Below are 143,793 nucleotides of genomic sequence, written 5' to 3' on the forward strand. Positions count from 1 at the left end.
CACACAACTCTGGGTCTTTCTTGGTGAGCCCTTCCCAATCCCTGGGGTCTTCCAGTGTGCTGCTAAAACCCCTGCGTGAGGAGCAGCAGTGTCTCCATGGTCCCCCGTTTCCTTTCCAAAGAAAGCCTGGTGGGAATACAGTTTAGTTTCTCTGACAACCCCTGTAATCATCTCTGGTTTTCTCTTGGAGGAGGCACAGGACTTTCTCCTAGGTCCTTCCAGATCTCTGGCCCCTGCCACCCACTCCAGCAAACCTTGCAGCTCCTTGGCAGCACCTCCCCACCAATTCTCCAATGTGCTTCCCCACCTCCAAGACACACCTCCTCCCACAGCGAAGAGCTGATACCTGCCTGGGTTCTTTGCATTTTCTCTCTGGCTTTCTGAGAGCTTCACTACCATGTGGACAGCCCATCCAGTACCCCAGCCTCTTGTTTCCTGGGTTCCAATCATGTTTTCTCTCACCTCATCTCAGCCCCCCATTCCCAAAATCACAGGCTAGACTTCACCATCATCACACACTCCACCACCTTCCAAATCTTTATTCTGACTAGCAGCCCATCCTCTGATTGCATCCTCCCATCTTTCCAGCTCTTTCCTTCAGTTATCTTTACTCCAATCAAAGCCTTCAGTTCCACAGACCCTGCAAACCCTGTGCTGTCCATCCCTGCACTGTGCCTTGGCTCCCTCCTGACCCATCTTGTTTCCAAGGCTGGTCCTGACAACTACTCTTGTGTATGAATCCCCAGAGAGGCCTCACAATGGTTAGCACATAGGCTCTGAGTCAGGCTGCCCTGTCCAGTCCTGGCTCTATCACTACTATGTGCCCTTAGACAAGAGATTTATCTTTTTAGTGACTCAGTTTCATTGTTAAGGAAATGGGGGAAATAACAGTATGAATGTCATAAAGTTGATATAAAGATTAAATAGGTTAATTGCTTTTTTTTTTTCCTTTTTGCAGTACTGGAGATAGAACCCAGAGCCTCATGCATGCTAGCCAAACACTCAACCACTGAACTACATCCCCTAGCCCTTAAATAGGCTAATCGTAAAGACTAGTGTCAGAGTCTGGTGCATAGGAGCTACCATGTAAACGTGTGTTAAACTAACTTTTAAAATTGTAACTATTTTTGAAAAAAGCATCTATTTCTCTCCCTTTTACTTACCTAGAAAAAATGTAACCTTTAATAATCTGTAGTCTCCTTTTACTTGTATGGGAACTTTAGCAGGTATGTGTTGCTTGGAAAAAAAAACCACAACCATATTTTACTTTAAATTTGCTAATTTATGAGCACATACTTCATGGACCAAGAATTCTACTTCATTTCCTAGTCAATGTATTTTCCCACTCTGCCCCTTAGCTGATGGCCTTCTTTCTCCTTTCCTTAAGAAACCAGAACAGCTAGCGAAGAACTTTCTCATATTTTGATTTCCTTGTCAACCAAGCTATTTGCATCTGCATCTTCCCACCTTTCTTCTCTCAGGCCAGCTCTTCCCGTCTGGCACTGGAAGATTAGAAGATGGCCCCAGTTCCAGGGCCATCCTCTAAAAGATGTGGCAGCTTCCACTTTTATCTTCTCCAGAGGGGCCAGCTGCCACGCATCAAACAAGAGTGACACCAAGGAGAGCACTTTAAGAGCAGAGACATCAAACAGATGAATGACTTCTGGGACCTTCCATATGGTCTGGTCCGGGGTCAGCTGAATGGGGTCAAGTGTTTGACTCCAGTTGATGCCTCACAGAGCAGAAGAACCATCCAACTGAGCCCACACCAAATTTCTGACCTACAGAATCATGAAAAATAGTAAGTCACTATTTAAAGCTGCCAAGTTTGGGGATAGTTTGTTACATGACAACTTTCTTTTTGTTTTTCTCCACAGGAATTATCTGAATAAGAAATCACACAATTATTAATTTATTTGTCTTTTGCTTTTTATTGGTCTCCCCCTCCAAAATATAAACCTGATGAGGAAAGGGACTTTTTCGGTTTTCATTACATTATTCCTGGTGCTTATGACAATGCCTGGTCTACTTCAGAAGTCAGTAAATATTTGTTGAATAAATATGCCAAGAATGCTAACTGATATACGAGTCTGTCTTTCCACAAGAAAGTCATATCCAAAGCCTTTTCCTTTATATCTTATAGCTCAAATACATTTGCCTTTTTTATAAAACAAATAGACAAATGTGCATTTTGCCTTATTTATTTTTTGGTGCTGAGAATTGAACCCAGGGCCTCATGCATGCTAAATACACATGCTACCACTGAGCTACACTCCCAGCCCAACATTCGCCTTTTAAACCAGAGATCTCTATTAGGTTACTAGGAAAACTTATCAGGCAATTTTTAAAAACTCGGAAAATACTTTGGTTCAAAATCTGCAGCACAATTTAAGATGGCTTGGCACTATTACCATTCTCTGGGTAGCACAGAGCCATCCTGTGGGTAGATTAATGACAAGTTACCACTTAGTCCTCTCTCTCCCCCAGGATAGATTTCTGGTGCCACTCAGCTCCTCCTACTTAAGTACACTTTTAGGAGAGAACACCCAAGCAGGAGCTGCCAGTTCCTTATTAATTCTGGAGAGTCCACTAATTTTTCCATCAGGACAATACAAGAACACCCCCTCTGTGTTAGTCATCGAAGAAGATCATTTTCCAGTAGTTTCCCCCTGACTCACTGGCTCTCACCATGCATGTGACATTGGTTGTTGAGCACTAGAGATGCCTTTTTCTGAAATAGGTTGACTGTAATTTCTCTCATGGCTGGTCGGAACACAGAGACATAATGAGATTGGGGCTCTTCTCCCTGAACATTGCTCTAGTGGCTCTAAATTGGCTTACACAGTCCCATTTTCTCTCTAAATGAACAGGACCTTTGCCTCTCTCATTGTAGACATGTGAGATTGATCACCAGGTCTCCGACTTCCCTCTGAGCAACACTTTCCCTGGTGTTTTCAGGTATTCTGTCCTATACATTTAATTTTGGGCCACACTGCTGGGTTGTAATTTAATTTTTCTAAATTTAGTCCATAGAAGGCTCACAGCCAGTGGAAGGGGATTAGAGCTTACCAGGAATCCACATTTAAGCAAAGGAAAGTCCTCTCTGGGGATCTGGATTTATTTGCGGAGTTTGGGGACTCAAAAGAAGACCAAATAGACTTAGCAGCCACACAGCCCAACTTCAATTTAACAGTCTCTTAAGCACAAAATCAAACACAATACAAATAAAGTGGCTTGGGTCTTTCCTGAGTGTCTTACTGTAACTTCCACTGCCTTCTGTCTGGTTGGCCCCTAGGTGTCCCCAAAGACCCCATTCTATCTCCTATAAAGACTTGTGGCTCTCGAAGGAGAAGCAATCGCATCTCTTAAAAGATTCCTGGGACAGCGAGAGCAATCTGGCAGTGTTAAAAGGAAAATTACTTCAAGATCAGGCCTGTTGGAGGTCTTCATTAGAAAAGGCACTAATTATGGGTAACACCTTTCAGAAAACCTGTTAAGAGCCTAGAACTGCACATGGCAGTGTGGGAAATAAAGGAAGAATCAATTTTATAGCTTACTCTGTTAATAAGGAAGTTAAAAAGAGGAGTCACAATGTCGTGTGGTAGTGCCATGGACCTAAACTGGTCGTGCTAGAATCCTTATAGAGGAGTTAGCCTTTCTGTGCCTTGGTTTCCTTATCTGTAAGTTGGACATGCATAAGTAACCTCATGGGTTATTTCTTATGGGAATTTTTTGCAGTACTGGGGATTGAACTCAGGCCTTAGCAAGTCTTCTACCACTTGAGGCATGGCCCCAGTGCTATCATTGGAATTTAAATGAGTTAATAGAATGTCTCAAACATCCTCAGTAATTTCTATCATACATGGATATGAATTGTTTGCTGCTGGTGGGAATCAGGAAGGCTTCCTGGTAAACGTGTGAGTGGCAAAGACAATAATGCCTACTATTACATTTTCTTCACCTACTTCCCATCTGCTTTGTGATTAGGCAGGTCACATGACCAGCTCTAGCCAATGGGATGTGTGCAAAAGTGCTGGGCTACTTCTGCTTCTCTCTCTTGCTGCAGTGACCAGGAAAGCCAACCCATCCCAGATGGAGCAGCTACACAGGGCAGAAAGACTGTCAGCCTGAATCCCTTAGTGCGGGTGGGGAGCAGAGACATATCACCCCAGCAAAATACACATGTTCAACATGGCAATGAATATGTAGCATGAGTAAAATAAAATCCTGTCATTTTCTAAGTCACTGAGAGCTTAGGCCCTAATTTACCATTCTAGCATCACCTTACCTGCCCTGACTAAGGTTGTATATGCAACATATTTTCTAGTGTACAGATAGAATAGAAGACTTGCCTGCTTATATGCATGGATATGATGGTGGAGTTGAAACAGTCCCTCAAAAGACTGGAAATAGAATTTCAGCTACTCAGGAAACAAAGACATAAAGACTGGTTTCAGGTCAGCCTGGGCATAAAGTTAAGAAGATCCTATCTCAAAAACAATCCAGGCATAGTGGTTCATGCCTATAATCCCAACAACTCAGGAGGTGGAGATAGAAGAATCCTGGTAGGAGGCTGGCCCCCGGCAAAAGCACCAGACCCTATCTGAAAAATAAATTAAGAGCGAAAAAGGCTCTGAGCTTGGCTCAAGTGGAGAGTACCTGCCAAGTACAACCCCAGTTATCTACCTCTCACTCCCCCCAAAAAAGAATGGAAGAAGAACAAAGTACAACATATTGAACAAATATTTGTTTGGTTGGTAAGAAAAGTGAGGTCAGGTAATGGAGGGTCTCAAATTCCTAACTCAAACATTAAGACTATTCTATACGGCAGCTAGCCCTGTAAACATGTTTCCTAGAATAACTGCACAGAGCAGGGGGAACCAGGGAGCCCCTTGAAGAGCAAGAGGTTGTCATAGCTTCAGGTGGCACCTTCTTGAGCTATGTGTCCCTTCCTTCCCCAACATAGCTCAGAACACTAGAAGCTTGCTTGCAAGTCAATACCAGAACGAGTTGGATCGCTAAGGCAGAAATTTCTCACCATTTCTCACCCATCTTCATAAACTTTCTGTCTAGAGCAGCAGAAACTGTCTGTGTTTGCTGCTGAAACTGGGCAAATGTCCCAGCACAACAGCTTCTGGAAAGAACAAACAAAGCCCACACGTGTACCTTCATTGGGGGGGTGGGGCGCATTGCTGAGTGAGAGCTAGAAATGGTCTTTAAATCCACCATAACTAGAATTAAAACTTGAAAGTGTCCAAAGTAAAAAGAATCAGTTGACAAGGAACAGTGGGATCATGTAGTTTTGGGGATTTTTCTAGCAGTACTATGTTGTATTGGTTAAGGTCACCTTAGCTCCTATAACACCCAAGCCCAAAATTGTGTGATGAATCAAGCACAGTAGACATTTCTTCTTACACAAAATCCCAAAGTGGTGTTTGTGATTTGTAGGTGGCTTCCTCTATGTGATCATTCAAGGATGCATCCTTGCAACCTTGGGGCTTTGGCAAGTTCCAGATGTGGTTTCCGGGTCATCACACTGTTTGCATAAATCTGGCTGAAGGAGAAAGGGAGTGGACGAGCACGTGTGCCTTGGCTCTGGACAGAGGAAAGTGAGCAGGCACAGGCCACCTCTAACCAAAAAGTGGGCAGGTAACAGGCATTGGCCTGTGTGTCCAGGAAGGAGAGGCAAGGTGTTTGGGGATAGTAGCAGGCCCTGTCACAACTCACATTGTTCCCCAAACACCTTTCTCCTCAACATATGCTAATTTGAAAGACTGACGCTAAACTTCTAGTTTCTTGTTCTTTCAAAAGACATTTAGTGCACACTTAACCTACTAAAAGTACATGATTGGTGGCTGGAGTTGGGGATCCAGAGGAGAATGTATATGACAGAGAATCTCAAGTTTATAATCTAGTAGGAGACAAGATACACATACAAGGATTGTTCTGAGAAATGCATTGTTGGGGGTTTTGTCACTGTATGAACTTGACAGAGTGTGCTTATACACATCTAGGTCGTATAGCATTGCTGTTGCCCCTAGGGTCATGAAGAACAAAACAACATGACACTAAATGGAGCACAAGAGGAAATCACATAGTCAGAAGACGAAGTAAAGAGGAGCTGTAGCAGGTGACCTCCAACAGTGCAATAGGGCACGCTACTTTAGAGTGAACTCTTCCAGGGAGGAGAACAATAATGATAAAAATACAGTGTCGTGAATACACACACCCGAGACATGGAAGTGTACTATCAGGGTCTGTACCGTGCAGAGTTGTGACGCTAGGCGTTTATGTGGCTGGCAGTGCTGTAGGTCTGTTCATACCCCTGTCCTCACAACCAGGAGTGCCGTGTTGTGATGTTACTATGATGACAACATCGCTAGCTCCATCACAATCTTCTAAGACCACAGTTGTATATGTGGTCTGTCATGAGGTAACATGTCTGTATATCATAGATATGAAATATTTATTGGACAGAGCTCCAAGACAGACTCGGATAGGTCTTTCTGGAAGTTCAGAAGAGGCGGTAGATGGATTCTGTGATGGCAGTGTTGCGCTCTAGGCGAAACACGAGCATAGGCACAGAGTAGGAAGTGAGGCACCCACTTACAAAGCATGTAAGGCAAGGAGAGGAGAGTTTAGGCTGGCAAAAATGTGTTGAGGTGCAACCCCTCAAACTCTCCCTAATGTCCTGTGTGAATTTCTGCAAGAGACTATTCAAAGGCATATCAGCACAGTTGCTATTTTCACTGGGCAGGTGAGCTGATCCTCTCCCACTTCAAATAATTATCAACATGATTACGGAAATGATGACATTGGTGGGGTGACGATTGTGGGGGGGAAGAGATTTGTGAAATTTCTTACTCTCCCAGATCTCTTTTTGGATCACCCCTCCAAATGTCTTTCAGGAATGACTCTGGGTTGATTTCTGCTTGATGGAAAGTGCTATAGATCCTGGGCTAGTTTGAAAAGTCAGCAGAGCAGGGACCCTTGGCAGTCACTTTAGAAAACACAGCTGTCACAAGACAACACATTTAGGCCAGGTCTGGATGGGACCAAAAATCTTCACTAGATCATTGGGGATGAAAAGCACCAGAGTTAAAACTGGGTTTCCCTATGCGTGGCCTTTTGCAAAAGCATCGAGGAGATACATGCTAGAGCATTATGCTAATTAGGTACTGATTCTTCATTTAAATGAGGCACATAGACTGCCCAACTGCATAACCCTGTAGCAAGCTGGCAGGTGCCTCATTCAGTTCTCCATAAATGTCACCTTGGAAATGGGGTGTGCTCTGCCTAGTCTGTTACATACAGTTCACTCCACAGCTCTTGCTCTTTATCTTCTTTGCCTTCTGGACTCATCTCAGCTCCTGGGCACGCTGGGAAATACAAGGAGAGCCCTTTGCCCTGTGAAGACCATGCCAGCATCTGCATCAGCTTCCTGGGGTACCACAACAAATCACCACACACTTGTAGAAATAGATTCTTTCCAGTTCTGGAAGTACATTCTAAGCAGAGGGGCCTTGAGGTGGGAGGGAGCCTGTGTCCTGGCCAGTGTGCTTAGAGCAGAGAAAGCAAGAAGAGTTGCAGAGCTGTGATGAGAGTCTTTGACCATCAGTCATGGTCAGGTTCACTTACTGGCGGTGATAAGGAGCCAGTGAGTTCACGAAAAAATGAGAGAAATACAGATGGTTAAGGTCAAGCCTTCTTCCTTTTCACGTGCTATCCATACTACTGGAATTCCCAGGCATCCTTCAAAACCAGCTGGTGTCCACTTCTTCTGATTCTGCCTCCTCCTTTCTTTCCCTCCACCATCTCCTCCCTCCTGGGCTCCATTTACACACACTACAAACTTTAACATCTTTTATGTTACCACCATCCGATGTTTGTATTTCTAGAGAAGTATCTAGCATGTTACTTTGCACAGAGTAAGCTCTGAATCATGCGTCCATGGAAATCTTTACTACAACTTTAGGAATTTTCACTGCAAATCAAATTTGAATGGAGTTTTTCAGGGGAGCCCTCGTTTATGTGCAGAGACATAAAGATGTAATAGAATACTTCAAAAGAGCTCTCTTGTGAAAGCTAAATCATAGGGAACAATGCATCGTCCGACACCTGGAGACTCCCAGATCAGAGATAGAATATGGTGGTGGGGGGGAGGGGGAGATGTGCAGTTTTATAAAGTTTCTTTGGTTCCATACTTTTTCCAGACTGTGTCTTTATTCATGGGGCAAAAGGAAGGAATCCATATAGAAAGAATAGATTTCATGGATGTGCACAGGTAAAGAGGCACTGACTTTTTTTAAAAGCCAAATCTTGAGGTAAAAAATATCTGTACTTGCTCAGTGAAGGATCTAAGAAACTCTAAAAAAAAAACTCCAGGACAGTTCAGGAAGGGAGGAAGGACACACACACAGAATGTACTGAGTTGGTGCCTGTTAGAGATGGGGGAGATGGAGATGGAAGTAGTGTTGGGGCAAGTTCACAGAAAGAAGTTTAACAGGCATTTTATTGCCTAGCCAAATGTGCAAGTAGTTACCAGAGAATGACATCGTTATGTGGCAGGGGGTTGCTTGTAAGTGGAACACTTCAGCCAGGAGAAGGTTTCTGCACCTGCTTTAATCAACCTTACAACTATTTTTATGAAGACTTACACTTATAGAAGTTTGAGTAGTTTTCTTGAGTTCCTTCCTCTTTGCTTGTAGTTTGGAACTTTTCCATGTTTTTGGACGCAAATAAAAGCAGCTGTTTGCTCTGCAAGAGCTATGGAAAACATATTTATGCTGCATTTGGAACACAGAGAATGTTCAATTGAGGCTGAATTTGGCTTCTTGCCTTATGTTTCAACTTTTCTTTTTAATAACATAAGGTCCTTCATTCATGCAAATGACTCTGTGGACTCATCAGCATGGCACAGCAAGAGAACAGGGGTCTGTGTATAATCACAACTGAGTTCAGTTCTGCTTCATCAGTAATGACCTTCCTTGATGGGAAGATTCTGTTCTCCAAAGATGGCCTCAAAAATCTCTCATCCCTTGGACTCCTTTACAATGTGAACTTGACACTCTTCCAGCAAGAGGGGAGGCCGTGGCTCTTCCTCTACAATCCCAATGGACTTGTGGCTTCCTTGCAACAGATGGAATGCAGCAGAAGTGACCATGAGTGACTTCTGAGGCTGAGTCTTGAGTGCCATGCAGCTTGTACCTGATTCTCTAGAACATTCTCACTGGAGCTCTGCTGCCATGCAAGAAGCTTGGCTGTCCTGATGCAGCCATGTTGTGAGGAGCTCAGCAGCGTAGAGCGGTTGCATGGTGGAGCTCTAGGTGACAGTGTTGATCTTCAAGGTCTCCTTGCTCAAGTGCCAGACATTTGATTGACGATGTCTGCAGATGACCTGAGCTCCCAGTCAGGAAATACCAACCCTCAAGTATTTCCAGCTGAGGCCCCAGACAGGCCAGAGATTAGCTTTCTGCAAACGTACCCCATCTGGATTCTGACCCACGTAATTTGTGAGTACAAGAAAATGGTTGTTTTGTGCTGCTGTTTGGATGCCATAGGAATAGAACCAAAAGCTATAGAAACAGAAAAAAAGTGGAACAGAAATTTGGAATGTGGAAGTGGGAGACTACTGTAACAAAAACTGAACATAGCATTAGCTTTGGAACCCAGAGTAGGTGGGTTCTGGAAGTCTCTTCCCAAAGGAAGGGGGACCTTTGTTATGTAGAAAGTTCAACAAAAGTGCTTCCTGTGAGAATGCATAAGAAAAAACATACCTACTAAGCTTGACTCTTGACTTCCAGGCAGACTATCGAGGGTGCTGCCTGACTTCTAGTTGCTGATAACAAAATGAAAGAGGCGATAAATAATGAATTTTTATCTTTCCAACTGTAATTTGGAGACTATAGAAAGGTTCCAGCACAGCGTTTTTAGCCAGGAAAGAGTCCCAAGTTAAGAAGTGGTTTCTGATAGAATAGAAATTCAGGATAAGCTGCAAGGTCCCTTGTTTGAATCTCAGAAAGAACTAAGGTTCTTCCTTTCACCTTCTAAGAAGTTAAAAGTCCTTAGAGTGTGCCTTGTACACCTTCTTAATGCTTCAAAGAGTTTTGAAAGCACATCCCACAGTGGTCCACAAGGTGCCAAGGCAGACGAGATCCTCTCTCAAACAGATTTACAGATGTGGCTTTACAGAGTTGGTTATATATCAATACAGTAAAAAAACCAGAGTATTAAAAAAAACAATTATTTTAGATTTAACCGAGAGGAAAGCAATGGAAGGTATAAAATGAAAAGAGGCCCTCGGATGTAAGGAAAGGGTGAAGGAAGTGAATATAGTGGATGTATTTTGCATTCATGTGTGAAAATAGAATAATGAAACCTGCCAAAATTGTTCTAAGAAGGGGGTAGGAGGGAAGAGCAGAGCGATGGAAGGAGTGAATCTAATTAAGTTATATTGTAAGCATATGTATAAATATCACAATGTATATACAACTACCATAAACTAATAAAAAATAAATTTAAATAAGCAGCCCTTTGAAGGGCAAGAAGCAGGCTGAACAGTCAACTGTGTATACAAGTCATGTCCTATGGAAAAGGAACAGTAACTCAGAGGGCCGCTCCAAGAGCTGCAAAGAAGACATCCAGAGAATAGGGCCCAGTCCTAAGCTGGGCCTGGATTTCAGAATCGCTGTGAACCCATGACCACTGGAAACTTCTTTTGTCCCTACTTTTGAACAGGAGAGTCAACAGCAGTTATCCAGTGCCCATCCTACTGCTGTGTACAGTTGGTGCTGGGGACACATAGTTTAGCTTTCTAGTTTATAGATCTAAAGACCAAGAGGACTGATATTTAAGATGTTGACCAAAACAATGTCCATCCTCAGACACGATTTAGATGGCGAGCTTCTGGACTTGCATCCCTAGTGGTCATGGGATGGGACTTCGGGTGCCTTGGGAGAAAAACAGTGCATTCCGCATGTACTGTGTCACTGTGGCTAGCGGTTATGTACCTGCGGTAGACTGCCTTCTCCAAAGATGACTGCTGTAACTCCTCTCAGCCCACAGGCTCCTCTGAGATGTGCCCTTGATACTCCTATCAACAAGCAAAGTCTAGACAAGCTCTTGGCTCACTAATAACCAAAAAATAAAAAAAGTGGCAGCAATCATGCTGCATGACTTCCCCAAGACCACACAAGGCAAATGTAGTTTTTGCTATTTCATTAGGATCCTCCTTCTTGCACCTCCATGGCTCTGTAAGAGATTCACTGCCCTGAGGTAGCAGCATCACAAGGAAGAGCAGCATGGAAAGATGACAGGCAGGGACTCTGGTCAACAGTCTTAGTCTCTGAATGCTCCAGGGATGCCAGTTCAGACATGAGTCCCCCTGATGACATCTTCCCACCTGAGGCCTCATATGCCATAGAGATGCATGTGCCGACCCTGCTGTGACCTCGCTGAATTCTTGAACACAGAATCTGTGAGCAGAATGAGATGGTGCACACTACCAAGTTTGGGGTGGCTCATTGTGCATCAGCAGCATTGGAGCCTGGACCTTGTATCATCTTTCCATTTGGAAGAAGTGTTTGGTCCAAGGCCTTCTTCAGCTACAAAGACTCAGAAATCTATCTTGTCATTTTAGGACTTAAAGCCCTCTGAATCTGATGAGTGTCATCTCCCTCACCCCAAGTCTGTCTTCTTTTTGGGCTTGTGGCCACCCATCTAGAGAATGCATTTCCTATGCAGTGGGTCTGTGACTACCATATGACTTGGTGCTGATTGATGTGCTATGAATGGAGGAGCACAGGCTACTTCGCTCTTACTTAAAGGAAATTGCCTGGACTTCATTCTCTTTCTACAGACTGCAGTGCAACTGGACCAAAAACCCAGCTTCAAGCTTGTGTTTGAGGACAGTATCTGAGGTGAAGGAAGTATCACAAGATGCTAGGAACCCAAAGTCACTCATGGGGAGTAGGCTGTCCTGCCAGTCTGTTAAAATTCTTCCTTCATCAAGCCACTATACATTTGGGTCTCTTTGTTACTGAAGCTTAGTTTCAGTGCTAACACACCCTTTATGGGCTCCAATTCTTGTATGATAAATTCTAACTTTCTTGACCTGGTTAAGATTCTGGTCTCCCTCTGGCTCCATCTCCCACCACTCCCTTCCCTACTCTCTGCCCTCTGCTTGTGGCAGGTGATTTTCATCTAGTTCTTTCCCACCCTCTTTCTCTGCCCCTTGCCTAGCTAACTTGTACACATCCCTCAGGTCTTGCTTTCAATGACACTTAATTTAGGTCCCTCGTTATATGTTGCCATACCAACATATAATGTGTTTTTCTTCCAAACCAGGCACCACTCTGGTGGTTAAATAATTATTTGCATGATTTTTTAACACCTGCTTCCACCCTGTATTGTAGTGATCACTGTGACAAGGTATATGTCCTTACCTCCTGCTCTAATCCTGGTTTCTACACAGTGCCCAGTACACAGTAGGTTCTCAAAAAGTATGATGAATATTGTTGGATGAACTTGTAAGATAGCTGACCAAGGCTTGTGGGTTTTATGCTTGTGGACATTGAACTCAGCAAGATATCATCAGCCTGGCTCTGTGGATATCAACCTATGACCTCAGTTCCCTATATGCTCACAAATCTTCCAAGCTCACCCTCTCCAGACTGTGGTCCTCCTGGGGTTTGTTCCCTGTAGACCATCTTCAGTGTCATCAGGGATGGTTCAGATAATAGAATCTCTCTCTTTAAAACATTGGTTTATGGATGAAAAATTCCCAAGTATATAGGATGCTGAGTTTAGCAGAATCTGTATGTAAATTGGTATTTTGCTGGTGATCAATCTTGTGCTAAAAATGGAAAATCAATAAAAGAAGAAAATCTAAGGGGAAAAAAATAAGTTGTAGACATTTTTGGTCCAATGAGTTCCTGAGTCTGAGGACACTGCATCGGAGACCAAGGTTCCTTTGTGTTTCAAAGGAGTGTGCAAGAAAAGCAGACAACCATCTCACATACTCAGAATGTCGCCGGAGCCCCAGTGAGAAACAGGTTCTGGAGGCACTGCTTGCCGGAGCACACAGCGAGGAGAGCCTTTGAAGCAACTCCTTGAAACCAAGGGAGATTTGTCAGATGTGGGTGGCAGTTCATGACCTCGTAATCTGCGGAGGTCACTGAACTGCTGGAGGGAGAGCAGCTGACTCGTGGGCCAGCTGCTGATTGTAGGCACAGCAGTGAGCTTAAGGACATTGAAGAAGATGAAAAAGAATAAAAAGGAGACAAAATGCCCCACTGCACAGGCTTCAACTAGATGTCAGAACGGGTTGGCACAATAGAAAGTTGGGGAAGAGCAGATATTACTGAGAAGTTACCAGTTCAAACCATGGTTGACTGAAGCCAGAAGGGAAGTCTTCAGGATAGCCAAGATTTCACTGGGCCCTGGCAGAGGTGATTTGCATAGACACCCAATGAACAGTGACACAGAGATGGGAAGAAATCTTACTGAAAGGAAAGTCTCTGTTGTGGGTTGGATTGAGTCCCTTTCCCAATTCATCTGTTGAAATCCTAATCCCCAGTACCTCAGAATGTGCCCTGTGACAAATGAGGTCAGTGCTGATGTAATTGGTTAAGATGAGGTCATACAGGACCTCAGCCAATATGGCTGGTGTCCTTATAAAAAGAAGAAATTTGAAGAGAGACAGGCATGAATGACCTGAAGGATAACATGAAGGAACATGGAGAAGACAGCCATCAACGAGTCACAAAGAGAAGCCTAGGACAGCCCCTCTTGCACAGCCCTCAAAGGGAACCAACTCTGCCAATACCTTGACTTAGGACTTCTGGCCTCCAGAACTGTGAGACAATCAATTTTTTGCTGTTTAAACCTCCCATCTTGGGATTATTTACCACAGCAGCTTTAGCAAACTAGCCTGGCCCAATGGTGGGGTGGATGTTTTTAGAGACAGCTTAGTTTTGGACCCACTCTTTATTTGTTACTTTAAAGTGACTTTGGTCGAGTCACTTAAAAACTTCAAAATCCTCACCTCCACTTTCTCTCAATTACAGTTAATTAGGACACCAAATATCCAACAGTCCATGAGTGTGTGGTAAAGGTAGTCCCACAGTGGCCACAGGTGACTGACTACAGGGGTGTTAGTTCTTGAGGACCTGTTCTGGTACTGGCTAGACAGACACCACACGTTGACCTGCTGAGGTCCCAGCACCACCTGCTCTGGGCACCAGAGCTCTGTGTCCCTCTTAGGGCCCTGGCAATTCAGGCCAGGGAGACACAGGGCTGGGAGCCACTGTGTGGCCGCCATAGAAGGTTCTCAGTCAGAAAGGAGGCTCCTGGCCTGGGCCGGGAAGCATCTTCATATTTCAATATCCATAGAGCCAACATGGATTTAACCTGCAGTTATTGTTTGGATATGAAATGCCATGCATTGACGTTTTGGTCCCCAGCTGGTGGACCCAATCATGGGGATATGTTCTTGGGGACTATATCTTGTCCCAGGTCCCTTCCTCTGTCTCTCTTTGATTCCTGGACACCATGGAGTGAGCAACTTTGTTCTGCCACACCCTTCTGCCATGATGTTCTGCCTCGTCGAGGCCCAGAAACAACGGATCTGACCAACCATGGATGGAAACCAGAAGCCAAAATAAATCCTTCCTCTCATAAATTGTTTCTCTCAGGTATTTTGTCACAGTGATGAGAAAGCTAACCAATACACTTGCTGAATATCAGGCCTGGGATAATTACAGGTAATTACATGAGATGACTGACACCTGTCAAGGGCTCAGCAAGGGACCTGGCATGTGACAAGGGCTCATTAAATATCAGCTGCTATTGTTATTGAGCTCAACATTTATTCAGTTATTCAGTTGAGCTCAACATTTATTAAGCACCTACTGTGTGTTAGGCTCTGTCCTGGCACTAGGGATTCAGAGAAAAACACAGCACATATTTCTGTGAGGAGTTTATTTTTAGCGGAGCTAAGGCACAACTTCTACTTCCCTTTTCTTTCTAATGAAGGGATACTGAGGCTCTTCTGGTGTCTCCATATCTGTTATTGATGGTTCTACCTTCACTTCCATACTAGATGTCTTCAACATTCCTCTGGGATTTTTTTCTTCTTCTTCTTCTTTTTTTTTTTTGGTGGGACAGGGCTTTGTGCTTGCAAGGCAGGTGCTCTACCACTTGAGCCACACCTCCAGTCTATTTTGTCTGGTTATTTTGGAGATGAGGTTTCATGAACAATTTGCCTAGGCTGGTCTTGAGCCATGATCCTCCAGATCTCAGCCTCTCAAGTAGCTAGGATTATAGGCATGAACCACTGGCGCCTGGCTCTTTGGGAATTATTTCTTTAGGGATCTTCCTATGGTACAGTTTGACTTAAGTGACCTGTGAATTGGCAGGTTATTAAAACAAAAAAAACAAATGTGATAGAGGCTGGAATTTGTTTTGTTTTCATTAAGATAAAAACAATGTCAGGCTTGGCTAATGCTTGACTAGTATTCTTTTTGCAAACAGGGAACCAAAGGATAATATGGGAACATGGATCAAATGGTAGAGCGCCTGGCTAGAGAGCATGAGGCCCTGAGTTCAAACCCCAGTACCACCAAAAAAAAGATTATTTTTCCCATGTTCTGGGGACAAGCAGACTTAGTAAATGTCAATCATTGAGTCATGTGAGGACACTCACGGGACACGAATGCTCCTTTCCCAAAGGTAAGCCCCTGGCTGCCATATCAGGGAACAGCATAAGCTGCTGCACACCATCCATCACAGATGGTCTCTGTTCAGAAATCCTGTTAACCTGCCATTTTGAATTTCTGTAGAGAACAAAGAGAGATCTACCAAATGAGGTCAAAGTGCTGTCACTGATGTCACTAAAGGCTGACCATTTCTGACCCACTGATGGAATAAAAGTCATCAGACTTTTGAAACAGCTATCCCAAATCACCTGCAAACCATGGTCTTGGCTTCCACCAACATCTTTTTGTCTACCTCTAGACCAAGTGAGCCTGGGCAACGTGGGGCCCAGAATGGTTTGGACATTGAAAAAGGAATCACAGCTTTGGCAGAAGGTAGTGCTGGTAATATTTGTCTCTAATGGGAATGAAGGGACAGTAATACACTTTGGCCTGGCTTTGTATTTTGGCCCTTCCCTTCCCTTCCCTTCCCTTCTTCCCCTCCCTTCTTCCCTTCCCTTCTTCCCTTCCCTTCTTCCCTTCCTTTGTTATTGGTGGTACTGGGGACCAAACACAGGGATTGTGCATGCTAGGCAAGCATCCCTCCACTGAGCTCTGCTCCCAGGGCTTGGTGTCTTGACTCTTCTGTTCCATTCAATCACAAGTTGCAAAACAAGGCCTGGTCCAGAGAGGTGATTCCCAAATTGTGATGCTTCTGGGACACAGCCAGGTTGGAGAGGCTGCCATGGACGGGGACAGGCACACCCTTAGACACACCCTCAGACCTGGTCTGAGGGGAGATAAAAGTCCATGTCCAGGGATCTGAAGGACAATAAATAGTTCACCATTTTCACGCATGCCACCTTTTCACCCTCTCTATCAAATTGCCTTCGTTCCCCCCAAGCACTATTATTCTTCACAGTGCAGAAGAATGAACATTTCTCTCACTTCATAGCTAATTTTGTGCACACAGTAGGTTCTATATAATATTTGTTCTCTTCTTCTTTCCCCTTTCCCATTAAAATGGCCCACAAATATTTGCTGGGTAAAAACTATCTCCCACCCTCAGAAAAATTAGGAAGACAATGTGGATGACCCTATTTTGGACAGTCATGGGCGCTTTTCTTTTTCTTTTTTTTTTCCCATAAGTTTTCCAGAGTGACAGGGTCAGTCCCTCTGCTGGCCTGCAGGAGAGGCCAATGGCCTCCAAGTCAGACATTTCTATTTTCAGTTTGCCAAGTCCAGAGAGCAGTCACCTCGTCTTGATGAGGGCTACCCAGCCGACCCACCAGCAGCTCAGGGCCTGCAGCCTCTCTGCATTATCATTACCATAAATTTACATCAAATTTGTGCTGACTCATTTCCCCCCCATGCAGAAGAAATTAAATACATTATCAATAAGTCTAACACATTTGAAGAGACAGTGACTTTGCCTGACTTCTCCATTTAACTCCTTCGCAGGCCAACTCTCTCCATGCCTTCCATGGTCCTGGCTTGGATTTCTCCCACCGTCCCCAACACCCAAGATTTTCAGTTCATCTCTCTTTATCTTCTGGTCTCTCATCGGGTGCCCTTTCCCTTGGTCTCTCACTTCCTTCCTTGCCTCCTGCAGCCCACTTCCCTGCAGGTCCCCTTTCCTCTTGACATCTCAGTCTCCCACCTATCCAGGGAGCTGTCCTTTTGCCTCTACTCCTCCCTAACACTGCTTCCCCCTCCCCCCCATGCCAAAAGCCAATCACACTCAAGCCCTTGCCCCCTCAGGATGACAATTGCAGTCCCCAGCTTGCCAGGTGGTCATCAGCCTCACTCAATCATTTAGAACGACTCTGCTGCAGTTCAGCAGGAAGTGGAACTTCCTTCCACCCCCTGCTGCCCAGCTGATTGGCAGCCAGCAACACTGGAGGGGGCAGCACACTGGTGATTGTTTGCTGGGGGCAGGGATGGCTTAGTGGAGGTGGCAGAGAGGGCCAGGAGCTGGGAGAGACAGAAGATGCCCAGAATCAGGAACCCTGCCCGAATCCTCCCTGCTGGTGGGTGGTCTGTAGGATGAGGTCCCTTAGGTAGGAGAAGAGTGAGAGATTTGTTTTTCACAGAATCGAGGCCAGCAGTCTTGGGGACCTCAGGTCTCAGAGCTCTGCGGGCACAGCTAGACCTGAAGTCCCCTGAATCCGGGCTAAATTTGAGAGCAAAGGAAGTCATTTAGCAGCCAGGCCATGGAGAATCCTAGCAAGACCTGTGGAAATGATCCCTTAACAAGAGCAAGAACTGGGGACCTTGGCTCAAACAGAGCTACACACACACACACACACACACACACACACCCCACTGGAAACCACGATTACTAAGCATCCTTTTCTTTCCAGATGTTTTTTTCTTTTAATAATTCAGGCAGGAGAAGAACAACTGGGGAAAGAAGGAGTCATGAATATTGCCCCAACTCTGCTCCTGGATGTGTGGTGTTTCCTTTAATGAGAATTCTGAATTTTTGCTTAGGTAGTCAAAATCCACATGGAAGATGCTAACTGGAGAAGGCTTATGAAAAGCCTTGGAGCTTTCCCCTGTGTTGGGGCTGCTGGGACAGGGCCGGTGATGGTATGGTCAGCAGAGAACCTCTAACGAGATACTGAAGTTTGTAGCAATCTGTTCAAGTTGCCTTTTCTTTCCCTGTCTCTCCAGAGAGTTTGCTTGTTTGTTTGTTTCCATCAGTATGTACTAGGTCGATTTCTTAGATTAAGCTATTTTGGACTTTTCTACATCTAGATCCCTCTCAAACTTTTAAAAGTGTGAAATATCAGTTAACAGCATCCAAGTATTTCTCCTCCCACTGTAGGCACATATAAATAAATGAAAACTGGCCTCGGGCTATGAATACTTATGGAAAAATTGGGTCCCAAGAGATGATTTTCTGTGAAAACAGAGGCTAAAGCCAACTTTTCAGTTGTGCCAGGGTAGCAAATTGAAGACAAGGGCACCTGGTTTTGAACAGGTCCCGTGTATGCAAGGGTTAGGTGGGCATTGAACTCACTGCCTTCATCAGAGTTAAAGAGGGTGAGGTTTTTTTTTTATTGATTTATACTTTGAAAACAGTTAACCACATGTAACTATGTTTGTTTTTACCAGGCAATGCTGCCGCTGTGAGGTGTCTAGGGGCCTTCTGGTATAGGTGCCTAAAAGCTTAAACTGGATTTAATTATTATTATTACTCAATGTCAGGCTACATAAATGAAAGGATAAAAAAGAATCACTTGCAGCCACAGTGCCTTTATCTGTGATTTCATCACATCTCATGGGCACTTAAGGCAGGAAACCTCTAAGGAAAACTAAGGCAGCTGGAGATGAGTGTTTGACTGTGCAGAAGGTTTCTGTGCACGCTGGGGTTGGTGTTTTGATTTTCTACCCAATTTTATTTTTAAATACATGGATAACTATCTGACTTATTTCATGGAAGGAAAGCCAGTAGGGGAAGTGGAGTCACAGAGGGTTGACTTTAAGGTCCACGGTCTCTAATGGGATGATTCCTTGGGTACCAACAGCTGTTGCTCGTCTCTTTGCTGTCTGACATACCTGTGATGGCTCCACTCAGCAGCAGCAGGGCTGAAAGGCTCAGCACACCAGGTAACTGGAAGGGGCTCTTCCTCCAAGAGTCCCGCAGAGAGCAAGGCAGATGGACAAAGTTCTGCCCACTCTCCCTACAGTCTATTTCACGGACAGGTCAGAATAAAAACAGACATTTTGCCAGAAGGCAATACATTGGTAGACAGTATCTTTCTTTTTAGGTGAGGCAGAGATAGGCTATAAGAAGCAAGAGCTTGTCTTTGAGTTAATTTACCCTAGATGCTCCAACCAGAGATGATTTTTCTACCTCTTCAACTGAAAAGAGAATAAGTTAGGTGGCCCCAAATGGTCAGAAAACTAGGATATTTAGGTACATCCTAATCCTTTCTTTTTCTCTACTTGTTCTGTAGCATATTTGTTTATAAATTCTGAAAGTCAAGGACCATGGGCTGCAGAGTTCTTGACTTTCCCCAGGATGAGAACAGTATTTGCATACAACAGGTACAAAATCAATGTGTTGACTAGTAGACTGGCTTGGTCTCATAGCCCCTTGGCCTGCCAAGTCTTGTCACAGAGGCTCCTTTGGTTCTGATGCTAGACACAGTTGCTTGTTAAGGACTGCCAGAGAGAGTTCAAGCCATTTAGGCCCTTTGTCAACAGAGATACCACCTGCTGATATCCCATAAACCTTACCTGCTGATATCTTACCTGTTGATATTCCATAAACCACCCCCAAACCTCAGTGGCTTAAGCAACTACTTACTTAGGATGTGATCCAGTGAGCCAGCAAATTGGGCAAGGTTCAGCTGGGTGGTTCTTCTGCAGTCACAGCTGGGCTCACCCATGCACCTGTGCCCAGCTGGGGCCAGTGGCCTCACTCATGCATCTGGAGGTTGATTGACTGTTGACCAGGAGTCCTAAGTCATTCAGCAAACTATTCTGAGCTTGTATCCATGGTGATGAGCACAGATTCCCAGGAGCTGAGAGCAAGAATAAGCTTCACTACCCACATGCTTTCTGAACTTCTTTCTGTAGCACAATTTGCAAACATTGCTGTGGCCAAAGCAAGTCATGTAACTGAGCCCAGAGTCAAAGTTAGAGAAAATGGCAGGGACAAGGAAAGACTACATCCTTGCAAGCAATCTACCACACCACCAAAAAAGCCAAGAACAGAGCTCAGTATTTTCAACTTCAAGGTGTGATAGGTTGACGAGTCCAAAAGTCCTAGTTAAACCTGTTTCTTCACTTTTCAGGCCTCATTTTCCCCATCTGACCAGTGGTGATAACTTCCATTTTATGGGATTGATTCAGGATCAACAGGAGCTAAAAGTGATAAACACTGGCCGTAATGCTTCCACTACTATGAAATGAGCTCACACCTTCTCAACCTACAAGCTCATCTGCACAGATGGTGTTTTGGGTAGCATGGAAGGCTGGCTATGGTGAGTGACCCATGAGGAAGCAGGCTGTACTGGTGTCTTTAACACCTGTCTTGACTCATGCCAAGCATACACTCAGAGCTTTGGACTCTAGTCACAACTTAATAATATTTTCAAATTTTACATTTGCTTTCTATTTATGACAGTCGATACTTTTTTTTTTTTTAAAGCAAATGGTAGGAGCATTAAAAGCCGTGATAAGCCTATACTATCTTGGTTCATTCGTTCATGTGGACAGGTATTTGTAGAGCACCTACTACGTGCCAGGATTGTTCCAAACCTTCCGTACTGAGCACAGCAAAGTCCCTTTCCTGGTGGCGCTTACGTTCCAGTGGGGGCTCATGGTGATGGACTGGGGACTGGCTTTTTTGGGGTGGGGGGTGGACAGAGCTGCCCGCTCAGCTCCCTGGGGCCGGACAGAGGGCAGGATGGCCAGGCCAGAGTCACCTGCGGGCTGATGTCCCCGCCCCCGTTCCAGGAGCGGGAGCGGGCCCGGGCCCCTGGGCCTGGCTGCGGCCTGGCGGCGTCTGGGCCGGGCGGGCCGCGGCTCCTCCTCCCCTTCCTCCGCCGAGGCTGACGTGGAGGCGGCGGCGCGGGGCTGGGAGGCGCCGGGGCTCTCGGGGCGGCGGGAGGAAGGGGAGGAGGAGGAGGAAGGCGTCCGTGAAGCGCGCAGGGAGCAGGAGGCCATGAACGGCGACCGCACGGAGAGCGACTGGCAGGGGCTGGTGAGCGAGGTGAGGCCGGGCGCGGGCGGGGACGCGCGGGGACCGCGGGGAAACGCCGCCGATGGCCGCGGCCACCCGCCAGGAGCCGCTCCTCCGCACCCCGGGGGCCACCGGGCGCCACTGTCCCCCGCGCCAGCTGGTGGCAGCCGTGGGGAGGAGCCGGAGAGATCCGAGCAACCCCGGGATCCGGGATGGGAGGCAGCCCGGCCCCACCTGGCGCTCGGTCACCAGGTCACCACTGTTTTGGAGGCAAGCGATTGGACGCCTGGTGCTGAAACGGAAAGGGGAAATCCGGGCCCCGTGGTGACACCTGGGCCAGGTGTTTCAGATGAGGCAGTCAGGGTCCCCGCAGCCGGTCACCCATTCACCTGCTCAATTCACTGGACACTCGTTCACTGCGCCTACTGTGTGTCAGGTGGTAGAGCCGCGCTCGAAAGGAGCGAGGCAGGTGCAGAAGTGAGTGGGTTTGTGGACACTGGGAGCACCGTGCCCCTCATATGACTTTGTCATAACCATGCCTGGGGGTCCGCCTTCAGACTCCTGTGCTGTTTTCCCCTGAGTTTGTTGGCGCAGGAGAGGCTGTTGGTTTCTCCAGGTGAGAGAGGTACCCATGTCTCCCTCTCTCAGGTTCTTATCATCCCGTGTCTCTACCATCTGTGCTGGCAGTGCCCCGTGTCACCTGGCTGTTTAATGGCCAGTGTGTGCCAGGAATGAATTCCTGATGAGGAAGGGGCCTTGGAGCATGTGCCTGGTTTAGTTTGTTTGATGTTGGTCTAGCATTGAAAGCTCTCCCAACATGCAATACAATGTATTAGGATACAATGTATTAGGATACATTGTATTACAGCCTAGCTCTATCTGCCCCAACTGTTGGGTTTTATGTCAAGGGATGAATCCACTGGGGACCCTGTCTCTGGACCCATCAAGAATCACACTTATAGTTAAGGAGCCTTTCCTCCTTACCAGTCCAGCTCTTTTCCATAGAAATCCAGTGCTGAGCTCTGAAATAGCAGCAGAATATTCAAAAGTCCAACAAATAAGTGTGAAATGCCTGTTAGAAGTCAGATACATTGTTACCTGCTTAGAATTCAGTGGTCAGCTAGGCAGACAACCCCTCCTTCCCTCCTGAGACTTATTGGTACAGTCTGGGAGCCATGCTAAAGGATGGAATGCAATCAAGTGCTGAATTGTGTGTGGGTGTCCCGTCAGTGTGCCTCTGGGTGGGGGGCACCTCCACTTCGGCTGGCCACATTGTAATTGAATGCGTGGGCCATGTGATTTATTTGGCTCTCCAACCCCACAGTGCGACACACTGAGCTCCATCCCCAGCAGGTGACCAACAGATGCTTCTCGAAAAAGTACACAAATCCCGAAATGGGTCTTTCCAAGGAGCTGTTCTTTCCATCCCAACTGAGTTTCTCTGGAGTAATGGAACTTGCTTTACACCAACATTCATTAAAGACCCAGAATTCAGAGGGCACAGAGGCAGGGGACACAGAGTATGTAAAAATGAATTTAGCTTACTCTCTGCACTAATAGTAACTAACAGCTATTCCTTAAATGTGTCCTGCATGTTAAGCGTTATACATGAAGCTGTTAAACATTTTCCTTAGCAATCTGAGCTTCAGTCTCACAGTGACACAGGTAGAGATTCTTTCTTTTCTTTTTTTTCTCAAAGCATTTTTTTTGGTTAGTACCAGGCTTTAAATTCAGGGTCTTATTCTTGCAAGGCAAGTGCTCTACCACCTGAGCCACTCCGCCAGCCCTCTCAAAGCATTTCTATTAGCACACATTACAGGGTGGGGGTTCATTTTGACATTTATGAATATGCACACAGTGCTCATTGGTTAGGTTCGCCCACACCATCTCTCCCCTTAATCTCCTTCCCCCCATCTAAAACAGTTGCAAAAGGTTTCCTTGTTCTATTTCATAAGGGATTATGTCTTATACAGATAAAGGAACTGTGACTCTGTAGGCTAAAAAACTTGCTCAGAGCCCCACAGCTGGTAGGTAGAGGAAGAAGGATTTGAACCCCAGTCTGCCTGACTCCAGAAACTTGCTTGAGATCACTAGGTGACACTTTGTATTTTTGTCTTTAGTTCAGCTGTCCATATTTTCCACTGGGCAGTAGGTTCTCCAGGTCAGGAGACCATGTCTTATTCATCTTTGAATCCCCAGCAACTGGATCAACTTTCTCAGAGTACGACCTGTAGATTACCTGCATCAGTCATTCTGGGTACCTGTGGAAAATGCAAATTTCTGGGGGATCTCTCCAAAAGTACTGTAGTACATTGAATTGTGTTCCCAAAGTCCCTATAGATATATCTAAGTCCTAACCCCCAGTAGCTGCAGATGACTTTATTTGGAAATAGGGTCTTTGCAGATATAGTTAAGTCAAGGATCCTGCAATGAGATTACCCTTGATTTACAGCAGGCCCTAAATAATGGCTGGTGTCCTTTTAAGAGAAAGGAGAGAGATTTGAGATGCAGAGACATGGGGAGAAGGCTATGGGAAGAGAGAGATGCAGAGAGGAAGAGCATGTGAAGATGGCAGAGGTTGGAGTGATGCAGCTACAAGCCAAGGAATGCCAAGCCAAGGAATGAGAAACCCAGGGCCCCAGAAGAAACTAGCCCTGCTGAGGCTTCGATGTTGACTCATGGCCTCCATAACTGTGGGAGAAGCCATTCCTGTTGTTTTAAGCCCCTAGTTTGTGGCAATTTGTTACAATGGCCACAGAAACCTAATATACGTAGTGCTGGAAAGTACGTCAGGGTGGGGCTTTGTGCTGCTTTTCTCTCAAGCTCAGCTGCCCAGGAAACTGTCTGCCCACCCTCTTGGCTGGCCAGGCTCCATAACCCAGTCCTATGGACTGGGTCTGGTACCCAGCCAAGTAAGATCAAGGAAGAGTGTGGCTGGTGGCTGGTTGTGTTTCTAAGTGATTTGGGGACCCAGAAGCAGGAACTGGGGGAGACATCACTGCACATCTGACCAGGGCCAAATGGGCTTTGTGATGGGTTCCCATCTATTTCTGTAGACTGTCTTGTTTCTGCCTCCCTCCTGGGTCTTCACTCCATTGCCCTTCCTGCCTGGAGCCCTGTTCTCTTTCCATCAGCTTCCTTGACTTGCCTCTAAGACATGAGTTTTCATTTAAAATGAGCCTACAGAGATCAGGTTTATTTTCACATTTTTAGTATAACAAGCTGAAATTACAGCCTTCTCTCAGGCCCCGAAGTCAACACAGACAAATGTGTGAAAGAGGCATGACTGGTTCTCTGTCCTGGAAATTAAATGTCTTGGAGGGGCAGATGTTCTTATTATTACCTGAGGGGAGCTTTCCATGATGGAGAAATCTCAAATGCAACCATGCAATCAATCAGTGACTTTATATTTTCAAGATAAAAATCTTGGTCATCTCTCACTTATGACCGATGTCTAGTTCAATCACACTATTTGAATTTTGGTTAGCTAATTGGAGAGCAATCAGTCTTGTTTAACTTGAGAATGTTGTTTGTAGTGGATGTGAGGCAGATAGAAGACAGTGAGCCCAGGGCCTCAATCGAAAGTCAAGCATTTTGATAATGAGAAGTAGAGTGTGCACACATTCACCCTGTGATTGGTTATGTGTGCAGAGGGATTATGAAAAGCCTATGAGAACTGGACGTAAGCAAGGCAAGCTGTGGCTTAATTGCTTTTACCTGTAGGCTGAGATAGGTACAGCCCTGGTCAGGAAACAGAAAAAGTAGAACAGCTGCATCTTCTAAGCTTGTGTTCAGAGAAGCAGGAATGCAAGTTTCTCCTGTCACAATGTTACGCCCCTCCCTGAGAGCCTCTCCTCCACCCTGTTTGCCACAGTTAATAATAGATCCCTGAAGGAGGACGAGGGGCTTTTTGCCTTGGGCTTTTTTGCTTTGGTGGGCTTTTGGGGCTTTGGCTTGGTTCTTTTGTTTTGGGCTTTTTGGTGTGGGAAGCTTTGGAAAGGAAAAGAATTACTGAAGGAAAAAGAATGGCTGAAGAGGGGTTGATAAAAAGTCTGCACTGAGAACTTTAACATAGGCCTTAGAAAAACAAAGTCAAAGAAAGAACTTTAGTATAGGCTTTAGAAGCTACAGACAAGCTAAGAGAAAACATGGGACAGTGCGAGTCTAAGGAAAGAGGTTTTAAGCAAGGTTTTAAAGAAGATTTTAGAAGCAAGGCTTTAAAGAGCTGCAAGGAGTAAGGCCTTAAAGAATAAAGATAAAGAAAAGAAGCAGTTAGGGTTGGGTGTCTCCACCTGAGCACCCAACACACCTGACCCCACTTTGTGTCTGTCTGTCTTGTGTCTTTTCTGAATCTCCAGTCGCCCCCCACTTAAGCCCAGTTAGGTTCGGTAATGACCAGGAGTGAGAGAAAAAGCTCATTCTAACAAGACGGAGTGAGGAAACCGCACCCCTTCCAGTTATGAAGATCCAGCTTAGATCTCAGTTATTGACATTGATTCTGAAGATGTTAAGAGACTTGGGGGCAAAGTTTGGCTCTGCCTCTTGCTTGGTGCAAAGGATCAAAAACCCAAACCAAAGTGGTTAAGCTCAGAGAGAGTTTATAGGCTGATTCTGTGGATTGATTTGTGCCCCAAAAGATATGTTCAAGCCCCCACCTTCCCACCCCCGCCCCGCACACCTATGTATGCAACCTTATTTTGAAGGGCAGTCTTTGCAGATGTAATTGAATCAGGATGAGGTCCTCCTCGGTGGGCCACAGTCCAATGGCTAGTGTCCTTGTAGGAAGAGGGAAATGTAGGCACAGAGGTGCACAGAGGAAAGACACGGTAGAATGGTCAGATGACTGCAGAGCAGAGGTTGGAGTTATCTGTCATATGCCAGGAATGCCAAAGATGGTTGGCAGCCACCAGCAGCTGGAGGAGCAAGGGCTCAGCCTCCCCTGAGCTACATTGGGGAACATGACCCTCCTGGCACTTGACTTTGGACTTCTAACATCCAGGCCAATGAGAGGATTCATTTAGGTTGTTTGAAGTCACCCCGTATGCTGTAATGTGGTATGCTTAGTCCTGCTAGTATCAAAAGCTCTTGATGGGTCGAGGAGGTTGCTGTTTTGAGCATGACCAGAATCAGCACTCAAATGAATGGTTTTGGCCAGGCGGGGTGGCTCACAACTGTAATCTCAGCTAGTCAGGAGGTGGAAATAGGAATGGTGTTTGAAGCCAGCCTGAGCAAAAGTATGAGACTGAAAAACAAGTTGGGTGTGGTGGCCCTAGGTAGGAGGATCACAGTCTGAGACTGGCCCTAGGCAGAAACATGAGACCCTACCTGAAAAATAACTAAAGTAAAAAAAAGCATTGAGAGCATGGCTCAAGTGGTAAGTTACCTGCCTAACAAGTGTAAGGCCCTGAGTCAAACTCTAGTACTGCCAAAATATAAATTAAAAGATGGCTTTTTTTCACTTTTGATTTTCTTGCTTCCTGGTTTTAGTCTCAGCCTCCTGTCCAATCAAGTTCATGTCTAACAGATCCCATAAAACCCCAGAACACTCCATTCAAATCCCTTTAGATCATTCACTTGTCCTGCAAGAAATGGTCCATGGGGGCAGTGGTTTGATCATCTTAGGCCTGGAGCCCTGCCCAGGTTCCCTGGACTGAGAGTAGGGGCGAAAAAATCTCCAAGTAAAACTAGGGCAGGTGTTTTCCAGAAGAAGGGGAATGGGTGTTCAGGGGAATTGTACCATGCAACTTCTGTGAGCCTCGTTTTTCTCACCTTTAAGCAGGATGCTAAAAAAAGTGTTGTTCATGCTGAGCCCTCTGCCTGGCGGATGACAGTTAGGAGAATGTACCCCAACCTGAGGACACACACTGGTGAACACTAAGGAAACCTTGTTTATTTTGCTCTAAGACCTTAATTCTGCTTACAAGTCCCCACTTTAGGAGTGGTGGAAATGCAGCCTGGACTGGAGTCACCCCTCTCCCTTTCCTTGGACTTGTGTTTAGGTTTCCCACTTATCTTGGTCATGGGCAGAGGTCATAAGGGCGGGGCACACATTTAGACTGAGCTCTTTTCATTCATCCACATTCTCCTCATTTCAGTCCTTCATCACGCTCAGTCACTGTGTGTCCTTCCTTGCTCCCTCTTCTGGCCACCCTAGCTCTCTGGGTCCATGCCACTTGGGGTGAATGGAGAATGAATCCACTGCTCTTCTCTGCTTTGGGTAGGGAGACCTTCGTTCTCTTGCCTCTGGTGGGCAAGGCTCATCCATTTTGTAAATTTGTTCTCCCACCTTTGCTTAGTTGGGACCAATATTCTGCTGCCTTTGACCATTCTCAGGCCCTGGGGAAACGGGGAAACAAGTGTACAATCGTTGGCAGAGGTATGTCATGTAACACCAGGCTGGAGCCAGGGAATTGGGGGTTCGTTTTCATTAAGAAAGATGAGGGTTTCTCCCCCGTGTACTGGGGATTTAACTTAGGACCATTGAAATTGCTAGACAAATGCTCTACCACTTGGGCCATACCCCCAGTCTTTTTGCTGTTAGTTTGTTTTTTAGATTAGGGCCTAACGATTTTGCCTGGGTCAGCCTCAGACTGGAATCCTCCTACTTCTGCCTTCCAAGGAGCTGGAATTAAAGACGTGTATCACCATGCCTGGCAGATGAGTATATTTGTGAGGGTAAAGTCTCAGATACTAACTCCCAAAACTTCATGGTTTAAATAAAGTAGACATCAATGTGGAGGTTCAGGCAGGAGGGCACCTGCTATGTTTGTCATGTCGGAACTCAGGTGTCTTCCATCTTATTGTTCCACCATGCCTTACGGTGTGGCCCTCATCTGTGTGGTTGAACCAGGGCTGCTGCCACCTTTGTGTCTCATGGGAAGGTGAAAGAGAGAGGAGGGAGATGGGGCGCTGGCTTTACTTTCATTAGGGTTGACTGGAGAGCTGTCCAAATCACTTCTACTTCCATTCATTGGTCTCAGCACAATCCAATGGCCACCCACAGCTGTGAGGGAGCTGAGAAAATGTAATCTTGGGCTGGATATGCAAAACTTACACTTGGGAGGGTTCTAGTAGGAAAGAAGGATAAACAGCACACAGAAAATGTAAACCGTGGAAGAAAGTGTGTGTTAAAAAAATGAAAGACAAGCCATAGCTTGGGAGAAAGAGTATACAGAAGTCATATCTTTTCCAGAATACACAAAGAACTCTCATAACTCACTAAGAAGAAAATTAACAATCTCCTTGTAAAATGGGCAGAGTCCAACAGACACTGCGCGGCAGAAGAGATACAGATGGCACATGAGTCCTGAGCAGGTGCTTGCCATAGTCAGTCCCTGGGGAAATGTAAATTAGACCCATGGCCTGCCCATGAGAATGGAAAAACAGCAGGCAAACAAACTGACAAAGAAGTGTGGGTGGGAATGCAGGGCAACTGGGAGTCTCATCCACTGCCAGGGGAACAAAAATGGCAGTCACTTTCGTAAAGCATTTTACAGTTTCTTATAAAGCCTAGCTTACATGTACTAGAACAATCCAGCAGTGCTGCTCATGGATAGGACTTGTAAAAAATGAAGACACGTGTCCACACAAAAACCTTCTGTGTGTGACTGGTGATGGCAGCTGAGAATTGGACACAGCCCCCATGTCTGTCACCTGGTGAGTGGATAACCTGGAAATCCCTATAATGGGATCTGCTCAAGTAGAATAGCCCGCTGGGCAGGCAGGAACATGGATGAGTCTCAAAAACATTTGAGAAGCGAAAGAAGCCAGAGACTCAAGTGAACCTTCTGTGTGATTCCATTTATATGATTTTTGTTTGGTTTTGTTTAAGCCAAAAGAGTTTGTTCTCTTTCCTCTTTCAGACAGCATTTGGTCAAATGACTTCATTTGCTGGGGTACAGGGTGAGGGGGACATGGTCCAAAAGGGTACAACTGATTGTTTTAATATTTGTGATGAGTGGCTGTTTGATATTATGAACTAATGCTATTATATATCTTTTAAAAGCATCTATGTTAGAATTTAATTGATGTACAAGTAATTTCACGTTTGATGTGTACAATTTGATCACTTTGGACATATGCACACACCCATGAAACCCTCACTGTAATCAAGATATACAGAAATTATTAAAAATCAAAACTAAAAGGACAGAAACCCCTTGAATGGTTGCCAGAGTCTGGGAGCAGGGTGAGGGAACTGACTGCAGAGAGGCATGAGAGAACTTTCTGGACTGATGGGTATTGTCTATGTCTTCATTGTGGTGATGGTCACCTGACTCTGTGTTTGTAACGTCATAGAACTTTAATCTGAAAAGTTTGACTTTTTCTCCATGTATGTTATACCTTGATAAAACCTACTTCTTTAAGAAGAGGGGAAGTGGATGGTCACAACTGTTAGCTATTGCTGTGAGATGTTTACCTCTTACTTCTCCTGTACTCAGTGCATCAGCTGCCATCAAAAGCAGCCATTCTAATCCCCTCCCAGTGTAGTCCTTACCTCCTCTCCCACCCCAGGCTGCCGAAGCCAGGCTTAGCCTCCCCTCTTACAGACTAATAACCAAGTCCTCCTTTGCACACCAGTTCTGCCTCTCTTCCACTTGGAATTTCTTTTCTAGTCTTTTGGGGACTCATGATGGAGGGAGCCACTGGGGAGACTCTGCTGTGTCCTGATTGCTTAAGGATCAGGCTTGCAGAACTGAAAGGGCAATCTCTTTACCCTTCCCATCCTCCTGTTCCGAGGGACTCTCCCTTCCTTGGGACATGAGGCAGAATGTCTGGCTCCTTGAAAAGGGCAAGGGGTCCATGCCTGTAATTCCAGCACTCAGGAGATGAAGTGGGAGAATCTTTCATGTGAGGCCAGCCTGGGGTACATAAAAACAAAAACAGGCAAGAGTATTCAGGAAGAAACAGAGTAGGCAAGGAAGTGGAAATGGAGAAAAGGTGGGAAGATGGGCCATCAGTATTTTAGAGTGTTCCTTCCTACAGTGAATGAAAATACAGTATATAATAGTAATAATGCGTCTTAGACATGAATGTGTGTGTGTGTGTGTGTGTGTGCAGGTGTGCAGTTGATGAGGTCTGAAATGATGGGAAAAACTTAGAAGTGGAACGTGAACTATATCTCTTTCCTCTGTCTAATGAGGACAGAGGAGATGGTTTCCAGAGGTGAGCATGAGCCCTGAGCTGGTGCTTGGTCTTCAAGAAACATTCCAGATAAAAGTGAAGCTACTGGCTTGAGGTTAGCAGAAGTTGAGAGTGGATAACCAGGGTGGACAACAGTGAATGGCATTGAGAGGCAGACAGCAGGGTGTCCTGATGTAGCTGGTGAAGGAGAAGCAGCAAATGCTTTGTAGCTAGAGGACCAGTTGACAAAAGTACTTGAGGTGGATTCATTTCCACTGAAGTTAACAGGGAGCTTCCATGACTGCAGAGCACTGTGCCAGGTGGTGGGAAAGTAAAAACAGATTTAGTAAATCAGGGAAAGACAGGTTAGGATGAGTTATCTTGTCTCTTCTGTCACCATCATCAGCATTTTCAATTACTCCTGCTACATCCAAGTCATACCACTTATTCTACAGTTGTCTACCTAACCCTTGATTAGTTCTCTCTCCAAAGATTTTGAACTCTTGGGAGTCAGGACTGTATGTCATTAATTTCTAACCTTAGCCCTTAGCACTGTACCTAGTCTGTTGCAGGTACTAGGTGAGTGTATGAATGTGGAAGTTTGAAAGAGTAAACAGATGAGGGGATGCAGTACCAACAGGCATAGAAAAAAAGGGGTGACTATGAGAAACATTGTAAAGGAAGGCCCTTTGGCAATGCACAGCCAGCTGGATTGAGAAAATGGAATAGGGTGAGTCCAAGATGGCTCTTGACACGTAACTGGAGAATGGTGGTGCTGGGATGCTGGGAGGTTGGGGTAGCAGCACCTGGTGAGAAGAATTCTGTTTAGAATTCTGAACTGTTCAGTTTGCTGGGAGCCCTTGAACTCTTGTGAGGCAAGCTCAGTGCTTGTTAGGAACATTTCTGTTGAGCACCTATCTTCATAGTGGCAGGCTAATTTCAAAGTAAGTTTATTAAAATTAGCATGTGGGGGAAAAGGAGCACAACTGCTATTTTTAACTAATGGGATTCATGTTCTCTCCTGTGCAGGAAAATTCGCATATGTGCTTCTAAATTTGACAATTTCTACTCTTATTATGTTAAAAATTAACTCAGTGAGTTTCACATTGAATAAAACACATTGGCTGAAGATTAGATGAAGACTTTGGCTAGTCCCTGAATGAAAATGACCATAGTGAATGACTTACTTGCTGCCTGGATTTCCACCAATAAAACCAACTCAGGGCTTTGGGTGCTTCATGGCAAGGAGTTCCTCTCCCTGGAGCCTCTGGCAAAATGACACCAGAGCTAGGGGATACCTGCTTCCCAGGGGGCACAGACCATTAGGATTTGGAAATGAAATGTCTCCCACCAAAGGACTCAGGTATTCGAGGCTTAGTCCCCAGCTTGTGATGCAATCATTGAAAGATGATTGGATCATGGGGGCTCCAGTCTAACAAATGGATTGCTCTACTGATGGGCTCATAATTTGATGGTGTGATTGAGAGGCAATGAAAACTAGGAGGTGGGAAGAAGTAGGTCACTAGAGGCATGCCTTTGAAGGGTGTATCTGGTTCCTACAGTCTTCCTCTTCCTCCTCTTTGCATGCTGGCTCCATGAGGTGAGCAGCCTTCTTCTATCACAGCCTTCTGCCATGATGTTTCTGCCTTGCCATGGACCTAAAAGCAATGGAGCCAGCTGGCTCAGGCTGAAACCTCTGAAACCACGAACCAAAATAAACCTTTCCTCCTTTTAAGTTTGTGTTGGGAATTTTGTCACAGTAACCAAAGGCTGACTAACACACAAACCTATGGTTGATTTTTATTTTAACATCTTCCCCTTTTCATTTCACATCTTTTGATCTATTTCCATTATCTTCAGCTATTTTATTGCAACACACCCCTAATTTTGTTCAGAATATCAGATCTCCTCCCAGCCAGTCTATGCTCTGTACAAACTGTCAGGTAAGCCACCTTCCAAAACCAAAATAAAACAAATAATCATTTTTCAGAAGGTCCTCTTACTCAGAAGCCTCCTGTGCCCTATTACCTAGCACAGACCCACCTTTCTAGCCTCTGCCTCTTTGCTCCCCTCCTAGTAGTTTGGCTGCTTTAGCCAAATTTTTCTGCATGCATCCTGGTTCCTATTTTCTCACACTCCAACCTTCTTCCCTTGCACAACTTTTACCAACCCTACATGGTAGGCTGGGAATGCATGTGCCTCCTGAAATCGCCCATGACCACTGAGCTCTTTCTTCCTGGTCTTGATGGACTTTAAAGCACTACAAGATTAGCACTTGCCTGCAACTGGAGAGAGGAAGGAGCTTACCCTATGTGGACAGGAGCTTCTCCCCTATGGCACAGGGCTGTGGCTGTAGATGGAGGGTAGGAGACAGGAATTCAGGAATGATAAGTCTTCATGCTGGGGCTCAAGAAAAGCAGGGCCTGAGGCAGGGAGTTGGCATGACATCCCAGAGCCCACTGTTCTGACCTGGCTGCAGAGCCTCTACTTTGACCTCACATCCTCATTTATGGAAAGTGACACATTGATGTGCCTGCCCACTGTAACTAGATTAGTGGCAGCCACAAGGCAGGGGTCAGTGATGTCAAAATGATCCACGATTGTTATCCAGGTTGGCTGATTGGTTCAGAGGAGTGAAGGACATTCCAGGGTGAGTGGCAGAGATGAAGGTCACCTCTCAGTGGGCCACACATATACTAAGCACTCCCAGGTATGAAGACTCCTGTGTGGCACAGCACCCTTAGGAGTTTGAAGTCTGTTGGTGACAGAGAATGAGACCTGACTATGACACCCTGGTGCACATGGTGATGAGGGCTCTGCAGGGTAAGGGACGCTTATTTAGGTGGGGGGTTGGTTTGAAGATGGTTCTGGGCAGAGGTGCTCCTGGGGCAAGAAGGTTGGGCAGGATTTCAGTGAGTGGAGACATAGAGGAAGGGTGCTGTAGACATAGGAATGGAGAGAGTGAAGGTGCAGAGGTGGCCAGTGCAGGACTTGTGGAGAAGCCTCAGATCAGCTGGCCTCTGGTGGGGATGCACCGTGGAGTGTGAGGCATGGCTTGCTAGAAGGACAGAGAATGCCCTGTTATCTGTAGAGAGGGCACTAGGGTCCTGCGTGGACTTGACTAAAGGGGATACTGTACCATTTGAGCTGAAGAAGCTGCTTGAATGCCATGGGAGTCAACTGATCAGCCAGGTGTGCAGGAGAGACTGGCAGGGATGAGGGCTGGGTAGACACTGAGGCCCATCTGTTCCCACACCTCTGTCCCCTTGCTCTTATCCACTTTCCACCTGGTTGAATCTGTCTTCTGCTCTTTCTCTATCCAAATGACCCTCACACATGCCCACTGTCCTGTTGAGAATTACTTAAGTCACCAAGGGTCGCCACCAGGTAGCTACCTGGGCTAGGGCGAATCTCCTGACTTCTTGAAGACATCATTTTCTCTGGACTTTATAAAATAGCAATACCTCCCTGGTGTCTCTCAGTTAAGATGATGATACAGTGAGATGATGTGTAAGAGTGTATTTTAAAGCTCCAGCCCTCTATGGTGCTCTTAATTTGTCTGACTTTAGGAAGACCCTTTCCTGGGCTGCAGAGAGGCTTCTGCAGAGGAAGGTGATGTGTCAGCTGCTGTCTGTCAACATGATGTCATTGAAAATTCATGTGGATGGGGCAAGGACTGCTTCTTTCTCTGCTATCTGTAGACCCACAACCTCAGCAGTATTGGCGGTGGCAGGAGCGGGACTCCCTTTTTCTAGCCAGGTCCAATTTGCTTTTTATTTGGCTCTAGCCTGGTGAGTGTGGTCGTGGTCAAACTTCTCTTTCCTCCTAATGGTTTCTTTTGGAAGTCACGACGTGTTTGTGGGCTGCTCAATCCATCCCAGGCAACTTTCATTTCTGTGGCTGCTTCTAAGAACCTCAGGTTCATCTACCCCCATATCATCTCTGAGTTCCTCTGTCCCTTCCCACTTGGACCCCTCTCTGGTCTTCAGAGCATCTGCTGTCCACTTTAATCTTTTTTGGTTAGTGTTTAAATCAGCCTTTTATTAAGCCGATTTTGGAGTGTAGGAAAAGACACAGTGTTTGTTCACAAACAGCAAACTAACTTCACTGTCATAGGCCTCTCCTCACCAGCCTTTCCTGCCTCCTGCATTTCTCTCCATCCTTCCATCTGTCTATTACTGCCAGATCAAGTGCCTAGAAGCAAAACTTGGACCATGATTCTTCTTACTCAAAGATCTTCCATAGTGGCCACTGGCTCTGCCTGTGGCCCAAACTCTGTTGTCAGTTAAGGGGTTTCTTACTTTAAGCCAAACCAAACTGTCCTGTCTTTCTCTTGCATTTCTCTTTTCACACATCCCATGCTCCTGGCAGACAGAAGCTCTTCCGGTTCCCTTTCTGAAGCCCATGTGTCCTGGCACCTGCCTTTGCTCAGGCTATGCCCTCTGCCTAGAAGTGTTGTTTGTCAATTTTTCTTACTTTTGTTTCAAGGCTCAGTCACCTCTGCCTTGCCCCATCCCCCTGACAACTAAAAGCTGTCTTCCCTTCTGCAACCCGATGGCATCTCTAGCCACAGTTCTTTGCCCACTTGTCCTGTGGCCACCTGTCCTGGAATCACTGACATTGGAGGAGGAATCGCTGACATGTCTAAAATTCCCAGCATGCCTAGCACAATGCCTTGTACACAGTGAGCACATATGAAAAGACTCAGTTAACACTTGAATTGAAAAACTACCAAATTAAAACAAGGACATCCAATCTTTTTTATGTAGAAACAATATTCTCATATTTCTTTTATTTATTTTTACCCCACAGAGCTTCTGACTTTCAAAAATACAGACTGTGATCTTTTAAATTTAGTAAGTGAAATAATCTTTTAATGAGCTCTGTAGGATTTATGAATGTACTATAACTTATTTTTTTCTTCCCTTCCTTCTTTTTTTTCCTTCCTTTCAAACTGGAATTTTATTGTAACCGATATATTGCTTGAAAAAAACCAGGCAGATGCTGTGGGTGGAAAGTCATTTGGTTATAAAGAGCTACTTTCTATATTGGGATCTGACCTGTATTGCAGTGTATCTGAGTGTACGCCAGGCTTTAACTCTGCTTCTGGCTAGAATTTAAGTTTCCTCCAAAGATTATTGGCCACCCATGGCTGACTCTTATGCATTGGAGTTGTATACTTCCTTTGGTTCCTCTAATCATGAGAAATAATAATAAAATACTTCCTTACATTTGTCTTTCTTCAGCTGGTATTTAAGAGGATTTATTGTGTCCCAGGTATTCTGTAAAAGGTTGGCAGGCACCATCTAAGAGGACACTATGACCTTCCACTATATTCCTTCCATGGCTACCTTATTGATTAGATCCAGCAGGTATAGGGTCTTCATCTTTGAAACCAAGAAATGAAGATTTGGAACGTTGTGAACTGCTCCAAAATTCATAGCCCTTGTCGTCACCCCCAAGAACTGAGGGTGGTGAGCTGGGTTTTAACTTCAAGCCACATGTCTTCCCAACTAAACCAGTCCTAGGAGCCTTGGGTTCAGGGATCCTGTACACCCACTTCTGGGCCAGCGGTGGCAGCCTCACATGCTGGAAGACATCTTCCCCATATCTGCTTCTGGCTGACTTAGACTTAGTTAGACCCAAGGACTTGAGCTGAAAAGGGAGACTTTGGGGTCTGGATGGAGAGTCCTGTCCAGACTCCAGTAGAAGCTGGAAGGTTAGCAACAGTGGGGTCAAGCACCCTGATTGTGTCCCAAAGTCACCATGGAAACACCCTGTCTACTGTCAGGGGTAGCAGGCGACCTATCCTGTCACCTAGTAACATTTAGGGTTCACCTCCTAATCCTGTAACTGCTTCTCCCCTCCCCCATGGAGAATTTCCTTAGGCATGGAATGGGTTTGTGAATGAAGGAAGGTTTGGTAAGGTACGTGGGTGTCTGGAGGTAATTATCCAGAGATGCTAAATGTGTTTGGGAATGGTGAGTCTTAGCTTCAAATATTGAGTGCTATGAATTCATGGTACACTCTGAATTTGGAAAATACAGATAAATACATTTTAACATTTAAGTGTATAAGCTCCCATTTTCCTAAAAATGAGTTTATAGTGGATTTTATTTTTATATTTGTATTGAGGCTAACATACAGTGAATACACACATTTTATTTATTTATTAATTTATTCATTCATTCATTCACTTATGTATTTATATTTTGCTTCTTTTGAGATAGGGTCTTGCTATGTAGTCTAGGCTGGCCTTGAACTCATGATCCGCCTCTCAAGTATTGAGGTTATAGGCATGTACCCTCATGCCTGACCTGAATGAATACATTTTAAGTGAGAGCTCAGTGCATGTTCATCTGACCCTGCCTGTGTGACTACTGCTCAAAGATCTAGAACATCACCAGCTCCAGAGGGTTCTGTATGCCCTTCTTAGTCAATACACCCCCGGCCACCACTGCCAGATTCCAATTTCTGTTCATGCATGCCGTTTTTTAAATCATCTTAAAATCACATTTTAGCATTTCTGTGTCACTAACTCATAACTATCACTGCTGTCATGATCAGTCGCAGTGGCCATGTGGGATTCTGTGGTATTGACTTAGAAATACTTACTGTATTGTTTCTCACTGTCAGAGGCTCTGGACCAGGCTGCCAGATCAGTGACCTGAGATCTTTCTGTGTTTTTTTCTTGGGTGGGGGGTGGCTTGTGCCTGCCATGCTTACTTAGCTTTGAATACAATTGTGTCGTGCTAGCTGGGCACCTGTGGCTCATGCCTATAATCCTAGCTACTCAGGAGGCTGGAATTAGGAGGATAGCGGTTGAAGCCAGCCTGGGCAAATAATTCAAGAGACTTTATCTTGAAAAAAAATCCTTCACAAAAAAGGGCTAGTGGAGTGGCTCAAGGTGTGGGCCCTGAGTTCAAGCCCTTGAACCAAAAAAAAAAAAAAAAATTGTGTTGTGCTGAAGTGTCTGATAAGCATCCCTGGCTGTGTTTGAAGGGCATCTGACATCCTAATTTGAGATGTGAGGGCGTTCACAGGAGAGCAAGTTCTGGGATGTTCAATTTCCTTTTTGAGAAGAGGAGAGAAATCCATTGCAAAATTTAAACCCCTGGGTCTAGAGAGAGGTTCTTTTCAGATGACAGTGTGAACAAGGAAAATAGCAGTTATGATGAAGATACTGACAAGAGGTTGGGGAACTGCCATGCATCTCCCAGAAACACCGTGCCCACTGCTGGCAAGTTGAGGCTTGATGGTGTAGACATTGACCTGCCCCTGGGGACACCTTCCCCCTTTGCCTTCTCTTGGTTTAACTTTTGATTCTTTTTCTGCCACTCTGACTGCAACAACCACTCTGATTGCTAACAGGCTGAGCATCTGTGATTCAAAAATCTGAAATCCAAAATGCTCCAAACTACAAAACCTTTTAGGTGCAGATGTGTTGCCATGAGTGATGCTTTCTAATGGCTCAATGGAAGTAGAACTTGTTTCATGCACAAAATTATTAAAGATATTGCATACCTTTATTTGTATAAAGGTAAATATGGAACATAAATGAATTTAGTGTTTAGACTTGAATCCTATCTCCAAAATATCTCATATGTGTATGCAAATATTTCAAAATCAAAAAAAGCAAAATTCAGATAACTTCTGGTCCCAAGCATTTCAGATGAGGACGCTCACCCCATGCCACTGTTATAACTACTACTGATGCCCACGAAGTTATATTAAGTCTCCACTGTGGAATACCAGCACCCCATGAGGCGTTGGTATTCAATTTGGCACTTTCCTGGGAGCGAACGGGCACTTTCCAGCGCACAGAGTCTGACTTTGCCTTTGTGCTTTCATTTATTTTTCACACGGGAGGCAGCTGGAGTGACTGCTGGTGTGCAGCTGTGGTCAACACACCCAGAGAGGAGCAAACAGAAGGACACAGGCAAGTCATGGAAGAGCAAGGATCAGAGTCCCAGGCATTTTGATTGTGAAGTCTCTGTTTTCCCACTCTACCAAAGCCTTAGCAAATAATGAGTGAATGAATGAATGAGTGAATGAATGAATGAAAGAGCAAACCAACCAAGCTGGTGCACCAGAGGTCTTATTTTAGAAAGTATATTTTTGAATTATGGTTGCAGAGGGGAAATATTCTTTCGTTTAGCACAGTGGCCTCATGCTTTCATGTCTTGGAGATCCAACATCAGCTGTTGGTAGTGACACAGAGCTCTGTGAGGAACTTGCTGACACATCCTACATGATGACACAAGTGCCAGTGTCACTGTCAGTGGCTTGGGCATGTCAGTGACTATTTAGGATAATTTTACAGTAATACCAGAAATAGCAGTGACTTAAATGAGTTAGAACTGTATTTCTCCTTGGTCTTTGCCCTGTATTTCTCCTTGGCTGGTGTGGTGGCTCACGGTTCCATGCTGTGGACCAGGGTCTTATAGAAAGGAGGATGTGAAGAAGAGAGCGCCACTCCTCTTAGGAATGGCGACACAGCCCAGTCATATATTCAACGATCCACTTGATGCTATTATTCGTGGAGATTCTGAATAAGGACATTGAATTTCTCTACTGAAAGAGAAATACCTAAACCTGCTTCAGTGGGATCTATGCTTAATGTCAGGAATGTTTTTGTTTAGTGTTCAGTCTTAGGACCATACATGCAGAAGAGTAAACCAAACAACCCACTTCCTTGTCATGTAAACACTGTCCTGACTAGTAGTGATGACAGAGGTGGTGGTGGTGGTGGACAAACAGATTGTGAAGAGAAGCAAGTAAAATTGTGCCCAGGATTGGGTTGTGGTCCGTTGGTGATTTGTAGTCATTGCTGTCTTCTTGGAAAACATGGCTAACTCAGGTCACCCACAGGAGCCTTTCTCTCACAAAACCAACCCATTTGCAGCGGCATCAGCCAGAGAAACAGACCTCACCTTAACAGGTGCTTCCAGCTTAGTTTATCCTCTGAAAACTCCAATGGTTTAAACCACCTCGTTGTGTCCCAGCATGATACTCTCCACCTGGCTTTGTACTGTGGGCTGGTTCTGAACTGACTGTTCTTGTTGAGAAAAATCTCTCACTAATCAGCAATGCCTGGAAAATGTTGGGAGGAAAATGAACACAATGAAGATGAAGTACAGGAGGAAATTAGCAGTGCTCAGAAAAAACGTGAACTGGGCGAGGGAGGAAATGGTTCCCAGCCTCAGGCTTAGGCTGGGGACACCTTCATGCTGTGGGCGGAAATTCAGGGCCCAAGAGGCCCTCTAGCAACATCTCCAAGGTTCTCATCCAGAGAGAATGACGGTAACGATTGGGATTGGGCAAAAGCTTGGCAGGTGGCAGTAAGAGCTGTACGTGCACTGATAATTAAAGCAGTGATGGATTTACATGGTTGATTTCAAGATCTTGAGTTGCGATGCCTGCGGTGTGGGGTAGACAGAGATAGAACACCTCCTTGCTTTAAAGCATCTGCACCTGACACGAGTATCGGGGTGGGGAGCCAGCACTGTAAGCACGCATACTCTGGCTTGTGTGGCCTCTCCGTCTCTGGGACTGCTCATCCTAGGAGGGGACAATATTTGTCAGAAAGGCCAGGTCTGCTGATTAACTCAGGAACTGTGTCTGTCTCTGGGACAAACACAGTTCTCTTGGTTACCGTGATAATTTGAATGGTTCTTGTAGGTGCATTGTTTTTTGCAATCCTTACAGCCCTCCTGTGAGTGAGACGGGATACTATGGCAGAATGGATATAGAACAGGCCTGTGTTCAAATCCCACCTTTGCCTCTTATATCTGCAACACTTTGTTGTTTTTGTCTCTCTCTCTCTCTCTATATATATATACATATACATATATATACTTAGAACCTCATTTTCTTCATCTGTAAAATGGGGTAGTCGTGTCTCTCTTTTGGGATGGTGACGATTAATGATTGATGCCTGTGAAGTGCTGAATGGTCCATGGACACTGAGGAGGCTCTGATGTGATGAGGGTATTCAGATCATCATTCATGGAGAGAGAACTGAAGCCCAGGGTGGGGAGTGGTTCTCATGGTCCCCTGGATAGGCAATAACTGTGGAACCTGCATGGTTAACTCTGAATCCAGGGGCCACAGTGTGTCTACAAATGATGCCTTCCTGTCTGTGGCTCCTGAGACCTCTTGTCAATAGGCAGCCTGGCTCTGCATGTGCCACCCTCAGCCTTCATAGGGCATCTTCCCCACAGCGGAAGCACTGTGCCAGGACCCCTCTGCCTAGCCATGTCAGGAGCAGTCTGGGAAGTTAGGGGCTGACAGATCTGCAAGGGACACTGAGGTTCTTGAGTGGTAGGCATTTTAGTGACTTTGTTTTTGGAGAGGGGCTTACTCTGTAGGCCATGCTGGCTTTGAACTTGAGATCCTCCTGCCTCGCTTCCTAGATGCTGGGATTAGTTGTGCATCACCACACCTGGTCCAGGGCCTTTTATTGATTGCTTTCCAGAGCAGAAGACAATGAGCCAGAGCGGCTTGACATCTTTTGAAGTTAATCTGAGGAAAATGTGGTGTACACTTTCCTGACTTTTTCCTACCATCTAGCCCACAAGAAGAGCCTTGTGCCACTGAGTAGAACTGTCATCTTCTGAGCTGGTAACTGGAGAGTCCACCATTCCATCCCACACATGACTCTTGGATATCACAATGCATAACTGGAGTTTGTGAGCATCTGTGCACAGGCTGTCACTATAGCTAGCATGTCCCAGGTCCCTGGCAGCCTGGGTGGGAACACAGAGCCTCTGCTGTGTGGATAATTTTAGTGCTGCATTCTGAACATGTGCTCTCTGGAGCAAACCAGAGCTGTCTGCCCCACTGTCAGCATCTCAGCCTGAGGCAAGGTTGGCTCCACTTTGCATGGGGAAAGACAGAGCAACTTCACCCAAGGCAGAAGTGATTTTTAAAAATATATGCTGTCTTCAGCAATGGAGAATGGGTTTTCTGGCCCATTTATGACCACTGGAAGGAGAACCAATCTCCTTTCTTTGCATCTTCAACTGAAAGGAGCACACATTCATTGGAGAGGGTGGGGGCTGAGATGTTGGAGTAATAAGGGAGCAGGAGAACTGGAATGGACACTCAGGCAAACCATCAGCTAACCAAGACTGTCAAGTAAATCTCATATCCCCCCAGCTACCGCAGTTCACATTATAAACTCTTCCAATTACCTGAAATCTCACTTAACTTAAATTTCAGCACGTCCCCTAGGGCATTCAAATAATCAAAGTTTGCCTGTCAAAAGTAATACCAGAGAGGGGGAAATGCGATGGTAAGTCTGAGAAAGATAGATCATAAAAAAAAAAGCCATCTTAGAGAATGGCACTAGAATCATTAAGTGACCAGCTAGGAATTGCTGGATGGATCTAAAAGTTACAGAAGTGAGCAGAGATTTCAGAAAGAACCACAGAAATGCTCAGGACCTGGCCCCATTGCAGGACAGGCCCAGATGGGGAAGGAAAGGCTCGCACTCAAGGCACAAGGGAGCCAGTGCAGTGGGTGGGATTACTGCAGGTCAGCGCAATGCGCAGTGGCACCGGTCTGGTTCATGTGGCTTTTCACCCCGCAGATGCCCAGACTCCCATCTGCAGAGGCTCAGTACACCTGTCCCCGAGGGACAGTCCTGAGTGTCTCTCTGCAAGCCTCCTAAGGATGAAGGGAATGGATGGCCTGCCCGTGTGATGGTAGGGAAGTGCTCATTTGAAGTGATAAAAACAAGGGCAAAATGCCAACACCACTTTGATCTTTGTATATATAGGAACTCTCCGGCAGTATCTCTAAGCTCATCTACCTATGTAACTGGACATTTCCCCTTAAACAGATGGGGTTCAGATAGAGATTTAGGCATAGTATTAATTGATGGCTATATTGCTAAAATAGGTAAATATTTCTATATACTTAAATTTATCTAAATATATGTATGTGTGTGTTCACTTTGTGGGAACTGAAATTAGTTTATGTCTCTTATATGTATGGAGTACTCACCATGAGTCAGAAACTGTGCTTGACGCTGAAGATGCCACAATGTATAGGACAGGCCCTGGTTGCAGAGGCCACAGGTAGAGCAGGAGGGCAGATGTTGCATCGCAGTGTGTGTGTGTGTGTGTGTGTGTGTGTGTGTGTGTGTGTGGCACGTGTGTCTGCATTCTCACTGAGTTGCACACAGAATGCAGTGTAGCCCCCAGGAGCCAGCTCCTCCTTGGTTGGGTGAGTTGGGGGTTGGCAGAGGCTTCTTAGACAGGGAGCTTGCTCCTGGCCAGGATAAGAAAAGAGAGGGGAAGAAGAGTGAGGGCGGAGTGGTGGCAGGTGGCTGTAACAGACACATGGAAGGCAGGCTTTGAGTACCAAGGACCAAGTCAGACATGGGTTGTAGCCAGATGTGGAGGTACCCTTATTTGTGAGTTTCCTTAACATCAAAGGTTTTTGTTACAGAATGGGGGACCTGATTTATGCTCTTCAAAGGGACTGGGACCTGGGTTAGACAGGTGCGAGGGCGGAAGAGGCTGTCATGAGGTCTGGTCAGAGATCACAGGGCAGAGCCAGGCAGAGATGGTGGGAATGGAGGCACAGCTGATTTCAGTGGGAGAAACTGTGTTGGTGGCTGAACACTGTTTACCTGGCTTGTTGGATGGGAAAGAGGGTTAGGGAGAAGGAGGGCAGTGACAGAGTAGAAAGTAGAGTGTGACCAGGGGTGTCATCAGCTTTCTGTTATGGTAATGAACAGCAGAGACAACCAATTTTTAAAGAGAAAAGGTTTATCTCAGTTCACAGTTTTGGAGGTTTCAGTTGATGGTTGGTTGGCCCCATGGCTTTTGAGCCTGTGGTTAAGGTGAGCACATCACAGCAGGGAGTGTGTGTTGGAGCAAAACCATTCACTTCATGGCCAGGACTGGAAAGAAAAAGAGAAGGGGGCTACGGTCCCACTATCCCTTCCAAGGGTGCATGCCCAGTGATCTAAGACTTCCCGCTAGGCCCCACCTCTTAAAGGTCCCACAGCCTCCTAAAGCGATACTGCAGAGAAGGAGCTTTCAACATAGGGCCTTTGGAAGACATTTAAGATCCAAACTATAACACCAGGGGAGGAAGAACCGCTAAGAAAAGAGTGAGACAGCAGTCAAGAAGAGTCTAAATTATTCTTGAGCCTGACCTTCAGCCATGCGTGTTTATCATCATGTGAAAAAGCCTTCCAGGGTTTGCAGGCACGTCCTTGCAGTGGCTGATGAGAGCTAGCCTGATCCCATCAGGCAAAATCGCCAAGGACCATGAGTCATTGTTTGGCCGAGAGGGTCACTTGGCAGAGAGACACTCCCCTGTCACCCAACTACCTTCCTCTCTCAGCAGCAGTTAGCTGGTCATAAAGCCATCCAAATAGCAGTGTAGTATGTCAGATAGTCATTTAATTATTATGGTCTACGTTGTAGTGATTATGATTTGCTTTATTGCAGATAACAGAAAATGGGTAGATAAAAGCCATTTGATGGGGAAAACTGTGGGTTTGGGTTCTTCAGATGATGAGTACAAGGCTACCTTCATGGTGTTTGCGCACGGGCAAGAATTCACATGGACACGTGAGTTATGAATTCTGTTTCAAAAATGCAATTGAAATGCAATTCAGAAGAAATCTAGTTTTGAGTGGATAATAAAAATACTTCACGGTATCTAGTATACATGTCAGAAACTGGGCATGTTTTATGGAGTTTATTCCTTTCACACTTAATTGATTGCCTGGTGTATTTGCCATGTGGCTTTTTCTTTTCTCTGGTTGGTAGCTGTGTCCCCAGCTGCAGCTGGGAAAGTGCCACCAGGGCTATTCCTACAACTCTTGTTGCCTGGTATGTGTGTTTCTGCATGTGATCAGTAGAGGCTCAGAGGCTAACCCAAATAGAAGGGGTTATCATAAATTGCCAGCATTTCTTTTTCAACCTTTACTCATGAACACAAGAAGGGGAACCTCAGCACAGTTGAGAAACTCAGTAGAATTGATCCGCTCTGGCTGGGCACAGTGAACATGGACCATTTTCTCAATTCCCAGCATTCATTTCTCTTTCTCAGAGCACCTGCCCTTGGAGAGTATTACCATTGGACACATCTGTGTAAAGGATTGTGGACAGGTGCCCTGTCCTTGCCCAGGCAAAGGATGGCACATTGTGTGCTCTGGGCCAGTCAAAGACCCCCTTGAACAGAGAGGCAAAGAGGTCTAAACATAAGGGGTTAGCCCACTCCATTCAGCAACCTCATCCGACCCAACTTTCCTGCAATGAAGTGACCCTGGGGTTCTGGGTCCTGCTCCCACACCTAGTGCCTCCTTGCTGCCCTGGGTCTGAGTTTAACTTTCTTATCTCATGCCAAGGCTATGTGGGCCAATATCCTTCTAGAACATTCCTAAGTTAGGGCATCAGTTACTGTTGCTTACCACCAAAGAATCCTAATTGCATTAAGGAGATGACAGTGGACTTTTGCTACCTTTGTGATGGAAGAGAGGTCATCTCTAAAACGGGGCTGATCTTATAGCCTATTTCCAAGGGCAGCCATAGGGGTTCGCTCTCATGATGGTTCACTGAGAGTGTTGTGCACGGTTTGGAGGACAGTGATGCTCACTAAACAGTGCTTGCTGCTGTGACTGTTATAATCAAATCTTGGTCTTCTATTTTCGGTAGGCCTGAAGTTTGAACTCAGGACTTTATGCTTGCAAAGCAGGTGCTTTAGCTCTTAAGCCACACCTCCCATCCCAAGGTCTTCTTACTGTTATTCCTAACAGTGCCTACCACGCAGTAAGCATTTTCTTTTACCTCCCCCTTTCTTGAAAACAAATCACATCTCTCCTTTCCTGATGTCAGAAGGACCATGAAAATCCATGGTTCTTATTCTAGCCATGAACTTAACCAGCAGAATTAGTCCCTGACTGAAGATGAAAGCAAAGGTATAGGGAAAACAAATCTGTATCCCTCAGCTCCACCCAGGGACCAGACAGTGAGGGGTTGCCCTGGGGTTTGCCCTGCCCAGCTCCATCCTTTGGACAGTGGTTGGCCATTCACCCACTGATGTGATTCTGATGGCAGTTGCTGTGGCCGAAGCTAAATCCATGCATGCATCTGCTTGCCTGGGTAGCACCCTGCCTAACAGCATGGCATTTGATAAGGTGATGAGAGACCAGATTAAGAAACGCCAAAGTCCGAGTGCTCCCTGCAGATCACGCTACAGGGTTCAGTGTGTGTCTACATGGTGGCCTTGAACCACTCCCCCCTCCTCCCCCTGTGGGCTCAGCAGCAAATTCTGCCCAAGCTGTGCCTTCCAGTGTGATCCCCCCTGGGGTTTTCAGGATGGAATTTTTCCCTAAGAGGATTCTGAACAATCTTCCCCTAGCCAGAGATCTCTGGGCTCCTCACTGCTGGAAGAATAAAATCGGGGTTCTTGGAACACATCCAGACCCCTCTGACCTGGCCCATCTGCCCTAGCTTTTCCTTCCACCCTCGGCTGCAGCCAGCCTGGGTCACCCATCTGCCCAGGCATCTTCTAGCCTTTGGCTGTTTCCCTGCCAGTCTTGTGTTCCCAGTTCCTATTGACTGTCACTGCAAACAAGATGGACCCCTCCCCTCCTTCCCACCACCATGTCACATGTCCTCCAGCTCTTTGAACCCCTTCTTTGGCAACTGTGCTCACTGCCCCCTTGTGACACACACAGTAATAATGACAATAATGCACTAATGAGTCAGCTGTTTTACACCTACTCACTGTTTAATTTCTACACTAGCCCTCTGTAGGTACTACACCCATCTGCACAGGTACTGTAACCATTTCCACAGAGCAGAGGCAGTGGATCGCATGGCTGGCAAGTGGCAAAGTCAGGCTCCTCTGCTTTGGTCTCCATTGTGCCTCTGTGCTGGGAGTTTTGTTCTCTTGTAGCATTTAGTGACTAAAGTTAGTAACTCTTAATAAGGGCTAGCAGGCTACTCATGCCATCTGCTATTATCATCGTTATTACAGAAGTTATCAGGCACTATTCTAAGATGGTGGACTTTGTTTCCTTTTGGCTGTGAATTTATGGTGATTTGGTAGCAGGAAAGAGCACTGAACTTGGAATGAGAGAATCCTCAGTTTCCACCTAGCTTTGACTCCTACTAGCCACCCTTGGGTAAGTCAAGTCACCACTCAGAGCCCCAGTTTCCTCATCTGTAGCACAAGGGACCCTGGCTAGATGACTCCTGAGGTCTCTACTGGTTTAGAGTTTGAAAATCTGTAAACCAGAGGTCACTAGCGTGTATGCCCCAAGGTTCTAAGAAGTGGTAAGGAGGCAAAGTGTGAGGCTTTCTCGTTCAATGTGTGTATGTACACGCTGTCATTGTCCCATTCATTCTATACATCCTATGTATGTTATGCATATATACACGCATATATAGAGAGAATAGTGAAAACTGTTCTTCAGTTATCTCATTACAGCCTCATACCATATATATGAATCTATGCATATATGTCTATATTCACACACACACACACACACACAGAGAGAGAGAGAGAGAGAGAGCGCACATGCCAATACCAGCTGTGTACCAAGCATTTTCCTTAGCAATGCTAAGGGGATCTGGAATGAATAAAACAGTCTCTAATGTCATGGAGAGGGAGATGCTGAAAATAAACTGATGATTAAATATGTAACTCAAAATCAGATACGAGGACTGAGGGTCAGGATGGTGGCAGAAGGGATGAGCGCCCTGAGGACACAGAGCACAGGTTTGAATGCTGCCAGGGAACAAGCTGAGCACTGCAAACAGAGGGAATAGCTGTGCAAAGGCCCTAACGTAGGACTCAAGTGCATTCCTTTGAGCTGCAGAGTGACTCCTGGAGTTGAGATATGGTTTTACTTGAGACAGGTAACATATTGAACTGCTAATAATTTATTTGGTGCCAGCGTAGAGTGTGTAGTGGGAAGCTCTGGCTTGAGCCAACAGTTGGGACTACCCCTGAGAAAGACACGTATCCACTCTGACTCTCAGCTGTTTTGCTCCTGACATGGGAAAAACGGTGTTCACCTGTTGGTTTTTCTCCTGTACACGTGTGACTGTTCACATCCTCGGATAAATGTCAGAAAAGCCTCCCATCTGTTCAGGTCATGAACCCAACAGGAAAATATGGTTAGGTTTCAGAACTGTAGGGATTTCAGATAGCAGGAACTGACATTTTGCCATCCAAGTATCAGGCTTTTCCTTTTCAAAATCTGTCAGGACCATTTATCCCTGGAGGGCCAAGGCTTGGCTCAGTGTACAATACCTATAAGGTACCCAAAAATATTTGCTCAGTGAATGATAGAGCTTATAGAAAACTCCTACTGTGATCAACCCCATTTTGAGAAATCAGCCCTCCAGTTCCTTCCCGAGGCCCTTTAGACTTAGCCCATTCCTTCTAAGAGGCTGGAAATCTTACTGTTTCCATTGGGCTCTCATAAGGAGAGGGAGGGATGCTTGTGGATTCCTTTCTTTTCTTTTTTCCCTTTTCCTTCAGACCTTGCAACTAGGGAAAGAGGAGTTAGAGCCACTGGTTTAGAGACAATTGGGTTAATAAATTAAATTTATCCAGAACAGGAGATGAATTCAAAATTTTCCTTCCTTAGCTTTTGTATACTATTGCTAGATGTAGCAGTAAACTCCATGAATAATCCAATATTTTGTTTTTGTTTTTGTACAAAATGCTTGGTGTGTCAGGAATTGTGGTTCCCCAGGTTTGGCTCATAAAGATTGGGGTTCTTTTGGCAATTTATACACTTTCATTCAGGCTTCACTCATTTAGAGCACACTGTGACATAATCATGTCATCATAAGGAGGTCGCATATGTTAAGCACTTGTCATAAACTTTGCTCTTTATTGTTGTTGATAGTAATATTAGTCATATCAGTCCTCTTCATGGTTGAGGTGACTCAGCACGGGCACAAACCAAAGGCAGGTGTAGCCTCACATTCTTTCACATGGACTGTTTTAGCCAGGATGGGCTGAGTTGTGCTTCAGTGACAAACAATCTTCAAGCTTTTCATCTCAACATTGCAATAGTTTATTTATGGACCATGCATTGTTCTCTGTGGACCTAAGTGACTATCAGGACATCTGTCTACTTGGCTCCATTTGGGGCTGTTTTATAAGTGAGGCTTCATCCGAAGGTTTGTCCTGTTGATAATCACAAGTAATGTGGAATTAAGTTGTTTAAAATTGGTGCTCTAGACCATAGCATGCAGAGGAAAGAGCAAGGCAGCAATGACTTTGTAAAGACTCCCCTTTTCTTAGTAGCTTATTTTCTAGATGGACTGTTTTCCTACTTTTCCATGAAGCTTATTATAATGATCTCATTTTCCATGGCCTCAGGGGATGCTGCTCTCCAAATCTTGAGGCAATGGGCCTTAGCAGAGGCCTCTGTGCCTGGTTTCTATCAGGTACCACAGACCCTGAAGGCAAATGGGTTTGTTACTGACTTTCACAGCTTCCGGGGCCCAGGCCCCACTTGGACTGGGCCTTGGGAGGGAAATGCCTTTTCTCTTGGACCCTATCAGATTGTCATTCAAGGCTAGGAAACTGGACTTTCCACTTTGCCAGTGCCTGTTCCCTTCACTAGATTGGCTCTAGGCTAACCTACTGCAAGGGACAGGGACTCCATTCAGTTGGGATTTTCTTTCCCAAAGTCATAGACACTGAGCATCTTGATTTGAATCTAGTAAGTTGAAGGAATGGAGGTGGCTGTCTGTGCTGCTGATACCCATGGCACTGACGAGGCTGCTGATTGTGGAAAAGACCTGGAGCATAAGGGTGGCGCTGTGAAATTGTGAGTAAGTGGTATCTCCCCCTGTGAAATCTCAATACCCTCAGGACAATGCAGTTTAGGTTTCCAAGCCACACTCCTCTGTTGGGGATTTTACTCTTGAGAAGTCTCTGTGGCAACAGAACCGTTTTCCCCCATGAAGTTAATGTCAAGGTCTCAAGAATCCAGGGCATTTTAAGGAAGGGGTCCAACCTCATTACTGCCAGGAATAAAATTCATCCAAGGTGAAATGTCCTCTGTTAGAACTCAAAACTGTCTCAGATTGGCTTTTCTTTCTCCTTTGTTTTTGAAGCTAAGCAATTACCTTTTCTTTTCTTTTCTTTTTTTTTTTTTTTGGAAAAAATGCACTAATGCACAAAACTCTCTTTTCTCCCTTTCATTTATTTGAAATTGAACTTAACAAAGTCAGTTCCAAGCAAGCACTATATATGAGTAATGCTTTTTGTCTATAAAAGAGCATTGACTCCAGTGCTCTGAGAGTGCTGATTCTCTCCCTGCTTTGTGTGAGCGTCCATAATGACAAAGAGCTCGTGTCACAGTGTATAATGAAACTATAAATTGTTTTCATGAATGCTCTGAATTTGGTCTTTTACGGGGCAAATTCAAAAGGTATGTAGAGCCACATTTCTCATATGTGAATAACACCAGGTGGTGCAATAATCCAGTAAAAGTAGGGAGACCTCACCAGGCTCCCCTGGCCAATGTGGAGGGTGAGTGGCAGGTGAGGGGGTTCCTGGTGCGGGCAGTGGGGAGGAAGTGGGGTGAAGAGTTCCCATCATTTGGAGACAAGAGCTCAGCTGTTTGGGAAGAATTCCAAGTGAGGCTCAAATACTTAGCTCTGAAAACAGTAATGGTCACCTGCATTGGGCCATAGAAGCCATTCATATTAGTGATGCCGAGTTAGTGGACAGAATCTCAGTGGGTTAAATGGGCAGGAGCAATCTAGTACAGTGATCCATGGTTCAATTAAATTAATTAATTAAATTATTAATTAATTAAATTATTTTGATCATATTTTTGGGTATTTTCTAAATTATGAAACCATATGGGTTTATCCTAGAAACATTCAAAAATGCAGAAAAGCATCAAGAAAAATTTTAAATCTTGAGCAAAAAATTTATTACCAAGAAGTATTGTTAGCAATATGTTTACAAAATTTTGGGGAATATCCTTATGGATATTACTTGGTAAAATTTTGATAAAATTTTATGTAATCTTGTCTGGATGGATATATTTTTTAAAACAAAATTGAAGCCCAGCTATCTATTTACTGATCTATGTAATTTTAAAAATACATTCTGCTTTTTTAACTTATTTGTTAATTAAATTCTTTTATCTGTCCCAGTTTGTGGAAGTTTATGAATGTCCAAAGTTTTGGTTCTGTGTTGGGGGAGAGGAGAGACATACCACATGTCACACACTATAGCAGCCTTTATATACATGTGTCACTCACTGGCACATGTCCCTGTGAAAATGGCAGATGTGTGAAGCCAGGGTGTGTGGAGCAGAGACCCTCTGGTCCTTTCTGACCCATCTGGTGTGCTTGCTCCGCAGTACCTGGTGTGTAAGAGGAAGCTGGAGAGCAAGAAGGAGGCCCTGCTGATCCTCTCCAAGGAGCTGGACACCTGCCAGCAGGAAAGGGACCAGTACAAGCTCATGGCCAACCAGCTCCGGGAACGCCACCAGTCCCTGAAGAAGAAGTACCGAGAGCTGATTGTAAGTATTTCACGACAGTGGTGGTCCTGTGCCCTCGATGAAGACAGGGAGAGGGGACTTCACATTTTTGTTCTTGAAAAGGATTGCCTTCAAACAGTTCCAAAGTGGGATAACGAAGAAGCGAAGAAGCCAGGTCGCCACCCTGTTTCCTCTTGGTCCCCATGTGTGCTTCCAGACCACTTGTCTGTGCCTATGTACAGATGCACAGAGACGGTGTGCTCACGCGTGGCTATTTGCTTATTATTTGCTGATATGGATGGAGCCCAGGGCCTGTGGTGCTAGGCAAGTGCTCTACCACTGAGCAACACAGCGCAGAATGCCCCGCTTTTTTTCTTACTTTATTTCAAGAATTAAATAAAATTAGAAACTCACTTCCTCAGTCTCAGTTGTCACATTTCATGGGTTCAGACTCTGCAAGTGTCACATTTCATGGGATTGTGTGGACATGGGACACATCAAGGTGGCTGCTGCATGGGGAGGGATAGAGAAGGTGAGAGACAGACAGACACTCACTAGATATCCCAGGCTGACCTCCAACATACAATCCTCCTGCCTCTGCCTCCTGAGCACTACGATTGCAGGCTGCACGAGTCTCTCTCTTTTAAGTGCAGACAGTATTCCAGCATTTCACCATTGGGCTGGGCCGTTGAGCTGCCCTGGAGTAGAAACTAGTGGGAAGTTTCCTGAGGTTTGATAATGCAGACTTACATGTGGGGAGCATTTATGTAAGCGAGGTATTTGTATTCACAAATGCACACAAGGCAGGAGAGGTCAATCTTTAAAAGGCAAAGTGCCTAGTAGGTCTGGAAGTTCTCAATTCCAGTTATTTTGAGCAAGTCCTAGTCCCCATAGATGATACATGTGTGTGTGACAATACTTGTGTGTGTGTGTGTTTATCAGCCTCTGTTCCTTTGGTTCTATTTAAAAAAGGAACTCAAACCAAATGAAATACTTAGTTCAGGTTAGGCTCTGCTCGAAAATAATTTTGTCAATCCAGGTTATTTTTAGTTGACATTGTTTTAGAAAATATGTTTGGTCCTAACTGGAACTGATTTCCTAGGAGTTTCCCCAAAATCATTTTGGTTTGGTTTATATTAAAATTTTTAAAAGGGTGGTTGAGCTTGCTTCTGCACATTACCAGTTGCAGGGAGGTAAGGATGGACCTGAGTTTTGGCTCAAGTTTGGTTCAATTGGGTGAGTCTAAGCACATCAATTTTTAAAAAATAATAAACTGTATTTGTTTCTTTGTAGGATGGAGATCCATCACTTCCCCCCGAAAAGAGGAAGCAGGTAAGACTTATTGGTGGTCTTCAGTAACTGAGGTTAGGACCAGTGTTCCTTTGTAACACTTGGAAGGACCAGGGAATCTCTAAATGTATAAAGCAAACTTCTGTTTTCCCAGAATCCTTTGTGTTACCGGAGGAAGGAGGAGGATGGGAGCAGAAGTTCTGCCAGTGGAGAGGGGTGAGGTGAGGGAGGCAGCCCCATCTTGCAGGTAGAGGAGGTGCTCCAGTTGGCGGTGTTCCCATACTCCTGTGGAATTCTGTTGGAAACTGAGTTGAGGGCCCATGGCAATAGCACTTTGGCTACTAATTGGAAGATGTGCACCATTCTGCCTTTTAGATCCTTCTCCTCACTGAAAGCCATCTCCATCAAGACTTACAAGCCATTGACTTGTTTTTCTCTGCGTGGTACCACAGACACAATGCAGTTTATTGACTAATCCGTTTTCCCACCTCCTTATAAACACATGCCTCTGTTTCTGGACTTTATGATTTGTTCCTCGGGCTTTCCATATCGTCCTGTGACTGTGCCGCAGAACTCTTCCTGCTTTACAGCATTTTTAATATGTTTGGGCCAGTCTTCTTTCCTTTGTGTTTCCTTTTCAGATAATTCTTCTTTGTTACCTTTTCCAGATAAAACACAGAAACACTTTACTAAGTCGCACTCAAATCCAATTGGGATTTTGTTAAATTTGTTTCATTAAATTGATAAAAGTAAGCATCAAACTTTGTTAGATGATAAAAGTACACATCTGAGTTTGTCAGATGATAAAAGTGGGTGTCTGAATTTGTTAAATTTGTTTTGATTTTTTTGATGCTGGTGAACGATAAATTTGTTTTGTTAAATTTGTTAATTTATAGCATAATTTGGTCTCCCTCATATACATAGTGATCTTTTCCAAAGATTCTATTGTTAGAACAATCCTTAACTTCACAATTTTTCAGTACTCACACATGACCTGAATCAGAGATGTTCGTGTGCCCAGATGGTGGCATGTGAATGCTGGTATGTCCTGTGTTCTGAGAGCCACTGCACTTGAGCAGGACTTCAGAACTGGTGGATCCAAGCAGGACACAGTGATTGTCTGCCTGTTCTCTACTACAGTGGCCACCAGCATCCTGTATTCACTGGTGATGTCATTGACCACAGTATGTGTGACGTCCTGTTCATTGATCCTTTGCCAGGCACTACATGTAAAATTCAGGGGGTCATTTACTTGATATTTTGATGCTGGTGAATAGTATACACTCCCCCCGCCCGACACACACACTTAGGACTTTTCTCCTTAAACTACAACTGAGCCCCACAGTCACCCCTACAGTTGCTCAGTGCTACTCATTTCCATACTCCTTCCTTGTTTATGTGATTAGTTTGTAAGTCCCAATGTTTGAGCTAAAGTCTAATTTTTCTGCACAGTTAATTGATTTTTTTTCTAAACAAAGTTGCATGGAAATTTATCATTACTGTTTTAAAACTGGAATTCTTAATCTCAACTTGCTGGGTGTTTTCGATAGCTGTAAGCAGTCATCTTTACTTCGGTAGGAAGAGTTTGTTAGTATTCATGAAGGAGCTTTACAGTGTTAAGTGAGGTCACATTCTGTGACTTTATAATAAAAAAATTTACATTGACTGAGGAGAACCTGATGAATTCCAGTCAGTCCATCAAGTTGCATTCTTGCAGTTCTAAAAATACTAGTTCAAGGTCCCAAACATTGGTGTTTCAGCTTTTAGTATGGTGTTTTGTTTCTGTCCCTTTGGGATTTAGTAAGGGTGAGAACTTAGCTGTGTGGTCTTCCTGACAGGGTCGGAACCACTGACTTGCTGCAGGAGATAGGAGTTTGGGGTGCAAGTGACAGAAATTCTTAACAGCATAGCCAATAAGGAACTGATGACCTGGTGTGACTAGGGGCCTGAGGCACAGACTTCGTGCTGTGGGGTTAGTGGATTCACAAAGGCATCAGGTACTTGTGTTCTCCACCGTACCACATTTAGCAAATGGAAATATGAGGCATCCAAGTAAACTTGAAATCAAATAGCCAATAATATATTTTTAGTATTAAAATTTGTCCCATGGAATTTTGGGGACATACTTACACTAAAATACTATTCATCACTTGTCTGGAATTCAGATTCAACTGGGGATCCTGCATTTTATGTCACAACGCTATTCACATGCCAACTGTCACATCAGCTTGCTCTTGTCATCAGCATCAGTATCTTGTCCCCCTAAGCAGGAGAGGCAGAAAACTCAGCCACAAAGTTCAAGTCCTTCCTGCAGCCCAGCTGGGCCAACAGAGGCTGCGCTCCTACTACTGTACTGGTCTGGTGACACTCAGCAGGTGGTGCTTACACTCACAGGTTAGTTAGTTAGTGTCCTGGCTAGAAGGGCTTTCGGAATCAGCAATGACATCTTCCAAGCTAACTGTATGGCCTTGGAAAGGTTCCTTTGTGTGTCCAAGTCTCAGTATTTCATTCACAACACAGGGATAAACATGGCGCCCACTGAAGAGTGGCCGTGAGGGACAGAAGAGACAATGCAAGTGGAGCCTTGAGCACAGTGCTTGGCCCCTAGTGAGCAGGGCAAATGTTTCTTACCTTCTCTGGCTACTCCTTCTCTTAAGCAATTCTCTATCAGCAGGTTAGTTCTGTCCACCATGGCTCTTGGCTCTCTACAGGACACACTGCCTTTGTTGGTTTGCATTTGGCAACCCACAGTAGCTGGGACCACTCGAACAGGAGACTCTTGGCTCATAGACCATGGAATTGGTTGAACAGCCCCTAAGGCAGACAGAAATGCTGGCCTAGGGGGATGAGATTTCTGGTCTCAGCTCTCCATGTCCATTGACATTTCTCTAGTGGCCCCTAGTTTCTCCTCAGAATGAAAAATGTGACTGCCAATCACACTGGAGCCATATACTTTATACCTTTGGCCACTACATAAAGGCTGCTCGCTGGCTCTCAGGGAAGAGCTCCCACAGGCCAGGTTTAGGCCAGGGTCCGTTTCAGAGTGAGACACTCTTGGTCAGGTGTCCCGTAGACACAAGACTGCTCCTGCTGTTGCCACGGAAGGGTGCTGGGTGGACAGTGTCACAGTCACCTGCTTTATATGCATTATTAAAACAGTCTTGGATGACAAGTGCTAATCACAGCCAGCCTTACGGCGTGCTCACTCTTACTGTGTACCTTGTGTTGTGCCTCATTTATCACTGTGGATGACCTCATTTAAACTTATGAGGTAAGTATGGATATGGTTAGTGCTGTCTGACTGGGGAAGGAAATGGAGCTCTATGGAGATCAAGGAAGTGAAGCAACTCATGATGGAGCTAAACTTGAACCCCTGCTGGGCACTTGGAACTGCCCTTGGAGACTGTGGGGCTCAGTGAGTCCTCAGTGAGCACCTTATGATGCTGATGTAGATAGGAGAGACATGGAGGAGAAAAAAGTTCAACCCAATCCCATGAGCTGTTGCACTTGCCTTCTAATTAAGGAGGACTCCTCTCAGTTTACTCAGGACCATCTCAGTTAGGCCTCTTGTCCTGACATCAAATTGTATTGTGTTAGCTCTCCTTCACCCCCAAGCCATTTTGGTTCAGATCAATAATGGCTCACTTTAATTCTTTTGATGTTATGAACAGTCAGCCTATGAAATCATTAAAATATATAGAATGTTCACTGGTAATTGGTGCAAACAAGGGAGAAATATAGCTCAAAGGTAGGGAGGGAATTTTGGTCAAGTCATGGGAAGGATGTCTTGATAAGTACAGTGTGTGGGGAGGGGAATAGCCCCAGTATTAGGCTATAAGATATCTTGACATTTTATTTACCGTTAGTTCTTAGCTTAGGCAGGTGAACGGTGTGGGTGGGTGGTGTTAAAGTGCCCTCTTCTGTAGCTCAGTGTGGGATGGAAGATGCATCACTAAATTTGTGGGTGTTGGTTGGTTACAGCTTTGGGGTAGGTACACGTGCAGATATGGGAAAGGAGAGACAATTATTTCCTAGACTGTTCACTAGCAGGAAGGTGTGGGAGCCCAGGCCCTGGCCTAGTGTCTCCCATAATACATTGCATGCTTACCCCAAAGACAAAAGGGCAGGCCAAGTATTTAGCTCTCCAGCTGCAAAGTGCAAGCACCTAGTACAAGCTGGAGGCACCAGGAGGCATTGGAATGGGCCAGCTGCCAAGTCAACAGATGTAACATGGAGGTCACAGATGTGCAACCGGAAAAGGAGTAGATGTCCACTGAGTAGCCTGCTGCTTACTGGCCTTGCAGCTGTGGCATCGACTCTTGACTCACAAGGAAGAATTGTGGGACACCTGTTTCCTCACTGGACTCTTCCCAGTTCCTTTCTCAACTTGGAAACGCTCTGCAGTCCTTCAATGGCTCCTTGGTATTCTGTGGATTGCATTTAAGAGTTCTAGATGTATTGAAGGCCCCTTTCCAGACATAGATGGGAAAAACACCACATCCTCCATCTTTACAGTACTCCGGGCTTTTCAGAGCCACATATACATGCAGGCATTTGTGTATGTAGTCTCCCCACTGTCTTCTGAGGTCACACTGGCAGATAGGTCTTTTGTAAAGTCAGCAGGCAGTGTCATGGGTGGCGTCCAAGTTCTTTCTTGGATTTGGATTTAACCTTTCCACTTGCTGGCTGGATGGTTTGGGGTGAGCTGTGTAACTTCTCTGTGCTTCAAGTTCTTCCTCATGAAAATGGACACAGTAATGAGATGGATTCCTAACATCCTTACGAGAAATTGCTGTCATGATGCTAACAATGCCTGGGAGTTGGTGAGTGAGTAATGAGTGTTGGATATTTTACATTTTTCCTGCAGTTATCCAAGGCATGTTGCAGGTTAGAAGAACAGGATTGAAATCCAGACCAGCTGGCTTGAAGTTGTTGGTTCTGTCTTTCATTCTTACACCATTCAAGTGGGGAGAACCAGCCCAGCCTATGTGGAAGTCCTGTCCCCAACCCTCTGCTTAGGAGTGGTGAGAACTAGAAATGCAGAGGAATTTGACATGAAGCTATCTTCTTTCCTTTGGCCACTATTATCTGGCCATAATTTTTCCTGCTTTTCTTTAATCTCCTCCTTACAGGACAGACTAGCTAGACATATAGCTGTTGAGGGTTTCTTTGGAGCTCAGAATCCTTTTTAAAACAACTCAATTTCCAAAGGCAAATCATCCGTTAAAGAAGCTGTGAAGAAATCGTGACAACACTGATTGCACTAATAGCTTCTCGTGGGATATGAAATGCAAACGCCTTCTTGTTACTCCAGGCAGAACTGCACACCACGAGCCCCTTTGCACTGTGCAAAGCCATCACCACCACATCTCAAACGACCCTTTAAATATTTTTCTTTTGCTAAACAAGCAGTTCCTCCAAAGGAGGCAGAGGGGAATTGAAATGATCTTGGGTTAATCTTCTTAGGAGAGGGGATTCTTTCAGGTCACAGCAGCACATTTTCGCCTTGCGAACTCTTCCTTGAACAAACAGTCAAACACATCTTTCAGATCTTTGTCTTTTCCTGTTTGAGTTCAAGCAGATGTACCATGGGAGGTATCAGTCCAGGAGGGAGTCCTTTGTTTCTTATCTCTAAAAAGTGATGGCTTATTTATACAGTGATACACGCAAGATGACAACCCAGGAGGAAACTGAGTATAGAGTGGCCCTTTGGGGACAGGGAAGGAGCCTTTTATTTCAGTAGAAAAAGTCTTCATGGTCAAGTTTATTGTAGTCTCCTGTGACCACAAATCAGAGGCACTTTGTATGTGAGTCCTGGTTTGATGCTCGGAACCTAGAACTTCCTTCAAAGACCTCGAGTGCTTTTAGATGTTTCTTTTTATAACACTTTGAATGGCATGGCTTAACTGTTACACCAGGGAAAGCAGGAAACAATCCAGGTCCATCCAGCTGCTCGGAGCCCCCAAATCATAATGATAACTCAATTATGAGCACTAATGCACTTTGTTGTAAGCTGTTTATCCTCGAAATGACTTTGCAAGGAATGTGGGAGCATCCCCAATTTATAGGTAAGGAAATTTGGGCTCCAGGAGTCTAGAAAACTTGGGAGATAATAAGGAAGCCACTAACTGGCAGGGGCAGAATCAGCATGGAAGAGAGTAAGCAAACACTGATTTAAGTGGCAACCCCCCCCCCAACCAAGCCCATCAACAGGGTTTGCCTGTGACCTTGGCAATGTGTCCATCCACAAGTGCAGATTTGAGATTAAGAGGTGGGAGTGGGTTGCTGTGAGCTCCTTGCGCAGCCAAAACCAATGTGTGGAATCAACTGTCCATGGTTGTTTTTTGTAAATAAGAAAGCTGTTGCTGCAGCAAAGGCTGTCACTTTGGCAGCTGCTATGAGCGAGGGCTCTTGCTAACCAAAGCAAGTTTTACGTATTACTGTGAACACACGAGTCGCCATTGGACCAAAGTAGTCGAGTAGAAATTGCAATTAAATTTGCTATCAATCACCCTCTCAAGAACACTTGATGTCTCATCAGACGTGTGTTTTGTAATATATTCTTGCTAAATCTAGCACTTTCCTGATGGGCAGTGTGAATTTAAGGGGACCAGGCTATCAAATGCCTGTTATTCCATGCAGTTGAACAGCTTTTCCTAAATCTGCTGTCTGTTTGCTTCTCTCTTACTCTTGTTTCCCTTATTCTTCTTGAGAAAGCGTGTAGGTCAAGGATTTGCTTGTCTGGCATTCTCTCTCTCTCTCTCTCTCACACACACACACACATTTTGTTTTCTGCTCCTTTTTGAGTTCCTATTCTGATTTATAGGTCTGCAAATTGAGAGGAATGTTGCAGTACTTTCTGGTACACAACATTTTGGATTGTGATGTAGAATAACTTCCATTATTGCTGAACCACTAAAATGCTGTGTATCTAACAGATCCCAAAGGTTTGAGATGCCTTGAGAAATTGTTCCTGGAATATTGGCCCTCTCCTCTCCTGGCTTATGTGCTGAGCTATTTCAGGATCCAGGTGAAAACATGGCCTGTCCTTCGAACCCCTATTCCCAGGGTCTGGAATGCTTTGAAGGTTTATCTTAAACTTTTCATTATTCTCTTTCCTCTGTCAGGAGTTAAAGCTTTCCCTTTGTCCTCCTAGGTTCTATGACTTAGAGGCTTGCAAATTTCAATAACAAAAGACAGATTAGCAGGAGGAAAAAAAAGCATACAATTTTATTATTATTTTATGTGTAGTGGGAATTTGCAGAGCAGTAGTGAAATTCAAAGAAGCAGGTAGACTGGAGGCTCATATACCATCTTAACAAAGGAAGGGGAGTTTGGGCTTTGAAGGATGATTAATTGTGGGGCAGTGAGTAGGAAATATATTGGCAAAAATAATGAAAGATAAAGATAGTTTCAGTAATATGTGTTTATGAAGGCTCACCTTTGTGCTCTCTCTGTCTCTGGTGGAGTCTTTCTGGTCCTAGAAAGGGGACACCTTCACAAAGGGATGTTCATACCCTGCTTCTAGGCAGAAAAGCGAGTGCAGAGAACTCTTCCAGGATCTGGTTCTTCTCAGTTACCTTCAGCTCAAAATCACCCTTTTGTCAGTGAGGTGGTATATCTTGATCTCCTCTGTACCCATCTTTTCATTTCTAACAGCAGGGAGAGAAATGGTAACTAGTAGAAATTTTCCTCCCTATCTAAAAGGTTAGGGCTCTTTCTGTGGTCAGTCTCCTGAAATCCCTTCCTTGTGAACCAGTGTTGATTACTTGATCATTAAAGATAGGAGTCCCTAACAGTGACAGTCATTCCCAAGTATGATGCATAATTATGCTTAAAAATCTCCCATCCGTTCTTCTAAGTATAAAAATGAGCTTAGACCTATAGAATGAATGGTTCCAAAAATATTCTGTGGCTTTTGGAAGAAATTGAAGGGACGGTGGAGGTCCAAGCTAGAATTTAGGATGTAGCAGGACTTAACTGTCTCAGAGCGAATTTCCACAAAAAGGTAGTCAAAGGTTGGGGTGAGAGCTGTTTTCTTGGCTCCTTGCTCTTCACACCAGCTGTCAGGATGTGCAGTTATCAGCTCTGAGTGGAGAGATTTTCCAGGGCAACCCAGTTTCACACAGGAGCAGGACACATCCATTGTGGCTGGGAACTGAGGTGCCCCTTGTCCAAGGAAGGTGTTTCCTCAAGGTCTCAACTCTCCCCTCTTTATTTCCACCAAATCTCTCCTCCCTCCCTCCCTATCACTACTTTACAGATAAGCTCCTAGCTAGAAAGAGTGGCTTATGTATGAGTCTACAGTCTAGCCATTCGATTCAGCAGTGCCCCATATTCAGAGTGAAAATGTCAGCCTTTACTGTTAGCCCTGGCTCCATCTGAATATTTCAAAGAGGCTTCTTTGTAAACCTTTTCAGGTTTTGCTACTGATGCTACCCCCTGCCCCAGACACTAAGAAGAAATAAGCTCTCTGGCCGGTTTTTCTTTCCCTGTGAAATCCTTGCTAGCCGTGAGGCATCTGCCACCTTTTCCCTGCCGTTTATTTCCTTCACATAGTCTGCTATTCTAAACTCCTGGCTGCAGAGTCCTTCTCAAGAGCACAGGGACAAAACGCCCTGCCTAGCTGATAAATTATAAGTAGGCACCACCTGTTTGCTTGATGGATTGTGAGTGTGTGAGTCATGGGTGTTATTTTTGCTTTGAAGAATTGTGTGAACTTTCTCTCCTGTTCTGGGCACTTGAAATGTACTACTTTTTGTTGTTCTCTAAGATGGATGTCAAGGAATTTAGGTACCACATCAGAATAGTCATTTTTTGGTTTTCAAAGTTATTGTTGTGGAATTGAGGAGCTGGAAGGCTTGAACAGAAAAGAATTGTTTGTGGACAAATAATAAACCTGTTAAGTGTAAAAGAAAATTATAGTCACCTGCTTTAAGGCAGTTGCACCTCCCCCATCTGCACACCAGAGGTCAAGTGTAAGGCTGGGGCAGATTTACCATGCGTGCAGTGAAATGCCTGGCTTTATTTTGGTAGCTTTCTTTTCAGCCAGGCTGCTGAGTAAATCGTGCTTGATAGTCACAACTCTGGATCTCTTAAATCTGTTTCCTGTCGCAGCCCTGCCCTCTGCCCGGGCTCCTCTGGAATCTCTGACGATGCTTATGCCCTCTAACCCAAATACCTGTGAGCACCATTGAGCTGGGTGCTTTTCAATGTGAGGCCCGAGCACCAATGCCAGGCAGCAACCTCATTGTTTCTTGCTGATGACAAGATAGAGTCAGAAATTGAGAGTAAGTGTTCAGAGACTTTTATGACAATTTCGCAGCGTGATTTTATATATGTTTAATCTAACAATAAACACTTGGGATTTTATCTTGATGTCTTCCTAAATTCATTTTCCTAGTAATTCATGTTCATTGTATTTTACAAAATCATTGATCAGTGACAGATTGGAGTGGCCTCTCTCCACGGAAAGACTGAGTTCTCTGGTTTAGCTACTGCAGTGACAGTTGTTCCTGAATGTCAGGGTCTTCCCCCCCGCCCCCCCAACCAGGCATTCAGCCATTATTGATTCACAAAGGGAGAGTAGGGAAGTTGCAGGTTTTGTTTGTTGGTTTTCTGTTGAGTTTTCACGGTTGCTCTTGGAAACATGTCTTTCTAGGCTTTTCTCCCATTATTTAGAAGGTCCCTGGGAAGGAAAATGTTGCCATGATCCCTCCAGAGGGGATGTGAGAGCTACCTGAATGCGTGTAGGGGGCAGCAGGCTTCGGACAGAGCAAGTGGGCTGCTCTTCCCCAGGGATAGTCACTTTCTGCCTGGTCACTCCTCCCTCTCCATCTGGTAGACCATCAGTGAGATAATGTTCAGGAGTGTTTTGGAGTTCAGTGGAGGAAAGATGGGGGCTGCTCAGGAAGGAGAGTGGGGGGTGGGACAGGAACCAGGAGTACCACTCACCATCACTGTAGTCCTGCAGCCAGCCTGCCTTTGGGGCTTTGAACTCAGCTTGCAAATGGAAGTTTGAGATGTGATATGGGGCGGGAGCGGGGAGATGGGAGCTGTCTTGCCTTTTCCCCTGCTTGGAATTTTTCTCTAGGATGCTCCCTGGGGCTCCTCACTCTGTTTCCACTTGGTTTAAATGTGGCCTCCTTCATACACCCTGTTCCTAGTGCCTGTTTAATTTTTCTCTGAAACCCTTAATACCCAACCTACCAAGTCATCATTCATTCTGTTGTAACATCGTGCAATCCTTGTAATTGACGAGATGTAAATTAACAAAAGCAAGGGGTTTGTCTATATTGTTCGTGGCTCCATCTCCAGATCTCTGATGGGACCTGGGATGTAGCAGGCATTCAACAAATCTTTGTTGTATAAATTTAGCATTGATCATGAGCAGGACAGAATCATAAAGGAGCCAACTGTGTCCAAGAAGGCAACTGCCACAGCCACACAGCTCTGTCCATGGGTTTCTTGAGTTGAAGCCCCTGGAAGAGCCTTTAGTGAGCACCTGCTGCGTACCGAGCACTGGGGTCAGCATTCTATTTCTGTTAATTTAAGCATCAGATCATCATGTGGAATATGCACTGATAGCTGCATTTTTCAGATGGAGAAAAACGGAAAAAGGCAACAGTAGGAAAATGGGGAAGGCAGCAGTCAAGGAACTCACTGGGGGTCCCCCAAGATGGTAGGGTGCAATCAACCTCTATGATTCTACCCAGAGTTGTTCACAGCCAGCCAGCTGGTCACAGTAGCTGTAAGCCTTTGCTTCTCTTCCTACAACATGGGAAATAAATTTTCCTCATCCATCACCAGCTCTTTATCTCATGAGAAGAGAAATCTGGGGAAATGGGAGTTTTGTAAATGTGAGGGTGAAAACTGGACGGCGTCCTTGAATAATGCCCACAGTCAGTGACAGGAGGTCAGAGCCCAAGGGGCCAGGGTGAGGCTATGTGTGTGAGGCTACATGTGTCCCCACTCCCTTCTCCCCCCTCCCCATCCCAGCTGTTGGTACTCCCTGGGGTTTTCTAGATCCCTCCCCAGGCTGAGACCATGACTTCCAGGCTTGGCTTTCCATCTCTCAATTTGACAGAGCATTTACCTGTACTTGGGAGAGGTTGGGAGAGAGAACCAAGTTCCTTGCTCATGGAACTTCATGGTTTTGCAAGGAGAGAGAGATAGGAGATACACAGCAAGCAATAAACCATGAGTTAAATTATATGCTGTGTTTAAAGATGGAGGAAAGACAAGCAGCAGTGGGGACGGGATGGTGCCATATTAAATCAAATGGTCGGGGTTGGGGGAGCTGTCGGGAAGAGGCCTGAAGGAAGCAGTGGAGGGGCCAAGAGGCTGTGGAGCTTGTCCCTGAGAGGATGGAGCGTGCACTGAGGGAGGTCTGATGTGTGTGTGGGAACAGAACGTGGGAGGTTGGGGTCCTTGAAGGTAGAGACAATTTGACATTCCAACTGATGGGCTGTGGAGGTAAGATGAAGGGGGACTCAACTATGAACTACAGTTTCATCTTTCTATTCCTTCCTTTTTTGCCTTTTGAGTATTCAATATAAGTATTTTCCAAAGTATCAGCACTGAAGTCCTTGGAGACCTAGCCACTAGAATCTGATCATCCCCTAACGTCTCTAGGTTAGGACTCAGCTTCAACATGAAGGATCTATGAGGTAATCTACAATCTCCCTTTCTGAATGACAGGTTCTGATGCCCTCCTTCCTTCCCTTTCCTTCCTTTCTGTATCCATCCTGAGTCCTTATGACACTTGCTCGTACACAGCCCTGCGAAAGGCCCTGCACACAGTAGCCAAGTTGCATCCTTGCTAGGGTTAGATGAGAGCGTGAGCAGGGTGGTGAGAATTAGAGCAAGTTTCTGTCAGCCAAATCAGAACAGTGTGCTGTAGAACAAGAAGCCAGGTGTGTGGGAGGGCAAGGCAAGCAAAGACTGGAGTGGAGGGAAGCATGGGCGAGCTGGGGGAGCCAGGGGTTCTGAGATCAGGGAAGAGGAGGGTGGGTGGCATATGTGGCTCAGCATAGGCTCCCAGCAAAAGGAAAGGACTGTGTAGGAAGGGGTCCTGGCTGGGGAGCCACCGATCAGGGAAGAGGCCCTGGTCTGGGCAGGAGGCAAGGTTGTAGGAAGGGTGAGGTCAGGGAGATGGGAATGGAAGGCTGAGCCTGGCTCTGTGGTACTATGTGAGCTGGAACAAGGGAGGGAGGAGGGGGAAGTGAGCATGGGAGACTGAAGAGTCACCTTTGGACCCTGACTTTGGAAATTGCTACACACCCCTGACCTCCCCTTTGGCTGCCTTCTAGAATTGAATGGAAAGTCTGGGCATCAAGGGAGTGAAGCCTAATCTAAACCAGAAAATGAAGATTTTCCTGCGTGGCTGACCCACATTGTAGAGTTGAACTCTGTCCATTTTCAGGATGGCCTCTGTACTCATGAGGTCTTTGAAATAGTCAAATACGACTGACCAACTCCTCTATTACTCGCTAGACTGTCCTTTGTGAACCATTCTAGAAACATCTCAATTTAAGTTCACAGCCAACCTCGTCGTCCCCCACTCCACACTTATGCCACTGGAGTGTCGTGATTGCACACCTGCTGCCGTCACCCGTGTTCACTCTGACGTGCTCTGTGGGGACAGCTGGCCATCACAGCCTGCGTGAACCCACTCTTGCGTTTCTCCTTGATCTTTGCAGGCTAACCTCGCACAGCTGTTGAGAGAGTCTCAGGACCGAAATAAACACCTGGGAGAAGAAATGAAAGAGCTTCAGCAACGGCTCGGCGAAGTCCTGGGTGACAACAAGGTACGACGAGCGGGGACTTCGGCTGTGGGATTGAGCAGCATGGGTAATGCGTCAGGAACCCGCACTACCGCCATGGTGGGAAATTTGTCGTCCGTGTTCTCATTTGCAATGAAAAGCCACAGTTTAGCATTTCCTATCTTTATTGTGTCCCCTCGGCGGGTGCACGTGTGTGCATATGTGTGTGTTTCCGGGTTGCTCGGCGATATTGTCACAGCCCACATTCAGCTCGGCGGTGAATAACATTGGGGTTGGGGGCAAAATAAAATCCAAATGCTGTACTTTCCTTCTTCTCTCCAAATAATGGATTTGTGACTTAGATGATTTGGAATTACTCACATTCGGTTTTGAATTTTAAGTAGTCATCCTACTAATTATGTTCACATAACTAATTTATTTTATTGCTAAATTTGGCAATTTGTATGGAACATTGCTCAAAATCCACTGCTTGGTATTAATCAAACCCCCCTGTTGGCAACGTTAATTATAAAATATGAACTCATAAACTCTAAATGTACGCACTCTCTCCCAGCTGAAGCTGTGAACAAAAGTACAATCGAGAAAGAGAAGAAAAACTGCCCGAGTTTAATTCTGTCCCCACACCCCCAAATCATTTCCTCTTTTGCCAAGATAGCTTTGTTTTCAACTCCTTGCCAGGAGCGGCTTTTGCAACAGAAATGGTGCTGGATTTTGATTCAAGAAAATTATTGGGGTGTGTGTGTGTGTGTTCAGAAGAGCTTTCTTGGGGATATGTTTTCTAGACATTTCCAAGTTCCTTGATGAACGATGCTGCCTTTCATTTTTGCTGGGAGTTGTTGGTTAATGAAAGGTGCCATTTTGAAAGGTGTTCACTCTTTTTGATGATGCATAGAGTTGTCTGGGAGAGACCTCTTTCATAATAAGAGACCAGAGAGTACTCTGTGCCTGCCACTGGGTGGAGAGCCCTGGTCTGAGGGTGTATATCCACTTGAAAAGCAGGTAAAAAAAAAGCAGGTAAAAAGCTGGAAATTTGGTTCCCAATGAGTCACTTTAAGAGGTGTGCTTAGCGAAAGTGATTGGGTCATGACTCCTTTCTTAAAGAGACTAACACTGGTCTCTTGGAGTGGGTTAGGTCTCTCAAGAGAGGACTAGTTCCCACAAGAGTCCATTATTATAAAAGAGCAAGTGTTGCCCCTACTTGCTCTCTGCTTCCTCTCTCACCATGCGAGCTTTTCCACACACACCAATCTTATACCCTCCCACCATGTGATGTCATCTGCCATGTCGTGATGCAGCCCTGGAACCCTCCCCAAGAGTCCATGCTCTTGGACCTTCAGAACTGTGAGTTGACTAAACCTCTGTACTTTATAAAGTAACCCAGCCTCCGGTGGTTTGTTACAATAATAGTAAATGGACTAAGACAGAAGCCTTCTTTACATAGCCTCTTCTCCACCCTATTTGCCTTTAAAAAGTTTTTTAAACCACTTGGATTTAATATACATTTGAAAAATTGGGCTTTATTATTCCCAGTCATGAAGTAGAGGATGGGAGAGAATGTTCATGAAAGCTCTAATTAACTCCCAATGAACTAATCACACCTGGCACATGGTTTATGCATCATTACAAGGATCTCAGTGCTGTAACCTAGTTGTCTGGCCAGTAATTAACAGCCAGACCTTCTTGGTCACTTTCTCCAGTGACAGCAGCAGCAAGGCTTTCTAGAGAGTGACATGGATTGTGCTGTCATTTAGTTTAAGCTCAGAATAATTCTCAAGAACTTTTGGAGACTCACAACCCACAGAAACATTTTGAAGGTATGAGTTGTGGATTTGTGCTTCTTCTGGATTGATTTTCTCCCTTTATTTCCTTTTGTTATCTGAGCTACATCTTCCCTCCATCTTTCCTAAATACCTTTCTGCCTGAATTCTTGGTCACTTTTAGTCTTCTTGCCTTTGAAGCATGAGAAATTTTAGGAATTCATGGCAGCAATTGCTATTTCAAGGAAAGAAGGGGTGGTTGTGTGTGTGTGTGTGTGTGTGTGCGCATGCATTGTGTTCACGCGTATACATATGTGACACTCAGCCCAGGTTGCGGCTCAAGTCAGCATCATGACTTGCTTGCATGCCAGCTCACAGTACCTTGACATGTTTACCAACCTTGTTTTCTATCTGAGGTTTAGGGTTCAGTGACTCATATTTGCGTCCTGCTAAAAGATTCTGGGAAGATGTCATTGTACTCAACTGGATTCCCTGCTCAGATCTGGCCTCTGCCCCTTGAAAACAAACACAACAACAGCAAGACTCGGTGTAGGAGCCGAGACTCCACTTACCCTCATTTGCATGAGGAGTTTGGGACTGACATGTTTTCAGATCCCTGTGAGTCCTGACCCTGCTTCCCTCAACCCACCCCAGACCTCAAGGCGAGGGCCAGGTTGCTCATTTGATAATGACACCAGGCCTCCATGAGAACTCAGAGGCCTCGTGCAAGGGGGACTGGGACTGTATGAGAGAGAATGGGTTAGTGCTCTGGAGACTCTGGTTTGTTCGTTTTGAGTTATCATGTTACTGGTTGTTCCAGTATTTCCTTTGTCTTCCAGATTCAGGCCCTCCTCTTTGACACCATGTGCTAGACCCCTGTGTTCTGTTCCTTGCTGACTTCTCCAGCCACAGCCTAGTCAATTTTGCCTTGTCCTTACACTTTGCTCTGCTCTACTGCCTGGGCCTCAGGGCCTTTGCACTTGCTCTGTTTGGAACACTCTTCGCCATGACTCTCCCTATAGGCTCATCTCTCAGGTCATAGGTCACATGTAACCTTTGCCAGCTATTAGGTGCCAGCCCTGTGAATGCTCACACTAGTGTGGCACCCCCAACTCTACGGGTCGACTCTTAGCAGGCTGTCTGTCTAGCTGTATCTCTAGGAGTTCACATTCTTAGTTCCAGATGCATAGACATTATTTCATAAATCTTTAGGAAAGAAATGGGATAAATGAATGAGTGAGGGAATAAAAGGAAGGAAAAGAAGAGCCAGGAGCCCAGGGAGATGAAGAGGTAAAGAAACGAGTGTCTGGAACGAGCTGGCCAGTGCTGCTCTGGTTATAATGGGAGCTCACTTTGTGAAGTGCAGATTGGTTTAGAAATTTGGAGAAAGGAAGTAGAGAAGCAAAGTCTTCCAATGGGGTTGGAAAACAACCCGAGACACAAGCCTTCAGGGAGCCCCACAGACAGCAGAGGGCCAATGTGGAGCCGTGGTGGATAGAGGACAGGTGTCCCGCTCAGTGGCCGGGTCATGCCTGCTCAGTCCAGGCAAACTTAATAGCTGGCCTTGGACTCCAACTTGGTGCCAAACAGATGGCCAAGGTCATTTTCTAAGTGGCTGTTGAAGTGGGAGGCTTTTATCTCCTAGGTGCCATTTTAACTGGTGACCCTTAGCCATATTTGGGGATACTCAGATTCTAGATGTTAAGCATATTTGAGAAACAAGGTGACAGAAAATGGGCTGCTCTGGCTATTTTCAGGTAGACTAATTTTTCGTTTGTTTGGCTAGAGCCTTGCAACCATCCAGGCCGTAAGGCAAACAGCCTCTCGAGAGATTCGTGGCCACCCTGGCAGTTAGCACATACATGGGGTGGAGGGTAAGAGGTCCTGTGGCACAGGGGTGCCTGTGATCCATCGCTGCTTGTCATCTCTCTGGCCAGCACCCAAGAGTTTCTCAGGCTTGCAGACTGACACAAACCCCCAACCTAACCAGGTGAGAACTTCCCCATCCTTAACGAAGTCAGTTTTTAAAGGTTAAAGAGGACAGAAGAGGCTGCTGGGTGGCAGGTGGGTGGGAATGAGGAAGGAGTCACCCACCACCCATCGCTTGGGAAAGGCCTCCTTCAGACTGCGGGTGGCCCAGGGCTCTCAGCATGTTTTTCTTTGAGGAAACAGGACCCATTATGTGAGAAGAGGAAAGCCTCAGCCATGCTGGGCCTTCTGCTGAGAAAGAGCCTCAGAGCTGGCTGCAGCTCCTTTCCCACCAGTGATCTGCTTCCTCTTTTGGGTCTTGAGAAGAAAGGAAGTCAGGGAAGGCCGACCTGAAGGAAGAACAATGGCTCCTCTGAGAATCGAAGGATTCGTAGATCAAACAACAAGACTAGCAGATGTTCGAAACACAAATGCCAAGAGTAGAGCTGGGGAACCCGTGTGTGAAAGAGGAAACCTGGCCTGCAGCACTTTGGTGTGAGTACTGATGCCACAAAGAGAAGTCACTGTGTTACGGGAAACTCAAACAGAAACACCGACACTGAGGCAAGGAATCAACATTTTATTATGCTGGCAGATTCAGCAGACTTGTGTCCAAAGGCTGAGCCCTGAGAACAAAGGGGCATATACCCTTGCAAGCAGGTTACAGAGGCCAAAAAAAAAGAACAAAAGGTTTAACTCATATATGGTTCTATGCAATTCTATAGGCCATTTCATTCTAGTGCCAGGTGCCCTTCTTCACGTTCGGATTCTTTAGGTTTTATCTCCCTGCTATGCCATCCCTTCCTCCCTGCTACTTTATCAGAACACAGGCCTGTCTTTTTCTTTTCTGGTCCTCCTCCCTGCTGCAACTGAACTTGGGAAGGTTTACTCTTCTGAGAGCCTGCTGCAGCCCCCCCGAGCAGAGTTCTGGGCAACGGCCCAGGAATCCCTTCTTAGGAAATGGTTAACCCTAGGCATGCGCTCGGTTCTGCAGGTTATTGTCTGTGTAGCCAAGTCACTTCTTCCTCTGTGCCTCAGTGTCCTCTTCTGTCCAATGGCAGTAATAATCCTTCTCATACAGCAGTTGTCAGGCTTCATCGTTCATCCACCCACGTGATTTGGGGACTTGCTCTGCTCATTATTGTCTTAGCAGCTGAGGATACATGGAGGGATGAAAAAGGCAAGGTCCCCACTGTTTGGAGACTAGGGAGGCAGACATAAAATAAAACACATAAAATCATCAGACAGTGTTTAGTGCCAGGAGGACAAGGAAGCAGAAAGGTGAGATTTGGTGACGGGCATGCCCACCAGGTGTGCACACAGTGTTGTTTATAAGGTAGGGACTATGACTGCCTGCAGGAAGGTCTCAGTAGAGGGGCATGTTCTGTTACCTTTAGCACAAACCTGGGCCCGTGTTGGCTCCTAGGAGTCTCTGAGCCTTCCTTCCTGGCCATTTCCAGTGATGCCATTGTGTGCCCCCAGTAGAGAAAATGATCCTGGTGAGAAGCCTGGCGTCTGGCTGGTGGATCCCCAGCGCTCAGCCTCACCTGACTCAACCAGCAGCAAACTCTGCTTTGGTGCAGAGCTTCTGGAAGCTTTCTTATCTGCTCTGTGCCATGGTGGAGGAAGTACCTGGGACAGCTGTGGTTCATTCTCTTGCCCGTTTGCCCTGCTTTTCTTCATTGTGAAGGTCATGGTGCTTTTAATTCAGACAACCAGTAATGCAGCATGAGGCACTCAGAGGCATGGATGCTAGGGACACAAAACCGCTCCCACCTGTGTCACATGTCACAGGTCCTGCCTGGGCCCCTGCTGGCAAGTTGTGATACTGCACAAACACAGGGCTTCACCCTTCATAATGAGCTCTGTGTTCCACCAGCTGATCGTCTTTAAGTACCGTGTTTTATCTGGGATTAGCACCATAAAACCATAGAGCCCTTCTGTGAACCTACCTCTCTTGACGTGGGACTTTTGGATGAATTCGGAGAGCAAACCAATTAAGTCAAAGCTTCCAGCCCATAAAGCCAGACCAATGTGCACGAAGGTGACTAATTAGAGTACACTTTGTTAAAAAAGAAAAAAGGGCCCAGCTGTGGATGTTTGTCATGGCCCTGGATGACAAAGCCGAGAGCTCTTCGTATGCTCTTTCACTCCATGCTTCAAGGGGAGCAGAGATGTGCCCCGGCCCATGGAAACCCAAATGATGAGGACACTAACAGAAAGCTCTCAGCTGGGGCCTTTCGGAGTTCATCGTAAAGGCTTGCATGAGTGATGGGGCCCCTCGCCCACTCTGCCTCATCACACCTTGCTGTAACTAGACTCTATTTATTTATTTTGTGGTACTGGGATTTGAACTTAATGCCTACACCTTGAGCCACTCCACCAACCCTTTTTTGATGATGGGTTTTTTGAGATAGGGTCTCATGAACTATTTGCCCAGGCTGGCTTCAAACTGCAATCCTCCTGATCTCTGCCTCCTGAGTAGTTAGGACTATAGGCATGAGCTGCCAGTGCCCGGCTTATAACTGGACTCTTGATTGTGAAGGACAGCTGACAGCCAGCTAGATCAGCAAGTGGCCGAACCTGTTCAGCATTCCCTGATGTTTTGTGTCAGATCAGTTGGATGCCTTTGGTCCTTGGAGACCATCTTTGAGCTTGTCCTAGCTTGTACAAGCTCTTACCCCAGGTAACCATGTGACCAAGACAGCATGTTTTCAGTTATTCATTCCGTGGACCATGTATCAAAACCATACTTCTGAAAGGTAGCCCTGCCCAAAACTTACTTTAGAGTGCACCATATCTAACTTGTACGCCGAAATGAAAGGCACCCAAAGGATTTCAGTGTAACAGTAAAAAATGTGATATAGTTTCATAGTGTAACCTGCAGTTAACCTTTAAGGAATAGAATATACCTGTATAATTTGGTTCTAAGAACATTTGTAATTATCTGAAATGGCATTAAAATCCTCCCTTTGGTGTGAGGCAAAAAAAAAATAAACAAATAAAATGAAAGGCAATCCAAGCCTCCATGGGACATTATAAAGCTATGCTCGAGGAGCTGAACTAGCTGGCAACAATCAAGGGGCCTTCTAGCTGTGTGATCTTGGGCCAGCTTCTTGACTTCTCTGTGCATCATCTGTACAACAGAGGCTTGGTAGTGCTTACCTTCTGAGGGGTGGATCAGTTCAACTCTGTGCTCTGGGGACAGCATAGGAAACAAAATCCCAAGTACCTTCTCTCCTAGGGCTTCCATTCTGGCAGAGCCAGACAGAGAGCAAATAAACAGGTCCCACCTCACAGACTCTACATTTCATAGTTGAACATCACTGATACTGTCGATGGTGGCTTATAGCTGTGATTGACACTTTCGTTCTTTTTAGAAGCACATAGTGGCAGAGTGAAAGTTAGTGAAGTTTCCTACTGGGCGAGATGTCTTAATATGGCAGGGGTGATCAGATAAGCAAAGCATGCAGTGGGCCTGGCAGGTGGGGAAGCTGTCTGTGTCTATGGCACTCAGGAGAGGTCTCGAGCAGTGCACACCAGGGCACAGAGACCTGGAAGAAGTATGGGGAGGTGGGCAGGTAGCTGCTGGAGGAGGTGCAAAGACCCTGAGACAGGTAAGTGTGGGGTGTTAGGGTGCAGTAGGTCAGTGCTCTTTGTGAGGATTAGATTGGGAAATCATAAGGAGTGCTCACAGAGCAGGTTCCCTCCAGGAGCAGCTGTGGTCTGTGACCACTGGGTGATGGAGAGGGGCGGCATGGTACAGACCAGCGCCTGTCAGGCTAAGCTTCCACCAATGCCACAGCTAAGGCCTGCAGCTTCAGAAGGTGAGTTGGGCTTTGTGTGTCTTGGTTCTCACCTGGACAGACTGCTGCCTGCCAGTCTGCTGGGTGCTGGAGGCCCTTCGGGATGGTTGGCAATCAGCACCTTGGACAGTGCTCGGAGGCCACAGTGAGACTGGGCAGGAAGACACTGAACCCTCCCTAATGCTGATGGGGCCTGGTGTCCCTTAGCTGAGATGGACCCTGGGCCAAAGAGACTGGCCTCCCAGCTGAGCCAGCCTCTCTGGGGTGCCCAACTGTATCAGGGGATGATAGTGCTCTCTTGGGCACAGAGCAAGGGACATCTCCATTAGAGAAGAGAAGAGGGGACACACACACACACATCCCAGGTGAACCTGATCTGGCCAGCTGTGAGAGCTGAAGTGTTCTGTGCCTGTGGCAAGCAGGGGTTCTGCCATTGGGAAGTTGGCTGTGGGAGGGCACAAACCGGTGAGTGACAAAGTCATTTCAGATAGGAAGTCTGAATCAGAGGACTTGGAGAGGAATGGCTTCAGCTGGGGTGTCTGGGGACGTCTTCTCAGAGGTGGGAACATTTGATCTGAGGCTTGAATGAGATGAAACCAGTGCTCTGGACAGATCTGTGAGCTGGCTATTTCAGGGACAGCGGAAGTGCAAAGGCCCAGGGGGAGAGGCATGAGGGTGGATTGTAGCACAGACAGGAGAAAGTGACTGGAGATGGAGTCAGGGTGGGTGAAAGCAGACCCTGCCTGCCTCTCCAGCCCTACCAAGGGCTTTGGCGTTTTATCTCAGTGTGTTTATCCCTGTGTATAGGGAAGGAGCTAGCATATCTGGAGGCTTACCTGAGAGACACGTGTGTGCATAGAGGTCTCTGGAGCCCTAGGAGGGGGAGGATGAGCTGAACCCTCATGTAAACAACAGCTCTTATTTAAAGCCAGAACTGGGGTGTCACGTACGTCTAGAAACTTGGGCTTGGTCAAATGCAACAGAGTGGTCCACATGGAGCCTTTTTCCTTCTGGGCTCTAGGTTTATGGAGGGTATTTTGAGAAGGCCGAGACAACTGAAGAAAACCAGCAGAAGAGTAGAGAAGGGTCAGGCCGCCGTGTTTATAAGGTCATGCACACAGCGCTCAGCCAGATGAATGCTTCATAAACGCCCTTCATGCCCACCTGTCTCTCCTCATGTATGCTGTCTGTGGCAGGGCCCAGGTCTGGGGGCCAGGGAGGGTTCCCCACTAGCAGGTCTGTCACCTGACTCTCCCAATGGCCCTGACAAACAGGGAGCCATCAATCAGAATCACAGCTACATCCACTACAACTGGGAGTTGCACTTTAAAACTCTATGGAGAGTTACATGAATGGCGATCACTGTGTTGTATCTTCACATTGTGGGAAAGGAAACCCCTGGAGCTGGAGTTGGGCAGTGCACAGCCTGGGCCACCATGCATGGCTATCCTGTCTACAAGATAACTTTTATCCTTATTTTTAAAAAAAAAACAAGTCACATGTGACTTAGCAAGGTTTAGATAGCTTACCAGGAGGACACAGGTAGGATTAGTAGAAGCAAGATCTGAATACAGATTACACCTGAAGCGCAGTGGCTCCCACATCTGGCTGCCTCTCGCTGGCTAGTGGATAAAGTGGATTCAGGTGAATGAAAACAAGATGAGGTAGAGAATGTTGAGGGCTGTGAGAAAGGATGCCTGAGAAGAGACCAAGGAAAGAGCCAGTCATTCCGACTTGAGCCTGCAGAGGCCTGATGGAGGGCGGTGGCAGCCGGGAAGCCATTTTACTGCATTGTTTTGTAGCTTGTCCCTCAGGCACAGCCCAGCTGCAGCTGGGCCTCGTTTACAGGCTAAGTCGTCAGCCTGTAATTCATTCATAAACATTTATTTCTCTCTAAATCAGCGAATGGATGCATCTCTCAGTGTTGAGTGGGTGCCAAGCAGGGTACAGATCCACTGTGGGAGCTGGCGTGGGGAGGTTGGCAGGGGCCTGGAACAGTCTGGATTTTGGAATTGAGATTCCTGAACATTTGCTTCAGAGCCTTTTCCAAGGGGAAATCAGCATGGTCTGCCTGCGTCCTGGGGATAACCTCGGCCCAGGAGCCCGGCTTCATCCAGCTCAGAAGAGAGAGCGACTCGAGTGGAAGAACCCTTCACGGTGGAGGAAGAGGACAATGGCAGGAATCAGAAGAGCAGCTGACAGTTGTTGAGCACCTCTCATACTCAGAGGCGGGGCAAGTGTCACACAGAAGAACCACAGACTCTCTCAAGGGGCAGGGACCAAGGGCAGCGGGAAAGAGGACCTCTTCTGATGGTCCACGGTGGGTCCTTAAGATGTCCACACAGTTCAGGGCACACGGTGTACATGTGCTCCTGGGTCTCCCTGTGATGTGTAAAGACGGACAATACGACCTGGCATAAGTGTAAAATATGTGTAATAATATAAGCTCTCCTACCTCACTCCCACCTGGGGCACTGAGCAGAGGAGAGGCTAGAATCACTCCATTAAAAAAAAAATTGCTTCCCTCTTCTTCACGTTTCTCTCTTCCTTCTCTTGTTTTGTGTTTTTAATCACACACGTTAACACACGCACATACACACACGTGGATGGACTCCACATACATACATATATATGGCGTCTCCTAATTAAGCACTTGCTGAATGCACTTCCACTGTCTCTTATGTCACGTTTACAGCGCCCTCAATCCCATACTGCTCTGGTTTACTGGCAAGGATGCTGAGGCCCAGAGACGTCTAGCACATCCTCCAGGGTGCACAGCTTGCAGATTGGGGAGCCGGATGGGAGCGATAGGCAGCTGACTCCAGAGCCCGTGAACGGTCCTGCAGGAAGGCAGAGCTCTCACCAGATTTCCACGCCTATGACATTGACCTCCTCAGGCCTCTCTGCTCACTGCACTTGAGTTTCACACTTAACTAATGACCCAGCTATTACCAACTTGGGCCTCACTTCTAAAAATAAGTGTTTCCACCAGTGCTGCCTGCACTGTTAACAGCCCATGCACTGTGTACGTTGGACAGCGTGATTATTCATGCATTTATTGAGGCTTCAATGTTATCCAGTGTATAAAAGATGACTCCCTTATATGGCTGTCAGACCTCAATAAACATGTTTAATAATTAATTGGTGTTAAGCAAACATAATCGTGCAATTCTAAATTGAGTGTGCAGTGAAGCGCCTTGTGGCTATAGTGTGGTGGTGTTTTATTGCTTAAAGTTCAGGCTGCCAGTCTGCTTTTCACACATCAGGGAAAATACCCAGCTTTCAAAGTCTCAGCCCCAGCCTCCCGTGGCCTCCTGCCAAGAAGGTATGAGCTCTCTCATTCCAGACCATGGGATCTGAAAACGGTTGTATGTCTACTTTGGAATTCTGATGTCCTGAGCCAAGCGTTGTGTGATGGGAAAGATGTCTGCACACTTCTGCTTTCGGTTGGATGCACAGCTCTGCTGTAAACATGCACGCTGAGTCTGGGAATACTGAACTGTTGAGAAGATGGGGCAGGTTTCCTTGGAGCCTGTGGCCAGTGTTTTTATCAGTCAGTCAATCCTAGCTTTGTTTAATGTGTCTTCTGTTTAAAGTCACCCTATTTAATATAGATGGTTAATTCATTAACATCGAACTAATGAGTTCAACAGTCCTATAACTTCTGCCCAGAGGAAGCTTATTTAACACGAGTATTTTTTCTAGGAGACATGTCACAGCCTCTAGCCCTTAAGGACACTAGCCAGCATGTCAGCAGCCTATGTGCGGTCATCATGCAAGGGAATGCTTTGTGCACAGTTGGCGGGAATGTAAATTAGCACAGCCACTATGGAAAATGGTATGGAGGTATATCAAAAGGATGCCTGCATTTCTGTGCTCATCGCTGCACTATTCATAATAGCCAAGATACGGGATCAACCCAAGAGTCCATCAACGATGAACGAATAAAGAAGATGTGGTATATATATATATATATGCACAATGGACTACTACTTGGCCTTACAAAAGGATAAAGTTCTGTCATTTGTGCCAACATGGATGAATGTGGAAGACATTATATTGAGCAAAGTAAGCCAAGCACAGGAAGACAAGTAGTCATGATCTCGTCCAGAGGTGGAATCCAAGAAAGGTTCTCCAAGAAGTGGAGAAGGGACCAGTGGTCATCAGAGACCAGGGAGGCTGGAGGAGGATACTGGGAGGAAGCTGTGGAGCGGCGATGGGTCACGGCACAGAGTTAGACTAGGGGACTGTTCTGTTGCAAAGTAGGGTGACTATGGTTAGCAGTAATGTATATTTCAAAATAGAAGAATTTGAATATTTGCATGACAAATGATGAATGTTTAAGTGGTGGATATGCTAACCACCTTGATGTGACCATCACACACAGCACGTAGGTATCCTTAACAGCGTATCCTATCCCATCAGTTCTAATCAAACAGCAAAATCATCAAAAAAGGACAATGTGGCACTAGCTAGACCAAGCAGAGGCCACTCGTTTGCAGTCTGAGAGCTGAAATAGGAAGGCAGAGGTGGCCTGCCTACCTTGGCTGGGAATGGCTGTGTCAGGCACTCAAGTTTTTCACCACTCTGCACGTGTCCCATTGTGACCGCGACTGACCTCTAGTGTTAAATTTGGGATAAAATAAATTTTATTTCAGCCAGGAGCAAAAAGGAAGGACTCTGGCAGTGGGACACGATGAGTACCATGCGTACGTGAGAGCCTCCAGTGTCCGCCAGGCCCTGTGCGGTCAGTGCTGCCCACCGGTCACCAGGGGTGCAGTGGCTCATGGCACCCAGTGAATATCAAGAACTCAATTGCATAGTTTTCAGCTAAGAACCCAAACTTAATGTCATTAGAAAATGCTTTTGGCTTTTCTTTAGTTATCATTGCTTTGCAAGTTCATTGCTATTAGTTATTATTTCAGTTTAGTTAATATTCTACCTTGGTTCAACTGAACTTCCTATCTCTCACCTGCCCTGAAGTCCTTCAAAGACTTTGAAAATTAAGCCCTGGAGTCTCCTGAAAAATGATCTCTTAAGATGAGTGGACAAGGGTGCTCTGAGACCACCAGCTCTTCCTAGGCCTCTCATCTCATTCCCATTGTGGCCCTTCCTCAAAGGGTGAGAGCTACAGGTGGGGCTTGACTCCAGAGTGTGGAGAAGCTACAGTTCTGCAGGAATCCTTTGGAAATTTCCATTTGTGAAGGCTACAGTTTTCTTCCTAGGGATTTTAAAATATAAAGGTATACTATAGGCTGGGCACTGGTGGCTCATGCCTGTAATCCTAGCTACTCAGGAGGCAGAGATCGGGAGGATCACATTTCAAAGCCAGCCCCAGGCAAATAGTTCAAGAGACCATGTGTTGAAAACACCCAACACAAAACAAGGCTGGTACAGAGGCTCAAATGGTAGAGTGCCTGATTAGCAAGCACGATGCCCTGAGTTCAAACCCCAGTACTGCAAAAACAAAACAAGGTATACTATGAAATTCATGTGTACCAATTTTAAAAGTTAGAAAACCAGGAAAAGAACAGAAGCATGTACATGACTTCCTGAACGTGTATATTTGAGGTTTGGGTCTATTTGGTCTTTTATTCTTGTATGCATAAGCACAAGTTTGATCCTAGGGCATGGAAAATTTGTATCCTTTCTTCCCTTAACATAGCAGCAGGATGTCCCATGGACTCCTACAACCCCCCTTTGCAGGCACGTTGGCCCAGTGACTGGCTGTGTGGTGGCTGCCGTACCTTCAGCACTGTTTCTACTTTTAGGACTCTAATAAGAAAACAACCTACTGTTTCTGTTCTCAAGCCAGTCCATATCTGGATTTGTTCTTTGCCCAGATTGTCGGAATCTTGATAGCATCACCTAGTCGTTCAGAGCATGGGGCGCGCCCGTTCCAGCAAATCCTTACCTGCACTGGGCTGTCATGGTGACTCTGCTAAATTCCAGTGAGACCCAGAAGTTGTTTCTTCACTGTAGCAGTAGATCTGTCCACCTTCCAGCTCCAGGCCTGGATTCCCACCAGCCTCACACTGTGTGTGCACGTGTACCAATCACAAGGCAATTTTAATTGTCTTAAAACATCATAATATTGGGAAGCAATTTGTCTTGTGCTTTCTCCCAGTAGCAATCCTTCTTCCAGAAGTTTCTGTCTCATGTCCTTGAATTTTTTATGTCAGTTTTCTCATCATAGTCTCTCTCTCTCTCTCTTTCCCTCCCTCCCTTTTCCTACTAATGGCAAATGCAGCTGTTGAGGATGACAATTGCCAAGCAAAGGCTCGGGGATGAAGAGATGGGTGTGCGGCACTTTGCAGCCCATGAGCGGGAAGACCTGGTCCAGCAGCTGGAGCGGGCCAAGGAGCAGGTGATGGCTGGAGTCCTTGTGGGCGATGCGTTTACAAGGTTGGACTGGACACAACGTACAGTAGATACAGAGGATGGCCAGGCTCTGAGGTTTTCCCCCTTGGGTGTCTGGCTCCCAGCAGCCTGCTTCCCTCATTGTTCTGAGCCCAAGAAAATCTCCCTTGATATCTCCCAAGATAGACAGGGAGGGAACGAAATGTGACAAACTGGCCTTAATTTGCAAGTTTCCACTAAAATGCTGAGCGATGCTTCTCAGGCAAAATCTCGGTGGGTAGAGCCCTAGTTATGAAGCAGCCAGGAGAGCTGAGACTTCATTTCCTAAATCTTCTAATTGGTTGTGAAGAGCGGAACACGGTTCCTAGGTCTACAGTGGGTTGGAAAAGCTTGAATTTGTAAGACCGCAGGCAGTGCCCTCTCTGAGCCTGGGGCCCCAGGGCTCGGGGCTGGCTTCCCAGCTATGAAGGCATCTCCTGGCTTCCAGTGGGCCTCGAGTGTGTCTCTGGAGCATGCCGGAGGTACTCAGAGTTCTCTAAGGGTCAGCCAGCCAGTGCAGGCACTGAAGGAAGGCCGTGTCTGAGGACCACCTTGGTGAGGGTGTGCCTTTGACTTTCAGATCGAGTCTTTGGAGCATGACCTTCAGGCCTCCGTAGACGAGCTTCAGGATGTTAAGGAGGAGCGGACTTCCTACCAGGACAAAGTGGACAGGCTGAACCAGGAGCTCAACCATATCCTGGGCGGGCATGAGAACCGTATCATTGATGTGGATGCCCTGTGCATGGAGAATAGGCAAGTGACCAGGCCCACCATGCTTGGGGAAAGGCAGGTACCCTGGGCAGGGACAGGCTGGGACTTATTTGCAACCCTGTTTGCATTTGAGAAAATTGTCTTTCAAGTGTAAAGGAAGTCCGGACCCCAAATGATGCTGTGTCATGTACCTGTTGTAAGCGACAAGAGACACAGGACACCTCTCTTTCTCCCCACACCCTCCCTGCCTGGGCCAAAAGGGCGAGGAGCCAGTGAGAGCTGCTTGTTATTGCTGTCAAGGAGAGGGAAAAGAATAAGAAAATAAATTGAGAAATTCCCTTAGCTGTGTCTTTCCCCCCAGGCAGATTTTGTTGCGTGTATGTGTCTGACTTAATGTTCTGCCTGGTGTCGCCTCTGCCTGCTTTCCTTCCCCAAGGAATCATCTTAATGAGAATTATGTGAAAACTATGTAGCTACCCCGTTGGGGATCTCTGCGAGGGCTGTTTTAAAGTGGGTGTCTGTGATTTGGGCATGTTTGACCTTGATCGTATGCATTGAGGAAAAGGTCACAGAGTTGCACGTTTTCTTCCTGCTCCTTTCTGAAAGGAGAGGAAGGCACTGTGTGCAAAGTGGGGACTCTTCTGCCAGAGGTTTTCATGTTTTCTTCCTATAATTTAGTATTCTTTTCCAGATACCTTCAAGAGAGATTAAAACAACTCCATGAAGAGGTCAGCCTCCTGAAATCCAACATTGCTAAATACAAGGTACAAAGTCTTGACAATGCTGGTGATTCACCACCATACATCTAAATGTCGTCCTATTTTAATTCTCTTTTATGCGCCAAAGATATTTTAGTGCTTGCCTGTCCTCCCAGATCGAGCCCCAAAAGAGCCTTAACCAGGGTAGCCAGTAAAAACAAATCCCGTCACTGAACACTGCCACACCAGCTTTTTCCAGAGCCCTTTCTGTGGCTGTCACTGGATAAGGTGTCCTGAGACCTCCAAAATCTGCGCTTTCCTACCTTTTAGCCCCGGTCCATAGAAAATTCTGGCTCCTGTGCATTATCCCTGGTCAAAAGCTGTCTGTTTCAGTAATTCATGAGAAACTGGTTTCCAAGGAATAAGGAAACAGATTGCAAGATCACAATGCAAATACCAGTATTTGTGCCACACTCAAGGGACAAAATGTTTAAATCCTCCCCTCTGGTATGTAGTCTAATTCCAGCCCCATTCATTTGATAATATCTATTTCTGCAGATGTTAGTTGTGAATGTTGTAATTAGAAAACTCTCCTGGTTTCTCTGCTTTGGAGAGAGATTGATTTCTTTTCCGGAGGGAGAGGGTTTCAGCTGCCTAGATGCTTGGGAGAGCCAGCCCTTCGTCCTGGTTCTTGGCATTAGCTTTTGTTCTCAGAGCCCCCAGGTCATTCCATCCCACAGGCCACACACCCATTTACACTAATCTAAACATACACATGCAGCTTTTAACACAGAATTTTAAAAACCATGTGAGTGCATTCACTCACCATTTATTCTGTTCTCTGTGCCGAGACTGGCTATGTGCTACGTATCAGCTTGAACATGAGAGTCTGTTCTAAGAATGGTGCATAGGAGGCCACGACACCTTCTTAATCGTGCGTGCATGGCAGACATCACTAATCGATTGTGGCTGTCTGTCCAATCCAGGGGTCGAGTCCTTCCAGACACGCCCATTGGTACATGACCATAAACCTGTTCTCCATCGCACGTCTCCTCCAAAGGCCTGTCCTTCTCCAGTGATTTCACCTTAGACTGTGTTCTTATGTCAGCTTTGATTTAATTTAATGAACACACTTTGAGCGCCTTTGAAGGAAACTATAATTACTGTCATTCTACAATGCAGCAGAAAATTTTTGAAATTTTTGAAAAAATTTCTTTACTGTGTCAGTAAAAATCCTCAGGATTGAGAAGTACGTGTTTTAAGCCAGCATTTGGAGTCTATGGGGGCTCCTGTGCACAGGTGGGGGTGTGTGTCCTGTAACCAGCGTAACCAGGTATTTCCCATTGCTGGCTTCTCTGACAAAGGTCTTTATTTTCTCCCCATGCCACTGTAGAATGCCCTTGAGAGACGGAAAAACTCAAAGAACCAGGGCAAGTCCTGCAGCAGTGCTCTGACTGGAGTCCTGTCTGCAAAGCAAGGTAGGGTCTCGTCTCCAGGTAGGACTACTTATGAACGTGCAATGCTAGCGCTGTGGTCTCTGTCACACCCGTGCTGTGAGGTGTGTGGGTCAGGAAGAGAGGCGACCCTAAAAGAAGAGCTTCCCACACCTCCACCTGCATCAGGGTCACCTGAAGGCTAGTGACAGCACCGATCACCAGAACCACCCCAGAGTTCCTAGTTCAGGAACTGTGATGGGAACCTTGACACTCTGCATGACTCTGTGGTTTCCAGGTCGGGGACCCCACTTTGAGAACCACGGCAGTGACTTGACCCCCGAATGGGTAGATTCCCCTATGCTGTGTTCTTCTTTCAGGAATGTTTTTCCTTCCCTTGTCACCCACCTAACAGCTTCAAGATGGTCTCAGTCTCCTTGAGTTCTCCTTCTAGCCACTGTGGTCAGCATGGAAAGGCTGAAATCATTTTGCCACAGAGCATGGGCCTTTTTCAAAGATGCTTTCATTGATTGGAATTTTTTGCCTCCTTGTCGATTCCGGTGAAAAATAATGATCTTCCAGGAACAGTGCAGGGGAATAAATAGCAAAGCCCTTGCGCTGACACTTAATGTCTAGAAGTCAGTTCTAAACAGAAACCCGGAGTCACACATGCTCAGCTGGCCCACTTTTTGGTTGTTGGCAGCGCAGACCAGCAACTATTACGTGACAGACTTAATCAGAGCTGGAGTGGCTTTAAAAAAACAAGTGCTGAGTCTCCGGTGTACCTAACAACAAAGGCTCTTTTCCAAGCAACTTCTTTCTTTCCCAGTCAACCAGGAAAGAACATCCAGGATTGTTCTTACAAAGAAAACCACAGTACTCTAATAAACTGCGAAGAAGCCCGTGTGTGGTCAGCCCTGGGCACTGAATGTAGCAAACCAGCTTAGTTTGTGGACCCCTGGCCTGCCCCTGAGCTGCGAGTATGGAAAGGTCAATGTGACCCAGGCCTTCTAGAAAATCTGTAGGAGAAACTTATCACCAATGGTGTATTGGTATTGGTAACCCACATTCAGCAATCTATGACAGCCCCTATGAAAAACTAAGCTGACCCCCTACCTCCCGAAACTAGCAAGAAATGGACATATGCCAAGATTTTGCTACAGCAAAATTTTTCATCTATTAGTTCTAAAAAAAAAAAAACTATGTAAATATCCAGCAGTAGTCAAGAAAGTTATTATATATCTATCTCTGGACCATTAAAGCTGCCATTAAATGTTTTTATGTTTTAGGGGATACTTGTGATGTGGAATATTGTCAAGTAAAAAAAAGTAAGGCTTTTCTCCATTTTTGAAGAAAAAGATATTGTATGAATTTGTAAATTTATAATAGTCACATAGGAAGTGGCATTGAAAGATAGATAGTAACAGACTGACACTGTTTCTGGATTCTAAGAGTACCATGGTTGTTGGCTTTTCTGTGTTGCCTGTGGGTTTAACTACCCTTTCTAAAAACATGACTTATTTTAAGAAGGGTGGGATGAATCGGTGCACTCACAAACTCCAGGCCAGACTTAAGAATGGACCGCTCTGAGTCAGAAAGGACCTGTGTACAGGAGCGTCTGGATGGCTGTAGCGTAGAGAACTGAAGAAACAGACGTTCCACGGTTTGATCAGGCCCATGCTGTAGAAGTGGCTGGTGGCTTCTAAGAGCAATTTTTGTCTTTATTTTTTCAGTACTGGGGTTTGAACTCAGAACCTCATGCTTGCTAGGCAGGCCCTCTACCACTTAAGCCACACTCCCCATGCTTTTTTTGCTTCAGTTAGTTTTTAGATAGGATCCTCCTACTTATGCCTTCCTTGTTGCTAGAATCACAGGTGTGTACCACCATACTCACCTGGTCTATTGAGGTCGGATTTTTGCCTAGGGACAGCCTTTAGCCTGTGCCCTCCCAATTTCTGCCTTCTGAGTAACTGAGATTGCAGGGGTGAGCCAATGTGCCTAGCCCTAATTTAAGCCATTTTGAGCCCAGCCACACATAAATGAAGGAGCAGAGTTTTAGCAGCATCATGTACAAAAAGTCAGAGATTTCAGCAGACAGTATTCTCGTGTTTATCAATGGTGTTTTGCCAAAGATGTAAATTAAATTTTACATGCAAATGAAATTAACAGAAGTATGATCTTTTGCATAAAAAATGCAATGGTCCTACTATGTGCTAAGGTAATGATACCATACCTGGAATATTTATACATTTATAGGTAAAAAGGAATCAGAAGTTATTTAAATACATATAAAAGTGAGCACATTTCCTATCAGAGCCCCTCCCCAGATTACTGGAGACTCGTCAACAGACACTCATCCAGGCTGGGTGTGCACAGCCATGGGCTGCCTTGTCTGCATTTCCATCCTGCTCTTATACTGACCTGTGTGCATGGCTTGGCTTTGTTTTGAACTTGGCCTTGACTGTGACTTGACAGGTTGTGGAGTAACCAGCATCTGGGAATGACCAGTCTGTGTGTAATGAATTCTTTCCCAACTCAGACCTTTGCGGGTTGCTATGTAATTCTTTGCCTTATCTTTGTACCATTTATGCTTCTATTTACTTCATAGGTCAATTTTAAAGTGACTATTTTTGCTTGGCTTTCTCCTGATTTTGTTATGCCATTTATTCTCCTTTCTATAATACTTTCAAATTAATACAAAGCTACTAAAACACACCCACAAAATCTTTCACTCCTTGTCCTGCCACCTGCCAGGGGTGTCACACTGTGGGAAGTTAATATAAAGGAGTCATTGTCTTGGCATGGCAGTGTGAGCTTTAGTCAGGGTTTTTAATCCATCTGCACCTTGCTGTCCTGTCCATGAAAGAGAAGTAAATAATATGTCCCAGGGAGGTTCGCTTTATTTTTTTTTCCAATTTGAAGTCTCAATGAATTAGTATAAGGTGTTTTAACATACCAGGGAAATACAAATAATATTCTCTTTAAAAGTTGTAATGGCAGCTGGGCACGGTGGTAGCATTTCTGTAATCCCAGCTATTTGGGAGATGGATGACTGAGGATCGCCATCCATGGCTGGCACAGGCAAAAGCATAAGACCTTATCTAAAAACCAAACTCAAAGCAAAAGAGCTAGGACTGAGGTCAAGTGGTAGAGTAGGAGGTCCTGAGTTTAATCCCCAGTATCACCAAGGAAAAGAAAATTTCAGATGACAGTTTGTGCAGCTCAGTGCATGCATGGCCTTGTGATCAATCCCTAGCACCACAGGAAAAAACAGAGAGAGAGAGAGAATGGGAGAGAGAAAGAAAGAGGAAAAAAGGAAGAAACTGCAGCTAAAAGTCCATTAGGACTTCTTTCTTTCTATTTTACCTATTTTTATCCTCCTCTGACACTTGAGTTAGGCTTCAATTCAATACAGCAGCATTTCAAAGCTGGGCCCCTCCCATCATCCAGGCAGAATTGACCCTTGTTGATCTGCACCTTCGTTCCAGAACTTGCACTGAGCTGTCAATTCTGTGTGTACCTAGTCCAGGATCTGCTGTCCGAGGACCACGGGTGCAGCCTCCCCGCCACCCCGCAGTCCATCTCTGACCTGAAGTCCCTGGCAACTGCCCTGCTGGAAACGATCCATGAGAAAAACATGGTCATTCAGCACCAGCGACAAACCAACAAGTAGGTGGCCGGCTCCTGGGGTGAGGGTGGGATGTGGGAGACAGACTGGTGGGGTTCCCGCAGGGGAGTAGCAGAAGGTGGAGCTTTTCTCAGGAGAAGGGAACTCCTGAAAGTCCAGAAGAAAACCTTTGTAGCAAGGACAGCTAGGCATCTGGCCGGCCACAGGAATCAAGGAAGGCGCGGACACTGATTGTCACCCACCTGGTGCCTCTTCTGAGCTGTGCACGGAGGTATCCATATTTCGCAGTGGTTGCCATTGCCAGATCCCCATCTGGGGAAGAGCTGCCTCAGCACCACACCAACCTTACAGCCTGACAGTGAGGGGTCTGAACAGCAGGAATGACCCAGGACCAACTTTTAGAGGCAGCTGGGCCTAGCACAGAGTCTCATGTTGTTCTTCCAAATAAGCAATAAAAAATTAAGAAGAGTGTGAGAGGAAGCAGTAAATAAAACAGAATGTCTTTTCTGGGTTTTATGTTATATAAAATCAAGCCAGTGAAAGGAGGCGACAGAGAATGGTAAATAAATTAAGCAATAAGTATTACATACATTAGCCCATTTTCTGTTACTATAATTGAATACCTGAGTCTGAGTAATTTGTAAATAAAAAATAGAAATATACTTCTTGCAGTATGGGCAGCTGGCAAGTCTGAGAGCATGGCCCCGCGTCAGGTGAGTCTTCTTGCTGCCTGGTGACATGGCATGGGCTTCACGTGGTAAGACACAGCGAGTGTGCCAGCTTGGAGTTCCTTCTTATAAAGCCACTAATGCCATGGTGAGGGCCCCACCCTCATGGTCTCACCTCATCCTACTCACCTCCCACAGGCCCCACTTCCAAATGTCATTAGCATGGACTTGGGGATTTTGTTTCTAACACTGAGGGCTGGGGGAGTGGCTCAAGGAGGAGAGCCCCTGCCTAGCAAGATTGAAGGCCTGAGCTCAAATCCCAGCACCTCAAGGGAAAAAAAGGCATTTCCCTTATGGGAACTTTGGGGACACGTTCAGATGACAGAAGGGCCAGTTTTGTGGCATGCAGCCTATGCTGAGAAAGGCCTGGCACTTGATCTAAAGCGTTTCTGTTGCCATTTTGAAATTCACAATTTTTTACAAGAGAGACTCACAGTTTTATGTCACACAGAGCCCTGCAAATCACGTAGCCAGTCCTGCTCACCAGACCCACACCTGGGACCAGAATGAAAGTGCAGAAAAACCAAGCAGGGGCCAAAATGCTAGGCTTTGAGCCAGAAGATGAGGGACCAGAGAATTGTCGGGCTGGCAAAGACAGGGACACACCGGCAGAGGCCATGGAAAATGAATGAAAGTAGTGTGAAAGCAAAATAGAAAATGGAGAAGACATTGCAGGGCAGAGCGCACAAGAGATGAAGATGTATGTGGAAGAAAGCCCCAGCAGCTGAGGGAGGATGGGCAGTCTCCCTGAGACAAGGGTGATTTATGAATGGAGAAGTTTGCAACACTCTTCAAAATAAAACAGCACAGTGCTGAGCTGAGCTACTTCCCAGGAACTGGGGGTCCTGCACGTCTAAGACCCCTGCAGGGCACAGGGAGCCTGCTCTGATCCAGGCTCCTTGGAACTGCCCCAGGTCTTCTTAGCCAGTGACCTCAACTCCCCCCCACCAGGAGAACAGGAGCCACTTATGCTGAGCTCCTCCACCTGCTGCCCCCGAGACCCATGTCTTCCCACCCTCTGCACCTCCCATCTGCAAGAAACACCGGCCCATCACTTTGGGGTCAACCCCTCTCCTCTGCGTGGGCTTTACTCCCATGGGACCTCCTTTCTCAACTTCTTTACCTTCCTCCTGTGGCTTCTGCCCCTTCACCCTGAACCCCAAAGCCTTTCCTCCACGTGCCACCTTCCCAACCATTTCAATCACCTGGAATCCTTATAAAGAAGACCCTGTGTATTCCCTTAGTGGCCACCCTGTTGATATGTGTCCTGGAAGGTTGCCTGTGGTGAAGTTCCTTGGGAAGGACATCTGATTAGAAATGCAGATTCAAGGTCGCAGGTGCAGTGGCTCATTTCTATAATCTCAGCCACTCGGAAAGCAGAGATTGGGAGAATTGCTGTTTGAGACCAGCCTGGGCAAAAAGTTAGTGAGACCACAGCAAGCTAAGTGTAGCGATGTGTGCCAGGAGGCCGAATAGGATGACTGTAGTCTGAGACTGACCCCAGACCCTATCCTAATAAATAAAACTAAAAAGCTCTGGGATGTGGTTCAAGTAACAGAGTGCCTGCCTAGCAAGCACAAGGCTCTGAGTTCAAATCCCAGTCTCTCTCTCACACACACACACACACACACACACACACACACGAAAGGAGAGAAGGGAAGGAGGAAAGAGAGAGGGAGAGAGAGAGGAAGGAAGGGAGGGAGGGAGGAAGTGAGGAAAGGAGGAAAGGAGGAAGGGAATTGCAGATTCAGAGTGCTTGTTGGAGGGGAGCCCAGGCTTCTGGATTTTGGTACGCCCAGGAGAGTCCTTTGCTACCATGAAAGACCTTTCCTTTCATTTTCCCCTTCCGTGTCTGGCCACCAGTGAGCAGATCACCGACCCCACCTTTGAGTCTCTCCTCTGTAATTCCAAATCTCCATCTTGGAACCCACTGAACTTCCTCCCTGTTCCTCGTCCCCACCCCAAGCCTATATGACCTCTTACCTCTGTCTCCTGCCCCTCTTACCTCCTCCCCAGGCCTCGTGCCTTGTCCTGTCTCTGCCTCCTCTTCTCCAAAGTCTCTTCTTAGATTTCTTGTCCTGCTGCTCCATCAAGAGCAGCACCCCCATTTTCAATGCTAGGTAACATTTTCTCTTATATTCTTTCAGCTATATGAACCTAGAGCCTGGGACATCCATTCTTTACCTTAAAATACCTTAAAATGTTTGTGCTTTTGACCAAGGAGGTATACTTCTAGAAGTATACGCAGGGTCATTCACTATGATTCATTTATAAGAGGGGGAAAAACAGAAACAACCCAAATGTCTGTTAATTGTCAAATGATCAGAATTGTCACTCCATCTGTGACATGGAGTGTCATGCAAGCATTTAAGGCATGACTTAAAGAATCTGTGAGGGGTTCTGCCTTCCATCCTCACACCAGGCCTGATAGCATTCCATGTCACTCACGTCTGAGCTGCCCAGGCCAGAGGGTTTCACTCTTGTCTCCTGCTGATAAGACAGTGCTGGCCACGTGAGCACATATGACAAGTGGAGTGGCCGGCTGATTGATCATCTTCTAACCCTCTGCTTCTGTTGTCTAGACATCTGAGGGGTCACATGGTGGCTGTCCTGCATCCATTGCTTCAGCACACCTTTCCTGAGTGCTTGCTGTGAGCCCTCGAGTGTCTCTTCCCTGCGGACCTCACCTCCATCCTCAGACTTCAGCCCCACCTCCTGCCCAGGAGCAGGTGGTACCTCACTCAGGCAGCTCCACACACACCTGGCTACCGCAGTGCTGGGCACCATCTCCTGCCAGCAGCATCGGCCTCCACAGGCTGCCAGGCTGCCACTCCTCTGCAGAGAGCTCCAGCTTTTTTCTGCACACTGATTTCCCATGGTGCCTCACCATACCCACTGCTGACACACACTCTCCCCAGATGCAAAGCTCGTCCTCCCTTCGTGGAGAGAGACTGATGTTTTCATGTAGCCATGTTTATTTTTGTTTTAAGGCACCATTGCATGTTTAGCTCTTTTGAAAGTAATTTTTAAACCGCTCCATGGTTAAATAACAATGGATCTCTAAACTCTTAGCTACCCAAATTCTTCCTCCCTGGAAGAATCTCCCATTATTTCTTCTGAATCCTTCAAAAAGAAGCACATAGAAGCAGATGCATATTTTATGGGTATAATGCTCAAATACTTACGTACATTACTTAAACAAATCATAGCGGCTTTCATGACAGAAAAAGCTTGGTTTTTAAAAAAATTTTCTTTGTTCCTCTGTACCTTGCCTTTCCCCCAGTAACAGTAGGTCTTGGTGATTGCCTCATCTCAGTATGTAAGGTTCCTAATTAGTGCCATTTTTAATACTTGAAGGTCTTAAGCCTCATGCTTTCAGTAAATGTTTTATTTGGGGACTCATAAAGAAATTAATTATACTGCAAACTAATTACACTAAGAATAGAATGTTATCTTGGTCTACGTGCTACAACCTCTCAAGATTTAGTCTTTGTAACTGAAATGATGGAATAGCTTTGTTTTGCTGGATCAGTGAGATAGGAATGAAGGTATCTTCATGGACTATGCCTCACCCCCCTTTGGTTTTCCACTGGCTCACAGCTGCCCCCTTCCCAGGGAGAGTTCAATGGGTGCCATCTTGAAGAAGGATGAGTAACCTAGGACTGTCCATTTTGAGTGACATCAGTGAATAGGCAATTAGCTTGCATCTTCTTGCCAAGACTTGGCAGTTGTGTGACTGTCAATAAAGAAGGGTCAAGGTTAGATCTCGAATCCCACCCCCAATAATGTCACTGTCATCAGAAGCCATGCTGCAAAGTCCATCTGGGGGCCTGGAGCCTTGAGGAGTCTTCTAGATTACTAGGTGGATGGGTGTATGCTGAAATCTCTCTTCTCTTAAACAACCATAACTACATAAAACCTCTCCACCCTACCAAAAAACAAAATCAGAACTTCAGGTCTCAGGCTCTGTCCTGGCTGTCCCTCTGTCCTTCCTGCTTCTCTCCCTCAGGAGCCATCCAGTTTCTCCTTTCTCACAGTCTGCTTTCCTCTTGGCCCTGTCACTTGGACTCTTGAGTGTCATCCCTGCCACAGTCCTAAAATGTCTAAAGAGCAAGGGCCTCTTCTGCACTTCTGTCTGTGTGACTACTTCCTGAAAGTCCACACTGACACCCTTTCCCTAGAGCTCTCCCTGCTGGCTCCACACTGCCTGACTGTCTTCCTCCTTCTTGCAGCCCCCATCTCTGGCTTCATAGCTGTGCTGCCAAGTGGCTCCCTAGCCACTTACTCAGATCTTTGCCTTCCCTGTGATCTGGAAGTCTACACATGTGTCCACGATGCTTCATGATGCTTCAAGCCCCCACCTACCACTTCACAGCCTATTCCTTTGGCTTCCCTGTCCCCCATCCCTGGCTTGCTTAAGCCACTTTGTCACCCATCTGGAGGAAATTCTCCCAACCGGGCCTTCTGCTTACATGACTTCAAGGTGCCACTTCCTGCTTAGAAACAGTCCATAGCTCCTTATTGCCCACGTATGCGATCTCAACAGGGCCACAGGACCTTGACCAGCGGGTCCCCACTAGTCTCTGGACTTCCCTTCTACCATAACTCAATTCTGCCCTAGGGTCTCACTGAAGTGTATTTCAGGTGCAGTCTTTGTCTGGCCCCAACAGCTTCCCAGCTGTGTAGAGCTGGGAGATGAGTTGATCTCCCTGTGTCTCAGGTCCCTCAGCTACAAATGAGGGCTCCTGGTCAGGGTTTGCAAAGGACCAGGGAGTCTGTGCAGAGCTTTGAGCCGTAACACCTGGCACAGATCAACCAGGGCCAGCCGAGATTACACTTCCATAACGCTGTGCGTGGGTTTGTGTCTACGCGTCTGTCATCTCCCAGCAGCCTTGTAGAGGACAGGGTCCTCTTTTCTTGCTGTAGGCCATTGAATGGGTCAAGCAAATCAATTGTACTCCTGTGTCTCCTCTGCATCCTGAGTTATGTCAGACACTGAGGCTGGGGTAGCCTCTGCTCTTCCAGGCTGCCTTGTATCAGGGTCAGTGGCCCCTGCCCCTCGGCTGAACAGGGGGTCCCCCAGGTCATTCAAAGCATCTTGGAAGTCTCCTATGGCTGGCTCCATATTTCCCTGTGAACAGTTTGTAAAGCGTACTTGCTGTGGCTTGTTTAAAGTGCCGCTGGGAGAGTGGGTTTGGGGTATATGCCTCAGAGGCAAATGGAGGCCTACTTACAAATCCAGACTGCTTCCTACCCTGGGGTTTTGGTCAAGGTAACTAACTTCCTTTAGCCACCTTGGATTCCTAATGAGAAGAGTAGAGTGTGGTGGGTGAGATTGCTTTGAGATGAACTGTGTGTCCCTGGGCCAGTTGCTGAATCTGTCTGTTCCTTAGTGCCAGCAGGCATAAAGGAAGATAGCAATACACACCACGGGGTTTTTGTGGTTACGTGAGATAACGCAGGATAGGCAGGTGTTCAGCGTGGTCTATGCCTTGTACTAAGGACTCAGGAAAGCTTAGTTGCTGTTAGTTTGTGGTGGTGCTTTCACATTGCTGTCTAAGGTGTTATTGTCACTGTTCCTATACCATAACTTCTGCTGGGTCCTTTCATTACCTCTGCTCACACCAGATGCTGGTGAGTGGCAGATTATAGCCAGCAGCTAGCGCTGACATTGGGCTGCTCCCCAGGGATTGCTGGAGACAGTAGCAAATTCCTTTCTTTTCTGGGAGAAATGGCTGTGTTACCCAGGAATACCAGCAAAAATGTAACCAAACTTCTCCAAAGAGCCTGGCAACCTGGCATCCCTCAGCATCTTCCATGGAGCCAGGCTTTATCTTTTGTTTCCAAGAGGCAGCCACAAACCCACAATCTGATCTGATCTTGTTAAGAACCAGGCATCAGTCAAGCACCCCTGTGATTGCATCGCAAGCCCATCAGCTGTGAAAAGGGAGCTCAGATCAGAGGGGCTGACAAAATATTGCAAGCCAGATTAGTGAGAACAGTGTCTACGGAAGCAAAATAGACCCAAGAAATGGAGTGGAAATTGAAGGTAATTGATAAAGACTATGCAGAAGTTTAAGACTCAAGTCAAAGAAAAGGAACGTTCCGAGCACCTCGGAGAAGAAAGTCACGAATAGTAACGCCAGAGTTTTCTGTGAATTCAAAGGGAATATTAATGAAAAGGCTGCAGGTGAACTCAGGTAAAGTAAGGAGAGCTCCAGAGCTTCCCATATGTGCTGTTCTATACATATGCATGTCTCTGCACGTATGTGGGTGGATGTAGTTATCTCTGGAATATAAAGAGAAGCAGGAGAAGAATTCCAGTGTTCTGATTTACCCTGCTGAAAAGAATGGAAACTGCTATTAAGGTGATTTCCACATTGTTTTAGCACAGCAGTACTGAGAACCTCCTCGGTTCTCAATTTCCACACCAATGGGAAGTGATTGAGGTTTTAAATGACTATCAGAATATCTCCCAACTATATTTAATTCTGTGTAGAGTGGAAGAGGGGCATGGGTACCCACATTTATGTCTACCTGTGCCTGGAGACAAAGTTTCAAGTAACAGTGTGGTCTTTGCCAGAGCACCTTCCAGAACTGCTGTATCCTAGTGAGTTAAAATGGCCATCTTGGAAAGCACGATAATTGGTCAACTGATTCTGAATGTACTAAAATCTCTTTGGAATGCCTGTTTTCATTCTTTCTGTAGACAATTTAAAATTCTGGAAAAGAAAAGCATTTATTGAATCAAATTTTTACTGACTATATATTTACTGAAAACCTACCGTGTACCAGGCAGCATGCTCCCAAGGCAGGCTGCAGACTTGAGTAAGATGTGATTGGGTCTAAGAAGCAGATTTTATTATTTTTATTGGCTCAGAAGAAACATTACCAGCATGTTCACCCATCTTACTAATTAGACTCAGTTGTTTCCAAAAATCAGAGCCACTTCCAAAGAAGCAAGCCAAGATGCTGCAAAAGGTAGTTAAAATTGTGGTGTTTAGTAAGAAGCATTCTCAGACAGAAATCCCAGGAGATGGTTTGGACAGTGGAGGACAACTGTTTCGCTTCCTACAGGCATCACCCTGTACAAGAGGACCCACTTGAATGGTGTTTCAATATGTATGTTGAGTGTAATATACATATGTATACTATGTAATGTACGTTTATACACATATGTAATCACGTTACTTTCTGCTTCCATAAGTGATTTCAATAGGTTATTTACACACACACACACACACACACACACACACACACACACACACTCCATTTTTAGCATACATCTTAAATCTCAAAACTTTTCCTACTAGGGCATGTGGGTTTCCCAACAGCCACCTCAGCCATGGTTGCTGACAGTGACTCATTACTCTGTTGTCCTCTTGTGCCCATTTTCTAGAATCCTAGGGAGTCGGGTGGCTGAGCTGGAGAAAAAATTACGAACTCTGGAAGTTTCTGGTTTGTGGAGTCTTCCAGGTAAGTAGAACTTCCTGAAACTGGTTTTTGTTTGTTTGTTTGTTTTTTAAAGGAAACATGAACATCATTTACAAAGAATATCCTTTTTATTTTTTTTAATGTCTTTTTATTTTGAGACCATTGCTGAGAAATCTACAAGTGTTTTAAACTAGAAACCATCATGGGGGGATGTAGAAAATAGAAGAGATATTCAAGTTCTGTGGGTACTGAAGTTTTTCTAACCTGAATTCTGAAATCGCCGTTGTGTACATCTGATTATATATTTTTAACCTCTGCAAATGTAGTGAATTGTTTCATTTTTCATCTGTAGGTATCTTAGAAAGATTTGTCCAATGTAATCACTACTCCTGAAACGAATGTGAGAATATACAAAGATTTGTTCAATTTAATCATTGGTCCTAAAAATGAATGTTAAGATCTTACAAAGATTTGTGCAATTTAATCATCAGTGCTAAAATTGAATGTAAAAACGCACAAAGATTTGTTCCATTTAATCATCGGCACTAAAAATGGAGAGCCAACAATTTCTCTAACTCAAATGGTGCTTCACAGCCACCCTCTCCTGCCTTCCCCATCCCCTTTGCCTGTGGATGGAAAACAAAAATTTCCTGAGGAGATATTTTCCCCACATTTGTGCATGGGAGGAAACTCTGATTCTTTACTTTAATTAACTATATTTATCCTAGCAAAATGCCCCTTTCAGGAAGCCCCCATCAACTAGCCCCCTTCGTTTTTCCGCCATTTAGAAACTTATATTTATCACTTGCTACCACCTCCTCCTTCCCTGGAAGGAGCATCCTTTGGGTATTTTTAGTCACTTACCCTTTCTGTGCAAGGCAGTCTCCTCTGCCCTTGACTCGTGTGGGCTGCTTCCCTGTAATGGATGAGAAATGAGAATTGCCACAGGGAGGTGGACAGCATCAAGTTTTCTTAAATGTAAATCTGAGCAGCTGCCTTAGGTTGCCTGGAAGTGTGTTTCAGAAGTTGGAATTTTTAGCAAGATGCCTTGAACTTGAAGTCAAAAGACCTAACAGAACTAATTAGTGGCAAGTGCCGTCCTGGGGATCTGAACGCTCCATTCTGCACAGGGCCTTTTGATGCTATTCCAACCCCATCTTCTGTGAAGGCCTTTCTTTTATGGCACTGAATTTGTCATTTATTTGTGCTGTCTGCCATCTCTGTGTATGTACCGAAGTTCTGATTTTTTTTTCTCCCAAAATGACTTATTGAATTTTTCACTGTCTCAGTTCTATAATTTACACAAAGTGATGGAAGTTGAATAAGTGAGCAAATGTTGATTTTTTTCTATGTCTGGTGTTTGGTCCAGGTGATACTTCAAATGCTAACTATGCAATAATGACTGTTTCTTTCCTTCTTTTTGCTTCCTGAAGGCCTGAGCTACAATGTCTCAGTAGGATTTGGGAGTATGTTCTTTTTGAAATATCTGTTTTTATGACTAATAGCAGTAGAGCTTCATCCCATCCCTGCATGGAAGTATAGGGAAATCCATCATTCATGTTTCCTTGAACTTTTCTGACTAGAATAGCCGATTGAAAGGGAGAATTCAGTTAGTACAGAGCAAGCATTAAAGAGTAAAATTAGCCTTGAGGGACCCGCCTGAGTTTTATGTGATGACTGTCGTCCAGTCGCTGGCCTCCACATAGATATGAGGCGGGAGGACAGGAGAAAGAAAGTGGCAGTCCCCAGCTCTGAGACGGTGTACGTAAAAGCAGCAGGTTTGCCTGTGTGGTGAGGAGTTGATGACGCATCGTGTTCTGATGCTTTCGGTGCCTGATGAAAGGAAGGGGTGGAGGCGCCTCGTCCCATGTAAATCAGGCCAGTCCCTCTGTCTGCTCATGATTTTGTGACTCCATGTAGCCTACTGAATTGTGAAGGAAGAGGCAAGATGTTATTTTCCTTGCCCACTTCCCCTTCCACTTCCTTCCTCCTCATCCTCTCTCCAAGGAGGAGCCAAATCACAGCAAAGGTCACAGAGTCCCTGTGGGCCTGGAAAATTGCTACCTCTGTCCTTTTTGCCAGCACCTTGAAAAGACAGTGATTTCTCCAATAAGACAACCCGTCAAATGGGTTGATGTTATTTGGAGCATGGCCTTTGTTCACTGCTCTACCAGGCTTTCTGGACCTGCCCCTCACGCCCTCCGTGGATCTGCCATCCAGCTAGGGAAGCAGGATGTGTCAACATCGAGCAGGGAGAGAAAAATTTTAAATGATACATGGCTCAGCGTGAGTGTGGGAGGGGGCGATGGAAAGAGTCACCCAGTGCTCCTCCTGGAAGGAGAGTTGAGAGCAACAAGTTCAAGGTGGCAAATACTTGGTATCCATTGTCCAGCACCCATCCTCTTGCCAGTGGCAGACATGACTACTCTATCACTTCCTTCCTCCTTATGATTCCAAATGTGGCCCTCAGAGCCATCTTCCACATTGACCTCCCACCTCCTGCTCATCCCAATTCCTGATCTAGTCTGATCACCTCAATTTTAGATGAGGAAATGGATGGAGGAAAGCAGATGGCACTTAAGGCCACAGAGCTGGCATTAGACTCAAGTGCTTAGATTCCCCTGCCAGCATTCTACCATAGCTGTGACTAGAGTTCCAGGAGGAAAGGAGTGGGGACAACCAGGGCAGTGGAGACCCATGCTCAAAGCAAGGTGGCTGACAGAGGAGGACTTCCAAAGCCAGAATGACCTCTTCTGAGACTCTGGTGGGCTGTGGTAGGAAACCCCCCTGCCTTCCTGTAGGCAGAATCACATGCTGTGATTTTTCTTTGACTCTCCTCTCCTCACTCCTTGGCCAACACGTTAAAGCTTTTGACATTGTTTAGTAGACTTGGGGCCCAGCTGTGATCTTGCTGAGAAGTAGACACATTCACAAATGTCACGGAGAAAAATCATATGTATAGCAAAGCCTATTCCAAATGGTTTGACCTATCTCTGACAGGTGTCAAAGGTCCCATGGACCACGTCCCTCAGCACGGACTGACCTCCTTCCTTCCCTCAGCCCTTGTCCTGTCCTGCTTCTGCAGGTGGTTCTGAGAGAGTGGTATTCCAGATGTGCTCATGCTCTAAAAAGAAATGTGGAAAGCTAGGAAAAAATCTGGCTTTAAGCTTTGCACTTTCACTCCCTTTCCACTTCAGCATCAGCCTGAGGAGGAAGGTATGAGGTTTGAGGGTCTCTGGTACATTTTAGAGAAGAGGGTGAGAGCTTTTGTGCAGTGAAGTATCTGGTGTTTGCAGAAACTCAAACACCACACGTGGCCATCTGCATTAGTGATAGCTCTATTCTAGCCTGTGGGTTCCCTCCCCCACTCTCCACCCTCTAGACCTAAGAACCCAAGTGAGAGTACAAGCTGTCAGACCATCAGATGAGAGCTCAATATAGTCAACGTAGAGGGACTTTGAACTTGTAGAGAAGCAGTAGAACTAAGAGCCTTCTAGGAAAGGTTTGGGATTCCTGCAAACATTCAGCAGGAGTGACTGGATCTTGGCATTGTACCTTAAAACCAGATGATCTCTAGGGAAGAGTCCGGGAGGCACTCACCTTCTGCACACCCACAGTGATGGGTCTGGGTGACGGCTGGTTTCCCTCCTCTACCTGCTCACCGCTCAGGGGATCGCAGATGTTTAATATTGTGTTTTTGTGGAATGTGGGATGACCCTATGCTTGGGTGGGGCCAATGAGACATTGCCCACAAAGAATACCTGTGAGGAGACCGGGAATCATAAGCTGCTGCCCCTGCCCACACTTCCCCTTCTTTGTTCACCAAGACAGAGGGTTTGGCAAGGCTGGTTGCCACACAGAAGCAGAGCATTTCCCTGCCTTGTGACCGTCATCCTATCAAAGTGACCAGATGGAATTAAGTCAGATATAGTGCATATGACAGTCACCACTAAAAGGAGACATTTCTGAGTGCTGACGAAACACCCAGGCCCTTTGTGTGGTCAGTTCACTTCATCTTCACAACCATCCAATGAGGAGGGGCTGTTGTTCCTCATTTTACAGATGAGAGATGTGAGGCCCACCAAGGTGAAGTAACGTTCTAGATGCTACCCAGTTAGTTAGCAAGTGGCACTGCCCAGAGCACAAAGAGTATGGTGTAGCTCCAAAGGCACACTCCTGAGTTCCTGCTATGGTTGTTATTGCTAGTGTCTTACCTAGTCACTTTTTGGCGCACATGCAAGCTGCCCTTCAGTGGTGGGATTTATAACAGCCATTCCTAAGCAGACTCTCAGGGATGAGTCAAGGTCTCTCTTCATAGTCGTTCAGTCCTGGGCCTCACTGCTCCATCCTCATCCTAGAGAGTGCTTATGGGTCACTTCCCTTCTGTCTTCCCTGTCCTTAAAGAAGATTCCTACCCAGCCAGTTCATTGTGTGGGAGTAAATGTGCGCCAGCTCCACTGATGACATAACAGATCTGTTTTCCCCTTTTCTGTGGCAGGGGGCAAGGACACCATACTATTTAGTGATCCCACTCTTCCCACCATCCAGAGGTCAAGATCGCCACTGCTGAAGTTTGCCGAGCAGCCCATGGAGAAGCAAATGGATCCCAAGGATGGTGAGCATGCCTCGCTTTCTCTGACTTGACTGGCCTGTGCCTCCCACAGAGGGAACTCTCATGGGACAGCAGTCCCCTCCCTCCTAGAGCTGCTATGGCTCCACTGGGGCCTTCCGCCATTTCCTCTTGTTGATTACCTGGGTTCATCTGGTTGGGAGGTCCCAGCAGAAGAATGCAGACCTCTGCCCTCCAGGCACAGTGGCATAGGCCGAAAATGAGGACTCAGGAGTTGAACACCTAGAGTTCATATTCCAGCTCTGTGTCATAGCAGCTGTGAGAACTTGGGCTGGTGACTCAGCCTCATTTTCCTCCAACAAAATGGTGACATGAAGGTGCCCACCTCAGGGAACTCTTGGTACACTGCTTGGATGTGGTGAGTGGTTGGGAATGGTCCAGTGGAATGTAGTGCTCTTTTCCACCAGGACCACAGTTCTGAAGGCAGGGTGATTTGAGGAGATCAAAGACCCAACTATGGAACCAGATGAGGAACAGCTATAGGCACCAGATCTCTTCCCATGTAGCAGTCTTGTTTTCCCATCAAAAATCTCCTTCATACCTTCCCAAGTTTTGTTTGTGTTCCTCTTCCACCCCTAATGTCGTACCCAGCTTCCATGATGGCACCAAATGATCCCGACCCCTCAGTATTCACACCCGTGGGTAATCCTGTCATGTTGTGCAGGGTTGGTCTGTGTGGTTGATAGAGCGCTGTAGAAGTGAAGGGGTATGGCTTCTAAGACTAGCTTATAAAAGACATGTGACCCGGGCCTTGCTCTCTCTCTGGTTGTTCACTCTTCAGAATGCTGGCTGCATGTCATGACAGCACGTAAGCAACCCCACAGGCTATTCATGTGGTGTGGAGCTGACGCCTCTAGGTGCCAGCCATGAGTGGCCCTAGTCAAACCTTCAGATGATGACCATCCTAGTGGACATTTTGATGAGAGATCATTAGTCAGAACCATCTAACTAAACTGTCCCCAGACTTCTGAGTCCTCCACTACTAGGTTTTTAAATGATTTGCTACACAGCAATAGGTAAGTGACTAATGCTCCCAGCAGGGGACGCTTAGATTCTTTCCTCGAACATCTGCTTTTCTTCTCTATCCTCTCTTGCTCAGAATCATACCTTCAATCGTGAGCTCCGTAACACACGAAGCTCCATCTGCAGCTACAATCCTGTATTTCCAAGAGCCTGGACTTTCTCATTAATGTCTGGTAGATTTCTCAAGGATTGCCTCACCACATCTCCCTGCTTCTTCCTTTTTTTGTTATCCTTTCAGCTACTCAGGCTTGAAACCTTCATGGACCACTGTCAACTTCCCTTCTCTATCTGCATCTGGTCTGTGGCATTTCTTGTACCTAATTCCCTCCCACCTCAGGCTTGGTTCAGAACCTCATTAACTCATCGGCAGGCTCCCCTCCTGGACCCCTTGCTTCCCAGCCTGTCCTTTCTTCCTTCCCATTTTCACACTGTGTTGGCAGGATGAACCTTCTGGATACTTTTCCATCACATTTGTACCCTACTCAAAAATCCTCAGAGGTGTTCTACTGTCATGTGTCCAAATATCATCCTGGCCTAGCCTATTTTACTGTTATCTATGCTTTTATCAGAATGAACTAAGCAGCTGTGTTGGTCAGTGGCTGCTGTGTAACAAGCCACCTCAAAGCTTAGGGCTTAAACCAACAACGGCTCTTACTTCTTAGGAGTCATTTGGTCAGATGGGTGGTTTTACTCAGTAAGGCTCTCTCATGCATCTCTACAGCTGTGTGTGTATGTGGAGGAGAATTATTGGAGCGAGCCCCTGACTCTGGCGGGTTCCACACTGGCTAGAAAGCAAGGCAGGCTCTCCCAGCTGGCAGCAGTGGCCATTTGCAAGGCTGGCTCTCCCAGCTGGCAGCAGTGGCCATTTGCAAGGCTGGCTCATAGCACACCCCAGACCATGTCTTGGCTAGTGGTTGTCCCATACCAACATCCAGTGTCCACATGGAGATCCAAGCCCCTGGTGGGCTGTGGCCTTGCTGGGCCTACAGGTGAGCCTGGGCCTGCTGGATTGAAGTGGAGTGCGAGCCTGGCTTGATTTGCACAGGCTCGGTGTAAGTGTTGCACTGATTCTGAATGATAACTTCCAGGGCTCCATCATTAGCGCTCATTGTTCCACCCCCCTTCCAGTGCTGGGCAGGAAGAAGGACGCATTCACTGGGCGGCTGTCAGCGTCTGGCTGGCCTCCTTGCATCGTGGCTCTGATTAATTCCAACTGAAAGCTTCATATACAGGAGGACAAAGCCCATCAGAGACCTGTTAACGAAGGAAGACAAATGTCCCATTTAGGCCAAAGAGGGGGGAAACACGTTTTCAGGGGTCTAGCAATCTTTTCTACAAAGCAACACTGTCATCTTTTAGAGAAAAAATATTTTTTCCATACTATTTGTGTCATGATGCATTGTACCAGCCGTCATTATTGACCTGTGTCTTGTTATTAATAAGCATTGATGGTGTTAATTTGCTTTACTAAAACAGCACAGAATAAATACTATTATTTGTAATAATATTTTCCTATTCTTGGCTAGTTCAGAAATCTTTTATGAATATGACCATGCTCTGAGTCTGCTCTTAAAGAAAAAACAAAAGTCTCCCAGAATGTTCTAGAATCTTAGAGTTAAAGGCAGCTTCTGCTCCCACAGCATGTAATGAGAGGCCCTAGCCACCTCCCGACACTTGTGACACTTTCAGGAACTCTTTATTGGGTCCTGATACAGAGTTAAGTATACTTTTTGGATATATTTTAGATAAACAAAAGGGGAGAATGGTTTAATAAAACCTGCTGTGGCCCAGTAATCCAATCTCAGATTGTGGCCTTCTCAGGAACAAGTAAATGCCAGAAAGGAACTGATGACAGAATCGCAGCCTGTGTTCATCCACCTTGTCACTTTGGCTGTGTTTTTTTTTAATCTATATAAATTTTTCATTAGGGGGATTCAAAGTGACAATTCCAATCAGACTTATATTGTACATTATTTACATTTACCCCATCGTCTCTCTGTAGCTGTGTTTTAACCCATATGGTGACAGCTGCACCTTCTCCTCCATCTCCACCACAAAAATGTTTAAAAAAAAAAACTTCTCCCTCGTAATCTCAAAGGTTTGTCATTAAAAAAAAAAATCCATACATCTGGACATGAGTGGAATATTATCTACAGAAATGGCACAGGCAAAATATCAGCCAGTAGAGCCCAGTGTGAGTTAGGTCACCGTGGCTTCGATGTAAATGAAGGTGAGGAGACTAACCCAGCCCACAGTAAAGCACACTGCAATGGTTGAGGGGTGAGCCTGTTATAAGTAAGGTTAATTAATTTTTTAGGGGCACCAGAATATACTATTTAGTGTCCTGGAAGAAGTAATTTCCTAAGAGTAATTTCCAGAAGGAGTTTATTCATCTAACGTTGGTGAGAAATTTAGTTGCAGAAAGTACTATAATTTTACCCTTTTGAATAGTTTCCCCTCTCCCTAGGAAATGCTCTCATTTTGACTCAGTGTTTCTCATGCCTCTTCTACAACCACTATAAAAATTTTCATTTGTTAGTATGAAATTTATGTGATTGCTTCTGCAAGATACCTTATGGTTAAATGGTTATGGGAGTTAGAAATCTTTATCTTTTTTTTTTCTTTTAGAAAGTAACATTTTTGTTTTAGGGTAGCAACCTGAATCCAACCTGAAGTGAGTACCATAAATTCAAGGAGTATTTTCATATATTAATGCATGGTGTTTAAAGATGTGTGCTAATATATTCATTTATTCATGCATACATGTATAAGTCCATATATTCAAACATTTAATAAGCTATTTATTGAGTCCCTACTATACAGAACATTGGCAAGGTGAAAAATTAATCAGGGAAGATTTTATGCTCTAAGGTAGTTATAAGTAACAATTTGAGGGGGGAATATTAAAAGACTAAGTCTCCTAGGAGGTCTGACATAACCCTGCAGGAAGTCAGACACTGGAATATGACTTGTGGCTTCATGGAGGAGGTGGAGGTAGAGCTGACTCTCGAAGTTTGCCATGGGATAGAGAAGGGAGTGCTATCCCTGAAGGATCAACCACGTAAGCAACAGCACTGGGGTAGAGGTGGGGCGCCATGAAGAACTGATATGGCTGGAGGGTCTTGGGAGAGGAGAGAACTTGGGACATCAGATAGAAAGGGAAATGGATTTGGGTCACAGAAGCCCAAGTGTCAGGTTACAAACTTGGACTGCATTGGTAGCACCAGCAGTCTTTGAAGGTGTTATAGCTGGGGAAAAATATGGTAAGATTTGTAATTCAAGTTCACTGGTGCTTCTCAAAATGTAGTGTGCACCCACCTCACCTGGGATCTTATTAAAATGCAGATTCTGGGCCAGCAGATGTGGGGTGTGGCCTGAGATCCTGCATGTGGAACAAATTTCCAGATGCTGGTCCCTGGAAGCACTCTGAAAGGCCAAGCTCTAGGACAGGGTGGATTGGAGCAGGAGGAGGCTGGAAGGGAAGGGTCCTGTTAGGAATAATAGCACACGTGGTTATGTGGTCATCCTGGCTGAAGAGCTCTGCAAGGGTAGTTTTTAAGTTCAAGGCTTGTTTTTGTCACTTATTTATACATTTGTGCAGTTCATGCAAGCACAGTAGTGGTCTTGTTTTCAGGTACACTACCTGTACTGAATCTTGACTTAAGAAATAGAAAGTCAATTTAGTCAAGAGTCTGGCCCTGGGGTTCATCTGCGGTTATCAAACAGACTAAGGAGAATGAAATGACTTCTTTTAAGGTGCAAAGTTTTAAATCAAAGTGGCGGGAAGGGGTTTGAGGACAACACCAAGGCCTTGCTCAGCTGGAGCCTTAGTTCTCCTCCGCAGCGGTCCCCATGTGTTCATCACCATTCAGACCACTTTCTCTTTCCTCCTCCCTTGCCTTGCTAGTTTCGTTTCAGCCTCTGGTCCATCGGATTTCATGATTTCATTTCTTCTAGAGTTTTAAATCAGAGTTTGACCATGGTTTTAAAAAATATTTTAAAATGCTTAAAAAACTTAATTGACACCTAATGATTTGTACATATTTATGGGGCACAGTATAATATTTCAATACATGTATCTAAATGTGAAAGGACCAAATTAGGGTAATTAGTACATATACCACCTCAAATAGTTACCATTTTTGGTGTTAGGAACATTCAAGTCTTTCTACTAGTTGTTTTGAAAGATACAAATGAAGACTGTCAATCATATCGCCATTTTTAAGTTTTTAAAACTTTAAACACTATTAGATAAATACAGCTCAGAAGTCCAAGTATTTAATTAAATCAATGCCCCTGAAGTGCCCCTGTATTTGTATTCATAAATACTTTATATCTCACATTAAAATTGGGATGATCACAGATGTGGTTATATTTTATATGTTGCAGAAAGTCTAAACTGCATTTAGCTCAATCTTTTTAGCCTATATCTACTTTTGAGGTTGTATTTAACCTAAACTATCTAATTTCATAGACATATGTTTTTAAATACCTAATATTTTAAAATTATATTAGTAATTCTCACAAATTTATATATCATTCTTTGAACAGTTGTGACATCCCTGTCTTCTGCCAGAGTCTGATGCTTGGTTTTTCACTTGCTTTCTGAACACTTACCTGTTTGTTGGATGAGGTAAGGTATGAAGTCACATCCACCTGGGGATACAGGCCACAGCCCCTAAGGCAGGAGAGGCCTTAGCCAACCAAGCAACGACCCACCCTGGGGATAAAGAAGAGTGAGCAGATGCAAGAAACATCTCGGTGGCTTAGGCAGCTCAGGTTGCTGTAGCAGAATTCCATAGACTGCCAGCTTGCACAGCAATTTACCTCTGGGGGTGGCTTGCAGACAGCCACCTTCTTGCTGTGTCCTCACATGTCAACCTCTTCCTATTCTTATAAGGGCACTGAACCCATCATGAGGACCAACCTTCATGACTCATCTAAACCCGATCACCTCCCAAAGGTCTCACCTTCAAACGCCATCACACCAGGATAGGCCTTCAACATAGGAGAGGACACAGCAGTCCGTTCATAGCACTACAGGACAGGCAGCACTTGGTAACTGGTGAACAGGAAAAGGAAATACATGGGTCCAAAGCCCGTGTACTGAAATGGCAAACAGGAGGAGGCCCATTGGTAGAAAAGTACCTTCTGGAAAGTGCCCAAGATTTTCCAGGGGGAGTGTCCACTTAGCAGCCAGAATCATAGGCCTATATTTCCTATGGGAAGAGGCAGACCAGAGAGGCAGGTGTGACAGAAGTTAAGATGGCCAATGAGTGAGAGAGTGAAGGAAGGGAAGAAGAGTGAATGGCAGGTCACTGGGGGAAGCCCATTCAGAGGGGTCAGGAGGGGATATCAGGATTAATAAATGAAACTAGGAGTGCATATACAGGAGGCTGAATCATGGCTTCCAAAAATTTGGGATCCTATTCTCTGGAATCTATAAATTTTACCTCCTTTGCAGGTGTGATGCATTTATGGGTCTTGATGAGATTTTCCTGGACTGTCCAGGTAGATTCTCCATGTGGTCATCCATGTTCTTAGAAGAGGAAGGTAAAGGGGAGATTTGACACACAAGATGAAAGGCAATGTGACCATGGAGACAGACATTGGAAAGATGCAGCTACAAATTAAAGGATGCCAATAGCCATCAGAAGCTGGGAGAGGCAAGGAATGATTACCCCTAGGATCTCCAAGAGAGTGTGACCTTGGTTTCCATCCAGAGTGACTTATTTTGGACTTCTGACCTCCAGCACTGAATAAGAATAAATGTATGTTGTTTTAAGTCACTCAGTGGGTGATCATTTGTTGTAGCAGTCATAGGAAAGTAATATAGCATGCTCAGAACACTAGATTGGAGGAGAAACAGAAGAATATGGGGTTGTCCCAGAAGCCACCAACAGAGACAGCTTGAGTTGAGAGGAGGTGTGGCCAATGGAAATGCATGCTACATCATGACTGAGAAGAGAACCTGGGATCTGATGAGGCAGATTTCACCTGGGAGGGGGGTGGGACACAGGACAGATTGAAGGACCCAAGGTATGAATCAGAATTGGAAAATGGAAGAGTGGGTAATAGACAAGGAAAGACAAGCATTAGAGCAGACAAGGGAAGACAAGATGACAGAGGGTGGTAGAATCTTTTTTATAAAACAAGCACATGTTTAAATTTATGAATAGTGCACAAAGGTAAAATTAAATTTTAAGACTTACTCCATCTTTGCTTTCTGCCCTGGTCCTCAGTTGGTCCCCAGAGGCACCCTACATTTTTAGTGCATACAAACTAAGCATCCCTAATCTGAATTCCAAAATGCCCCAAAATCTGAAAGTTTTTCACTGCTGACATGATACCACAAGTGGAAAATTCCACTTGATCTTAGCCCAAACACTGAAAATATTGTATGAAATTATTTTTGGACTATGTGTATAAGGTGTATATGGAACATAAGTAAATTTTATGTTTAGACATTGGTCTCATTCCCAAGACATTCTATTATGTATATTCAAATATTCCAAAATCCAAACATGTCTGAAACAGTTCTGGTTCTAAGCATTTTGAATAAGGGATACTCAACTTGTACTACTGGAAAGAATTTTACAATTCAACAAATAGACTTCTATACCTAAGACCCTGTTGTCAGACACACAGATAATTTCCATGTTTCTACTATAAAAACAGTGTTGTAGCAAGCATCCAGGAAAATATGTCTTGAAATACTGGGTCTAATATCCACAGGTAGATTCCTGATTAAAGATTATTATCGTTCTGATACGTAGTGTCCAAATGGCCCATAGAGTTTGTCTACTTTTTTGTCTCATACCTTTTGATTGTACCTGTTTTCCTGTACTCTTAACTGAGATTTGTATAAACCTTTTAATTTTTGCCCATCTGCTAGATGAAATACTATTGTGGTTTAGATTACTTTAATTATGAGTGATGCTGTGAATCATTTAATACGTTTGCTGAACATTTTCTTAGGTGAATTGCCTCTTTTCACTCAACATTTTCATCCAATTATTTGTGGAAAGTTTGCATTCAAACGAACAAATTCTACATGTAATAAAGTGACCGAATCCTACAAGCATCACATAGAGCAAAAGGAGCCAGATGCAAATGAGTGTACACAGTAAGATTCCTGTATGTGAAGTTCAAAGACGAGGCAAAATTCATTCTGGAATTCTAAAGGGGACAGTGGTTTATCCTTGGCAGAGTAGAAGTGACTAGGAAGAGAGTCTGGAGGGACTACACAGGAAGTGTTTGTAGGTAATGTTTTGTTTCTCATCCTATTTGCTAATTACACAGGTGTTTTCACTTTGTGAAAATATATTGAGCTTGCTATAATTTGGACCTTAAAAGTCTCCCAAAGGTCCTTGTGTTGGAGGTCTGGTCCCCAGAGAGTCACTGTTGGGAGGTGGCGAGACTTTTAAAAGGCAGGAGACCAAGTGGGAGGTCTTCAGGTCTGTGGGGGTGTGCCTTTGAAGGGGATAGTGGGACCTGAGCCCCTTCTTCACTCTCTTTTTTTGCTTCCTGGTCATGAGGTGGGCTGTTTTGCTGCTTCATGCTCCCAGTGGGATGTTCAACCTTGCTGAAAGCAACAGACCATCTGATCATGGGCTGGAATCCCTAAAACTATGAGCAAAGTACACTTCTCTCTCCCTGAGTTGATCATCTCAGGTGCCTGACACAGAGTCCTGTGCTTGCAATGTGTCCATTTCTCTCCCCATGTTAGACCTCCAGTAGAAAAGAAAAGTAAGGTCTACTTTTTAAAGTAGTCTTGGATGCTTTCATGTGCCAGACACTGTAGACAGGTCGGGTGAGGCTCCTGATCTCCCAGACTTGAGTTCAAGAACAAGATGAAGCACGTTGAATGCTTCACGTGGTGCTTGGTAGAGAAGAGCACCCAGTGTGTTAGCTGGAGGATTCATTTTAGAGTGAGGAGCAGCTGAATGGTGTGCGTGCACAGAGACCTGAAGGGTGTGTCACATGGCCAGAAGGACAGACACTATTTAAATCCACCGTAGAAAATGAGGCTTCGCTGGAAGCAGGAGTGGATCAGCAGCAGCTGGCAGAGGACCTAAGTGAAAGGGACCAAAATCGGTGGAGAATCCACAAGGGTCCCAGAAGGGCAGGAGAGCTCACTCAGCTTCCTCTCCACCCCTCCCACAGTCCTTCAGCTACCCACAGCCACCTTTCGGTCTGATGGCAGTGCGGTTCCACTGTGGTACCATTCGGGAGATGTGTGCTTAGGGACCAGGACTTGGGCTGAGGATGGAACTGTCTGACTGTGGCACTTTCCTCACGGTTTGGCCTGATGGCTCAGAACAGATTGGGTTGTGGGACACCCATAGCCAGCTTTTGAACATTCAGGTGTTGATACTAAGAGTTCGTTCAACCATGCTGGTCTCCAGTCATGCCGAGCCACCCTGGGTCTGGGTGGGACATCAGAGAGTCTTGCCCCTCAGTTTCTATCTGAGAAATGGAGGCAGACAGGTCATTCTGATCACAAAGTGAGTAGGAGACGAGGTGCCAGCACTCAGGGCTCTCCCTTGTCCCTCCTCCTCCCACTCCATCCTGCCAAAAAATGTTCTGTAGAGGAGGTTAGGGACAAGAGTTCCTTATTGAGGGAGGGAGCTTGAAGCTGCTTTTCCACACAGCCTTTTATTTGAAATTGAGCAAACAGGTACCTGCATCAAAGAACGAGGTGCTGATGGAGAAGGGGTGGCAGTGGCACTAAATCCCTTCCAACTGTTCCATTTCCCACCCTGAAGGCAGCCAGAACCTCTTTTTATTACTGAAGAGCCCCAGGTCTTCCCTGAGCTGCCAAATGAAAAAACTTTTGCCTTCAGTTTCAGTCTTTAATGGGCACAAGGAGACCCTGTTAGAGGTGAAGCAGGAGCTCACAGAGGCCTGCAGAGGAATGATCATGACCATGATCTAGGGCTCCTTTTCCTCCCTGGGTAGCTCAGCCCTCACTGGGGCACATGCTTGCTTGTGAAACCCAGCCCTGTGCTCCCCTGGGCTCCAGTGCCCCACACAGAGGAGGGGAAGATGACAAAAGTGTTCGTTCTCAGAGGCCTGACACTGGTAGCTGTAGGGTGGGAGGCTGGCAGGAGAGCCTGGCAGGAAGCTGACTTGCTGCCAGAGGTTTGATCCTGCCTTCCTTCTGTTTCAGGAGAGGCTCAGAAGCAGGAAGGAGATGAAAGTTGTGGCACTGCCGAGGCGTTGACAGCACCTGAGGATACTGGGAGGCCCGCTGTCAGCTCCCCAGCAAACACGAGCCACGGGAACCAACACAAGCACTTTCATCATCCCTCATTACCCCAGTTACCTTCTGAGGAGGAAGAAGTCAACAGGCTTGGAAGGGAAGTAATTAAACTGACAAAGGACCAGGTGGCTGTGGAACTGAAAGGGGTCCAAAGAGAAAGTCCCATGGAGGGGCAGAGGAACCAGCCGGGGCTGTCCCCACCCAGCCTGGCCTGCAAAGGGGAGCTTCCCAGATCTCTCCTGGGTGACCTGGAGTCCACCCAGTCTACACTGAAAGATGACAAAGAGATCCCAGAGGGCAGAGACACCAGAAGCGCCACGCAAACATGAAGAGCAGGGACAATACAGTGACACTTGAATGAAGCAGCAGCGCGCACACCCAAGTCGCTTGCCTCTTAAAACCCCTCTGCATCTGCAAATGAGAAAACACTGTCCTGCCACAGTGTTAATAAATCGGCCTGATTTATTAAACCCGGGTCCTCAAGCTTCTCTGTGTCATCTCCTTTTGCCCATGACGTACGTGCACTGCTGTGAGCATGGCCAGGCCGGGAATCGCAGCTGCCATATGGCTGGTTTTTGACATCCGTCTTTCTGTCAGCATTTGTTTTATTAGAGATAAGATGTTTTTCTATTAGCATTTAATGTTGTCAATCAAAATTATAGGAAGAGAGCTGGAAACGGATGGGGTTTTTAATCAGGTCTCTGTCTTGGTGATAGGCAGCTGGAGAGGAGGGTGTAATTGAACACAATGTGTCCACAGGGTGGGCAGCCACACTTCATCAGGTCAGGGCCCAAAGGACCTCCAGCATGGGGGTTCTTGGCATCCCATCAGCTGCACTGCCTGTCATGGTGCCGACTGGCAGGTGGAGAGGGACTCAGGCAGGCCAGGGAGGTCAGGCTCCAGCAAGGAAATGGCCCTGTCGAGGCTGTTTGCTGATGACTATGCTGCTCCAGCCTGAGTCTGCAGGATTAATTGGTCTGAAGTGATATGGAGGGAGGGACAGGGGACTCCCCAAGGTGGTCTGATTCCATGTTTCTGAGCTGAACTGAGAACTGGAAGGAGAAATGCTGATTCTTTCTATCCCACCTGTGCCACCTGTACAATCTTATGGTCATTTCAGGTTTGGATAAAAGCTAGTTGCTTAGGTCAGTCTAGTTTCCTATATGGCCTGAAACCTTGAACCCTTTACTCCTTCAACAGAATGTCACTGTGTGCCACCAGAAAAGACACAGAACTCATGGCCCTCTAGGGGAAGGAGAGACAAAAACAACATGGCATCATTACAGCTCAGTGCAAGGAGGGGCTATGGAACCAAGTACAAGGTCCAAGGGCAAGAGTGAACGATCCATCCTACCTGGTTCTTCCCCTAGGGGGGAAAAGAGCTATTCTAGGGTGACATAGGGGGTGCAGAATATTGTAGGATCATGGAACCACGGGCCTTCCTTTGCACTGGGCTCGGTTCATTTCCCCAGAGGGTCTGAACCAGATCCCAAAGCACAGAACCCATCTGAGAACCAAAATCACATGCTTGAGATGCCCTCCTGCAGGAAAATGAGAGGCTCCCAGGGTTGCCATTTCATTTTAAACCCATGTCAGTACCCTGGGGACAAGGTGACACCCTTGATTCCTGACCACAGGGACTCCAAAGCTCTGTTCATACCTCTGTATTCCAGTCTGTCCTCTGCCTCCCGGGTCCACTCTTTATTGTCCCCTCAGGGGAGGCCACTGCCCCCACTGCAAGCCCTCACAGGCCAGCAGCCCCAGAATAACTGACCACACAGGTTCAGCTGCACAGGACACCAGAGCCACCAAAGGGAAACCCAGCCAAATTTAATACAGTGATAAAAGAGAGAGAACTCCTACTCCATGGAAGCTCTGGTTTTGACACGTGGGCAGCATCTTCAGGGCTCACTCTTCACCCTCTGGAAAGCAGGGTTTAGAGTAAACTCCAGCCCCTCCTATCAGGAGCAGGAGGATGGCAGTTAGTCCAGAGGGTCTGGACTTTGGGGAACAGGGGCCATAGGGAGTCAACTTAAACTTGGCGTGGAGCCAGTCTGGGAAGGAACCAATGAGTTGATTCTGTCACATACATACTATGACAACACCCCATTCCCATATGTGAAGCCATTCCACCCCTGCTGTCACCACCACCGTGCTTCTGTTCTGTATACATTAAAGAGAGTTCCAGCAGCTACTTTTGGCTGTCTTTTGTCTTCTTAAGAGTTGTAAAAACATGTAGCATTCTCTTCCCAACTCCATCAGATAGCTTCGAGTCATGGTGCACTAAGCATCAAGGCACATTTACGGAAACTTACACAACAGGGCAGGGAATACCCTTGCATGACCAGAACTTCTGAAGTAGGGCATCCAGGACCGGTTCGCTAGTGAAAGTCTTCCTGGTTTGCTTGCTTCTGTCACTCCCTTCTGATACCAACGCAGCTGCAGCAGCTCCAGGCATCACCTATCCTCACATAGGCTCAAAGGTAACAGGACATTTCTCCTCACATATACGTGTGTGTTTTAAGAGCATGAAATCCAGTTCCTGCCACACTTCATTGGTCAGAATCGTCACCTGCCTATGTGACTGTTTCACATACCTAAATCTAAATCAGTCCCTAGAAAACCGTGATGAGTTTAGGTTCAGCAAGACTTACCCTCAGAATTGTCTGTACACACACAGCCATTAAATAGGTAACTGTGAAAACAAAATCATCTTAGAGTGCAGGAGAGGTGGGGATTAGGTGCAAGTAGACTTGACTGGGCCGTCAATGGTTTTGTCTCTGAATGCACACGGACCTTTTTTTTTTTCTTGCTTAATCACCCAGAATTGTGTTGCCAGGGAGTTTAGAGTTGGGGAGGGGCCATTGTTAAGAAAAATGCCATTCCCTCCCCACCCTGCTCTTTATGGCAGGCCCTGATTTACAGGTAGACGCTCCGACTCTGTTGCCTCCACAGGTGTGCTCATTCCTCTATTATCTTTCCAGCTCATGTGCATAATTGAAACCCAGCTGACAGGCCTCTTAAGGAAGGCATGTTTGCACACTGGGCATTTCTTGTGATCACTCGGTACCTGCGAGCCCCGTAGGTGTGGATTTTTACATATGGGTGTTTGTCTTTCTTTTAATTAAGGCCTGTGGAAATGGATTGGTGTTTGTAAAGCAGGCATTTCTCATCCCTAACTCCTTCCGTTTTCAGGCCTCTCCTGCCTACCTTCAGCTCCTCCTCCCTCTGCCATCTTCTCCCACAGCATCCCCCAAAGCCTGGCTCACCAGGTGGCTACTGATGGCGCTCCCATGGGTCTGGCTGGAGCCACCTCCCACTGGCAACCTTAAGTAAACTGAATTACTTGCTTCTCTTCCAGGCCCTCACTCCCAAACACACCCCCGTCACAACATGAAGTTGTAGAAAAGGGCTCTGCTTTCAGGTGTTCACATATTGGAGTGAATTATTTGACATGTTCCACCCCTGGGAATTCTTGCCCCCTAGCCCACTGGATGGCATGAGAAGTTCCATCCTCTTTAAAGAATTTCAAAGACAATGGACATGCGTACTGAAATAGTCTTCCCTGTCTGTTTGGACTGGCAGCATGCCTTTGTCTTTCATAGTTTTCTGAGCCTCCAAAAAGAAAGGCTGCTTCACTGTCTTCCTTCATGCCTGCAGGTGATGGTATCCACTTCTCTCTGGAAAAGGGCTCTCTCTGAACACTATGTCACTATGCTTTCTGGAAGACTTCGTTTGCAGCAACCCTCCTCCCTAACACAGAGGGCACCTTCAGATGGCTCCAAGGTGGAGGTCCAAAAGTCCAAGCCAACTCACTACTTTAATATATTCCTTTTTCCCCGAATGGCTTTCTGTACAGAGAGAAATGCTAAGGCCAGAGATATGCAGTTGGGAGTTCAGTAGTGAATCTAATTAGAAAGAGAAGCAGAAAAACAGGAGGACTCGCCTCTCCAGATTCTGGTTGCTCACCCAAACAAAACAAGTTGATACAGCATGAGGGCAATTTGAAATGACAGATATAGATGTGCAGTCGAACATTTCACAACACTTCTTTACTAAGTGAGAATTTTTCTTTTGGATGTGTAGGGAAGTCTGCCCAATGAGGAAAAGTTTCACTTTGAAGAATCTTGTGACTTCAAGAATATAGTCTTGAGCTGGGCGCCCATGGCTCCCACCTGTAATCCTAGTTACTTGGGAGGCAGAGATCAGGAGGATCGAGGTTCAAAATCAGCCTGGGCAAATAGTTCAAGAGACCTTAACTCAAAAAATACCCAACACAAAATAGGGCTGGCAGAGAGGCTCAAGTGGTAGAGAACCTGCCTAGCAAGCATGAGACCCTGAGTTCAAACCCCAGTACTGCCAAAAGAAAAGAGAGCACAGTAGTCTGGGAACTCAGCTGAGGCCAGAGGCCAGGGATAACCAATTAAATGTAAAACAACTGATATATATATATATATATATATATATATATATATATATATAAGTTGCGCTTTTGTAGTTTTATGTTTAAAAAAAGAAGTAGCTTCTATCCTTTTGCAGACTTTACTGTTTGGGATTCTATGGTTGTTGTGTATCTTAAGTATCTTTTTTGCTATCTGAAATAAAACTGTGATAATTTTCCTAAGGTAGATGATTAATTATCTATATTATCTGTATCTTTTTCCCTCTTAACCCTCACCACCGGCCAAGCATAGGTTAAGCAGCGCTTCAGAACAGAGCAATAAAGTACCAGTTGCAATCTGTCACCTAAAATTATTTGATCACATGGTAGTCATGAAAAAATATGGAGAATGTAAAGATTTTATGCATTCAGTCAAAAAAAAGGCAGCTCTAAAATCAGTTGGTTTATTTCCTGCCGTCTTTCAAGTTGACCAAAGTGCTCACTGATTTGCTCTATTTTCTTACGTTTTTAGTATTTCTGTGTATATGCACTAAAAGCTCCACTCGGAGAAAAAAAATGCACTGCAATTCTTAGAAAAAGCTTATCCTCAAACATCTAAAGATAGCATTTCTAATTATCGTCTACATTGTGTTTAAAGTATGCAGACTGGAGCATTATTCTCACTTTCCCAGCTGTGTCTAGGTATAGTCATTACATCAAACGCTTCTAATTTTACAAAAAGAGATCAAAACAAGTGTGTGTTGAAGGCCCGGTGACAAATGCGAATGCCGTGCGTCAAAGAGGCAAACTGGTTAGCAAGCTGGCTGGAAAGTCAAAACAGCAAATACAGGATTAACAGAATGGATGTGTAAGAGGAAGGGAGTGAAAATAGACCCCAGGAGCCAAGTGGGGTGCAATGGGCGAGCTTGGTGGCACACATAAGGGTCTGTGCCAAGAACCAGATGGCTGCCTTATGGTCACAATCTTCCCCTCTGAGGACCCTTCCGCCAAGAGTTGGAACTGCGGGTTCATGTCAGCCAGCCTCTGGGTAAAGGGAAAAATCCTTCTTAGAAACCTCGGAGGGTCCAACCTTTCCTTCACTCAAACCCTCTGGTTACATGATATCATGGCCTTATATGATTGCCCAATTAATTAATTTGGTAGCTATTTTTCTGACGTTAGCCATTGTTACTAAATTGACATTAATTAGAGTCTTATTGAAATGCATACTTCAATCTGGAATAACTCCTGACTCAATCCTCAGAACAATCTGGCCTGATGATCTTATTTTACAGTTAAGAAAACTCAGGCTGGGAGGTTAAGTGACTTGTGCAGCTCATACTGCAAGGAAGCACAGTAGGCCTTCTCCCTGACCTGGAGCTGTCAACTGCCATGCCCCCCGCATTCCTTTACTCTGACAGTGAGCTCCACTGACCCTGCTCTTCTTAGCTCTGGAGGCCAGAGGCAGGTGTCAATCTCACTCCCATTACAGGATAGACCAGAAATGGAATGGTGCAGCTAGTGTGTCCCCTCTGTCCCTGTCTAGTGATCCAAGGACAGAGAAGGGGATAAGTGAGGAGAGGCACTGTCTCCTCCCAAACACAGCCCAACCCCCTCCCTCCATAGTCTGGGTCAACCATAACCCAGAGGGAAGATGGACCTACCATGTTACTCCTGTCCCTGTATGTGCCCACATAATTGCTGCCTCTATGCTATGGAGACGCAAACACATCCAGTAAGATCAGGATATTTGAAGGTCCCCATTGATAACTCCCTTTAGGGCTAACCTGTAAGCTTCAAGTAAATATTTCAAACCAGGAAGAACCAGTTGGTGGAGCAAAGTCACCAGTCTTTGTCTCCAGTTGTCACTAGGGTTCAAGGAAAGGTTTGAAAATAACAGTCCTAGTTTGAGGTAAAAATAACCTCTGGGGTGGGTTCCTGGCTGGGGTTCGGTTTGAGTCACTGCCTGATGGGTGTGGGAGAAATGGGAGCTGAATAACCAGGCTGGAAAGGCATCGCTTGGAAGCAGGTCCGCCCTGGGTGCTAGAAGTTACAGGTCCTTTTACTGGGTAAATGAAGGTGAATACATACAACTGTTCTAGTCTATGTCTAGGTCATGCTTTCCGAAAGATAGCTGTAACCCCACAAGCCCTAACCAAAAGCAGCTGCCCTTGAAACTCACTGCTACCATCCGCCGGCTCAACTTTTGTCCCGGTCATGGAAAGTTGACAATTTCAAATGCAACATCAACCACCTGGAACTTGTCGGGTCACGGGTGTCATGAGCAATGTCAGTGGCTCTACCAAGTAGGATAAAGGCTGTCCTCAAAGCAGATGGGAGAAGCCACCAGCCTAGGTGGGTGGGTACCCACCTCTTCCCTTCCAGGCCAGTGGCTCCAGTGTTGGCATCACTCACCCAGTCCTTGGTCTGGGATGAGTAGTTGTTAAGAAGATGGATGGATGGATAAATAAATAGGTAGATAGACAGGTAGACTGACTGATTGATTTAAACTTCTTTGCCTGACTTTGGTGACACCCATCCTGGGAGTCACTCTAAAAAGCTCAACAATCAGTGACTTACATTATTCATGTTGGGGAGGGGAGACTAAGAAGACCTGCGGGACGTGGGAAATATCTTTTTGCCACCTCCAAAATAAAGTAAAATAAAATAAAATAAAAAGCTGAGCCTGGAAGAGATGACTCAAACAAACAAAAAAAGGTCAGAAGGCCCGGATGCAGGACTGACTCGCTGCGTTTTTAATGTGCAACAAAGATTGCCAAGCATGCCCCAAAGGAGTAGTTGGGGTGTGTGTGTGGGGGGGGGTGTTTGGCGGTGGCAGTGTTTGGTAAACAGCTGATGGGGCAGCAGGGGGCCTGACTTCAGGTCTCACGGCAGGAGCAAGCGGTGGTGGGCAGGGACTGGCAGCATCAGGATGGGTCTCACAGTGCCTAGGAGGGACATAAAGGGGAAGAGGGAGGTCCTCAGGGCATGGGGGGGTTCCAGGGCTATAGGTGGGGGCTAGAGACCGGGGGGGGAAGGGGTCTTCAGGAGGGAATCAGGGTGGACAAGGTATTTCAGTACATCTGAGGTGGGCCTCGGAGCCCTCAGAATGGAAAAGAGTGGGTCAGCACACGTGGCTGGAGGAGGTCTCAGGGTAGAGGACACTCTGGGAGCAAATGAAAACTCCAAGGTCCAGGGGCACATGATATTTTCTTCGGACAGAGGGATTCTTGGGGTACACGGGTATCTTGGGGCTTGGAGGGGCTCTCGGGGTACATGGGAGTGTCTCAGGGGCTCCTAAAACTGGGGTGTCTTGGGACACAGATGAGCTCTTGGGGTACATGGATGTATCTCGGGGCTCTTGGGGTTACATAGTTGTCTCGGGGTGTGAAGGAGCGCCAACGGCACACTAAGTATACCTCGGGGTATGGAGGGGTCTCCAGGTAAATGGAAGTATCTCGGGACAGAGGGAACCCGGAAGCACGGAGATGCCGGGGGAGGGGGTTGACGCAGGCGTCTGGGGACACCGGGCCCCGGGCACGCGGCGGGCAAGCTCAGGCAGTCGCGCACCCGCTCTCGCGCCGCCGCTTCCAGCGCTCTGCGTGCTCCTGCGCCTGGCGCGCCCAGGGCGCGGAGCCGCTGGCACCCACCACGCAGCAGGCGAGCCGATGGCCTGCGTTGCCGTGCTCCAGGCTGGCCTGGGTACCGCCGCGGCCAAGGTCGTCCTCGCCGGCGTGGACCACGACGGCGCGGCCCACGATCGAGTGCGGGCCGGCCAGCGAGGCGGCCAGGCCAGCGCGGTACTTCCAAAGGCGGCCGTCGCGCACCATGAAGTTGCCAAAGTCGCCTGGATGCTGCGGATGCGCCACCGCCAGCGGGTTGTAGTGGGGCCCCGTGGACTCGCATCCCTGGCTCAGGTCCCCGAACCGGTGCACATGGATGGCGCGGCTGGAGCTGTTCGGCTCGGCCGGGAAGCCCTCCAGGTCGAAGAAGGCCTCGAGCTTGGTACCGGGCCCCTGCTGCCGGAAGAGGATCAGGCCGGTCACCCGCGGCTGCGCGGCGTCCAGCGTGGCGGACGGCTGCACCCGGCACACGGCGTGGAGCCCTGCGTCCTGCCCGCCATCTGCTTCCCGCCGCTGCGTGAGCGCGCGCCAGATCTCCATCACCTTGGCGTACATGTCGCGGATCTGCGCTGCCAGGTCCGAGCTGGGCTGCCCCGGGCCGGGGACGTTCCAGGTGTCAGAGCACCGGGCCGCCAGAAGCAGGCAGCAGCACAGCAAAGCCAGCATGGTCGGAGTTGGGCACCTGAGGAGTGCCCCCGCGGGGCAAAGGGACAAAGCAAGTCTTAGTCACTTAAAAAAAAAAAAAAAATCTCAGGCACTCGGTCATCAGATGGAGCACCCCACCAAGTCCCCAAGGGGCTTCCTGCCCAGCATGCATGCGTTCATTTGGCAAATGATTCTGCCAACATAGGGTCGGCTGTGTACGAGATGCCGGGTTAGACATAGTTTGCAAAAATGGCTAAGACCCCATCTCAAGACACCAAGTGGTCCAGGTCGCAGGTGATCACAGTCCTCAAGTTCTGTTTCCAGAAAAGGGAGAGTCTGAGGGCCGGTGGCGGTGGTGGTGGTGGCATGACTCCGTCCCTCCCAGACCCTCTCTCTCCTCTCCTCCTTGCCTCCTGATCTCTTGCCATGCCGGTTCTACATCCCTCCAGTAGATAGATTTGTTACTCCCTTCCTTTTTTTCTTTTTTGTGGTACTGGGGTTTGAACTCAGGGCTTCACACTTGCTAACCAGGCGCTCTACACTTGAGCCACTTCACCAGCCCTTTTTTGTGTTGGGTATTTTGAAGATAAGGTCTCCGGAACAATTTGCCCCTGCTGGCTTCAAATCATAGTCATCCTGATCTCTGCCCCCTGAGTTGCTAGGATTACAGGCATGAGTCACCAGTGCTCTATATCTCCTGTCTTCTTGGTCTTTGCACGTGCTCTGCCCTCTCTCTAAAGTACTGGACTCTGGTTCCCTGCCATACTCAGGAGACTTGGAGCTTACAGATAGAAACTCAGTTTTATTGGTGGGACTCCCCAGCACCTGGGCCCATACCAGGCAATAGGAGACATACAATGTTTGTTGAATGAAGACACATTCAACAATGTGAAGGAAAGGTTAGTCACCACACTCCAACCATCCTATGATTGAACCTGGAGCCCTGTGCTGGATAGGACAGAGGAAGTCCTGCCTATCTCCTTTGGGACTCCAGGAAGGCTTCCCAGAGGAGGTAGCTTTAGTTGGGTTCCACAAGATGTGTAGATTTCTAACAGAGCCAGATGGGAAGGCCATTTCTGGCAGGAGGCAAGGAAGGACTTGTTCACTGCTGTGAAAGGGCACAGTCTGGGGCTTGGGAGAAGTTCAGTGTGGCTGGAGCATGGCCTTTGCGACCTCAGGACTGAAAGCCTGGGACAGAGGTCCTGGGTATGCTGTGCTAAGGAGTGTATGTACTGGCTGAGGGCTTGAACTAATGAACTGCTTGAGAAGGGAGATTTTAAAATCTCAGTATTGTACATTGCAAAAGGCTAGAGGACAGGATTTGAATGTTCTTACCGTGAAGAGGCAGAAATGCTCACCCTCCCTCATTGGGACATTTTGCAATACATACAGGTATAAAAACATCCTGTTTCCATAAAAGGATGAAGGCTGGATAGAGAGGGGCAGTGGGGCAGTCTAGGGACAGAGACACCAAGTCACAGAGTAGAGACAGGCTCAGAGAGTGGGTCACAACGACCCAAGGCAGAAAGGACAAAAGCTTTTACCAATCCAAGGTGGCAAAAGAGAGGAGGGGTGGGTTTGGTAGCTGGCAGAGGGGAGGGAGACAATCAGCTTTGGGTGACTGAGGTGCCCAGCAGTGGTGCCTGAGTGGGTGGATGTGGTTTTAGGCCCAAGAGGGAGGCAGAGAGGATGCCTGAGGCCTGTGCCTGCTGGGGTGAGATGCTGGTGGGTGCCCCAGTGGGGACAGGTGAGCAGACATTGGAAAACTGGTTCTGGCACTTGGAAGGACGAGAAGTTGGCTCAGTGTTGACTACACATCAGATTCTAGTTTTTAAAAATCAGATGCCCTGCCCCCACCCAAGAGATTCTAATTCAGTGGCCTTGTTGATTATTTGCTTTTAGTAGGAAAACTCGTAAGGTTTTCAAAGAAAAAAACTCAAAGGTTCTGAGGCCCAGTCAAAGATTGCAGAGTCAGGTTCAAATGTGAATCTCAATTACAACCTGCATAGTCGGTCTTCACTACCTGGGGACCACTGGTTCCAGGAGCCCCTGGACTCCACGATCCGTGGATACTCTGTAAAATGGTAGAGTATTTGTGTGGAACCTGCACACACCCTCCCGTCTACTTTCAATCATCTCTAACTGTTCGTTATACTTAGTTCTTTCTCTGTTGGGAAATGTGACGGGGAAAATCTGCACATGCTTAGATCAGATGCATGGTGTTCGAGCATTTTCCATCCAAGGCTGGTTCAATCCACAGATACAGAACCCGACAGGGAGGCTGACTACACTGTGACTTCATCAGGCCACCTGTACAATAAGGCCAGTCATGACATCAGAGGACTGCAGTGAGAGTTAAGTGAGCTATTTATAGACCAGGCTACTTCCACACACTGAAATCTACCCAGGGATTAAGGAACCTCCAAAGAATTCGTTGGAAGGTCAACTAAACTTAATGGTTGAGTGTCACCATTACAGAAAGGCACTTTAGCTCTGTGATTAGGAGAATGGATTCTGGGACACAGCTTACCAGCACCTACACTTAGGGCTAGCTGTCATTGTCATTTCTATGACAATGTAGAGCAGTACAGTAAATGCTGGACTGCAGATTGTGAATGAGCCTACCTCTCAGAGCCTCAGTTTTCTCATCTGTAAATAGGGGTAGTAATATTTACCTTACACTCTTGCTACCAGGCTTAGCAGAGATTGTTAGAATGGCTAACACCTGTTGAGTACACAGACCAGGTGCTGATAAAAGCCTATGGCATGTGTTCATTTCTTCATTCTTCTAAGAACCCTGTGAGATAGGTACTATCCAGATTCCAACTGGCAGTGAACTGAGGCACAGACTTAGTCCCAAGGTCACACACTTACTCAGTAGCTGTGAAAGTGTCTGAAAGTCTAAGGTCTGCTGGGAGCAGGCTCAGGCTCCTCACCAAATACCTCTAATTAGAGGAGCTGCCGGTGGAGATGTCAGGACCATCAGTTGGGAGAGGCTGTAGAAGCCATGGAAAGAGGAGGCGTCCAGGAAAGACTCAGGGAGTCTGGAGGCAGCTGAGAGGGGATGCAGGGAAGGTAGCATCCAGGCACCCACACCTGTCATGGCCCAGTGTGGCCCTAGTACTAAAACCTGGAAGAGTGGGTCTGGAAGTGCGCTGGCCTCAAGCTGTCCTGCAGTGGGGACCCTCGTGGGGCAGCCATGCCGCCCAGGGGACCCTGAGCTTACAAAGTTCTTCCTTCAAAGTGCAGAGCAAAACCCACTGCACACCAGTGGGCTCTGTTTTTCAGGAGTACCCAGGGACTAATGGACACTTAAAGGAGACTTTTTCTCTTACATCAGAAAGAAAAAAGCAAATGCACCCGCACACCCAAAGTAGGCTTGCACTCCTGTTTCTTACACCTCCGACTCCCCCATCTCCAGAGGTCCCTGCATGAGCCTCAGCCTTCCAGAACATTCTCCCACCCAATTTGAGCAGTGAGTGACCAAGTGGGTTTTTGGGGGCCTGCTTTGTGCGTTAGTCTGCAGGGGAGGATAAGACTGTCAGAGAAAAGGGACAGGGGCTCTTGTCCTGAGCCAAAGGACTCCACAAGCCTGTTCTTCCCTCCCGGGTCTGTATCTGTGAAAAATGTGGTCCTCTTGAGCCTTGGGTGCATTTTCACCTTCTGTTTGCCCAAAGAAGCCTTGCAGGGAGCCAGAGCTGGCCAGGCCCCAGGCCTTGTGTTTTTCCCAAGTCGGTGACTTTTCGGGGTACCTGTGAGGAACTGCAACACCCAACCCACGCAGTGTCCAAGAGTAACCCGCATTACCCAAGATTTCTTTTTTCTAACACTAATGACCTCTTGGACTGGCCGTAATGGGTCCAAAGGCAAAACAGCTGCTTCCTCTCCTTTTTTTCCTATGGCCTCACTCCCCCCTCCTTTCCAGCAGCCAGGCCTGTCATTAACTCTGTCTTTCTCCCAAGAACACGATGGAAACTTTTCCCATAAGAGTCTGCAGCTGCAGTAGGCCAACTAGTAATAATCACACCTGAAAAGAACGAAATGAACCTCAACTTGGTACCCACCTCTCTAGCTCTTCCAAGAGAGCTTTCCCTCTGAGGAGTGGGGAGCGTCACTCAGCCAGCTGAAGGACAGGACACAGCAGACTGCCTCCTCCAGATCCAGCTGGGCTGTTTGTGAGCTTGTGAGTGGCAGGCAGCCCAGCCTTGGGGAGTGGTCACCAAGAGGGAAGAAGGTCATTGGACTGGTCGAGGGAGAGGAAAAGCCAGCCAAGCATCCCTCGTGGTAAAATTGCCTCACCTCCTCCTCCTCCTCCTTCTTGGTCTCCACGCCCCCACCCCTTCCCATTGCTGGGTTCTCTTGCCAAGCATGAGTTTTCAGACTTCCCTAGTTTGTGCAGACGTAGCCAGTGACCTTCAGCATACACCAGGGGAGTCAAAAGGAGGAAGAAAACAGCTGGCTTGGAGAGAGTTACAATGGACTCTTTCTTGAGAGGCCTTTTATTTTTCCCTGATTTTCTCAGCGACCCACTTATTTTTGCTGGATGTTGACATGTTTAAGACAGACACAGGCACCTGGCAACTGTGTGTGACGTTCTCTCCAGAACTGTGCCACCACACCTGGGAGAGGTGAGCACCAGGTGTGGTAGTGGTTGCATGATCAGGCTAGGGAGCCCCAGCTTTGTCACCTCCTGCCTGTGTGCTGCAGTAACAATGATGTCCCTCTCTGAACTTCTCTCTCTGTAACTGAAAAATGGCTGCAGAATGCTGGCTACCCTGCATGATCACTGCAAAGATCAAATGAGAGAAAACATGACAGTAATGGTAGCACGATGGCAGTCGTCACTGCTTTATTAAGGCCAGGGAGGAGGATGTTACAAGGATGCATGGTCTGGGGGAACCATGAGCCTTTCCCTCCGGGGTACCTTTTTCCTTTACTGCCTTGAACTACTCACCATAGCAGCTCTTTCCAGAAATAGAAGCCTCTTTCCCAGAAAAGCCCACACGGGAAAAGGCAGCTTGTGCTACCTGTCTGTTCTCCTAGGTTCTTTCAACAAATGGTTATTGGTGCTTGCTCCCTGCCAGGCACCCTGCTGTGTACCAGGGACTGCAAGTTCAATCCCCTGTCCTTTGGGAGTCACACTCTGAAGAGAGATTCAGCTAGGGAGAGAGGGTCAGGGACCCCAAGACTCCCAGCCCCAGCCCTGGCAGCAGAAAAGCTCAAATAATTCAGCTCTCTGGGCCCCACCCTGGGCTGAATGAATCAATCCCCAGTGGCCTCCTAGAGTCATTGTTTATAAAAGCGGGTGATTCTGATGGGCAGCCAGGTTTGGGAACCACTGCTCAGCAGAAAGAACCCAAAGGAAAGCTCTCTGTCCAGAGAAGCCTTCCAGAAGATGAGGTGGAGACTTGCCAGGATGCAGGGGCACTAGCCCTCTGCCCTGCACCCAGTCCTGGGCCCTAGATGCTCAGGTATGGGTTCCATCCTGTAGATCTGCAATCTGCTCATGGGCATATTTGGCCTCACTAATGAGTTTCCGGAGTGTCAGAGGCCACCTGCCACCCATGCCATCCTGCCACATTCTGGCCTCTCATTGTGAATGTTTCATCCAGTTAAAAAAAATTCTTTATTTCCATTCAGTTGTTGACATTATGGTATAAGCTCATGGCTACTGTCTCAGAGGACTCTTCAGTTAGCCTTTCATTCCCTTTACCGTCCACGGAAACCCCTCCATTCTGGTACTCGAGGGTCAGTGTGAAGGTCCAAATGCACTTTTATTTCTCTGGCCTCTAGGGGAAATTTGCCTTTTTTTTTCTCACCCCTACCCTTATGACAATCTGTCCCCCTTCTTCATCAGTAGAACATCAATGTCCCTTGAGAAGCCATGGCAGCTCAGTCCAGCAGGTGGGGTTGGCTTAGACAGATCCACCATAGTTCAGGGACAATCCATTCAGAGACTATGAGATGCAATGACACTCTTCCTGGGGCTGTTCAAAGAGATGTGTCCTCTTTTTCCCATTGGACTTGAACCTGGAGAGACTAGAGTTATCATAGCCTTCCTAACAGAGAAGGAAGTGAAATAAAAGCAGAGGGAAATATGGACTCCATGACAGTGTTTGAGCCCCTGGATCTAGCCACACCTGAAGCTCTGTTTTCATTATATTAGTCCATACATTCTCATTTTGCTTTGGTTGTTTAGGGTGGATTATCTAAACTTGAACCTGAACACTTTATGAAGCACTTTCTCACACAATACATTACTTACTGCTGGCACTAATTTTGTGGGGTGGATATTAATCCATGTACCTTGTAGATAAGAAAATCAGGGTCATAACAAGAATGATAGGGCTCAAAATGCAGAACTTCAAAATAGCAAAGTCAAGATTTAAATCCTAAGCCTGGCCTCTTAATTATTACATTTTTATTACCACCATCCTAGTGGGGAGATGAGAGTTAGAAATAGGTAACAGATGAGTACAAATTTTTCACTTATCTCTGTAATATCAGTGACAGCCTTGCAAAGAAGATATTGCACAGCCATTAATGTATAACCCAACAGAAAAGAGGCCCTTGTTAAGCAGCAGGAAGGGGGAGGACATTCCAAATCATTCCTTCTGCCCTTGCTTTCTGCTCAGGAACTCTGCACCTTGTCTGCATGAATACCCATGGTAAGTAGTTTCCTTTTCATTATGCTTAGAAAACTGTAGAATTAAATTTCAGGAAAAATAGAGTTGTTCCCATCAGAGGAAAAATTTTGAAAGCAACAGTGAGGGTTTCAGATAACCTCCCTTCAAACCAGGCTTCATGCAATGATGGTTTACCCAACCAGCGTACTTCAGACACACCTGAGAAAATTTCAAGTGTGTCTTGCTCACTTGGCGTTTTCCCAGAAGCTCCTGGGGAGTAGCAGTGGAACCGGAGAACTGCATAGTTCAATCTTGGATGCTGTAGTCTAGAGAATATAGGAAAAACTGGACAGGAAGAGAAGAGGCATCATTCTTTTGAGTAGAAGTAAAATAATAACGTGTAAGTTCCTCTTGCACGTCAAGCACTTGCAAAAGCAACTCACGTTCATATGAATCATGCCACTTTTCAGTGAAGAAGAGAGATTGCATTCTGGTCATGATACATTTTGGAAAGTTTCCTTTTGCTGTGAGCAGGTCACCCTTCCCTTTATATGTGGTCTTGTGAAGAGAATGAAGCAAGGTAAGACACAAAAGGAATGCCTGTTCTGGTCACTGGTCAGAAGGCCAGTGTGTGCAGAATATTCCCCCAGGAGCTACTGGGATGAAATCCCTCATGGCCTTGACTTGCCTCTAGCTCGACTTCCTCCTCAGGCCTGTGAGAAAACTCAAGCCCTTTCTGCTTTGCACTATGAAAACAATATCGCAATATAGAAACTTGCAAGTATATCCAGCTTAGCACTCCACTTAGGGAGAGAGAAACATTCTTTAGGTTATAGATTTCACATTTATTTGACAAGCAACCATTGACCCAAACAGCCATACTCATCCCTCTTCTTGCCTCCTCCTACTCTAGAACCTGGAAAGTGGAGACTTGCTTTCCCAGAATCCCTTTCAACTATGGTGGTCATGTGACCCAGTTATAACCAATGAGAAATACCTCATGTGACTTTGAGGAAAGCTTTTGCTTTGTTTATGCAGGAGACAGAAATGATTAATGCCTTTCCCTTTCCTCTTGCCTAAAATGTGTCCATGATGCCTGGCAAGGTGGCAGCTACCTTGGGACTGTGAGTTGACCAAAATAACAACATAAGGCCATCATGCCCAGGATGATGGAAGAGAAAGCTGGAGAGAACTTAGGTCCTCAAAGACCCCCCTGAGCACCTTAAACAACACCAGCACAGTGTTAGGTTTCTTGTGATAGCTGAGCATAAATCTCAGTTCAATCCACTGCTAGTGGATTTCTGTTACTTGCAGCCAAATGCATGCCTAACTGACACAGTTACATGCCAGACCTTGCATTGGGGTTGGGGTGTGTGTGGCATGACTATAATGATGTAGAAATGACAGCCTTATTTGAAGCCTATATCTGAAGGGGTCATAGACCCTTCCCAGTATCATCTCTTGTCAAGAGATGAATTTGTCCATTTTCAACCCAGCTAGTTTCTGAGGAAGGACTTGAATTCTTTGAGCCTTCAGGCTAGTGACCTTGAATCTCACCAGTCCCAAGTCTCCACAGTCCATCCCTTCACCTCCCCCTGCTGACCCTCATATACACCCCACAATTTCAGCATCAGGAAGTGTTATATTCTCCCCAGTCTGAAATCCAGCTTGGCCCAGTCCCTTTCCTTCACATTCAGAAAAGTTCAGACAAACAAAAATTGGCAGAAAGTCCCCCCCTGAAAGCTGACAAACTGCACATGCATTGCCACAGGAGGGGACTAGGATTGGAGAACAGAGGGGAGATGGTTTCTCTACTCCTGGGATTATGGAAAATCATGGTAGAAAGGAAGTGCCAAGGAAAGAGAGGACCTCTGGCTCCACCTCTGTTTTAGAACAGTGATTAAAAAGTTAAAATGCTGATAGGATTCAATAAAGATCATATCAAACACCCCGGGAAGAAAACGGACCCAGCCATGTGTCTCACTCAGAAAGTGAATCCAGTCTGCTTCAGGCCATTCTTAATTGATGGTTCCAAATGGAGTGTGACATAACCACTGTCACAGCTCCAAACTGCCATCACCCACTAAGCCAGCTGGAGATGTGGAACCATGGGGCCAGAACATCTGGAAGATTAGAAGGTCCTACGTTACAGCTCCAGTAGGATGTCTTGAATTTTATTTCACAGAATTTTGGAGCAATCTTATAAGGCAACTGATGTCCTCTAGCTCTTCTTTTCCTGGAGACAAATAAGACATTGAGTCTTAAGTTGCCTTTCTCCCAGTGGGGATCTTTAGGAGCCACCAGAGGCCTCAGCCAGGGACCAAAGCAAGGGACTTTTAGCATGGCTCCCTCAACTTCTGTCAATCTTAGCAGAGGAATATTTTCAAGATGGGTTTCCTCCCTGAATCTGTTGCAACAAATCAGGAATTTCTCTCTCATTGGCTTATTTCCATCAAAAGCCAAAGCAGGAAAGATGGCATCTATTGGCTCGGCTACTTTATTTTACTTACAGAACATTCTGATTGAGCACTACTGACCAGAATGACATTATTTCTTCATTCCTGAGCATATATTCATTATTTAAACACAAGTATAGATTTGCAATCTCTTTAAAAATGTATTCACAGGGAGAGAACAGCCATTTGTAGAAAAAAAAAATACCAAAAAATAAACTAATCCATTCTCTCCTTTCAAAATTCTCATCCTCAAAGTGAGACCATATGAAAGAGAACTTAAATATTTACTACAATGGGAATTAAAAACTCAACTATCTACGAAAACCAGATCCCATATAATAAGTAAAGTGGTCTAGGCATATATCCCCTGTTACATGTCTTTAAACTCACAGCAACTGGACATTTCACAAAACTAAAAGGCATATTTTTCAGGAAGGCATAATAATATCAAGTTTTATATTCCCAATAGCAAAACTTCAGAATATATTAAACCTATAAAATTTAAGACAGAAATAAATCCACAATCATAACTGAAGATTTTAACATATCCTTTTGTTAGTTGATAGAAGAAATAAGACAATCAACCAGATGATCTGAACAATGTCATCAACCAACATCACAGAAAGAACATATTCCTAATAATTGCAGAATAAATATTCTTTTTTTTTGTTCATTTATTCACATGTGCAGACATCGTTTGGGTCATTTCTCCACCCCTGAATAAATACTCTTTTCAAGTTTACAGCAGGATATTCATCAGGATGGACAATATCCTAGGCCAAAATAAATAAGTTTCACTAAATTGAAAAAGGTTCAGATCTTCCACAGTATGTTATCTGATTTCAGTGACTCTAAAATAGAGATCAATGAGCTATCTAGAAAATTCCCAAGTATGTGGAAATTAAATCATTCACTCTACAGAAGAAACCACAGGAAATTAGAAAATGTTGTTAGGTCAATCATAATGAAAATCATGTCAAAATTTGAGTGACAGAGCCAAAACAGTTCTTTGAGGAAAATATATACCTTTAAATGCCTATACCTGTACCAAAAAGGAAAAGGTTTACATATTGAAAAGTCATGTATAAAAGACCAAACACTCAATGTAAGTAGAAGGAAAGAGATAATAAAGAATATAAATCAATGAGATAAAAAGCAGATTATAAATAAAAATTTAAAGCCCACAGTAGATTCTTTGTAAAGATTGATGAGGTTTGAGCAAGAATTATCAGAAAAGAAAAATCATAAAAATTGTCAACATAAGACATTAAATAAAGCATATTATTTCATATCCTATAGCTATCAAAAGGATAAATAGATATTGTGACCAAATATATATTGATAGTCAATAATAGATGAAATGAAAAAACTCTTGAGAAGTACAAATTATCAAAATTTACACAAGAAAAATAGTTAACTTTCATGGTCCTGAATATATGTATTTTAAAATCAATTTTGTAATTAAAAATTTTTCACAAAGGAAAGTCCCAGATAGGTTTGCTGGCAAATACTATCAAATGCTTGTAAAATATTTAAGACAAAAATAACACCAAATTCATACAACCTCTTTCAGAAATTAGAAAAAGAGAAAATTCTCTTTTTTTGAGCATAACTCTGAAATTAAAAGTCTGGAAGATCAATATCTATCATAAACATAGAAGAAAATTCCCAAATGAAATAAATCCAGAAAATAGATGCTATGGAAAATGTGTCATGGTCTAGCAGGATTTATCTGAGAAGTAAAAGCTTGGTTTAATATTTCAAAATTAGTCTATGTAATTCACAACACCAATTGAATAAAGGGCAACAAAAATCACATGATCATCTTGATAGATGAAAGAAAGACATGACAACATCCAACCCCATTCACGATTTTTAAAAAACTTTTAGCAAACTAGGAATAGAAGGGAACTTTCTCAAGTTGATGACAGGCACTTATAAAAACCTTACAAGTCACAGGGTACATAATAAAGAAATGTTGAATGTTTTGCACCTAAGACTGGGAATGAGGCAAGGATATCTGCTTTCCCATCTCAATTTAATATTGCATTTGAAGTCCTAGCCAGTGCAATAAGACAAGGAAAAAACCAGTTATGAAAAGCATAGGCATTGAAGGGAAAGTAACCATTACACAAACATCATGATTGTCTACATAGAAAATTATAAGAAATTTTTAAAGTGCTACTATAGATAATAAGGGACTTTAGCAAGGTCACAAGATTCAAAGTCAGTAAAGGAAAATCAGTTGTTTTTCTATATTCTAGCAACAAACAGTTGAAAATAAAATAATTACTGTTCATAATAAAACCAAAATAAAAAATTTATTAATCAATTAAGAAAAAATATAAGGAACTCTATCGTGAAGATATGCAAAATGTACAAGAGTTAAAAAATGTTTCTGGAAGATATTAAGGTAGATCTAAATAAATAGTGTGATAAGCCATATTCATGGATTAGAAGATTCTGCATTATGGAATGTCCGTTATATCAATTCAGTGCAATTCCAGTCATAATTTGAATAGACTTCTGTGTAGAAATGGAAAATATGCCCATGCAATGTGGAAGGAAAAGCAAAGAATGTAGAATTGCTAAAGCAATTTGACACACACACATGCACACATCTGTGCGTACACACAGATACACAACCCAACTTCAAGAACTTACATTATTGAAAAGTTAGAAGTAAGTCCATGTGGGACCAACAAATCAATAGACTTGATTTTTCATTGATTAATGAAACAGAAAAGAGTTAAAGATAGAGCTACACATATATGCTTAATTGATTTGATAATTTAGTGGAGCACAGGACAGTCTTTTACAAGTACAGAAACAACTTGCTATCTGTATGGAAGTAAGCATGACCTTCATCCCTTATCTTACAACATACACAAAACTTTTTCACAATGGAGCATGGGGGCCGGGTGCAGTGGTTCATGCCTTGTAATCCCAGTTACTCACAAGGTAGAGATGAGGAGGATCATGATTTGAGGCCAGCAAAAAGTTAACAAGACCCCCATTTCAAAAAAATAAGCCAGTCAAGGTGTCTCACATCTGTAATCCAAACTACACAGAGGCATAGGTAGGAGGATTGTGGTCCAAGGCCACCCCAGGCCAAAAAAAAAAAAACAAACCTCAAGACCCTATCTGAAAAATAACCTAAATGAAAAAAGGGTGGAGGCATGGCTTTAGTGGCAGAGGGCTTGCTGCAAGCTAAGCTTGTGCATAACTTGCTTAGTACAAGGTCTTGTATTCTACCAAAGGAAAAAAAGAAAAGCGGAGCATAGGTCAGATATGGTGGTACACTCCCCAGAACCAGACCTTGGGAAGCAGAGACAGAAGGATCACAAGTTCAAGCCCAAACTGGGATGCATATCAAGTTCCAGGCCAGCCTGGGCTACATAGTGAGATCCTATCTCAAAAACAATCTTTTTAAAATGGAGCATGTACCCAAGTGTGAAAGTGAAAACTCTAAAACTTTAAGAAATTTGACAGACAAATCATTGGGACAAAATATTCTTATGTGCCCATCTTTCTTTGTATCCAGAATACAGAAAGAACTCATAACTCAATCAGAAGAAAGACAGCTTTAAAAATGGGTCAAAGAATTTAACCAATACTTAACAAAAGCAGATATACAAATAGCCAATGAGCAGCTTTTTGTTGTTTTAGGGGGGATGGTGCTAGGGTTTGAACTCAGAGCCTTATGCTTACAAGGCAGGTGCTCTACCACTTGAGCCATGCCAGCAGACCTTTTTGCTTTTAGTTGTTTTTAGTATGGGTCTTACATTTTCACCTTGACTGGCCTGGACTTCCTTCCTCCTATTTATGTTTCCTGTGAACCTGGAATGGCAGGCATTGGCCACCATGTCCAGCTATTGGTTGAAATAGGGCCTTGCTGACTTTTTGCCTGGGCTGTCCTCAAACCATGATCTTTCTGATTTCTGTCTCACAGATTGTTAGGATTACACACGTGAGTCACTGCATACAGCCCCAATAAGCATCTTCATTGGTCATCAAGAAAATGCAAAGCAAAAACCACAATTTAATATCACTCTACATCACTTTGGCTAAAAATGAAGAGACTGACAATGTCAACGTTGGCAAGAACGGAGAGTAATTAGAACTCTCATGCAGTACTGGTGGGAGTCTGAAATGGTATGATACAACCACTTTGGAAAACGTCAGAAGTTTCTCATGAGTTAAACATATACTTAATATGAGCTAGTCTTTTTATTCTTAAGAAATAAAAAAATGCATGTTTACAGATATATGCATAAGGGCATTCTTTATAATAACTCCACTAGAAACCTCATAAATATCCATCTGTAGGTGAATAGATGAATAATTATGTTATATTTACACAATGTAACATTATTCAGGTTGCTAGTTTTTATTTATTTATTGTCTTTTTTAAGCACCACTGGGATTTGAACTCAGAGCTTCACACTTGCTAGGCAGGCACTTTACTATTTGAGCCACTCCACCAGTCCCTATTGTTCAGAAATAAGGTATACTAAAGCACTGGTACATAAAACAACACATATATATCTCAGCAATATGACCCAGAGTGACACAAGTTGGCACATATTGTATGACTCCATTTCTATGAAGTTCTAGAATACATCTATTCTAATTATCTAAATACATCTATTTATTCTAGAATACATCTCGTCTATTGGCATTGAAATCAGAGAGAGTTGTATTAAGTTATAAAGGAGCAGGAGAAATGCAAGGTGTTCTGTATTTTGAATATGGGATGTTTGAGTGTTTACATGTCAAAGATCACATATGCTATTGTTTGTAAATTGTATCTCAGATCTGAAAAGCAGAGACATCTTGTAATCAAGAACAAAATAAGAAGATTGGCAGATGTTAAGTTGACCTCATTTGTATGAGAAAGACCTCAAGTTCAAATCTTTTTTAGGTAAAGTTATCACCTAGAACTTTGGATCCTTAAGCTTCAGTCACAGAGTGTTAGATCAGACTTTCAACAAGCAATCATTCTAGGTTAGAGAAAGCTCCCGTATCCACTGGTGGGCTGCTTGTCTTGCTGAAAGCTGCTGCTGGATTCACTCTTCTGAGGTCCCTAGTGGGCACCTCCGGAGTCTGGTGGGAGTGCCCTCCTGACCTCAGGCTAGCCACATGGGCAGTTCTCACCCAGCATGAGCCTCATTGTTCCCACACTTAAAAGCAGAATGGTGAAGAAATTAAATTAGATGATGACATTGATAATTAAATTAGATCACATATGTAAGGAAATCAGAGAAACGCTGGGCATATCGCAACCCCCACAGTTTGTAATTTTATTACCTGTTTTTTGAGGATAATTCATTTTGTAAATTGAGCTGGACAACACAATGCTGGGGAAGGGAGCTGTTAGGAATGTAAATGAATTTCTTTTTTTGGCAAATATTTTTAAATATGTTTATTTCTTATATTTTATATTAAGCACTTGAAGACAAGAATTACAGAAAAGAAAAGAATTCAAAATGCAACCCTGGATTCAATATGCATCCTTTACAATTATACCTAGTCAAGATCCAGCAACATCGGAAGACCCTGAAGTCTTCTTCATAAGTCAGCTAATGAATGAAATACATAAAACAACGTAAACCACAAAACTCAGGAGCCGGGGATCACCTATGATCAGTTAAGTCGCCTTGCCACTATGTTTTTAATCACATGATTCACATTTGCCTACATCCCATATCCATCCATTTTGAGAGGACATTTAGATGGCTGGTGCTAACAACCTTTGTTACTTTAATGGAAAATTCAGGACCCTTGATGAGAAGTTTTCAGTGCTTGTGCTACTTTGGTGTAGATGAAGGTTCGAGTAAGGATAAGAAAGAAGGGTATTTCCTTTACCTTCTGAATACCTGAGCAAGAAACAGGGAAACCATGCCTTCTGTGGAAACTAGACATCTAGACATCTCCTTCTGTTAGCTACCAACCATGCGGAGAAAGTCATAGCCTGTGTTACAAAAACAAAATGTATTTATGAATACAAACATGATTGGGTTTTACCTTCTATAAATAGTCTTTGAGATGCAAAAAGGGTTCTTGCTGCAGGTGACAAGGATGGTCTACTGATGTGTCTTCTCAAAATGCTCTCTGGAAGCCACTGGGCTTGGCTTGATTGTACGGGAATGTGGTGTCCAGTTTGCTGGGCACACTTCCCCATGGGTTTCCACAAACTAGAACTCTTTCACCAGGTGTCTCTTCCATACTGTGACCCACTGGGGTAGGTTACTGACACTCAGGCACTTGGTGACTCCATTGGGGCCAATTATGAAGAGGCCTCTGAGTGCAAGACCAGAACTTCCAACCACACACTGTAGCCCTGGGAAATTTGTTTAGTTAAATCTGAGAGGGACATTCATGCGGCCCAACCTCCCAGTCTTCATTGGTGTATTGATCCAGGCAAGATGGCCAAAGGGGTGTTTCATGGCAGTTCATGTCATGAAACCCATTGGCTTTGTTGCTAAAAGCAGCAACTTCTGTAGGATGCATGAAGGCAAAATCCAAAGGATAGAAGAAAAACACCGAATATTTCCCCCTAAAGTCACAGAGGCTTAGCTCTTTGAATTCTCCATTGACAACAGTTGTCAGTAGAGCACACCCTGGGTGACAGTAAGAGTATGGTATGAGGAAGTGGTGCTAAAGGCGAATTTGGCTTGAGCAGAGCCAGACCCCACTACGTTGATTAAGTATGCTCATTGATTAAGCAATGTTAGGGGCACTGAGACGAACCCTAAGGGCTGCAGAAGCGAAAATACCGAGACATGACGCTGTCATGTCCAGCAACCCAGGCCTGGAGCAACCTTCCAACGATAGCCACTGTCTTCAGTGCATGTGGGACCCACTAAACTTCCTTACATTGTCACAGGTGTCTGCTTCTTCTCTTTATGAGCCAAGACACTGGTGCCTTTTGCTTCTGTACTAGTAGATCTGCTGAAGCGACAAGTGACAGAGACACAAGTCATGTCAACTGCACAAAAAGGGGATTTTATTGACTCACATAACTGAAAACTCCAGGGTCTAATATTTGAATAACCCTACAACTTCTGAGCATTCCAATGAAGGCCCAGGGTTGAGTCTACTGGCACCAACCTGGACCATGCTCCCAGCTCTGTGGATGAGAACAGACTACAGCTCTGTGAGAGGCTCCTGGCATTAGCCAGGACTGGGGTCAGTGCCACTGGAGCCACATGGAGCTGGGGTGCAGACTCATTCCCTAAAGGAAGACACAAGGACCTCTCTGTGTTGTCCTCATTTGTGCATCTGACGGGTGGTGTCTGTCCCCACAGATGGTGACCTCCACACATATAGCACTGTCCCCAGTGGGGTTGTGTGTTGGGGAAATGGGCCCAAGATGCTGTCTGCACTTCATAGGGTCCTGTCTCTGCTGTCACATCTACTCTCAGGGGCACCGGTTCGGAAAAGAACATCGGGCCTGTACCAGGCCTTGGTGTGGTTATTAAACAGCGTCTCAAATCTCTTCCTTCCCATTTGTGGAGTTTAAGTTTCCATCAGCACCTCCCTTGGGCACATTGAGGGTGGCTCAGCTGGGTGGAGGGAAGGGAGGGACTGTTTGTTTTTTCAAGTGTTCTGTTTTCACATGAGGCTATGTTGTCACTTCGAACACTTGAATTGCTTCCTGTTCTGAGACCAAATAGCATGAATGAATCCAACCATTCAGATGGACACCATAAATGCTAGCTGAATGGGCCGGTCCCCATCTTTCAAAGGGTAGCCAGAAAGTGCCCCAAGCCACTTTAACAGTGGGCTGACATCATTAGGGTCATCATTTTGTGTTTGGGACATTCCACATTTTGCTAATTATTTATGTGGCATGTGCAATGGACAGTGTTTCTTTCCTGTGATTATTACTCTTGGCTTTTCTTTTCTCACAGGTCCATTTTGTTCAGGGATCCATGTCTTCTACACAGGACTGGGGGTGGTGGTCCCAAAGGAAAGTTCCTGATGAATCTAGTTCAATCAACACAAGGTGGTCCCCCAGGATGGAGAAGCAGAGAGATGGAGTAAGCTGATGAGTCTGCATCTTTCTGTGTCTTTTTATTAACCTCTGCATTTTCCACTCTGTGATTTGGTTATAGAACTTAGTTCAAGCCCAAATAAATATATTTGTCTTATCCCAAGAGGAGTCGGCCTTTACAAAGGCCGTGTTCAATGAAGAATGCTTTTTCCTTTCTTGCTCTGGGCCCCAGAACTCGGACTGTATTTTATAACTGGATCAACCCAAGTGTCTGCCAGAAATGCTTTTGGCTGCAAATAATGGCAAATATGACAAAAAGTTTCTGAAACACTTGGTCATTTGTCACATAAAACAAAAAGTCCAGAGCCAGTGTGGGGCTCGGAGCGCTCCCTTTTGTCCTCTCTGTCATAGTAAGTGTGTTGGCATCGGAGCTCATGAGGGCTGCCTCATAGCTGCAGAGTGGCCTTACACCTCCAGACATGGTGCCTCATTTTAGGAAGGACAAAGAAAGGGGAGGCAGCAGCACCCTGTTTCTAGACAGTGTAAGTTTATGTCTTGTGGCAGCGATGTGTTACAGGGCATCTCTGCAAACACAGAGCCTGGGAGAGCAGGTGTCCTAGCTGCTTCTCTGGCCAAAAGGAATTTCCTGTACTAAGATGGGAGGGGGACTGAATAGATAGGAAGCCAGCAGTATCTGCCAAACCAGTTCTGATATTTACCTTTAGTACTTTAAAGAATTAAGGAAACTCTCTCATTTCAGATTTTATAAAGACAGCAAGAAGATTAGTTGGGAAGGACCAAGTTCATTCCACAGAATTACATGCACACATGAACAAATTCCAGCCACCACCAATAACAACCAACAACCATGAAGCCATGCATATTTATTTCTGCTCTACAGGGAAGGAGGTAAATCTCAGCCAGGTACACCCAACGGAAGTGTGTCTGTCTGGTCCCCCTGTTCCTCCTCACCCTGCTTCTCTCTGTTTCTAGACCTCCTTTGGGTTCCCCAGTGATACACAGCTGTTTCCCCAGAGTGAGCTGACAATGAGTACATTGTCTTCTTTCTGCCCATCATGGCCATCCATCACCCATCTACCCACTCTTTCATTCAGTCTGTGTCCTAAACCCAACAGAGTCTTGTCAAGAATGCTTCTAGAACTGTACTTTGCTTGTGCCAAGGCTCCCACTCAGGTCTGAATAAATGCTCCCTCAGTGTGCTCTCAAAATGCCTTGCGCTGCTTTCTCTCCATCAGAGCTGTATAGCTACTTTCTCTTTGCGCTGAGAAAGTGCCAATCCTCACCAAGAGAGTGGAAGCATTGTACGGTCTGTTCCTTTTTTTTTTTTTTCTTTTGGCGTTACTAGGGCTTGAACTCAGGGCTTTGTGCTATGCAAGCATTCTATCACTTGAGCTTCATCCCCAGCTCTTTTTGCTTTTTAGTTTATTTTTCACATAGGGTCTCTCACTTTTTTGCCCAAGGCCAGCTCTGATTGTAACCTTTCTACCTCCATGTCACATGTAGCTGAGATTACAGGCATATACCATGCCCAGCCCTTGCTCTGATTTTGACAAGACCAGCCAAGTTTTCAGGTTGAATACTGCTTGAGAATATGCTGTTACTGAATCTGTAAAACAGGTAGATGGATGGTGCAGCATAGTTAAACAATGACTCTCATCTGTCCTTTAACTAAAACCCTTAGCCCCTAAGCACAGGATTTTTCTGTTTAACCCTGTGAGAATATGTAGTGGTTCTGTTTTTACACAGGGAGAAAACAAGGGCAAGGAAAATAAAGAAACAATTTGGCATTTCTCTCTTAGTTTGGACAAAGAAGTCTGGAGTCTCATCTCTAACATCTCAGCCCCAAGCTTCTTTTTCCAAGAAATGAAGGAGACTTTGTGTCAACACACTTGAATTCCCAGGGAGGGTTTTCTCAAAGGTGTTCAGAGACGGCTTGGAAATGACAGAGAGGTGACATGTTAGTCAGCCCAGGCTGCTACCATAAAATACCAGATCCATGGTTCAAACAGTAGGTGCTGAGTCTCACACTTCTGTAGGCTGCAAGTCCAAGTCATGGTGTCAGCATGGTCATTTCCTGGTGAGGAACCCCCTTCCTGGCTTACAGATACCTTTTTCCATGTGTCCTCACATAACAAAGAGGGGGAGCTCGGCTATCTCTTCCTCTTCTTAGAAGGGCACATATCCTGTGATGGGAGCCCCATCCTCATGACCTCGTCTACACCTAGTACCTCCCAAACCCCTCACCCCCAAATTACATCCTCTGGGGCTGAGGCTTCAAATATGAATTAGAGATGGGCACTAACCATCAGCCCAGAATAAATGGCCAAGGTGGGTAAGGGGCACCCAAACAGGCAAAAGGCAGAGAAAAGATGTTTTGCTTATTTATTGCTCTCAATGCCCACCCCAGACTTAGTGGTTAAGATGACCACCTTATGATTCTGTGGCATGGTTGGGGATTGCTGGTCCTGCATGGTTTCCTTTCTGCAGCTGTAGGCTGGCTGTCTCAGCCTTAGGTACCCAGAGGCTGCAAGGCCACTCTTGCGTGATACCTCATCCTCCATGGCTTCTCCATGGGGTCTGTCTAACAAAACATGCTAACATGCTACTTCCTCTTGGCAACTCGCAGTCCAACAAAGTTCCCAGGCCTTCTTCATGCCTGGCTCTGAAATCCAGAAACATCATTTCCTTCCAGTTTTATCAGTCAAAGCAATCAGAGGCCAAACTCAGATGAGGAGGGAGAGAAAGTATATAAACATTCAGAAGAGTTTTCATGCTTAGGCTGTCCCAAGGAAGAGGCCAGAAAAGTATTGTGCAAACCAGCCTCTTTCCAGCTTGAGCACCAAAGCCCTCAGTAGTGACATCCAGGAGACAGTCCTGGCTTATGGCATCTGGGTTGTGAAACAGGGTTATGCAAGATTTTGAACTCAAGCTTGGAGCCAGAGAGACTTTTGATAATACACTGTGTCCTTTCTGGAGTTCCATATCCGTTCTTAATAATCCTTTTCTCAGAAAGGCCTCATCCTGCCCCAACCAACAAGATCTCAAGACCACCTGTAGCAGTGCCTTATTTAAACAAAATGTGCTGATTATTTTTAGCATAACTTAAGCCCCAGGAGACCAATGAGGTGTTAATAGTGTGTGTTAATTATGTGATTTTGTTGTCTTCATTAAAGTTAAGATTCTCAATACTATTTGCCACCTGGAATCCCGGGAGAGCCACATCACTCTTGTGACCCAGGCATCCTTCAGTTCCCCGCAGCTCACACAATCATAGAAACAGATTTTGTGTCCCCTGTGGTGTGTCAGATGAGCACAGCTCTTGCATCCAGGAGACCTTGGATTCCCCCTTTCCCCTGCTTTTCCATTTTTAATCTCCATGATGAGTTGTGGGAGCTTACAGTAAGTTTATTGTGCAGGAAGCCAAGGGCACAAGCTCATTTTGGATCATTTAGAAATGACTGTTCTTTACTCGGCAGAGAAGCTGAAAACCAGGAAGAAAGAGAAGCACAAAAATCAGCTTCCATTGCTTACTGTGAGCATCTTAATTAACCAAGGAATTGTGTTGCATATGCATGACTCTGATTATTTTAAATTTCTGCAATATCTGTATACCTCTGTTCTGAGTGACAATACATTCCATCTGGAATTACCTTCCCTCAGGAAGAGATAATCAGCTATCCTCACTTGTTGGAGAGAAATCAGAATCCCTCTCTTGACTTTGTCTGTAATGTTGATGTTTTGCAGAAACCTTATATGGAGATGGTGCTGGAGTCCTACTGCAGGTCCAGAAGTGATGGAGTTCAGAATTTCAGCCGAGGGTGTTTAAGGATGGCCTCATCAGAGTGTGTGAAGTTGTAATGAAAGTAGCAAGTGAATCTGATTGGCAAACAGCACATTCCCAGTCTTCCTAGTAATTAGAGTCATCTAAAAATGGTATGGTTGGCACATGGAGTGCTGAGACCCCCATGAAAGATCCAGGGGCCTCGAGGTAGGTAGTTCCTTGTCAGGTGGAGGTTAGACACAGTCATTTCTTTGTACCTCCTTCCAACTTTCATCTGGATTCTATGATTGTCCTCAGTCCACACAGACCAGTAGTCTTGACCTTGGCAATTTGCAATCTGGGTTCCAAGATGGAGTGTGATAAGTCAGGTAAGTCCCAGTTTCAAATCCCAGCCCAAACACTTACCAGCACCATGTAACTGTGAGCAGGTCGCTTCAATTCCCTGCACCTCCATAAATGAGCGCTGAAATAGATCGCCTGGGAGGGCTGTTGTAAGAGTTAGAAATAATGCATTGAAATATGAGACCCAAGGTAAGTGCTCGGTAATTCACAGCTCCAGTGACCCTTAGAAATCTAATCCTTTTACATTTTTATTCACTCTCTACTTCGATCCTCCAGTCTCGGTTTGTAAAACCAAAAGAAACAAAGGCTCATGAGATGAAGATACAGCATGCTTGTAATGGACCAGCTGAACAGAGCAGGTCAGGAAGGTCTTCCTAAGTCACCAGCTGGAGCCCTGTCCCCCTTCTGGGATAGGATATTCACCTTGCTGAGTGTCTGGGTTGTGCTGGGCACTTGTATCTGCCACCTTCACTACTTAAACTGTCATACCAGCTCTGAGAGTAGGTCTGATCACCCCCATCCTACAGAAGAGAAAACTGAGGTTCAGAGAGGTTCTGCACCTAACTCAAAGACACCTGGTCTTCCCCTAGATCTTCCTTTCTTACTGTAGCACCAAATTTCCCCAGTATTCACCAGCATCCGCCACTCACTGGGTAGAATCAATCCAGGTGTCCAGAGCCCCCTGGAAAGCTGCTTCCCCTGGTTGGGATAAGTTGATGGAGGACCAACTGAGAGAGGCTGGGGGAAGCTAGGGTGTGGAGAACCGAGTTTGCAGGTTCTTAATTGTGACTTGCCATTAACGCACCCTTTACCCATTTGCCTTGGGCTTACAAAGAGGCTGTATGCGTCTGTTAGACCTAAACCTTCCCTCTTGTTCACACAGTTCAGTGTTTCAAAGGTATAAAAACAGCATACAATGAAAGCACCCCAAGTAAACACACAACCACCGAGCCACACCCCCAGCTCCCAAAGGTTTTTAACACACATAGTTTTCCGTATTTTTACACATTCGTTAGCAGGCTCTGCATGGCGTACTGCACTTTATTTTATATACTTGACAATGGAACTTAAAGTTCTTTCCAGTGGTGTGCCAGTGAACGTTAAGAACCAACTCTCATGGGGTGGGAGTGCCCTAGTTTGAAGCCTTAACAGTTTTCCATGGACTAGCTCCCACCATGGTCAATTTTAAGTGTTGCAAGGTCACTGACTGCAGATTTAGGAGTTGGTGCTTGCAATCTTGTGGAGCGGTTCAAGCATAGCACTGGGTCATTCTAGATCTGAGCAGGAGCTCCCTTGTTCATTTTTGTGACTGCATGGCATGCCTCCTTAGGATGGACTATAATTCTTTAACCTGTCCTGATGACAGACACTTACGTTGCCTCCAGTCTTTTACTTCTACAACCAAGCTTTAATGGATAACCTCGTGCCTGTCATTTTGCTCCTGTGCAAATATCTTAGTAAACCAGGTTCCTGTGACATCATAGGAAGAAATTCTTCTTTTTTGTTTTTTTTGTTGGAGATACTGGGGTTTTGAACTCAGGGCTTTGTGCTTTCAAGGGAGGCACTCTAGTACTGCTTTTATACTTCCAGTCCATTTTGCTCTGGTTATTTTAAAGATGGGGGTCTTGTGAACAATTTGCCCGGGCTGGACTCAAACTTCGATCCTCGCAACTTCAGTCTCTCAAGTAGCTAGGATTATAGGCGTGAGCCACTGGCACCCAGTGGAAGAAATCCTTAAAAGGCAACTTTTGATTTCCTTGAACACTATGGCTGTCAGAAAGCAGTGAGCTGTTTCTGCTTTCCTTGTGAGTAGAATGGATACAAGCTAACCAAGTACTTGCCAGCATCAAAGAATTGTCATAAAACTTTGAAATGAAGTACAAAGACACTTTTTTTCCTTGAAGACAGGAATTTTCATAAATGCAAAGTAACATACTTTATGCATGGTGAACTAAAGAGTTTTCTTAGTATGCTGGAGAAAAAAAATCATTCTTGGAACATCCTGGCTGCTGTTGAGTCACTAAAGGCGAGACTGGCAGCAAAGGGAGCCAATGGTTAATCAGGAAAGAGGGATGATTCTTAGCTCGGCTCTCAGACACATTGTTTTTTCACCAGGAACCTGGGAACAAATTCTTGGCTGTGCTCACACTTAGCATCAGCTGGGAAGCTTTTAAAATCTTGATGCCTGCGCTACAGCCCAAACTCATCCAGCTAGACTCTCTGGAGGTGCGACCCATGCATCTGTATTTTTTTAAAGCCACCTTGGAGATTCCACCTTTCAGCAAGGTTTAGAAGAGATGACACAGAAGGAATCAGAGAAACCCAACCAACAGGATGTGCGCATGTACATCAAAAGAGATTTATTTCAAGGAGTTGGCTGGCAGTAGCTTGGATACTGACTGCAGACTGGAGAGACAATGAGAACCACACTACCATTCAAATCAAAGGGCCCTCTGCTGCTGATTTCCTATGGCTTGGGGGAGCTTCAGTGTTTTGTTCTAATCTGACCTTCAACTGATTGGATGAGGCCCACCCATTTCATGGCCTGCAACCTGCTGTACTCAAAGTGCACAAATTTAAATGCTAATCTCACCCCCAAGCACTTCCAAAGTACCATCAGTATAATGTTTAACAACAGATCTGGGCACCACAGCCCAGCTAAACTGACATAAACTTAGCCATCTATGATACTCCAAAATGTCAACCTTAGGGAGTAAGACAGGAGTTCAGTAGTTATCAAAAGCTGTGGTGGTTTTGTTTTTGTTTTTATTTTCTGTCTGATTACAAATACATCCCAAAGTTTCTAAGCTGGTCCCTCAACAGGAACCATTTACTTGTCATTTGCAAGCTCTATTCCCAGAGTTCATAGATTTTATTAAAATTAAAGATCATGAGAAGATAAAGTGCTTTTTTATTGCCATCACCTCTGATTTGGATGTTTTTATGAGAAGAATATTGATTGTACAAGAAGATTCACAGGATGGATATGAGAAGGCTGGTCTTAAGTCACAAACACGTTCCTTTAAGAAAACCTGATTCCCTCCATTATCTGGAAAGATCCCCCAAACCAAAACCCAGAACTCAAAAAGATTGGTGGCAAGAGTTTTATTGACCTCAATAAAAAAGAATCTGTGGTTTATTGGGAAAATCAAGGACAACCTAATTACCCTCTCTCTCCATATAAAAAAGCTCTTTGATGGTGACTCTCCTTGTCACTAGCAGTAGGATTTACTTCCTCCCATAAATGGCGGTGATCAGAGGTTTACTTTTGAATCTAGTTTTTTAAAGCAGTTGACCAAAATGTTGGCTGAATTTCCTGAGGTGTTTAATCTCATGTCACAGAAGAGGAATGGGAGCCATTCCAGAGTCACACTTGAGCTCTCCAGCTCAGTGAGAAGACCCAGGCTGTGAGGACAATGCAGGGGGTCTGAGGACTCATATTGACCCTCCCCCTTTGGTACATTGTGATGCTCTGATTCCCAGGGCCCTTGGCTGCTACCCAGAACCACTTTGAACCTGTGGAACCAGCTGACTGGGGAGGCAGGGGCTGCTGTGAGTCAGCAGGAAACTGAGTCAGTCGCATTGATCTGAGTGGGAGGTGTGAGCTGAGTCTTTGGGGACTCTGAGTGTGTTGGGGGGGGGCCTGCGGTCCTGGAAATAGTTTTGCCAGCTACGAATCAACCAGCATCCATGCCAGCCCAGAAGGAGAAGAGCTCCAGTTAAAAATAAGTTTGCCTTTTATTTTTAGGCAAGACAGACCACAGCCCTAAAACAGAAAGTGGGCATGTGGCCCAGCCTCCTGTGGAGGCTCGGGGGAAGGGCACGGTATGGGGTCTCTCCCACATGACTGCTTGGTAAATGCAGAGCTGTCCAAACATGGGAGATGGCCTGAGCTGAGAGTGTCCCCTCCAGTCCAGGTCCTAGATATAAAGTTCAGGGCAGCCATAGCCGCTCAGTTTTCTTTCTAAAACCTGTGCTGTGTGCAGGAGGGCCAATATGTACAGCACCCAGACGCTCTGATTAAGACACTGGAATTTTTCCAAACTATGCGGCAAATAGTATTGACCAGGCCTGCTCTCTGTCTTTCCCACTACCAGCCAGCCCCTCTGGAACCTCACAAACTCCCCCAGCATCCAGAAACTAAAAAGTTAAATCCCTACACAGTGGGACAGCCAGAAAATCTCATTCTGTCTGTTCTCTTGAACAAACCCCGGCGGCAAAATTCACAATTCAGAAAGATTGGTGATGAGAGGAGTTCCATCAGACTCAATAAAAAGGAATCCAAGGCTTGTTGGGGAAATATGGGCGGCCAATTACCTCTCTCTCCTTTATAAAAGGGCTGTGGAGAATTTCCAGGTCAGCAGCAATAAGATTTACTTCTGTAAGTGATTGCTAGCTTCAGCACCAGGGCCAGCTACATCCTTTCAGATTGGTCCTCAATGTCATGCTCCTTGTTCTATGGCTTGGAGAAGATGGACGTGACAACTTGACCGACGTGAACCCTGGCCACCAGGCCATGGGGCTTCACAAAAGCATTTGAATGTGTCTAAAGGCTAGGATGGGAACAGTGTGAGATCAGAGACAAGAGTGTTCACTGGAAAAGGATGTCTCCAAGGTCCCTCGGGGCAATCCATACAAGCAACAGTCTGTGGACATTACCATGGAGGCTGATGTTTGCAGCCACTGCACACTGGGGCCCTGGGAGGAAAGGAGGCCCATTGGCTTAATTGGTTGCAGTCTTCCTCTTCTTGTAAGGACACCAGTACTGTTGGATTAGGGTCCCAGACTATGACATCATATAGCCTTAGTGACCTCTGTACATGCTTCATCTTCAAATGCACTTTGATGTTTTAATATAAAAATTTGGGGTGAGGGAACACAGTTGAGTCCATAATGGGCCATCTGTATTGGGGTCCAAATCCTGCTGGATGAGCTTTCTGCATGTTAGAACAGAGAGGGTGATGAGGACCACATGAGGCTGGTCTTGACTCTCACTGCTTGGGAGTTGAATGGAAACACATTCTGTTTAGACAGATTTGTATCACAGCTTAGTTTGGTCATTTGACCTATATCTCCTACTGGTTGTTTCATGGGGCAAAGAGAATTGGATGGCACTGGAGTGTGTGAACTTGCACTTGCTTTGGAGCTTGTGATGCTGTGAGTAAGGAGGTAATGCCTTTGGGCTTCTCCTTCTCCTTGCCCTGAGTGAGGGTGCTCTTAAAACCCAAGTCCACAGAGCAGCTTAATCTGTCCCCATCACTGCCTCCATGTACAAGGAGTTATCTCCTCAATGCCCTGCCACAACCTAGCCTCAATCTGAAATGATTCTCATCATTCCCCTGGAGATAGACTGT

The 143,793-nt window shown here is 45.6% G+C and overlaps 2 protein-coding genes, 1 non-coding gene and 1 pseudogene across 5 annotated transcripts; 1 reads left to right on the forward strand and 3 right to left on the reverse strand.

Annotated features, from left to right (window-relative positions):
* The first annotated feature begins 21,193 nt into the window (after positions 1–21,193).
* On the forward strand, positions 21,194–109,035 carry Ccdc149 (coiled-coil domain containing 149). Of its 3 annotated transcripts, none has more exons than XM_074042519.1 (13): positions 21,194–21,420; positions 50,891–51,052; positions 52,304–52,342; positions 65,002–65,109; positions 78,867–78,983; positions 79,596–79,768; positions 80,418–80,490; positions 81,818–81,902; positions 85,382–85,526; positions 93,613–93,689; positions 95,081–95,113; positions 98,146–98,262; positions 108,473–109,035. In XM_074042519.1, the coding sequence occupies exons 1-13, from the start codon at positions 21,373–21,375 to the stop codon at positions 108,892–108,894; spliced, it is 1,599 nt and encodes a 532-aa protein (XP_073898620.1). In that variant the 5' UTR covers positions 21,194–21,372; the 3' UTR covers positions 108,895–109,035. The 3 variants fall into 3 exon arrangements, with proteins under 3 accessions (XP_073898620.1, XP_073898619.1, XP_073898622.1); XM_074042518.1 differs by lacking the exon at positions 21,194–21,420 and adding an exon at positions 43,986–44,105; XM_074042521.1 differs by lacking the exons at positions 21,194–21,420; positions 95,081–95,113 and adding an exon at positions 43,986–44,105.
* A 6,646-nt stretch (positions 109,036–115,681) lies between these two features.
* On the reverse strand, positions 115,682–121,435 carry Sod3 (superoxide dismutase 3). The gene is made up of 2 exons (XM_020185544.2): positions 121,279–121,435; positions 115,682–117,251 (listed from the first exon to the last, which is right to left on the reverse strand). The coding sequence occupies exon 2, from the start codon at positions 117,233–117,235 to the stop codon at positions 116,501–116,503; it is 735 nt and encodes a 244-aa protein (XP_020041133.1). The 5' UTR covers positions 117,236–117,251; positions 121,279–121,435; the 3' UTR covers positions 115,682–116,500.
* Positions 121,436–132,382: 10,947 nt separating this feature from the next.
* On the reverse strand, positions 132,383–133,418 carry LOC109700385 (thioredoxin-dependent peroxide reductase, mitochondrial pseudogene; annotated as a pseudogene).
* Positions 133,419–143,041: 9,623 nt separating this feature from the next.
* Positions 143,042–143,176, reverse strand: LOC141411223 (small nucleolar RNA SNORA70). Its single transcript, XR_012436039.1, has one exon. It is a non-coding gene; the product is annotated as a small nucleolar RNA SNORA70 (small nucleolar RNA).
* Between the last annotated feature and the right edge of the window lie 617 nt (positions 143,177–143,793).

The sequence above is a fragment of the Castor canadensis genome, chromosome 9 (assembly GCF_047511655.1).
Source record: "Castor canadensis chromosome 9, mCasCan1.hap1v2, whole genome shotgun sequence".
Classification (NCBI taxonomy): Eukaryota; Metazoa; Chordata; class Mammalia; order Rodentia; family Castoridae; genus Castor; species Castor canadensis.

Coding starts and splice junctions, on each gene's coding strand:
- Ccdc149 (XM_074042518.1), top strand. CDS start 44,046: ATGATGAGTACAAGGCTACCTTCATGGTGTTTGCGCACGGGCAAGAAT. Junction 65,110..78,866: donor AAGTCCTGGGTGACAACAAG/GTACGACGAGCG, acceptor TGGCAAATGCAG/CTGTTGAGGATGACAATTGC. Junction 85,527..93,612: donor CACCAGCGACAAACCAACAA/GTAGGTGGCCGG, acceptor CCCATTTTCTAG/AATCCTAGGGAGTCGGGTGG.
- Sod3 (XM_020185544.2), bottom strand. CDS start 117,235: ATGCTGGCTTTGCTGTGCTGCTGCCTGCTTCTGGCGGCCCGGTGCTCT.